The 136,192-nt window shown below is 55.6% G+C and overlaps 5 protein-coding genes and 1 pseudogene across 13 annotated transcripts in view; 4 read left to right on the top strand and 2 right to left on the bottom strand.

Annotated features, from left to right (window-relative positions):
* Positions 1-2,816, top strand: part of ATP6V0C (ATPase H+ transporting V0 subunit c) — a 5,041-nt gene extending 2,225 nt beyond the window's left edge. The window contains exons 2-3 of the mRNA XM_047838068.1: positions 1,750-1,933; positions 2,083-2,816. Coding sequence (XP_047694024.1) covers positions 1,750-1,933; positions 2,083-2,287 — 389 coding nt within the window. The 3' untranslated portion in view covers positions 2,288-2,816. The remainder of the gene's footprint in view (positions 1-1,749; positions 1,934-2,082) is intronic.
* Positions 2,817-2,934: 118 nt separating this feature from the next.
* AMDHD2 (amidohydrolase domain containing 2) lies at positions 2,935-13,611 on the top strand. Of its 2 annotated transcripts, none has more exons than XM_047838067.1 (11): positions 2,935-3,070; positions 3,952-4,088; positions 4,168-4,307; positions 10,644-10,698; positions 10,872-11,084; positions 11,166-11,254; positions 11,360-11,504; positions 11,579-11,686; positions 11,847-11,915; positions 12,914-13,015; positions 13,368-13,611. In XM_047838067.1, exons 2-11 carry the CDS (start codon positions 4,019-4,021, stop codon positions 13,454-13,456), a joined length of 1,080 nt encoding a protein of 359 aa, XP_047694023.1. In that variant the 5' UTR covers positions 2,935-3,070; positions 3,952-4,018; the 3' UTR covers positions 13,457-13,611. The 2 variants fall into 2 exon arrangements, with proteins under 2 accessions (XP_047694023.1, XP_047694022.1); XM_047838066.1 differs by having other exon boundaries at positions 2,968-3,174.
* A 5,754-nt stretch (positions 13,612-19,365) lies between these two features.
* Positions 19,366-99,125, top strand: PDPK1 (3-phosphoinositide dependent protein kinase 1). 6 transcript variants are annotated; one of them, XM_047837383.1, is made up of 15 exons: positions 19,366-19,634; positions 52,984-53,052; positions 55,164-55,430; positions 59,530-59,572; positions 59,842-59,979; positions 63,037-63,181; positions 63,936-64,033; positions 73,893-73,968; positions 77,735-77,803; positions 78,014-78,110; positions 79,608-79,781; positions 83,209-83,426; positions 92,021-92,078; positions 92,931-93,083; positions 93,391-98,527. In XM_047837383.1, exons 2-15 carry the CDS (start codon positions 53,047-53,049, stop codon positions 93,505-93,507), a joined length of 1,659 nt encoding a protein of 552 aa, XP_047693339.1. In that variant the 5' UTR covers positions 19,366-19,634; positions 52,984-53,046; the 3' UTR covers positions 93,508-98,527. The 6 variants fall into 6 exon arrangements, with proteins under 6 accessions (XP_047693339.1, XP_047693342.1, XP_047693341.1 ...); XM_047837386.1 differs by lacking the exon at positions 52,984-53,052 and adding an exon at positions 44,587-44,652 and having other exon boundaries at positions 19,368-19,634; XM_047837384.1 differs by lacking the exon at positions 19,366-19,634 and adding an exon at positions 23,967-24,077.
* On the bottom strand, positions 83,560-89,816 carry LOC125154642 (L-lactate dehydrogenase B chain-like; annotated as a pseudogene).
* Positions 99,126-99,180: 55 nt separating the features above from the next.
* On the top strand, positions 99,181-124,393 carry KCTD5 (potassium channel tetramerization domain containing 5). 2 transcript variants are annotated; one of them, XR_007147620.1, is made up of 6 exons: positions 99,181-99,695; positions 109,567-109,675; positions 111,392-111,483; positions 113,368-113,463; positions 114,376-114,484; positions 116,439-116,564. XR_007147620.1 is itself a non-coding variant. In XM_047837389.1 (6 exons), the coding sequence occupies exons 1-6, from the start codon at positions 99,444-99,446 to the stop codon at positions 122,693-122,695; spliced, it is 705 nt and encodes a 234-aa protein (XP_047693345.1). In that variant the 5' UTR covers positions 99,202-99,443; the 3' UTR covers positions 122,696-124,393. The 2 variants fall into 2 exon arrangements, 1 of the variants encoding a protein (XP_047693345.1); XM_047837389.1 differs by lacking the exon at positions 114,376-114,484 and adding an exon at positions 122,666-124,393 and having other exon boundaries at positions 99,202-99,695.
* A 3,869-nt stretch (positions 124,394-128,262) lies between these two features.
* On the bottom strand, positions 128,263-135,705 carry LOC125154441 (serine protease 27-like). 2 transcript variants are annotated; one of them, XM_047838766.1, is made up of 6 exons: positions 134,872-135,705; positions 131,608-131,634; positions 130,733-130,895; positions 129,639-129,910; positions 129,275-129,444; positions 128,265-128,783 (listed from the first exon to the last, which is right to left on the bottom strand). In XM_047838766.1, exons 1-6 carry the CDS (start codon positions 134,918-134,920, stop codon positions 128,490-128,492), a joined length of 975 nt encoding a protein of 324 aa, XP_047694722.1. In that variant the 5' UTR covers positions 134,921-135,705; the 3' UTR covers positions 128,265-128,489. The 2 variants fall into 2 exon arrangements, with proteins under 2 accessions (XP_047694721.1, XP_047694722.1); XM_047838765.1 differs by lacking the exons at positions 131,608-131,634; positions 134,872-135,705 and having other exon boundaries at positions 128,263-128,783; positions 130,733-131,076.
* Positions 135,706-136,192: the final 487 nt, after the last annotated feature.

Genomic DNA, 136,192 nt, shown 5'->3' with positions numbered 1-136,192 from the left:
TCATCAAGTCTTCCACAAGTTTGTCACTTGCTCCTTTACCGTAATCTCTGACTTCCTCCCTGCTGGCAGGCACCCTGCGTTTGGTGCTTTGTTCTTGGAACTGCCTCCTGATTGCACTCTTTCTGTTCCCTGCTCAATCTGGGACCTGGTGAGGCTTGGCCTCCAGAGCTGGCATCCAGGGTTTTCCGGGACACCTGCTGCTGCCCAGGCCAGGCTGCTTTTCCATCCTGATGGTCAGCCCTGTTTCTTCCCTTTGTTCCTGTCGTGGCGGCCCCACCCTCAGCCACACGATCTCCCTGCTGCCTTCTGGAGAAGGGCCCCGCTCACTTTCCACCTCTGGCCGTGTCCTGCTACCTGGGATGCTAACTTCCCAGTAATCGGTGCCTTACTCAGTGACACTCATCGCCTGTGCTCTCCCGCTTGAGTGACAAACCATGGCACTGGCTCCTTGCATGCACTTGACATAGCCTGATGTGGTGCGGGGCCTGCAGTAGCAGCCCCCAGAATGCACTGCAACCAGGAGAGTTCCCGGAAGAGCTTTGTGAAGACCAGCCCTGAGCCCCAGGTTAAAGGTGCCGAGTGTCTGGGCGTGGTGGTGTTGGAGTGGAAATCCCTCTGCTCCCACCCCTACTTCTTTTCTCTTTCTGCTAGCTCCCAGTGTGATGCCTCGTTGGGGGACGTCTCCATTCGTGCGTGCTGTCTGCAATCATTTTTGCTCACTCAAGCCTCTTCCTCAAACGTCACTTTCTCTATGGAGCCCTTCCCCCACTCCACGGGCCTCCCCACTCTTCTAGAACGTGTTACTGTGCTTGGAGCGGCCATGTGTGTTTCCTCACCGGGCTTGGAGCCCCGGGAAGCCAGAGCTCCTCTGACTTCCTCCCTGCTCAGTGATGAGCACAGAGAGGAAGCATTTTTTGTGGCCCAAATAGGTGAATAAAACGTGCAGAGGAATGGTCAGGAGTGTCCACATCTTTTCTGAAACCCATGAGCCATGTTATCCTTTGCTCAAGCAGTGCAGCAAGACCTTGGAGGGCGGGAGTCAGAAGAGCCACCTGGGCCCGCTGTGGCTCTATTCTGTGCAAAAGTTACTCCATGCGTGGAGGCCAGGAGAAGGGAGATTGGAGGAAGGCAGCACACCCTGGCCAAGAGCGAGGCGGAGTACCATCAGAGGAGACCGGACGTCCTCCCGTTCCCCCATGCCTCGTTGCTGGAGGTCTGGGGGGGTGGGAATCTAGGCTTCAGTGAGCCCAAGGCCTCTGTGCATGCAGGCGTGCTTCTGGGAGGTCTGTCAAGGCCTCATGGTCCACCTGGGTGATGGCAGAGAGGATTCTTTCCAGACTTGAGAGCCTAGTCCTGCTGTGTGCCTGAGGATGCCCTCAGCTTTCTCTCCATGTGACTGGGCTGCTCTGCTGGGCCTGTCAGAGCTCCACCTTTTAGGCCGTGGGCAGCTGTACTGGGGTCTCTGGGAGGTTGGGGCCAAGGTTAGACAGCGGAGCAGGAGCCCAGATAGGCGGGACAGCCGTTAAGGGCCTCTGTTGGAGGAAGGAGACAGCTGCCTGAGCTCCCTGCGTGCCCAGCTGTAGCTCTTGCCCCCGAGGGCCACCTCCTGCCCTGAGCTGGGTGCCAGCTTCATCTCACCTTGTCGGTGATAACTTACGGCGTCTCTCGGCTGTGCCACAGCTACTCCCCCCAGGGTCCTGGCCCCAGGTGCTCTGAGCTCACCTTGCCTTTCCTGCCCCCTCCCCACAGCCCTGGGTGCCGCCTACGGTACAGCCAAGAGTGGCACTGGCATCGCGGCCATGTCTGTCATGCGGCCAGAACTGATCATGAAGTCCATCATCCCAGTGGTCATGGCTGGTATCATCGCCATCTACGGGCTGGTGGTGGCCGTCCTCATCGCTAATTCCCTGAATGATGGCATCACTCTCTACAGGTGAGTGCCGGGCCCCTCCCCATAGGTCATGTCCTGCCTCGGGCGAGGCCACTGCCCGGGGCTGGGAGGGCTGGGGAGGGGGCGTCGGGCTGGTGACTTGCTTCCCCTGGCAGGTGGCTGACGTCTATCCCGTGTCTTCTCTCCCCCAGGAGTTTCCTCCAACTGGGTGCTGGCCTGAGCGTGGGCCTCAGCGGGCTGGCAGCTGGCTTTGCCATTGGCATCGTGGGGGACGCTGGTGTGCGTGGCACTGCCCAGCAGCCCCGGCTATTCGTGGGCATGATCCTGATCCTCATCTTCGCCGAGGTGCTCGGCCTCTACGGTCTCATCGTTGCCCTTATCCTCTCCACAAAGTAGCCCCTCTCCGAGCGCACCAGCCACAGAACACGATGTAAAGACCACCCCTCATTCCGAAATGAACAGCCTGACACACACGCACGGGGCCGCCGCCCCCCCAGTAGTCGGTCTTGTAAATGCGCAGTGTCCTAGTGCCCGTTGTCTGCTACCCCGGCCTCGCCCCCGCCCCGCCCCGTGCCGTGGACATCCGGGCCCACTCCTTACCCATCCGGGCCTCCGGCCGCCCCCACTCATCTGCCCTAGAGCGCTCTGTAGAAGGGTGAATTAGAGTTGTCATTTTCTCTTCACTGGATGTTTCTTATTTATAAAGATTTGATCTGTTCATACGTCTGTGGAGCAGCCCTCCGTCCCCAACTATATAGTAATCTTAGGTCGAGTGTTGCGTTGTGGGGTTGCCGTTTGCTCCGAGACTCTTTGGATCGAACCACCCTCCTCCAGCCCTGGCTGTCGGGGGCCGCGGGCCAGTGTGCTGGGCCTGCGAGGTCCTGGAGCCGAGCCGTGTCCAATAAAGTTCTCGGTTGTGACTGGACGCCTGTGTGGACCGCTTGTGTGGGCCCGGGCCCGGCGGGGGCGGGGCGGGGGCGGCCGCGGCGGCCCTGCCGGCCCAGGGGCGTGCCGGTCACGTGGGCGGCCTGATCACGTGGACCGGCCGGTCACGTGGCACGCCTCAGTCAGCTGAGGGTCACGTGGGTGCGGCCGGAGCCCGGCGGCCCGCAGTCGGCCGAGTGCGCGGAGAGCGGGAGAGCGGGCTTCGGCTGCGGGGCTCCGGGCGGCGCCCGCTCGGTGGGGCTCCGGTGGCTCACGATGCGAGACGCACAGGGCGAGGGGCGGGCCCCGGTGCTCCAGTTCACCAACTGCCGCATCCTGCGAGGGCGGGCGCTGCTCAGGTGGGGTGCGGGGTCAGGCGCTGCGGGGGTGGGCCCGGGAGCCGGGCGGGGCGTGGGGTGCGGAGCCGGCAGCTGCTGGTTTGGGGCCCGGGGCCGGGTGGGGTGCGGGGACGGGAGCTGCTAGATGGGGTGCGGAGCCGGCGGGGTGCGGGCCGGGCACTGCTGGAGTGGGGCGCAGGGCGCGAAGCCGGGCACTGCTGGAGTGGAGCGTGGGGCCGGTGGGGCGCGGGATCGGGAGCCGCTGGGATGGGGCGCAGGACTCGAGGCCGGGCACTGCTGGAGTGGGGCCCGGGGCTGGTGGGGCGCGGGATGCGGAGTCGGGAGCTGCTGGATTGGGGCCCGGGGGCCGGGTGGGGCGCGGGGTGCGGGAGCTGCTGGACGGGGTGCGGGGCCGGCGGGGTGCGGGGCCGGGCAGTTGTGGAGTGGGACGCGGGATGCGGGGTCAGGAGGTGCTGGAGTGGGGCGCGGGATGCGGGGCCGGGCACTGCCGGAGTGGGGCCCGGGGCCGGCGGGGCTCGGGGTTCGAGGTGCTAGAGTGCGCGTCGGGGCCGGGTGGGGCGCAGGGCCGGGGGATCGGGAGCTGCTGGAGTGGGGCCCGGGGCCGGGTGGGGCACAGGGTGCGGGAGCTGCTGAAGTGGGGACGCGGGGTGCGGGGTCGCGCGGTGCTGGAGTGGGGCCCGGAGCCGAGCCGGGTGCGGGGTCGGAATGCGGGCTCAGGCACTGCTCTGGTGGGCCCAGGGACCGGCCATCCTAGCTTCCGTCCGGCTCTGGCCGCAGGGAGGATCTGTGGGTGCGCGGAGGCCGCATTCTGGACCCGGAGAAGCTGTTCTTCGAGGAGCGGCGAATGGCGGATGAGCAGCGGGACTGCGGGGGCTGCATCCTGGCGCCTGGCTTCATCGATGTGCAGATCAATGGTGCGGTCTAGGGCTTAGGGGACAGGGACCCGGAGAAGGTGGTCCGGGCACCGTGCAACCTTCCTCTTTGTGGCCGTAGGTGGATTTGGCGTTGACTTCTCTCAGGCCACGGAGGACGTGGGTTCGGGGGTCGCCCTGGTGGCCCAGAGGATATTGTCGCATGGAGTCACCTCCTTCTGCCCCACTTTGGTCACCTCGCCACCGGAGGTTTATCACAAGGTGAGGTCAGGCTTCCGGTCTCAAGGGAAGGGGGCTTCAACAGTAGCACCCCTTTAATTTTCAAACTTTTCCTGCCACAAACCCCTTGGCACTTGGGTCTGGCCTCACCCTTTAGCCTCCCCCACCCCCCTGGGGCCTGGGGTCCGGGGTCCTGCCCCTAGGCTCTCCTTTGGTGTTCCCCCGCCCGCAGGGGGTCACTGCCTCTGCAGCCCTTCCCACAGGCCTTCATGTTTATTGTTGAGGTGTCTTCGGGGCTAGACGTCCTCTCCGTCTCGCACCCTGGCCACCTCCTGGCTCCAGAAACCGATCGCTGGGACTTTCTGGATTGCCACGTTTGTACCATCTCCTCAGGTTCATCCCCCCCCAACTTGTCTGTGCTGTGTGACTCCACTGAATGTGCTTTCCAGAAAGCAGCTCGTTGTCTGCCCCTGCCGCCCCCTTCCGTCCCCGCTGCTGCTCTTGTGGCCCCCACACACCCTTCCACTTCCTCTCTTCTCTGTATGGCCCTATAGACATTTTCACCCAGGCGGGCTCTCCGGGTTTATTCTTCACCCCACCATCTTGTCGGGTTTCTTTGGGGCCGTGACTTTACATGGCAACCGCCAGAAAGCAGGTGGTATTCATCATGCCTCTTTACCGCTTGATGCTTAGTGCGTTTTGAAAAGCGTGGACGTCCCCTTACCCGAGTCGAGTTGGGGAAGGGCAGTACTCTTTAACCTCCCCCCCCCCCCCAGCGTTGTTGTTTTCTCCAGTACAGGGCTTTTTTTTGCAATTATGGGTCATGTTGCCGGTCATGGGTGGGGAGGTCCCTCCTGGGTGTGTGGACGCACAGTTGGAGTTGGGTGTTGCGGGAGTTTGAGTGTGGGCTTGGGATTGGGTCCTGGCCCCCTAAGTTCATCTGTCATCTGGGGGACACGAGACCATCCTGACTTTTTTCTGAGCCTCCGTTTTCTCAAATCCAAGTTGGGAATGAGCACCACGTCCGTCTCCTGGGGTTGTGGGGCAGGCAGCGCTGTGTGAGGTACCTCTTAAACACTCGGTACGCTGTCATGTGTGGACATCTTTCTGGAAATTTCTCCCAGGCCTCCCATCACAAAGTCAGCGGTTAAAAACTAAGCTCATCTTCCTGCTTCAAGCCACCTGGTTCTGTGTTTTTTCTCTTGGTCGTCAACCCCTGATTTCTCTTGCCTGGAATCTGGGAACGTGCCCGCCTTGCTGTCCTCCCCCTTCCCGGGACCTACCAGTGAGGCTTCCTGCCTGTGGCCTAGTCTCCCAACTGCCGGCCCTGCTCCGAGTCCTGCCGCAGCGGCCTTCCCAGGGGACAGGGCATAGCACATCACTCAGCCCCACACCTTTTATCCTTCTTTTTTTGTTTGTTTTTTAAATGTCTGTTTATTTTTGAGAGAGAGAGAGGCAGAGCGTGAGCAGGAAGGGGGCAGAGAGGGAGGGAGACACAGAATCCGAAGCACTTGTCAGCACAGAGCCCGACGCGGGGCTCTAACCACTCAAACCCATGAACCGTGAGATCGTGACCTGAGCCGAAGTCGGACGCTTAACTGACTGAGACACCCAGGCGCCCTCACCCCCTTTTTACCCTTCTGAGCAGTCCCTCCCTAGCCACCCCAGCCTCGGCCCTCTCCCCACGTATGGTCCAGCTATTCTGGGCCATTCTCTCTCCTGTTCCCAGGCCTTCTGCCCTGTTTTATCTTGTTGTCTCTGTTGCCTGCTCTTTGGAGCTGTGACTCTGCTGTGCCCGTGGCTTCGACAGCACATTTGACCATCGTGATACAGGTTGTGAGACCTCTTTTTTTTAGGACAGGGAGTTTCTGGTCACTCGGATTTCTGGCTTATGTTTTCTTTTCTTCCTTTAATGTTTATTTACTTATTTAGGGAGAACGTGGGTGCACAAGCCGGGGAGGGGCAGGGAGAGAGAGAGAGGATCCCAAGCAGGCTCCGTGCTATCAGCACAGAGCCCGACGTGGGGCTCAACCTCGCAAGCCGTGAGATCATGACCTGAGCCGAAAGCAAGAGCCAGATGCCTAACCCACCGAGCCCCCCAGGCACCTCTCTGGTTTATGGCTTCCTGCTGCTACTTGTCAGTCTCCACAAACACTCGCAGGATGAAGGCGTTGGACAGCAGAAAGTAAAATCTCGGAGGCCGTGAATGTGGAAATTTAATCCAGTGTCATCTCAGACGCCACGGGGCCGTTCGCTTAGGTATCTCCCCGATTCCCGTCCACCCACCTTCTTCCAGGGCTGGCTCACACTGGGCAGAACTGGATTGCTGCTCTGTCAGAAGTTACCCGGATCCCTTAGCATCGTGTTCTGGCCCACTGAGACCACCTGCTCTTTTTGGGGGCCTCTTTCAGGCGTACCCTTTCATACTCTCCCAGGAGGAAGCTCTGGCTGGAGTGTTCTCGGCTTCTGGTCCATCGTGTGCTTAGCCAAGACCTGCTACCTCCTCAGGCGGCAGCCAGGCTTTCACCATGCCCTCTGCACTTTGACCTTTCCCATTCTCTTGCCGTCCATGCTGTCGTTCATTGCCTTCTCCCCACTTAGCGCTCTCTGTCTCTCCCTCGTCAAACTCACTTTTGTTTCGAAGTACGAAGTGAACCCCGTGCGTCGGGTTCAGACCTCACCTCGGGCTCAGAACATGAGACCTGGACTTGGGCCGCGTACCTTCCTGGAGGCATCCGCGTGAGAGTGGCGCCTGTGAGACTGGGTGGGGACAACAGCCAGTGGCGGGCACGGCATCGAGAGGGGCCCCTCTCCCTGTGCGGGAGTCCCCGTGCGGACCGCGTGCAGAACCCCATAGAACGTGTCACAAGGCGGGCTCCCCGGAAAGACAGGATCCGGAGATTCACCCACAAGTTCATCTGCCCCGTGGGCTGGGGTATCCCCTCCCCGGCCGTCTGACCGTAGCCCCGTGTCTGGCACCGAGCTCTCTTGGAAGACTTGGAGAGAGCTTCAGGACGGGACCTGACACTGGGCACGACGGGGTCACCTGGTGGAACGTGGGCCTGTCCTCCACAGATGGGCCGAGGGCGAGGCTCGAGAGGGTGTGTTCGCGAGCAAAAAATCTATTCCCGAAAAACTCAGCCGTTACCTTTTTTTTTTTTTAAGTTTATTTATTTATTTTGAAAGAGAGAGCAGGGGAGGATGGGGGGGGGCGCGGAGAGAGAGAGAGTTCCAAGCAGGGTCCTCATCCTCAGCACAGTGGCCGATGTGGGGCTCGAACTCACAAGTTGTAAGACCATGACTTGAGCTGAAGTTGGACGCTTAACCGACTGCGCCATCCAGGCGCCCCTTTTGGTTTGTTTTGCTTTTAATTTTTAGCGAACTTACACGAATCTCCTGGCTTGTTAGGAGAAACAGCAGCCCTTTGCCCCCACCAGCTCCCACCTGGAGACGGTCACCTTCAGCTCAGCTGGTCCTTGGAATTTGCTCTCGCCTGTCTAAGCTCCAGGCCGGTTTAGGGCAGTGAACAGGGGTGTCTGCTTCCACCAGCGGAGCTGAGGCTAGACTCCTCTTCGTGGGTTTCCGGCCCCCCGCCCTCCCCGGGTAGCAGCCTGCCGACTTGGGGAGACCCGCCGGCAGGACTGGGCGAAGGACTCGGTGCTGACCCGTTTTCTTACCCGTCTGCCCTGTGTCTTTGGGACTCCTTGTTTGTTCTCTCAGCTGGCGACTCCACTCCCCGCCTCTGCCCGTTTCTCACTCTTCTTGCGGGACGTGTGGGTGCGCCCAGCGCTCTATCAACGTCGTTTTCCCTCGGCAGCTTTAGGGACCTGTTCCGCGGCCCTGGCTGCCGGCCTCCCTGGACCGAGCTGTCCTGGGAGCTCCTTCCCGTCACCTGGGGGGGGGGGGGGGGTCCCCTGGCGTCTTTCTGCTGGGCCTCTATCCCCTCTCCCGTGCCTTTGTCTTTGCTGGTTTTTGCCTTTGTTTTGGAGCATATCCACCAGCTTCTGCTAGAGACGGGGGCGCAGAGAGCAAAGTTTTCAAGATCTCGAAGGTCTAACGAGGTTTTTATTCTCTTGATTGGGCGTAGGTTAGAAGTGACTTTCCCCTAGAATTCTTATTTATTTATTTAAAAAAAAATTTTTTTTTTCACCGTTTTTTTATTTTTGGGACAGAGAGAGACAGAGCATGAACGGGGGAGGGGCAGAGAGAGAGGGAGACACAGAATCGGAAACAGGCTCCAGGCTCCGAGCCATCAGCCCAGAGCCCGACACGGGGCTCGAACTCCCGGACCGCGAGATCGTGACCTGGCTGAAGTCGGACGCGCCACCCAGGCGCCCCTCCCCTAGAATTCTTAAAGGCGTTGCTGTATTGTTTTTTCATTTCCAGGGTTGCTGGTGAGAAGGCGGAAGCCACCTGACCTCTGATACTTTGTGCATGACTTATTTCTTCCCTCTGGAAGCTCGTGGAATCTTCCCTTTGGCCTCGGGTTCTGAAGTCTGAGGGTGACACGTGTGGGGCCTGTGGGGAAGTTATCTATTGTGCCGGCCATTGGCACACCCTGTCGGTCTGAAGTTTGGTTTTGGTTTTGTTTGCGTTCCTTGATCACAGCACGTGTGTGATTTTTCTCCCTCGTTTCTCTGTCGTCTTTCCTGGGAGTCATTATTCCGTGGTTGGGCCTCCTGGATGGCGTCTCTGGTTCTTTCTGCGACTCTGCTTCCTGAGTGTTTCCTGTGTTTCTATGTTCTGGTTCTTGACTTGGGTTTTTTGGGGTTTTTTTTTGTTTTTTATTTATTTATTGCTCAAGTTGTATTTTTTTATTTTATTTCTTATTTAAGTATTTGTTTACTTATTTTGAGAGAGAGAGAGCAAGTGTGAGCAAGGGAGAGGCAGAGAGAGAATCCTGCACTGTGAGTGCAGAGCCCCGTGTGGGACTTGATCTCATGACCTGCGAGATCACGACCTGAGCCGAAATCAAGAATTGGATGCTTAGGGGCGCCTGGGTGGCGCAGTCGGTTAAGCGTCCGACTTCAGCCAGGTCACGATCTCGCGGTCCGGGAGTTCGAGCCCCGCGTTGGGCTCCGGGCTGATGGCTCGGAGCCTGGAGCCTGTTTCCGATTCTGTGTCTCCCTCTCTCTCTGCCCCTCCCCCGTTCATGCTCTGTCTCTCTCTGTCCCAAAAATAAATAAACGTTGAAAAAAAAAATTAAAAAAAAAAAAATGAATTGGATGCTTAACCGACCGAGCCACCCGGGCGTCCCTCACATACTTTTAATGGGAAGAGCTCACTTTCTCTCTCAGTGTTTTTTTCTGACCCTGTCTTCTTGTTTCACGGGTGCAGGACCACTCCTCACGTGTCTTCCCATCCCTGCCGGCCCTGCCCTGTTCGTCCTCTGTCTCCCCAAGGTTTCCCCGAGCTGCCACTGAGCCTTGGCCGTCGGCTGTGTTTGAGATCAGGCGCCAGCAGGCTGCTGGGAGCCCTGAGACTGGGGCGGGCTCCTGGGGGCGCCCTTAGTTGAGGTCCCTGGGCCGAGGGGACAGCCTCACTGGCTCCGTGCTGAGAGTGTTAACCTAATCGCAGGGGGTGTGCCTCCACCCACTCCTCGCCTGGAGCCCTTCCGGTTTGCTGGCAGGGCACATTCAGGGCCCAGCTGCTCTTTAATGGTGTCTGTGGTTCCCCCCCGCCCCCGCCCCCGCTTCTCAAGGCGCTGCCTGTTTCCTCGGTGTCTCCACCACGTGCCCCTGCCCACACCTGCCCAGTGTCGGCCCATCAGGCTCCCCGGGTTTCAGCCTTTTTACGCATCGCTGTATCTGGTTTGGGGTGGGGGTGCCCCAGGGCCCTTCGGCGGGCGGCAGGTTTCTCTGGCAGCTCGCCCCGCCTCCAAGACGGGTCATGTGAGTACCTGTGTTCGGCTCAGGCACCGCGTGGCTCTGCCCTTGACGCCTGAGCCCCCAGCCCCGTGTGCACCAACCTCTCTGGCCCCTGAACCCCCGCTTCTGTGCTCGCGCTGCCTGGACTGCACGCCTCCTCTTGACCCTGGCCGTGTGTGCGGTCCTGCAGCTCAGGAGGCTGGGCCCGCTCCCCTGTCTGGCCGGGTCCAGACCCTTTGGCCACGTTGCGGGGCCAGGTCAGGTCCCTTTTGTCCATTCCTGTTCCTTGCTGGCAGCTGGCCTTCCGCCCCTGCGTGTTCCTCCGCGTCCTGATGGTTCTTAGCGCTGTGCCTTCCCTGACTCTGGTTGGGGGCCTTCGACTACCTTCTGCTATCTGACGGAAGGCCATCAGGGGGCTGGGCTCTGACCTCTGATCTCTGACCTCGGCTGGGCTGTGATCTCTGGGCGTTGGGCCATAGGGGGCAGGGCTTTAACAGCTGGTTCCCCCCAGGTCCTTCCTCAGATCCCTGTGAAGAGTGGTGGTCCCCATGGGGCAGGGGTCCTCGGTGAGTGGCTGACCCCTCTCCCTGCCCCCACCCCGGGAGGCTCCTTGGGGACCTGTTGGCAGCCCTTCCCCCTCCAGAGGCCCAACTGGGGAGGGAGGTCGGGCAGGTGACGGGCCCGGGCGGGGGCTGCGGGGCCAGAGGCCCGCTGGAGCTGTCCACTCCTCTTCTCCCAGGGGTGCACCTGGAGGGCCCGTTCATCAGCCGGGAGAAGCGAGGTGCGCACCCCGAAGCCCACCTGCGCTCCTTTGAGGCCAACGCCTTCCACGATGTGCTGGCCACCTACGGGCCCCTGGACAACGTCCGCATTGTGACGCTGGCCCCCGAGCTGGGCCGAAGCCATGAGGTGATCCGGGCGCTGACAGCCCGTGGCATCTGTGTGTCCCTAGGTGAGGACTGCCACCTCCAGGGTTGGGCCCGCGTGGGGTCCTGGGCTGGGTGCACACTTTGAGTCCAGGTCCCCTATGCAGGACACTCGGTGGCCGACCTGCAGGCCGCGGAGGAAGCCGTGCAGAGTGGGGCCACCTTCATCACCCACCTCTTCAACGCCATGCTGCCTGTGAGTGCCCCATGCGCCCCCCCCCCCCCCGCCCGCCGCAACTCCCTGGGCAGGTAGGCGCAAGAGCTCCTGCCGTCGCTCAGCTGCCCTCCTATCTCTGTCCAGTTCCACCACCGTGACCCCGGTATCGTGGGGCTCCTGACCAGTGACCGGCTGCCTCCCGGCCGCCACATCTTCTACGGGATGATCGCGGATGGCACGCACACCAACCCGGCCGCCCTGCGCATCGCCCACCGGGCCCATCCCCAGGGTGAGCGGCAGGGCGGGGCGGGGCCCAGTGGGAGGACTCGGCCGGGCAGCTCCTGAGTCCCCTTCCTTCCGCAGGGCTGGTGTTGGTCACTGACGCCGTTCCCGCCCTGGGTTTGGGCAATGGACGTCACACGCTGGGGCAGCAGGAGGTGGAGGTGGACGGGCTGACAGCCTATGTGGCCGGTGAGTGACCCTCTCGTCCCGCTGACTCCTCGACAACGGCCCTTTGGCCTCTCTTGTGGGACGCAGACATCTGAGTGTTCCCCGCCGGCCTGTGGGCCCCCCACCCCCCATGTGCCCAGTAGCCCCTGGTCCCCCCAGAACCTGCTCTCTCACTCTCAAGGCACCAAGACACTGAGCGGCAGCATAGCCCCGATGGATGTCTGCGTCCGGCATTTCCTGCAGGCTACAGGTTGGTGAGGCTGGAGGGGGCAGGTGTGTGCGCGTGCGCGCATGTGCACATATGTGTCGGGGGGGGGGGAGGTTGGAGGGAAGCACGGAGACCCCTGGGCTCTTGCAGCGACACTCCTTGTGAGATGGGATTCCTAGGAGTGGAGCACCAGGAACACGGCTGAGGCCCCCTACAGCAGCTCAGGGGCAGGTTCGGAGAGCGAGGAGCAAGCACGTGGCTGGGACCCAGGGTGATAGGCAGTGAGGCCACGGCACCGAGAAAAGGGTGCTCACCGTACCCACGGGAAGGCCCTCGGCCTGGGGCCTGTGGATTCGCAGGACTCCGTGGGTACAGAGCTTTAGGGAGGGGAGGGGGGCGGTCGGAGCAGCGCTTCAGGCTTGTTGGGGTAGGCGTGTCCGGGGGGGGGGGGCAGGGAGGGGTATTTCGTAGAGGCTGTGGTTGGCCGGGCCCTGCGGGATTCTTGGCAGTGCCCGGGGCTGGGGTGTCACCTGGGGGTGCCCGGGTTCAACATGCTGTTTAGAGCAGCAGGGAGACAGGCCAGGAGGCAGGAAATGGCTGTAGGCTGTCTGTTGAGGGGAGGGGTGTTGAGGTAGGGAACAGAAAAAAAGGATTTGGTTGTGTGGCTTCTTGAGAGGGAGCAGGGACGGAAAGCCAAGACCAGGTGGCCTCGTTGATGACCAGGCGGCCTCGTTGATGACCAGGCTACTGCTTCTTTTTGGGGGGCTCTTCCCGGGACCCGGAAGGAGGAGGGGCCTGCGGCCATCTGGGTCCAGGGCATTTGTCAGTGAGGCGGGGAGCCCTGCAGAGCTGGGATGGGTGAGTGACCAGGAAAAGGGTACCTGGCAGTGTCCTCAGATGAGGGGGAAGGCGGGGCTTTGTCAGCCTGCTGCAGAGACCTGGGATTTCTCTGGGACTTGGAGCTTTGGGGCTGGGGGAGAGGCTGCCCACGGAACCAGCTGGGGATGGGGGGTGACTGCCCGGTTGTGTCCCCTGAGCAGGCTGCAGTGTGGAGCTGGCCCTGGAGGCTGCGTCCCTGCACCCCGCGCAGCTGCTGGGGCTGGAGAAACACAAGGGGACGCTGGACTTCGGGGCTGATGCAGGTCAGGGCCCGACGTGGGCACCCGGGCCGGTGAAGACTCGGGAGGGCTCGGGGACTCGGGACAGTGCCAGGGCAGGTGGGATCTTCCCTGTGCCCAGGTGGCCTTACCTGGCCACCAACCTCAGCCCGGGTTCCTCTTCCCGTCGGGTCAGGTGAGGGGCAGCTGGGGTCTTTGTCCCCTGTGCCCTGCTTCCAGGAACATGGGTTCCAGGGCCTTGGTCAGCCTTCGATGGGGTGGGGTGGCCGTGCCCAGATCGTGTCCCAGGCTTCAGTTTCCCCACCAGCTTCTGGATGGGTGTGGGGTGGTGGTGGACCCACCCCTGCCTCTGTCTCACCGGCCGCCTCTGACCCAGACTTCGTGGTGCTCGATGACTCCCTCCACGTGCGGGCCACCTACATCTCGGGCGAGTTGGTGTGGCAGGCGGAGGAAGCCAGGCAGTGACTGAGGACCACGGCTGGAAGGGACGACCAGTCTGAGCTGGACACTGTCAGGGCTGAGCCGTCGAGGAGCTGGTCTCCGGGGAGCGAGTGGGAGCCCTGCCCCAGGTGGAGGCCTGCCAGGTGGAGGCAGCTGGATAAACGTTCACCCCGCAGGGACTTGTCTCGTGTCTGAGTTTTGCTTCAAGGCAGAGCGCCGTCCCCTCGGTGGCTCTCTGGGTGGGGTGGGGAGGAGAGCGGCTGGATTCTAGCTGATCCCAGCCTTGGGGGGCCCCAGTGAAGGTGACAGGGCCCCTCTCTGTTGGACAGTCGAGTCTGAGGCCTGCAGCCCCACATGCAGTTGTGCTGGTTGGAAATGAAGGGCGAGAGGGGAAAGTCCTGGGTCATAGGTTGTAAAGTGGACAGGAACGGGCTTGGGGACGGTGAGTGTGGAGGGCTCCAGAAGTTTACATGTCAGGGGATAGAGGAAAAGGGTACTCTTGGGATTTTTAAATTTTATTTTGAAGGAGGGGAGGGGCAGAGAGAGAGAATCCTAAGCAGGTTCTGCACTGTCAGTGAAAGGCCCGACTTGGTGGTCGATCCCAGCAAATTGCAAAACTGTGAGCTGAGCCAAAATCGAGTTGGACCCTTAACCGACTGAGCCACCCAGGTGCCCCAGTGCTTTCTGGGATTTTAAGTGGGAGAATTGATTGTGGGGACAATTAGGAGCTGGGGCTGGGAGGACTTGGATGTGGGAGGAGCCTCGGGTGGGCCGTGCAGGGCATTTGGAGGCCAGGCCGGCTGTGTGAGGATGGCCCACGGGCTCCCCTCTGCCCCTTTAGAGTTGGGCCAGTGAAGCAGAGGCCAAGGTCATGATGCTGGGCCTGAACACACTGTGAGCTGTTTCTCCTCAGCCTTCAAGAGGACTCCAGGTTGCCTGGCTCTGAGTGTAGGAAGCAGTGGCCGAGAGGCCCAGAGGTGACCCTGGCCACCGCTCCTTGCCCAGCCCGCAGCCCTATTTCTTTGAGCCCTCGGGGTAATCAAGGCTCAGCTTCCTTTGGGGCCTGTTCTGAACATCCCCTTTTCATCCGACTTCCAGGTGGGCCCAGGGATCCCACGTGCCCCCTGGGTTGCACCGCTGTGGGTGACCCTGCCTGGTGCTGGTGGGCGGCTCGGGGAACACCAGTGTCTGGAGCCCTGCAACTATTTGCCCGTCAGTGTCATCCCGTGGCCGTCCATGTCCCCCAGGCCCGGCAGCAGTGCCCCCACGCTGGGAGCAGGGGCTGATAGGGCCGCTTTGAGGCAAGTGGGCTTTGGGGAGCCCTGCAGGTCACGAGGGCAGCCGCGATGTGGCAATCAGACATCCAGGGTTGGCGTAGCCCCAGCCCTGGGATTGATTTTGTCCCCGTTTGCGTGCTGGGGTGGGCTGCGCCTTCCCCCTTTTGAATGGGTGAAGTTCTTGGAATAGGAGGTCAAAGGCAAATGTCCCAGGTCACCATCTCGTGTGGCTTGGCAACCATCCCTTTTGCCTCTGCCACAGAGCCCACTGCAGAAAGCGTGTCCAGGCCCAAAGTGACAAAAACAGCCTCTGGCCCCAGCTGTGTTCCAGGCTGAGCGAACAGTCTGGGAAGAGCCAACATCGTAAAGCAGGGCTCAGGAAAGGCCTGGGACAGCAGCCACCTCTCGGTGTCCCAAGGGGCTGGGTCTCTGGCCACATGCCTGTGGGCAGCAGGGACATCACAGACCTAACAGGTGACTGACCAGCTCCTGCATCATGCCAGCGCCTGCCGGCTGCACCAGTGATCCAGGGGCAGGGCGGGTCTCCCCCAGCTCACCCTGGTGGGAGGGAGCAGGCGGTGCTCCCAGATATGTTAGAGGCTGAGCAGTGGGCACTTGCCTTATTTGGTGCTAGGTTTTATTCCACGTGCATTGCCAGGGTTAACCCGTTCTCTGCCAGACATCCAGAGGAGTCCTCCCCATTCTCGGACGGGGAAAGTGGGGCTCCCAGTTCGAGAGTTGGTGAGTGCCGCAGCGAGGACTTGGCCTGGCCTGCTCAGCTCGGGGGCCTCACTTAAACCTGTCAGCACGCTGACTCTTGGCTGGAGCATCCGGGAATGACTAACTGCGCTACTGGTCCGCAAGGGTGACACCAGGGATGGCAGGGGCCGGTGCTGGTTGGCACGTGCACCCAGGCCAGGGGAACCGCCCCACAGAGATCCAGTGGCAGAGGCTTAGTGCGTTGGGTGGGACAGTCGGCCACCCTCGCCAGAAAGGGGTGTGGTCATCACCACAGTGGCCTCCAAAACGTCTCCATCGCCTGTCAGAGCAGCTCTGTTCCCACTAGATTAACGCTTGTTACCCCTCCTCTAGCCCTGGCACCCACCATGCCACTTTGGAGTCTGAGGCTGCTGGGTTTTGAACAGAAGATATGCTGCCATTTTAAGTAAGACCCCCAGCAAGAAGACCCTGAGGGACTGGCTGTAGGGTGGCAAAGGGGCTGGAGACAAGTGAAGTGGAAACGTGCTTGTTCTAGTGTGGGTGTAGACCCGGACGCTGCGGGGGGGCGGGGGGGCGTGCTGAGTCACTGATGGGTGGGGGTGACTTTCATTGAGGTGGGGTCCTTGAAGAGGTGACCTGGCGCGCCATCCGTACCTCCTTCGTGGCTTGCTTTGTGTTGTACGTGAGTGGGAGGAACAGAAGGCCCAGTGGTGGCGAGACCCGATGCAGGGGCGGGTGCGTCGTGAGTCCGCGGAGTGGGGCGAGGGCCGCCTGGCGGCCGCACCTGAACACTACAGAGGCATCCACTTGAGGGTCCTGGACTGCTCAGAGTGCATACAGGTTCGAGTCCAGGCGCCGAGGCGTCCCTTCCGAAGCTTCGGTCTCCGTAGGCTCCGAGCGCAGGGTCCCAGCGCTGATTCGTGCAGAGGATCTGGGTGGTCCAGACCGGAGAAGCGGCTTAAGGGTGGGGGGAAACCGCGCCCGAACAGGGGCTGGCCGCGAACGGCAGAGCGTGCGCAGTGAGTCCGGTCCGACCCGTTCCGCCGCGGGGCGGCCTGCGGCCCAGGAGCCGGGTCTACGCGGACCTACTGCTCCTGTAAGAGGTGCGGCGCACAGGGCGGCGGGGCGGGGGGAATCTCACTTGCTGTGGGAGGGGCTCCTCCCTGGGGGGCGGGCTCTGAAGTGTCAGAAGGGGCGGGCCTCTGCCGGGGCCAATCAGGATTGCTCTGCGGAGGGAAGAGTCGCGGCAAAGCAGCCGGGACGCGCGTCGCTCGCTGACCTAGTACCGGTTAAAGGGCCGACCCGGAGCCGAGAGCCCCGGACTGCGCGGCACGGGGCGGGGGGGGTGTGTGTGTGTGTGTGCCGGGGGCCAGGGTCCCCGGCGCCCCCGCGAGCCGCGGACCCCACTGCGCCCCAAGCTGCTCGGCTACCTCTTCGCACACCTTCCGGCCTCGCCGCTCCCCTTCTTTCTCCTTCCAGTCGCGCCCATGTGCATCCCCCTTGCCCCACGGCTCCTCTCCGCCCCCTTCTGCGCCCCTTCTCTCCCCACCCTCGTTGGCGTTGGGGAGTTGGGGGCAGGCTCCACTGCCTGTCCCAGCTTCGCCCCAGCTCGGAGCCTGCTCCGGGCCGCGGGGGGCGGGGCGGGTGGTACGGGAGGAGGTGTGGCACCAGGAGGGTGAATGGCGGTCGGCTCTGCTTAGACCCTGGGACCTCCTCCATGTGCCCCTGTCGTCCGCAGGCAGCTCCGGGATGGGGGGCAGCCCCGTGCCCTGAGCGGTGGCCCTCTCTGAGCCTTGCCTGCCTCCCAGTCTCCCACCATGAAGAGCTTGGTGTGATCCTTCCAATGTGATCCTGTTCCTGTCCCTACGTTTGTGTCTTGATTTGTCTTATGAACTGGAATTGTACTTTTGATACTGTTCTGCTCTTCAGTATTTTCTAGTGAAGCAGCATGAAATGGTAAGCTCCCTGGGTGGGGACACATCGAAATGTGTCACTATTTTAGCAAGGTGCTCCGTGTCTCCAAGATGGATGCTTCGTAACGTTAAGCAGATCCCACCAGGGACCAGTGGGGCTCCTCCCCCAGCACCCCAACCGCCCTGAGGAGGAGGGACCGTGGGGTGACGCGCAAGGAATTCTGGGGGCCCAGATGCACAAGTGCATCTAGAAGACAGAAGCGCACCCTGTGTAGGCACTCCTTTTGTCCCCGTGGGTTCCCGGTTTCTGTGTGGCCACAGGAGGGCCTCCCGTGTTAGTTTTCTTTCCCTGTAACAAATTACCACAAATTAGAGGTTCAAAAGAACACACCTTTATTTTGCAGCTCTGGAGGTTGGGGTCAGGAATAGGTCTTGTGGGCCAAAATCAAAGTGGTGGCAGAGTCTGCTTGTCCCTGGAGGTTCTGGGGGAATCTTCTATGTCCAGCTCCTGGATGCCGTCTACACTGGTTGTCTCGTGGCATCCCGCCTTTGCAAAGCCGGTGCGGGCCAGTTGTGTTTTCCGTGTTGTCTCCCCTGAACTTGGACTCCTTTTCTTCCATCTTTTAAGGACCCTTGTGATTATATTGGGCCGAGCTGGGTAATCCTGGATAATCTTCCTCTTTGAAGGTCAGCTTATTGGCAGGCATAACTCTCCCTGTGTAATACAACATATTCACAGGTTGGGTGAACAAGACGTGGACGTTTTCGGAGGGGCCGTTATTCTGTCCAATGTTCCTTCCAGAGAGAAGAGCCTCGGCCAGGCCTCCCTACTGCCTGGGTCTGAAGGAGATACTACATTCCTATCATCAGTGCATGAAAGTGCTCACTTCCCGACGTGCTTAACACCAGACGGGTTCAGCCTTTGGGATCTGGCCAGTTTTGGGAGTCCGCCCATCTCACAGCTGGGGAAGTTGAGACTTAGGGAAAGAAGGTTGCTTGCCTGAGATTTGACACAACTTTTTGTTTCCCGTCTCTAGGGCTAGTTAAAATATGTTACCCACCGAGCACAGTTTATACAGGAAGACATTTTTCCCAGGTGGCTGGGAAATTGTTGGCGTTGGCACCTTTGGTCCGTCCACGTGCAGCTGGACACCTCTTGGGAGCTTACGTGCGGTGACCAGGCACTCAGCGAGCAGAGGCAGGAAACCACATTCTCATCTTTGAAGAGTCTCCTTGTTTCCCTAACTGGATGTGTGTTCATTGGTTTCCCTGCCTGCCTCGAAACCTCCAGGGGTGCAGGCCTGGCGTGCCTTTCTTCTCTTGGCTCTCCCCATGTCTCCGTACGTCCCGGAAGAATTGGAATCCTGGCTCTGCCCTCAGCTAGCTATGGTGCCCGGCCTGGAAAATGGTCCCCGGCGATCTACTTCCGGGGATCCACACCCTAGCAGAGTTCCCCCCATGTGGTGCTAGGCGCCTTTGTGTGACCAGTAGAGTGCAGGAGAAGTGACGTAGATCCCTTTGGCAATTGGGGTGTAAAAGTCATTGTGGATTCTATGCTGGTGTGCTCTCTTTCTCTGGAATCATTCACTCTGGGGAAAGCCGGCTGCCGTAGCATAGGGATACTCGGGAAAGCTCTGTGGAGGGGCCACCATGGTGAGGAACTGAGGCCTCCACCAATATCTGAGTGAATGGGCCACCTTGGAAGTGGTCCCGCCTGTCCTCGTCAAGCCTTCAGATGACTCAGCCTTTGCTGATGTCTCGACTGCACATTCCTGAGAGACCCTGAGCCGGAACCACCTGGCCAAGCTGCTCCTGGCTTCCCGACCCACAGAAACCATGAGATCATAAAGGTTTGTCGTTTTATGTCTCTGAGCTTCGGGATAATTTGGTACATAGGGCTAGGTAACTAATACACGAGCTGTGTGGCAAGTGCCACAGCCTCTGGACCAGGGTTTTCTCCCTTGTGCCATGACGGTTTGAGGAATGAGCGAGAGATGGGTGAAATACCATGGACCATGGGGGGCACAGGGCCCGGTTTGCAGTGGGGGCTCCCCCGGCCCCAGGCCATGTACATAAGGCAGCCTTCCAGCCCCTCCCAGGATCGTATGGGCATCCCCCGTTCCTCCTTGTGTGGAACATGACCTCACAATGTCAAGCCAGGCCTTGCATTCTTGGCCTCGGGTCACCCTTCCACCAGGGACAGAGGCATTGGGCAGGGTAGGGAGAGAGGAGAGCCATGGGCTGTCCCTCTCCTTCCTCCAGCCGGGGTGCCAGTGAACTGTGTAGTGCCAGGTGAGTCCATCCCCCCTGCTGCCCACTGTCCCGGGACGGGCAGCCACACCTGACCCACAGAGGGGGTGCCCTGCCTCTCCCTGGGTAGAGAGGGGTGGCCTGGCCTGGCCTTGGCTTGCACACTGGCTGCCATTGAGGCCCCACGAGAACTAAGCATTGTCCTTGGTTCCTCTTTTGACTGCTCCTCCCTGCCCTGCCCCTGCAGCCCGCTCCCCTGCTTTCCCCTCTCCTCTCACCCCTTCCCCTGAGGCCGGCAGGGGTGCCTACTGCACCTGCTGCTCTGGTGGGCTCTGGCCTTCTCCGTGTACTTTTCCCTCAAGGTTTTCCCCCTCCCCGTTTCTCTTTGAATTGCTTTGGTGTGAGCGACTCTAACTAAAAAAAAAAAAGGTTGAAGACCTCGGTCCCTATTCTGTGACTTGCTTCTCTGCCTTTGGGCTCTCGCTTAGACCTTCCCTCTCTTCTTTCCCGTAGCTGCATCGAATTCTCCAGGATGAATATCCCATAATGTGTTTTACCATTGTCTTGTTGATGAATGTTCTGGTTACTTTTTCTTTTCTTTTCTTTCCTTTTTTTTTTCTTTTTGTTAAAGCTCTGCTGTTATAAACATCCTTGCACAGTTTTACAGTCATGAGTGAGAGCTGCTTACAATTTCCAGGGAGAAGATACATCCATTTTATTAATTTTTATTTGCATCAGTGTTGAAGAGACCAGATAGTTCCTTTTGGTTTTTTTTTTTTTAATGTTTATTTATTTTTGAGAGAGAGAGAGAGCGAGAGAGAGCATGTGCACATGGCGGGGAGAGGGGCAAGGAGAGGGGGATGGGGAGAGACGGGGGACGGAGAGAGAGATTGGGAGAGAATCCTAAGCATCAGGCTCCATGTCTGGCACAGAGCCTGACTCGGGGCTCGATCCCACAACCCTGAGATCATGACCTGAGCCTAAATCAAGAGTCAGACGCTCAACTGACCAAGCCACCCAGGTTCCCCAAGAGGCCAGAGAATTCTAAACAGACTTGTGATAATAGCAGCCCCTGCCTCACCTCACCTCTCCTTACTCACATCCTGCTTACTACTCTTTAAATGTTCTTCCTGATGTTTATGTCCGTTGTTTTGTACTTTGTCTTTTTTTTTTTTTAAGTTTATTTATTTTGAGAGAGATAGAGTGAGAGTGCGGGCACACCAGTGGGGAAGGGGTAGAGAGAGGGAGATAGAATCCCAAGCAGGCTCTGTGCTGTCAGAGCAGAGCCCGATGCGGGGCTTGAACTCATGAACCGTGAGATCATGATCTGAGCTGAAATCAAAAGTTGGACGCTCAACCGACTGAGCCATCCAGGCACCCCTGTACTTTATGTCTTGACTCCTCACGTACAGTCACTGTCTATTGCCTTTCTGTTACAAGGGATGAGGATTCAGCTCTCTCAGGCCCCCGTTCCTCTCCGGGTCCCTCCGAGGTAGAGGATGGTAACTGCCGGTTGAAGCAGTGCGTCTGTACTGTGACTGTAAATGTGCTTCCTCCCTGCTCTTATCCTGGGGTTTCTCATTAGTCTTTTAAAATTGCACCCCATCCCCAGGCACTCCTGAGTCCCCACTGGTTTTCTTTCTCCCCTATGGCACTTGCTATCTTCTAATATGTCATAAGACTTGCTTATTTGATGGTCTCTCCCACCCTGCCCTTCCTCCCCGCCCCCCCCCCCCCGTCCCCAGTGGCATCTGACTCTCACAAGAGCAGAGATTTTTGTGTTTTAATCACTGGTGAATTGTCAATGTCTAGCACAGTGCTTGGGATGGAGGGGAGACTCAGTGCTTACTTGCTGGATGGACAGATCCTGGGACTTCCATTCACCACCCTCTTGTGTGTTTTGTTTTTTTTCCTGTTTCCTGATCTCGCGTCTTCTTGGTTTACCGCGTCATTTGGTGGAGCACATCAGTCGGTAACTTTCTGGGAAAGCTCGCTCTTGATGTGTATTCTTTAGACTCTAAAGCTCTGTATTTATTTACAATTGCATTTAGTGTACAGTCTGGCAAATTTCACATGTGAGATGGTCATAAATACTGAGTATCTCATAGGATTGTGATGAGAATTTAGTAACATACGTCTAATGGTCAGCGTTCTCTGAGGATAAGTTATTATTACTTTGTGAGGACTCACATAAATACAAAAGAAGGGTTTGTTGGGAGGCAGCTGAGTGCAGTGGCCAAGAGCAAGGCGGTGGTGCTGGTCAGCACTGGTTTGGAGTTCTGTGCTCTGTGACCTAGTAGCTCTATGGCTGAGAGTAGGCAAGGCACCGAAGCTTCAGTTTCCCCAAGTACAAGATAGAAATGGTCATAGTACCTACTGCTCATGGAGCTGTTGTGGGTAAAATCAGATATACCGATTTTTATAGGTAGTAAGGGTTATGATGCAGAATGTTTCCAGTGTTCTCAAGTATCGAATGTGGCTTGCTTTGGTGGCAAGAGCTGGTACCTACTTTGACCTTGCCTTTGTGTTCACTGAGGGTTAGTGTCTGGAGTGGGGTAAGCAATTGGCAGTCTGCAGCATGTATCAAAAGTCCTGAGAGGAATCCCTGTACTTTGACCCAGCAATTCCTTCTGCTAAGGATTTATCCGAAGGAAATAATAAAGGTGTGCTTGAATTCAAGTGCAGAGCTTTGTCTACGAGGAAGACGTCTGGGAACCACTTCGGTGTCAGGAGGGAACTTGATCAATACAGGGGTCTATAAACTCTAAGCTTCCTCCAGTGGAGTCCTCTGCAGTCCTTAGAAGTGGGCAAGATGGCAGTCAGGTGCGGGAGAGCTGTACAGGATACGAAATGAAGACAGTGTTAAGTGAAAAACGTATCAAACCTGCATAAGCCCTTTTGGGGAGTAGGAGTTACACTTACTTTTTTACTGTTAAGGTGCAGAACACTCAAAGTTTGGACAAGTAGAGGCTGGACGGTCTAACGCATAGTCTCTGGCATATGGATATCAAGATCCAGGCTGTGGCTCTACAAGACCTAGGGCCAGTTACAGAACTCAGAATGCCTCAGCTTCCTCATCTGAAAAGTGGGGCAGTACTAGCAAGGATACTTGTTCAGAGATTAGGCGTGAAAATGCTTTACTAAGAGTAAGTGCTGGCTCAACGTTAGCAGCTATCACTGCTATTCAAGAATTAATTCTCGTTAGTGGGATTATGGATTAATTTATCTAATTAGTCTCTGTACTGTCTAAATTGTTATTAAAAAATAAACGTATTTCTTTTGGAAGTAGAAGGTTATTTTTATTTATTTGTTGTAATTAAACATTTTTTTTTTAATGTTTATATTTGAGAGCGAGCGAGAGCGAGCAAGCAGGGGAGGGGCAGAGAGAGGAAGAGAGCGTGAATCTCAAGCAGGCTTGGAGCTGTCAGGGATGCTGGGCTCAGGTCCACGAACTGTGAGATGACCTGAGCTGAAGTCAGAGCCCAACCGACTGAGCCCAGGCACCCCAGAAAAGGTTACCTAAAAGTATGCAACCTTGAGGTGACGAAGATGATTCTGATTTTTTTTTAAGACAGCCTGGTCACAACACAACAATGTGGATGTACTTTATACCACTGAACTGTGCACACGGCATGTGTTCAAATGGTTAAGGTGTTAAATTTTATGTATATTTTACCACAACTAAAAAAAAAACCCAACAATAACACCGTCATCATTAACAACTACAAAAAAATTCAACACCATCATTATCATCCACAACTACAAACCCCCTCCCCCAAACCATAAGCAAAGAAGAAAGTTGTGAAGGTGTCCCTGGGACTGTCAGCAGTGATGCGATGGGACTGTTTTCTTCCAAATTTATATTTGATTTTGCAGCCCAAATTTCCGTCTGTGAACACTTCTCAGTTTTGTAGCTGGCAAAGTTGCGTCTCTCGGTGTTTACGCAGAGCCCGGCTCCCGGCCCGAGCCACGCGTCCGAGCCCGGCCCCGCCGCTGCCTTGGGCGTGACCTTGGCCAGCTGGGTGTTGGGGGGCCCTGCGGGCCTCAGTTTCCCACTGTGGGAGCCAGGGATGACAGCTCCCCTCCCTTCCCGCGCGGCCCCGCCCCACGGCCCCCGGATTGGCTCGCGCGGGTCTCCCCCGCGTCCGAAACGGGGCCGGGCCTCTCCCGCTCGCCGGGCCCCAACCCGGAAATGCGGCTCGGAGGCGCCGGCAGGGCTGACCGAGCCGCGGCGGAGCGACGGCGGGCTCGGCCAATGGGCGCGGGCGGCGGCAGCGGCGGGGCGGCGGAAGTCCCGCCCGGCGTCGCGCGGGGGCGGGGCGGCGCCGGGGGCGGCGGGCGGCGGGGCGGGCGCAGGATGAGGGCGGCCATTGCTGGGGCTCCGCCGCGGGGAGGAGGACGCTGAGGAGGCGCGGAGTCGCGCAGCGCTGCGGGGGAGGCGCCCGCGCCGACGCGGGGCCCATGGCCAGGACCACCAGCCAGCTGGTGAGTGCGCGCCGGCCGCTCGGGCGCGCCGGCCCGTCGCCCGGCCAAGCGCGGCGGCCGCCGGGCCCCGGTGAGGCGGGGCGGCCCCGGGTCCCGAGGGCCGGGCGGCGCCTCACCTGCGGCCGGGCGGCCGGGCAGAGGACCGCGGGCTTCGTGAGGGCGCTGCTCGGCCGTCGCGGGGAGCCCGGGCCCCGGCGCGGCGGGAGCCTGCCCGGCGGGGGCGCTGACAGACGCGCGGAGGGCGGGGGAGGCCGGGGAGGTGTCACTGGCCTGTCGCGGTGGAAGTGCTTGGAAAGTTTGTTTTCGGCGCGCCGCGGCCTGGAGCCGAGCCTTTGGGCTTACCTTTCGTTCCGTCTGCGGAGGAGCCGCCCTGGGCCTTCACCTGGAAGGGGGGGTCCCAGTGCGTCTGCCGCAGCGGAGCAGGAGGTACGAGTTCTTGCCCGGAGCACCTGATGCCCCGGGCCCCCCGAATTCACGCCTAGGATGGAATGTGATAGACTGCTGTCCCGGCCCGGCCGAGCGGCCAGGGGTGCCGTTCCTGCCTCGGGGCTCTTCTCCAGCCCCGGCATCGAGAGTGGGAAGCCCCAAGGGGGCCGGACTTGAACCTGCTTACCGGGGGAGGGGACTTGGGGGGGGGGGGGGGAAGAGTGATCCTGACGGGGAGGAGGGGTTTCAGGGAAAAATAAAAGGGAAAAGCACTTGTTGGGTTGAATGTTTTTGCTTAAAAGTGTTTCCACGTCCCCCCCCACCCCCCCGTTGCAAAAGTATCTTGAGCGTTTTGATGTTTTCCCGGTGTTTGAGTTGGGGAGTTGCGAAGGTGTTTTCACGATTTATACCTTGGGCGCAACTGAGAAGTGGGTGCAAAATTAGGTTCCAGAGGCAAGGGAAAATCACTTAAATGAAAGAAGACCCAGGAAATGGACCCGACTCCTTGTTTTGCAGCCTACAGCTTTGTGGTGGCGGTTCTTAATCTTTTTTTTTTTTTTTTTTTTGCCGGGGGGGGGGGGGTAGGGTGTCTTGTACCCCTTTGAGAATCTGACGGAAGGAATAAATCCTCTCCTGAGATTAAAACACAGAGCCGCCCCGCAGTTTGTAGTTACTTCAACTGGTTCTTGAACCTTCTGCAGCTCCTCAGTGGACTTCAGGCGGAGAACACCGTAGGGATGGGTGACGCTCCAGAGCCGCAGAGGAGGACCTGTTCAGTTGAGAAAACGGTGAAAGGGAAAGGGGCCGTCTTTGGCCGTTGCGACATGTGGCCGTACCCTGGGGTGTCTGGGCTGACAGGCAAAAACACGAAAGAGGCTTTTGGCGAGCCTCAGTGGAGGCCGGGGGTGAGCACGATCCCAGAAAGCGTGTAACACGAACCGTCCCTACGGCGGTGCTGTTGGGGCGCAAGGTGCGAACTTTGCTGGAGGCCTCGCAAGGGGCAGGGAGCACGTTTCCTCACCGTCTTGGCCCTTCGCGTGATGGGCGGTCGACATCGGGAGTTTTCTCTAGTAAGCCGTCTTCCTAGCGCGGAATTGCTGGCATCCATGGAGGGAAAATGAATCTGGGTCCAGCGGAGAGACCTCGCCGGCCGCCGTCAGGAAGCCAGAGGAGCAAGGCTTTTGTTGGGTCCCCCCTGCCGGGTGAAGAGAGGCCGTATTTCCCCTCGGTGATGGCGCAGGTGCCCCCAGTATTGGCTTTTTCAGCCGAGGACAGATAGGCTTGGCGCTTCTGACAGTTCGGGTCTGGATTTTCAAGGTGGCACTGTGGGAGAAGCCCGTGGCCCAGCTGTGGATCGTGCCGCTTTTCTGAGCGTGCGCCGCCAGCAGGGGGGCAGTACCGTGAGGTCTGAACGTGGCCTGGCCTGCTTGGATCCTCAGGTGGGCCGGAGGCTGTCCATACCTCGTGCTGAGCACGGACTTTGTTTTTTAAAATTTTCTCTAGTTTTTTTGAGGGGGGAGGGGCAGAGAGAGAGGGAGGGAGAGAGTCCCAAGCCGGCTTCACGCTCCAACTCACAAACTGAAATCCTGACCGAAGCATGAGATCACGACCGGAGCCGAAATCAAGAGCGGACGCTTAGACGACGGAGCCACCCGGGGTCCCCTGTTGAACGCTTACTTTAAAAAGCAGGCGCTTTTCCAGATAGCTCCCGCCCTGTTGCTTGATTTCCGTTGATAGGGTGGGGTGAGGTCGGTGTCGTCCCGTTTTACGGGCGTGGAGCGTGGAGACTGGGAGACCGATGGATGGGGGGTAAGTATCTACCTGTTAAACCGAGCGCCTCTTGAACCCACAACTGAGCCGCGGCAGGGCCCCGGGCTCCCCTCTGCCCCCTCGCGTGGGGAGGGCCCTGAGGGCCGGCCTGGCGGGGGGCTCGGACGCCGCTTGGCTTGAGGAGGTCCTCGGTGCCACTGCCCAGAACGTCTTTCCCGGGGTTGTGCCTGAGTGTCCCGACGGTGCCGTGCTGGAGGCAGGAGGGACCTCTTCACGTGGAAGGACCGCACACTTACTTATTTCTCGGGGCAGATGGCTGAACTCTGTGACCCCTGGAGCCCGTTTCGGCCTCACACTGTCAGAAAGCAGCTGTTTGGAAAGAGGCTCCGCTTCATCTGTGTTTGGGGGCCGCTGTTCTGAGTGGGGGAGGCTCGGATCCCTCCCTCTGGGAGACCAGGGCTGCAGTGACTTTGCTGGAGGTGAAGCGGGAGACGCTTCTGCGAGCGTGGCTGCGTCTGTGCGGGCAGGCGGTTGGGAGAGCGGGGGAGGGGGGGGGACGGGACATGGAAAGGAGTGGGTTCTGATTGCCACACTCCTTTTCGGGTAGCTCCCTCTCATCGTGGTCTCGGGCGGTGTGATGTGTTTCTGTCCCCGCGGCGCCCCTGCAGAGCGGGCAGGGTGAGGTCCCCACACTGAGAGGTGGGAGTGTGGGTTTGTCCTCTTCCGACAGGGTCTTGTGGGAAGGAGCGCGGCGGCAGCCTGTGCAGACGCGGGGCCTGAGCAGAGGCCCTGGGCAGCTCTTCAGAGCAGGCCTCGGCCTCTAGGCCGCCTGTAGCCAGTTTTGGTGAGGAAGAAAAGGCGACCCCAGGGCGTGTCTTCCCTTCGGGCCACGTCCTCATCCCCGAGCCGCACGCACGACGCACGACGTGGGGTTTGGGTGCGTGGAGGGCGAGGGTGTGATGAAGGGGGAACCGCTGCGGAAACGGGGTGAGCGCTCTCCGTCCCCTCCGAGTTGGTAGAGTGGAGAGCCCTCCCTGGCAGTGCACCTGGACCTTTCCTGAGGAGAATTTTCCGTGGAAATGGACTTTGGTGGGATCCCATGTGTGGCTGAGGAACATCTGATGCAGAAATGACTCCCTCAGCAGGTGTGAGGGCTGGGACGGACGTGTGCAAGCTCTGCCCCTGCCCTTTTGATGACAGCTGGCCGAAGGGGTGAGGAGTGCAGTTGTTTTGAAGGCAGGTTCAAAGGGCAAATCACCGGGGAGGAAGTGCTGGTGTGGAAACAGAGTTTTGGACGGGTATCATTCAGGCCGTTTTAGTAGTGCCTTCTTCTGTAACTGGGTCGTGTTTTATACCGGACCCTTTAAAACATTGCTTGATTATCGAGAACCGGTTTTGTATCCAGTCTCTAGCTGAATCGACAGGCAGAGTTGATTTCCTTTCCTTTCCCCTTTCCTTTCCTTTTATATGTATTTATTTTTGAGAGAGAGCGAGCGAGCGAGAGAGAACGTGTGTGCGCGTGTGGGTAGGGACGGGATAGAGAGATAGGGAGACAGAATCCCAAGCAGGCTCCACGCTGCCAGCGCAGAGCCCAACATGGGGGTTGAACCCACAAACCGTGAGATCACGACCCGAGCTGAAATCAGATGCTTAGCTGACTGAGCCACCCAGGCACCCCAGAGTGCGTATTTTCGAGTGATGGGGAATATGTTCTGCTGATAGTGCCTTGGATATGACAGGCCTTTCAGGTTCGCGATGGTTCTTGGGGATCTGTTTTCATCGCTTGACTGGTTGCATTTATGTAGTTGCACAGAGTCTGTTTCCATCCTCTTAGACTGGAAAATTTTCCTTACTTAAACTGAAATTTTTACTCCAAGAAATTCCAAGTCCTTTTGAATGTCTTAAGAGAGATAGTTTGTTATAAAGGATTTACATTTGTGGGTTTCAAATCCCTCATCAGAGGAACCGATTCAGGTTTCTGTGTAAATAGTTGGGTTGCACATAGGCCCACAGAAGTGGAACTGACAGCACCACCGCAAGCTCGGTGCGCGGAATAGACGGCCACGGCCTACGTCAGCAGCCCCTGCCCGGACGCACGGCCCGCAAAGCAGACAAGGACGGTTTGCATTTGGAGTGTTGCCCAGGAGCCTGATGAAGGTGGGCACATAGTTCCTGGTGGCCTAGTGACCTCCTCTGCCCCACAGACGAGATCAAGTGTCCTCTGCACCAGCCACTGTGCTTTGAATCAGCTTGCAGCCTTCAGCGAATCGCAGTATTTAAAGGCATGTGTGAAGGTGTGTCTGGATGCCAAGCAGGGTCGTTCTGGAGGTGTGTGCCTTCTGCATATTGGTGGAGCTGGTGGTGGCAGGTCTGCCCGCACTGGAGAAGGCTGGAGAGGCCCGTGTGCAGGCAGCTGCGTTTTGTGTGTGTGTGTGTGTGTGTGTGCGTGTGTGTGTGTGTGTGTGTGTGTGTGTGCGCGCACGCGCGCATCTCGGAAGTATCTCAGAATTCATCTGGCTGAAGCTTAGCTGTTACAATGAAATCATTGTTAAAGTCTCATTCTTCAACCTGTTTTTCTCTTTTGGAATTAATTGTACTGCAGTGGGAGTTGTATCTCAAAGCGACAGCTGTATATTGGATGCTGTCAGAGAAGGCTGATAAGATTTGCAGGGAAGCTTGAAGCCTTACAGAAATTGTTGTTATGTGCTTTGACCTGCCGTGGTACCTGTGGGAAGAGGGGCCTGGAGTTAACTTTTCTGTTCTCCCTCCCTGTTTCTGAGAAGCTGGGAGGACAAAGCCTGCAGTGGAACTGGGAACTCTGTGCCACCCAGGAGGAAAAGGGTCTACCTTGCAGATCTTGCTTTTAGACCCAGTCTGAAGTAGAGGGCATGTATTCAGTTGTGGCCTGGCTCTGGATGCTCCCCTACAGTGAAGGAAGTGGCTTCATCTCAAGGGGTGGCCATATCGCATTCTCATCACACACTCTCCCCTGGCAGGGCTGAAAACATTGACACACTTTGTTCCTAGTCCCCCTTTCTCGGTGACTAGGAAGTGAGCACTGCTGGAAGTGTGCCTCAGTTCCAGCATTCCTAGGACTTCCCTGTCTCTCCTAGCCTGTCCCTTTGCTCCTCCTCGATGAGAGTCCCTTCTCGGATGCACCTGCCGAGTGCCCTGTACAGCCCAGGTAGTGTCCAGGGTGTTCTAAGCTGCCGGTTTCTCCTCTTCAGGCTCTTCCTCTTTGCCTGAAGAAATTCCCCCAGTGGAAACTACCCTCTTGGTGACCGTGAAGCCTTTTCTGAGTGATCAGCTTCTTTGTGTGTGTCCCACCCACCCCTGCTCCATCCCTGTCCGCTTTGGTCTGCAATAGTTTTATTATATAGTCAGTTCTGAAACAGGTTCTGTGCCTTGTTTTGTCCTTGTCTTTCTGAACTTTGAGGCTCTGGATGGCTTTGGTTACTGTCTCATCTTTTCTCTTCGTGGTTCTCATGCCTGGACTTCCAGTAGTATTTGTCACATACCCATGTTATCTTCCCATTTTTGCCATTTGTTAAAAGCATGTCAGAATCCTACATGTACATTCTGATTCCCTTGCATTTAGAGCTGTATATGCTCAAGGGGTGGAGGGCTTCATCAGAACTGTTTGTTCCCTGTTTAATGCCCCGTTTGCAAGGATTCCAAACCAGGAAGAAGTCAGATGCTTAAAAACATGGATTCATGTTCCACTCTTCTGTTGTCTAAGGAAATACAACTTAAGAAGGAGATATTCTCTTTTTCCATGTGTATATTATATCACTTATCTGACCCTTGAAAGGTTATATTTCAGAGGTACCCATTTCTTTTTGTAACTATAGCTCCTTGCAGGTTGGGGACCATCTGTTGGGTTAAATCTGGAGTAGCAAACTACTTACGTCAAACATACAGTATTTGAACTGAGGCTTTTCATGTTGGCACTGCCGCCGTGGTGGGCGAGGCCCGCCATGGACCACTGTCCTCACGTAGCCAGACCCTGAGTACCGAACCTGTAGAAGTGCCAGCCGCCAGTGTCGGTGATGTGGACTCTGCGCAAGAGACACCTACTCTCAAGGCAGTTGCTTTCCCGTTAGGAGGACTTTTTCCTTGAAGATTCCTGAGGATGAGGGTCACCCTAGCAGTCTCTCTGCCCAGAAGCCAAGCTGCTGTTCTCTTATGATATAGGGCCCTTAGGGGAAATGGCACATATTTCTCTGCTGCTTTAGGCGAGGTCAGTGGGGGCTTTCCCCAGGCCTTGACTTTGCTCTGATTTATAAAAGTATCCTGTCCTAAAAGGGGCATAAGCTGTGTGGCTAGGTGTGACCACATCCAGTGCCACAACTCTTCATCCAGGTGCATAAAGCCCCACCCTCCTCGGATAGTTGTGTGGCTGATGGTCCTGGGGGTTGCCCATGCAGCCCCCCTTGCCTTAGAGGTTCCTACCATGCACTTACGCATGGATGCTCAGTGAGTGAGAGAGCCACCAACCTAGCAGGAGGGCAGGAGTGACAGGAGCGTTAGACCCAGCATGGGCCAGCGCTGGCCGTTAAGAAGTGCAGCATGGGTTCCTCCTTCGGGAAATGATGGGACCAGCCCATTCTTTGGGAAAATTGCCCAGACGCTGGTTTTGCTCAGCTCTGCTCTTAGGAAGGTCTGATCTGGAGAGTCACAGCAGCTAGACCTTGTGGGGGCAGGTGAGGTAGCAAGCTAACTTACTAGGAAAGCTAAGAAGCTTGATAACTGCTTGTTTCCGGGCTCTTGTCATTATTAACTGGCTTCCTTCCTTGAGGGTGAGCCCTGAGCTCTTCTGCATTTTTTTCTCTGCAGTGAGTGGCCCATGACTTAGGCTGGACAGGAGGCTGAGAGAATAATCTGTCCTCTCAGTGCATGATCTTTGAAGCTCAGGATTTACTGCCCCCCTTTTCCATTGTCAACTCATTTTTTTCTTCCTGCAGTTTGGCATTTTTCTTTGATGGGTTTTTTTTCATTCGTCAAAATTATAGTCTTCTACTGATTGTATGTACATAGCTGGTTATTATCAGATATACAGCTTTAAAAATGTGTATCTAAATATAGATTTTATTTGTGAATGCATTTTATTCTCATTCCTAAAAAAAGAAAACAAAACGTGTAATCTAAATGCTTTTTTTGTTGTTGTTGTTTAATCTTAGAAAAGTCTCCTGCCCAGAAGCTGCTGGCACTGTGCTTTGTGTCTCGGGTGGAAGGGGGTGAGGATGGTCTGGTGATGGAGAAGAGACCTCAACAGAACCAGGCCTCCACACTCGTGGCCTGAAGGAATCCTTGGGTGAAAAAGATGGCTGCTCAGCGGGTGTGGGACAGCCTGCATGTGCCCCCAGCCCTGTTGAGTCCCACCAGCCACAGCCCCACCCCAGGGGCCGAGGGGAGACTGGCCCCAAGGGCAGTGAATTGCTCTGCCAGCCTTAGTGGGGCCGCTCCAGAGAGGAGAGCAGAAGAACGTGGACTTACGTGCACTGAGCTGGGGCTTTCCTGGCAGGGCAACCCAGAGGGTAAGGGAGCAGGGGGCAGCCAAGTGTGGAGGAAGTTTGAGGAGGGAGCGCCATATCTAGCGTTGGGAAGACCAGGAGGGCTGTGCTTGCCTAGGGCTTTTGCAGGGAGACCTCTCTGCTCCAAAAACAGAAGGCTTTTGGACGATGCAAGCTAAAGAAGGTGGGGGTGTTAGGAAATTTATTCTTAACTTTTTCTGTTAGTTTTTTTCTTTAAGTGTATTTCCTTCAGATTGTTTAAGTTTACTTGAAGCTATCAAAATAGCCTCCAAAGAAACATTTTTTTAAAACTTAGTTTTTAAAATTTTATTTTAGAGAGGGGCTGGGTAGAGGGGCAGGGGTGGGGAGAGAGAGAATCCTAAGCAGGCTCCATACTCAGTGTGAAGCGTGATCAGGGCCTCATTCCCGTGACCCTGGGATAGGCATCATGACCTGAGCTGAAATCAAGAGTCAGACATTCAACTGACTAGCCAACCAGGTGCCCCACAAAAAACTTTTTTTTTTTTTTAAATATATTTGAATTTATTTTTTATTTTTGATAGACCAAGCAGGGCAGGGGCAGAGAGAGAGGGAGAGAGAAAATCCCAAGCAGGCTCCGCACTGTCAGCCTAGAGCCCAATGTAGGGCTTGAACTCACAAACCATGAGATCATGACCTGAGCTAAAATCAAGAGTTGGATGCTTAACTGACTGAGTCACCCAGGCACCCCTATAAACTTGGGGTGCCTGGCTGGCCCAGTTGGTCGAGCATGTGACTCTCGATCTCGGGGTTGTGAGCTCAAGCCCCACACAGGATGTAGAGATTACTTAAAAATAAGATCTTTAAAAATAAATAAACTAAACTTGATTTGGGGGTAATTTTAGATATATAGAAAAGTTGTGAAAAACACAGAGTTCCCATAAAACCCATCATCCCACCTCCCTTAATGTTAACATTTTTACAGCATATCACTTCTGTCAAACTCAGAAGTGAATGTTGGTGCCACACTCTGAACTGCAGACCTGTTGGGGTTTCATCAGTCCTCCCCCCCCCCCCCCCCCGCCCCCATTCCCCACCACTGTCCTCCTGTTCTATGATCCCATCCAGGAGCCACGTTCATTTAGTTGTTTCCTTGATTTCCTTTGGTCTAGGACAAATTCTCGTTGCATCCAGTTTTTCATGAACTTGATGCTTTTGAAGAGTATTGGTCAAGTATTTTGTAGCCTGTCCCTCAGTTTGGTTTTGTCTGATGTTTGGTGAGGACACTGGAGTTATCGGATCTGGAAGAATCCCACAGAGGTGGGGTGTCTCTAGTGCATCCTGTCAGGGATCCGCGTGCCTTATTACTGGTGAGACAAAACAGGATTAGGTCTTAATGACTGGAATTAGGTCTATGGCCCTGCTCTGCTCTCTGTTACTTGTTATTTTGTCATAGGATGACCACAGTATTTCTGTTTTTTAAAATATTTTACGTATTTTTGAGAGAGAGTGCAAGTGAGGGTGGGGCAGAGAGCGGGGGACAGAGGATGCAAAGTAGTTTCTGCACTGACAGAACAGAGCCCGACACGGGGCTTGAACTCATGAACCGTGAGATTCTGACTTGAGCCAAAGTCGGACGCTCAGCCGACTGAGCCACCCAGGTGCCCCCACAGTATTTCTGTTTTGGAAGGCACTGTCATACTCACCTGGGTTCCACGTGAAGATACCTGGGACCCGCAGGGCTTCTAACTTACACACTGCATCAGAGCTGGCATGGGGTCCAGGTACCTACTTGTTTCCACTGCTTTCTGGTAGCATGAACACTTCTGGGATAGCACAGGGACAGGGATGTTCCCAGGTACGGAGTGAACCCGAATGCCCTGATAGAACTGGTTTCGAATCCGGGCCAGGCCCCTGCCCCTCTGGAGTATTTGGAGTCGGTGATCCACTGGGCATTTGCCACGGTCTGCTCAGGTCCTCTGTGCCCAGTCCCTTCCTGCTCTCTTTGCAGGCAAGAGGATGGAGTTATGTCAGCTGGCCCTTGTGAAAATTAGGTGGTCAGCTTTGATTTGTTCTCTTCTGGCTTTTTTCCTTTCCTTTTTAAAAAAAAAAAATTTTTTTTTTTTTAACGGTTTTTATTTATTTTTGAGACAGGGAGAGACAGAGCATGAACAGGGGAGGGTCAGAGAGAGGGAGACACAGAATCTGAAACAGGCTCCAGGCTCTGAGGTGTCAGCACAGAGCCCGCCGCGCGGCTCAAACTCACGGACCGCGAGACCATGACCTGAGCCGAAGTCGGCTGCTTAACCGACTGAGGCACCCAGGCGGCCCTGGCTTTTTTCCTTTCTGGTGAAGCTGCCGTTGTTCATTGTCTGAAGACTTTGCCTTGAGTCGCAGTCTAACTTGTGGGCTGTTCTTTGGGGCTTGTAGAGTGAATCCAGAGCAGTTTGGAGTGTTTTTCTAGCCTGGAACTCCGAGGATAAGCATCTTCGGAAAATCGTGGATTTCATTTTTTTCTCCTCCCATCTACACACGGCAAATACAAGACCTTTATGAAGGTAAGAATTGGTAGGAAGAGAGAACAGGGCAGGGGTCTAAGGGGAAAGCACTTCAAAGAAGATGATGGTGACAGCCCCCGGCCACAGGCAGATAGACCGCAGGGTGTCGAGGGCCCGCCCTGGGGCTGGGGCCAGTCTCGGGAGGTGTGCGGAAGGTGTGTGTCAGGTGGGCAGAGTTGGCTAAGACAAGGTGAAATACAGACTGGTGTGCCTGCGCACCCTTCTTGCCATATTCCTCCTTCTCTTGTTTCTGGCAACTGCCTCTAAATGGGTGGTTGGAGGAGGTGTAGATGAATGTCGTGCTAGACAAAATAGATCTTTCCCCGCGTGCCGATGGTGGTGTGCAGCTCTGCTGTGGCAGTTAGCCGTTAACACTGGGACACAGTGTCTCTGGGTCTCGCTTGGCCATTATTGTTTCCAGTAAGAAACTCTTCATTCAAATTTTGCAGATACAGAGTCCAGGAAGGGAGGGCAGCTGCTTATAGTGCCTTTTCAGTTGTCAGGAGAGGAGGCATCCTCGGTTAGAAATCGCTGTCTCTTCTCCTGTTGCAAACCACACAAGTGTTTACCACTGGATGGGTGTTCCTGCTAGGTGACGTTTATTCATGTGGCCAGTGGCATTTTGGGGGCTGGTTTTTGTTTTTGTTTTTTCCTATTTCAAGGAGAGAGAACCTTCCGAGGATTAAAGATCCCAAGTCTGACCACAATCTGGCATTTTCCTTACAGGATGATGTGTTAGAGTTACTAGAACAGTTATCCATGTCCCTGTGCTTTATATGTTTATGTGTGGGAAACACTGATGGAAGGCAAAACCAGGACATTTTTAGGAACTGTGGGAAGTTTCTGTTGGTCCCTTTACTGCTCTCAGGAATCTTGTGCCTCGCCAGGGGAGATGTTCACTTGGCGGTGCATGAGCTGTGGGCCGGCAGGACAGAGTGCAGCACTGTCCACACTAAGGTTGAAGGGCACAGGGGGAGGAGAGGGCACAGCTAGCTGGATCAGATATGTGGGAGGCACTGAGTGTCCCCAGCCCAGCAGAACGGAGAGGAGGGGAATTCTGGAGGAGAGGGATTGGTAGAGCATTGGAAGTGTCCATATGCTGTAGATTTTTTTTAACTTTTGACTTTTTAGTCTTGGAGGCCATGGGAGGTTTCCTCGAAGGAGATGGGGTCGACCTGGTAGCTGCAGAGTGGGAAAGAGGAGGCCCCCAGCATTTGGCTCCCCTGGGTAGGACAGCAAACAGCTGGGTGCCTCCTGGCCTTTAGGGCATCATGAGGTAACCTTTTGATCAAGTTAGGTATCACTCAGATTTCCAGCCTAGATGATGGCGAAAACGTGTGTTGAATAAACTTAATTCCCAGCGAGAGGTTCGTGTTTAAGTGTTATATAATTAATGTGCCTTTAGGTTAGAAACCCAGTCTTTTTAGTTGTCAACTTTAATATGTTGAGTTATTAATTTTTAGCAAAACAGAAGGCAAGAGTGTGTTACTGTTTTGTGACTAATAATAGTAAAGCTTTTAATGCATATTCATTTTAGATTTTATCCAAGGTTATTTGGCTGTGAAATGAAATCTTAAGTATATGATTAGACTAATTGTCTTTGAAATGTTGCTGTTTTTCTGATACAGCTCCAGAGTGGCAGTCTTGAAAAGCGGAAATATGATTTCCGTGGTGAACCTCCCCACCCCGGTAGTTAATGATTTCTCCCTCCCACATAGGATCTGTGTCTGAAAGATATGAGTTTACTCATCTCATTAGCAAAAACTCATTACACATCCTGAGTCCTTGATGTGAATGAATGAGCTGGTGAACCTAGAAGGAAGTTCAAAGGGTCTGTTGGTCCCATGTGGTATCATCAGTGTCCATTGAGGACTTGAGCCTAACGTGGGATATGGTAGTGATTACTCAGCACACCTCAGGAAGAGCCTGCCAGGTGAGGGCCCCACTTATCTGGCCCACATGGAATATCAGCATCTGAGACGCCTGTTGCTAACTGGGGTGGGATTTGAATATGGTCTCACTGCTGGGTGTGTAACTGTGGCCAAGGACCTGCCTTGTGCCTCAGCGTCCCCCATCTTTAAAAAAAAAAAAAAAAAAGGATGTGGGCGGTCCTCACCCTCAGTTGTTTTGGGGACTAACCGTGGTAATATGCATAAAATGGTCAGAGGAGCACATAGCAAACAGTAAGCACTTAACAGATGTTATCGTTTATAGAAGTAGAGAAAAATGGCATTTCATTATTTTTATCTTAATGGTATTTAAAGTTGTATCTGTAAAGGGTATGTGTAATTATTTGGAGAATTCAAAGAATGAACACATAAACAGACTTGCATGTGTCCACCACCTTGCTTTAAACATAGGGTATTCGCCAGGTTTTTGGAAGCCCTCTGAGTGGCCCTCCTGATTGTAATCTCATGCCCAGCGGTCCAGAGGTAACTGACATCCTGATGTTCATGTTAATCAAGTTAATGGTGTGTGAAGTATGCCTTTAGGCAGTTCCAAAGTGCAGGAAGCAAGCGGAGCTTCTGTGTCCACGAAAAGATTCTGCATTTCATAACCTGTGGTGACATATGTACAGCGTTAACAGTGAAGATACAGGTTAGTGAGATTCGGAGACAGTGTTGGCCGAGTCCTGCCATCTGTGAAGCCTTGAAGGCTAGACTTCAGGTGGATGGCAGCCCCGACCCTGTGTCCCTCTACCTGCCTCGCCTGCTTCTTGCTAGGTGAGAGGCTCCAAGGGACTGAAGGACACAGTGGGAAGACAGATAAGTGGCTACCCTCAGGGATCACCCGCTGAATGCTTCTCCCTTCCCTTCCTGCCCTTTCTCCACCCTATTCTGTGGAACAGTAGAAACAGTCGTACTCCGGTCTTTCTTGAGAGCCAGGCAGCTGACCACCTGGAGCTTCAGCTGGTGAGTGTGGTTCCACACTGGTTAGGACAAGCTGTGTTTTGCTTGGTGTCGTGCCGCACAAGAGCTTGGTGACCACTTGTCTTACGTGAGCCGGCCCCCTGTCTGCCTGAGGTCGAAGACCTGTGTGGCCTGCGGAGCATGTGGCACAGTGTGTGTTGTGAGCTCAGGAAGACAGACACCTGGCCCCCAGAGTCCCCTCCTGCCACCTTAGGCAGCAGCCACGCCCGGTCAGCCGTGAGCCACGACACACCTCAGAGTGCTTCCTGCACTTGTCTGTTACAGGCGCTCAGCAGCCCTCAAGAGGTGGGTGAATGTTATCAACCTCATTTTATTATTTAAAAAAATTTTTTGAAAATACCTTGCTTGTTTAATTAATTAATTATTTATTTATTTAAAAATAATGTTTGTTTATTTTTGAGGGGGGGAGTGTGAGCAGGGGAGGGGCAGAGAGAGAGAGGGAGACAGGATCCCAAGCCGGCTCTGCTCTCAGTGCAGAGCCTGACTTGGGGCTCAAACTCATGAACCTGAGCCGAAATCAAGAGTCAGACACTCAGATACTGAGCCACTCAGGCCCCCTGGTTGTTTTTTTTTTTTTTTTTTTTTTTTTAAATATTCGGTTTGAGAAAGAGAGGGAGAGGAGAAGTGCATGTGAGGGGAGGGACAGAGAGAGGAGAGAGAGAGAATCTCAAGCAAGGTCTGTGCTGTCAGCACAGAGCCCAACACGGGGCTGGATCCTCTGAACCGTGAGATCATGACCTGAGCCAAAATCCACAGACACCTAACTAAGCCACCTAGACACCCCCAGCCTCATTTTACAGAAGAGTAAATTATGGCTCAGAGTGTGTGGCTTACCCATGGTTATCCCTGGTTTCAGCTAAGTCACAGATCTAGAACTTGGGTCCACAATTTTGCTACTCCACCACGGTTTGTTCCTCTTGGTGGAAGTAGGGGGTGGGGTGGCAGCAGTGGTTTCTGGGCCTGATTCTGGGCTTTGTGGAACCTCCTGGGGTGAGAGGACGTTATTACAGTGAGCCTGGTTGATGTGAGAGCAGGGTTCCTTTGGGGATGAGCCGGTGGGGTTGGTGGCAGCTTCCCACCCCTGGTTATGCAGGGAGCCAGAGGGAGGTGTCCCCACTGTGTCCCGCATTGGCTGTACCCGTCTCAGTGTGTTCCAGGGCTCCAGAGCACACTCTGCCCAGGCGGCATTTAAAGACCACTTAGCTTTTTGAGTTTGGGATCATCTCCCAAGGAAAAGTTGCCGGCTGGAGCCTTAAACCGCATGACTGCCTCTTGACCATATAAGAGCCTGATTTTATTTTTATTTTAAAAAAATGGTTTTTTTTATGTTTTTATTTTATTTTTGAGAGAGAGAGAGAGAGAGAGAGAGAGAGAGAGAGAGACATAGTGAGAGCAGGGGAGGGGCAGAGACAGATAGAGACAGAATCTGAAGCAGGCTCCAGTCAGCGCAGAGCCCGACATGGGGCTTGAAGTCACAGACTGCAAGATCATGACCTGAGCCGAAGTCAGACACCCAACTGACTGAGCCACCCAGGCACCCCAGAAAGGCCTGATTTTGATCTTGGTTTCTCTCAGTGTGTTTGGGGGCTCAACCTCCCTGTATCATTTTGTTTGCCTCAGAGTTAGAATCGGACCTTCTAGTACAGTGTATATTTAATTCAGTTTTACTCAGACACATAAACCACACATTTGGAAAGGGGATGGGCTTCATTTTTGTCTCCAAAGGCTTATTTTACGATCTGATGGCCCTTGGAATGGAAACCTCTCCTCTGTTAGTTAATTGTAGAAGTGTTTTTAGTGCACTCCCTCTGAGTTGGCTGGTGTGCTTTGTGTAGATTAACTCATTAAATCCTCACAGCAAGCCTGGGAGGTCTGGTCTCCTTATTCCTAGCTGTGAGGTAGAGTCTGAGCCACAGAGAGGAGACGTAACTTGTTCAAGGTAAGACAGCCAATGAGGAGCAGGGCTGGGATCCGAACCTGCAGAGTGAGACTTCTAACCGTTTCGTGCTAATTCTTCACTCGTGCTTGTAGCTTTTGTCTGTCTGTCCGAGGCTGAGACTAGTTCACAGGCAAAAGGTGTAGGCAGTTTAGTAACTAACGATTAAGCTTTCCAATATTTATTCTTGTGATATCAAGGAGTTAGAGTCTTCCTCAGTGTGTTTGTAGAAATGTAAGAAACCCTTAAGAGCCAAGCATTCTTAAAGAACCTAGTTGTGATTGCTCAGATAGGGAGTGTGTAGTCCCCCTGCTATGAATCCTTGGTTCTGGTGCAGAGCCATGGCCTTCCCCTCAAGGGGAAAGACTTTCTCATGACACCAACCCTGAGTGCAGCCTCAGACTCCCCAAGCTCCTTCTTTGTGAAATCCTTGTTTAATTTGCATTTTATCCTCCCTGAAGAGATAAGATGGGGAGAAATTTCTGGAGGGATCTGAGGAATGCCAGCCATTCATTCCTCTTCCTGCAGATCCCACTCCTCTGCCTCCTGGCATCCACGCAGGTGCTGTCTCCTTTTCTCCTAGTCCCCAGGGTTCAGGTAGGATTGGGCTCTTGGTAGGTGCTCAGTGAATGTCTGTTAGCGGGATGAGTGGATAAGTCACTCCGCATTGTGAAGTGTCTTAAAGCACATTTTCAAACAAAAAGAGGAAAAATCATGTCTCCTAGTTCTTCGAAGTACTCTGAGCAAGAAAGCTGCTCTGCAGCCGTGCCTTATCCCCTGTGTAGACGCAGGAGCCCTGGGAGTAGCTGTGGCTTCTCCCCAGATGCTGGCAGGAGCCTCCTGTGGCCTGGTGAGCTCGCTCACTCCTGCCTGCACTTTCCCACCTGCCCAGTAGGGTACTGTCTTGCCACCAGGTGATAACTGACTGTGAGATGTGCTTTAAAAATATGTGGCTCTGTGTTTTAAAAATCAGCTTCCAGGGGTGCCTGCCTGGCTCAGTTGGTGGAGCATGTAATTCTTGATCTTGAGGTTGCCAATTCAGGCCCCATGTTAGGTGTAGAGGGTACTTAAAAATAAAATCTTAAAAAAATAATAATAAAAAAAAAAGCTTTCATCTACCTGGCAGTTGGTTTCCTAAGGGTTAGTGAAGCTGTCTTGTCTGGTGCGTGAGACTTGGTGGGAGGTGGGAAAGAAATCTGTGGGTCATTTGTTTTCCTTTGCCATGAGTTTATTTGCGTTTTAATCCCTGTGTTAAAAATGTTTGTTATATTTAGTGGTTTTAAATGTTGGATACTGGGTATTTTGATGTTGATATTTTCCTTAACTCTTAGTGGGTGAGCAGTGTACTGTGCATTTCAGTTGAGCCTTAGTATGTTTTTGGTGGATATGAAAATGTAACTTGATCTCAAATTAATTCTCCCTTGAAAGTTGCTACTTCTGAGAGGGGACTGTTGAACTCGATGCTCATGGGGTCAAAGAAGTTGAAACTCCTTTAAGTTTTTATTTACAAATTGTGTGAAACAAGTTGAAGTCCACAGAAAATGCCCAGTTCACAAATGGACTGTATTCTTACAAGTTCAGTTGGAATCAACTGTATAAGACTCAGGCTTGTCTTCCTGTCAGAGCCACTCCTGCGAAGGGCTGGTTGTGGTCCCTGCTCTGAGAGGTCAGGTGAGCACAGCAGGTGGCACTTGTACGTAGATTCTCCCTCCACACTCATGTGGACAGAAAGAGATTCTTGCTGAGGGGGGAGGGGGGACATGGTGATACCCTATTCCAGAGGCTCCAAAGGTGCCGGATGTCAGTGGCACTGATTCCCGTAGCCAAGTTCGATCGAGAACAGCCATCTTTCCTTGTTCTTGTGAGAGCTGTGCCCTGGACACATCTCTCACATTTCTCAGCAGTGAGGCAGGTACAGAACCTTGTCCTGGCCAGCCACGCGGGAGGAAGGAGAGAGAAACACACAGGAGGATCTCCTTCTGGGGGGGACATTGATGGGGTGCTGTACTGGGAAGTGGGGGAGGAAGGGTGAGGGCTGGAGACGGCCGGGGCGGGGGGCTGCTGACGGGAAAGGAGCAGCCTTGGCCAGCCGGGGGTGGGGGGAAGGACAGCTGCTGGTGTGAAGCTGGCGACCGTCTTCGGGTGTGAGGGGCTTGGATTTGGGGTATGTGCACGTGTGTGTAGGAAAGGCGAGCAGTCGTAACTCTCGTGGTGACGTGGTGGCTGCAGGGCCAGGCAGAGGGTCATGTTCTTGAGAACTTCTCTTGTGCTCAGCTCCATTTTATTAGGTGGGATGGAGATGGTGGACAGTCTTAACTAGGGTTTTGTTGCTTTAAATATGTTCAGGGGCGCCTGGGTGGCTCAGTCGGTTAAGCGGCCGACTTCAGCTCAGGTCGTGATCTCTCGGTCCATGAGTTGGAGCCCCGCATCAGGCTCTGTGCTGACAGCTCTGAGCCTGGAGCCTGTTTCAGATTCTGTGTCTCCCTCTCTCTGACCCTCCCTTGTTCATGCTCTGTCTCTCCCTGTCTCAAAAATAAATGAAAGGTTAAAAAAAAAAAAATTAAAAAAAAATATGTTCAGAGATTTCAATTTCAGAAGCTATTGAGTAACCCAAACTACTTACTTACCACAATTTTGGGTCATCAGGTGGGTGGCAAGCTGACTGGGTTGTGCTGAGAGGGAATGAGTCACCCGCAGGTCCTGGGTCACTTGGGATCCCTGGGGGCTGTGCTGCTTCCACAGTGCACAGGGCAGGCAGGCTGCAAGGGGCACCTTGGGACGAGACCCCACCCCGCGGGGCCGCCATTCGGCAAGTGTCCTCCAGATTGTGGCCGACAGTCTCAGTGCCGTTTATGTTGCTTAAGTACCACCTCAAGATGTTTTTAAAAAAATCAGCTCTTTCAAGTAAACATTTGGACTTCTCACACTTGGAAGAAGGCTTTTCTCTTAGGTTTTTCACTGTGCAATTGATGCTTAAATGCTTTCAAGAGTACTGTTGTGGCTGTCTTAACTCCAGAAGTAAAATTATTTGTTAAAACATACGCACACCAGTGAGTTACGGCTATGGGAAGAGAAAGCACGGGCATTCACTTGACCCTACAAACCTCTCTGTCACGGAGGGGCCCTGAGAGCTGGTCTTGCACTGAGGTGCTCTGTTGGCCTGCAGTGGCCGAAGCAGGAAGGAAATGACAGAATTCCACAAACGGGGAAGGTTGCCCCTGACAGGTTTCTGTGTCATGGTGCCCATAATTGCCGGAGCAGAGAAAACCACCAGGGCAGCAATGGCCTGGTGGCCAGCATCTTGGAGCCCAGACCTGGTGATAGGAGGGAATAAATAGCCCTGGCTAGGCTAGTGTCACACTCTGGTTCAGGACATGCTTGGGCCCTTATGGCCAGCCCCGTTTCTCAGGATCCCACTCCTGTGGTTTGAGGCACCCAGAGGGTACCAGAAGTGATCCCAGAAGGGACGTTTCAGGGCCATTGAGGTCCCTGCCTGACACTGAGGAGTTCTGTCTGGAGATGGCCCATACTGTGGGTCACACTAGACTGTTGAGTCTAGAGATGCCCTTGTCTTAGGACCTTTGCACTGGCCGGTCCTCTGCTGGGAAGGCTCTCCCAGATTTCTTTAGGGCTTTCCCCTTCTTGCATCTTTGCTTAGGTGTGACTTTCCCATTCAGGGTTTCTGTGTTTGAATTTGCACATCCCACAGCTACTCACATCAAATACAACTACCACAAACTACTCTGTTTCCTTCCTGGCTGTATTTTTCTCATGGTAATTATCACCATCTGACACTGTGATGCTTACTTGTTGTTTGCATTTGGGGGTATCCATGTGCCATATCAGAATGTAGCTTTCTTAAGGGTATAGGCTTAGCCTCGTTCTTTGTTGTGCCTCCAGTGTCTAGAGCAGCACGTGGCACGTAGCAGGTACTCCGTGAACCTGTGCTGATGAAGTGGATAAAGCAGTGTGCACCCGAGGGTGCTGCATTTGACTGAAATCATTGAAGCTGCTGTGAGGCCCTGCTGTTTGACTTAAAGCCTGTGACGTTGTGACGGCCAAGCAGGTGTGTGTGTTGTGTGTGTGTATGTGTCTGTCTGTCTTGTGGCATCTATTATTGCTGTCTCACAAATCCAGAGTCCTTTCTCTGCTTCATTTGGATGTTGAATCTGCTGTTTTTTGAATCTGAAACATTAGGGGAAAGTGAAACTTTAAAATGTGCGATGCATGTTTAGCTATTACATTTTATTTTCTTCATGTGAGTATTTCCTTCCTTGCCGAGCAGCACTATCTAAGCTGCCATCACTGTCCCCTGAACAGTGCTGCAGCCCTCCACTGGAGGCCACTCCCAGCACCTGAGGGTACTCTCTTCATCAAGCCTCTTGCCCACTCATGCTTCAGCCCCACAGTAGCCAGAGGTCTGCTTTGTACCCCTAGCACTTGTCTGCTCTGTCCTGGCCACCTCACAGCTTTAGCCAGCCGCTTTTGTCAATGACATCAGGCCTGTTGCCTGTTTGGATGTCACTTCCTAAGGGCAGGGACCATGTCTGCCGATGGCCGTATCCCGGGACCCTTGCTAGGACAGTGGTAATGTTTATTGAGTAATTGGGTTAATAATGTAGTTTATTTCGTTTAAGAAACTCTGATGAGCAAAATGAGTGTGTAATATTCCTATGAAGTGACAGAGAACCTGTGGTTTGGGAGAGTAGGATGTGCTTACGAGAGTATGCCCAATGACCTGAGTTGTCTGCACAGGGTGGGTTCAAGGTCTTGTTGTTCCCCTTACCCTCCCAGGACCGTGGGCAGGAGTTGCTGGATGTGCTTTAGGCTGCGGCAAAGGACAGAATCAGCCTGCTGCACCGGGAGGAGGTGAAGGGGCTGCAGAGGCTGGGGTGGGGAGAACTTTGGGGTTCCGGGAGTTCGAGGTAGAGGGGGTGGTGGTTTTAAGCAGGTGTTGCCTGCTGGTTTGTGTGTAGGCACTTGGCGTCCTCTCCCTGTCCCCTCTCAGCCTGGTCCCGGGGCCACTCCCCGACCTCCTGCATCTCCAGAGCAAGCACCCTGTTTCTCTCTCCTTACTGTGGCAAAGCCTTCTACCTCAATACCCGCCAAGCCAGAGCAGGCCTGGCTCAGCTCAGGCTCCAGAGCATTCTGCACCTGTCCAGAGCTTGCTGACGGTTTTAGCCAGCTGCCAACAACAAAGTAAGACAACTAGCTAATTTATATTAATTTATACTAACATGTGTGTGGCTCTTAAAGGAGAGGCTTATTAACTCATTCAAACCTCTCATTGGAATTGTGCTTTGGGGCAGGGTGAACTTACCAGTAAAGGTAAGAGTATCAGTTGCGTTAGTGTTTACAGGTGGGAAAAACCTGGGCTCAACTTTTATCTTGTAACAGGTTCTGTGACATGTATACAGGACACAGTGTTTGTCTACCAAGACCTCAGTCCTAGACCACCTGCAGGTACAGTGCTAAGAATACTGTGTGTGGGGTTATCTTAAGTCTTAATTCCCCTTTACCTGTTGTCTCTGGGGGCTCCTTCCAAGAGAGGTGATTCCCTGCAGGAACAGTCACTCCGGGACACGCTGAGAGGCTGCAGGTCTAGCGTGCTCAGCTGCTTCTCCCCTCATGTGCCAGTTCTGGCTGGATGTGTCTCATTTTGCATTGGCTTGCTTTACCGTGGAATAAACAGGGTGTTCTTTACAGCAATCAAAGTGGGCTCCTAGCTGTGTTTTTCATCCAGCTCCAATTTGAGAGTTTGCTTCATTAGTTTAAAAAAAAATCTTAAATCAGAGAAATTATTGAGTATAATCTTACAGCAAGCGAAATGTCAAAGGCTGGCATTTGGAAACAGCATTGTCAAGCAGAGTTCCAGCCAAAACCTGCATGTTGGCCCGCTGAGCCTAGAGCCGTGGAGAAACCGAGTAAGAAAGCCAGGGCTTGCGCCCCTGTGGTGCCCAGGCCCGGGCCCTGCTGCTGCTGTTGGAGTGGCTGACTCCTTCCCGAGAGCATGCGCTGTGCAGAGACATTTCACGTTTGGCCATCTCTGCCGGGTTGGTGTTCTTACCCTCTTGGGAGTTGAATGTGGGTCTGGCTGCTAAGGGAGTGGGGTATTAGCTCCCCCCATTAGGGGTGTGCCCGCTCCCTTCTGACTGTCTCCTCCCGCTCCTGCAGCAGCCACTTGCCCCGCTTCCCTGCACTGTGCTGGGCTCTGGAGGGCTGGCAGCACATTTGTGGGGTGCTTTCTTCTGCTCCAGTCTGATCCTTCTCAGTGTGAATCCACACCCGTGGTTGGGAGAAAGCCTCGTCAGCACTGCCATGTATACTGTTTAGGTCATGGGAGTTTCGTATTGTTTCTCAAACACGGCATTAGGGTTTTTTTTGGTTTTTTTTGTTTGTTTTTAATGTTTATTTATTTTGAGAGAAAAAGAGAGCATGGTACACGCAGGAAAGGCAGAGAGAGAGAGAGAGAGAGAGAGAGAGAGAGACAGACACTAGCTCAAGCAGGCTCCATGCTCAGTGCAGAGCCTGACCCAGGGCTTGATCCCACGACTGTGAGATCATGACCTAAGCTGAAGTCGAGTCTTACACTCAGCTGACTGAGCCAGGCACCCTGCATTAGGGTTTTTTAACATGTCTTTTTCAAACTAGGGATACCTGTCACTCTCCCTGATCCCAGCTTCCTGTGCTCATACTTCCCTCTCACTCCTGTTCTAAGCGGTGGCTGCAGGACCTTGTTGCACACAGGGCCTGCACTAGCTCTGAGTGCTCTCAGGGTGGTCACTGAACACTTGGTGAGGTTCTTCCTGGGAAAGGGAGCATTGAGTCTATCAGAATAGAGCGGGACTTGTCACCCAGGAACTGTTGCCACTCAGACCTGATTATTCTTTGTTGTGTTCTGTCCTCTTCGTTGTGGGATGTTTATAGCATCTCTGCACCTACCTACTAGATGCCAGTACCACTTTTCTCCCTCTCCCAGTTATGGCATCACAAATGCCTCCAGGCATGGCTAGGGGTCCCTCGGGGCGCAGAATCATCCTAGTTGAGAACCACTGGGATGGAATATGTGTCAGTGGCCCCAGACTTCCTAAAGACTGGGAGCTCGTGGTGGTGGGCTCCCTTCTGGCGGGCTGTGCTTAAGTATGGCCCTGGCAACTCCCAGAATGAGCCCCACTGGGGCAGCCACGGGATCGAGGCCGTTGCCCGTTCTCCCGTTCACTTCTTGTGGCTAGGAAACGTGCACTCATTTCCTAGAACATCTGGGCCCACCAGGTGTTTTTGACGCTGGGTTGCTGCAGTGTCAGGCTTGAAGTCCCCTACATCAAGCGTGTGGCACGGAGTGGCACATCTCACGTTGAAATTCTGCAGGGAAAGTGGCTGCTCTGCAGGTCCCATCTCTGGGGCTGTTTTCTGTCCAGATCGTGTCTCACTCTGCCACCCCCAGCAAACACCACCAGTAACATCAAACACACACACCTCCGGACTTTCAGATCTGTTCTCATGGCACCTGCTGTCTCCTCTCGCACCTGCTCAGGTGGCCTGGGAATTTTCGGTGGCACTTAATATCCTCACATGCGGATGGATGGCGGAGAGGAAGTAAGCAGGTTTCATCCGGCATGATGCTCTACTTCCTCCCTCAGCAGTGTCTGGCCAGGTCTGTCATGTCATGGGGTCTGTAGGGTCAGGCCCCTGTCTGTCACGACAGCCCATCAGTTTGCAGCACGCTGCACGGGTTAGCCAGCAGCCTGCCACAGAGCCTCACAGCGGATGAAGGTGCGTGCCAAGGGCTGCCAAGTCGGGTGGGGCCTGCCCCTGGGGATGGCCTGGCTGAGTGGGGTCTGATATAAACCCATGCTTTCCAGGGGATGACAGTGCCCTCCTTTGAGGATCTGTTCTGGAAGCTTTTTTAACAATCACAGAAACCACTCTGATGAAAGTTCTCAGGAACACATGCTTGTAACCAGAGTCTTGTCTGACTTAACCTGGTAGTTGTTTTGGGGGGACTGCTGTCCACAGGCTGGATGTTTGCTGAGTTTGCCCTCAGGAAGTCTGAGCTGAAGAGTGCTCTTCTTGGTAAGTGCTCTGCAGCCAGCCTCCCAGGGTCTTTGATATCAGGGTCCTTTGTCCCCAGCATAGCTAGTTTGATGGGGAACTGTCACACCCAGGTCTTCAGTGCCCCTTATTTTTTGTGGTCGTGGACACCTGCTGCCTGAGCTGCCCGCCCTCCCAGGCATCGCCGCTGACCCTTCGGAAACTCTTCACTGACCTTGGGTGTTGTTTTACCGCACCTCCCAGGGTGAAGGTTCTGCCTACTGGGAAGAAGCCCTGGGCTATCCCCCCGGCCGTGTTCCAAACCACGTGGCAGATGTGTCTGTGCCTTTGCCGGAAATGTCATTGAGTCCAGGAGGTGTTGGTATACAATTACATTTTTCCAGGTCCATGAATCAGCCTGTCATATTTTGTTCTTCACGAATGTCATGTTTGAGGAGTGCCTGGGTGGCTCCGTCGGTTAAGTGTCCCACTTTGGCTCGGGTCATGATCTCGTGGTTTGTGAGCTCAAGCCCGGCATCAGGCTCTGTGCTGACAGCTCAGAGTCTGGATTCTCTTTCAGATTCTGTGTCTCCCTTTCTGTCTCTGCCCCTCCCCTGCTTGCACTCTGTCTCTCAAAAATAAATAAACATTAAAAAAAAAAAGTAATGTTTGAGATTTTAGTCACTATTTCACTTGTCAGTTTTGAATTAAAAGCACTGTTTGCCACTGTCTTGGGTGTGTCTCCTGTTGTCTCCTTGAGTCTTGCTTGACAGGAGGCTGGGCACACAGGTGAATTTAGGTGAGGCCACGTTGATCTGATTGACACACTTTCTGGGACAGGTGCAGGGGTGGGGCGGCCATGACAGAGACAGACGGAAGTCCCCGCTCCCCTGCCCCATAGGGCAGTGGTGGCTGCTCAGCAGACCTGTGGCCGGATCAGTTCACAGCACTGCTGTGATGCCCAGGGCTGTGCTGTTTGAAGTGCTAGCTCCTTCCCACTTCGGTCCCTTTTGTGTGCCCCTTAGGTCACGCAGTCTGGCTGCTCCTCTGTACCAGGCCTGAGGGTCTGCACCCAGGATGACCCGAGGAGCATGTGACCTTGGTTGTGTCCAGGAGTCCCATGAATCCCCAGGGCTCCGTGTGCACAGCCCTCACTCGCAGTATCGCTGGCCTGGCTTGTGAGGACAGTCCAGGCCTGTCATAGTTCTCGATAGGCCTTAGCATGGTGACCATGATTCTTCCCCACGAACTGCCCCTGAGGATAGAGAAGTTCCTGCTAATCTCCAAGGGAAGCTACTGGATTTGATATGCTTCTGTTATATGCTTTGCTCATAGGGACAAACCATTAAGGGGCTGACTGAACCCCAGAGCTTGGTCCAATCGTTGGTACTTCTTGTGAGATGGAGTATTTATGAAATGTGTAAAGCACACTTGGCTTACTGTCAAGCTGTGGAGCGTTGAAAACAGCAAGTTGCCATAAATAAATGGTGCTACCAGTCTAGCTAGAGGACCTATACTGCTGGTCACATTTGTACCATGTACTACATTTAAAAAATCCATTTCTCGGAGCGCCTGGATGGCTCAGTTGGTTAAGCATCTGACTTTTTTTGTGTTTTGAGAGGGAGGGAGCGCTTACGAGAAGTGCAGAGAGAGGGAATACTAGGCAGGCTCTGCACCATCAGTGCAGAGCTGATGTAGGGCTTGCACTCACAAACCATGAGATCGTGACCTAAGTGGGAGTCAGACGCTAACCCGACTGAGCCACCCAGGCTCCCCAAGCATCTGACTCTTGATGTCGGCTCAGGTCATGATCTCTTGGTTCATGAGATTGAACCCTGCATTGGGCCCTGCACTGACAGCATGGAGCCTGCTTGGGATTGTCTCTCTCTCCCTCTCTCTGTCTCAAAATAAATAATATTTAAAGAAGAAGTAAGCTCTACTTGCCCAACATGGGGCTTGAATTCATGAACAGCAGTTAGGTATTCCACCAACTGAGTCAGCCAGGCATCCCAATGGTTAGCTTTTTTTTTTTCTTTTTTAACCAGTCAAGTATTTTTAATTTTTTAAAATGTTTATCTATCTTGGAGAGAGAGGGAGAGACAGAGCATAAGCAGGGGAGGGGCAGAGAGAGAGGGAGACATAGAGCCAAAATCAGACCGACTGAGCCACCCAGGCACCCTACCAATAAAAGATTTTTTTAAGAATTTTTTTTTTTAATGTTTATTTGTTTTTGAGATACAGAGACAGAGTGTGAGCAGGGGAGGGGCACAGAGAGAGAGAGAGAGAGGGAGAGGGAGAGGGAGACATAGAATATGAAGCAGGCTCCATGGTCCAAGCTGTCAGCACAGAGCCTGATGCGGGGCTCGAACTCATGAACCGTGAGATAATGACCTGAGCTGAAGTTGGATGCTTACCTGACTGAGCCACCCCGGTGCCCCTAAAGTGTTTTTTAATTGAGGCATGGGCGTTGTGTTTTTAGACATAACGCTACTGCCACTTAATATATCGTCTCCAGTAGAGTGTAACTATAACTTTTATATGTACCGGGAAACCAAAAAGTTTGAATCTCTTTATCGTGATATTCACTCCACTGCAGTGGTCCGAACCTGAACCTTCAACATCCTAAGGTAGGCCTGCACCTTGCCTGCAGTTCTAATGCTCAACAGACCTGTATGTGAAAGAAGCCTGCCTCCTCCCTGCTATGGGGCAGCCCCGGCGGTGATGGGGCCTCCTTGTCTGGGAGCTGGGGTCTGGTGTGTGTGTGTGTGTGTGTGTCTGACCCGGCCTGAGCCAGCCTTCCTGGGGCTGGTCTGCTGCACGGAGAGGGGCTCATGCGGCCCTGTGGGGCCTGCCCAGGCTCCTGCCTCTTCTTGCCATCTGCTCTTCCCTTCTCTGTATCTGTGCTGATCATGTCTGGGGTGCAGGACGTCCTGTCTAGTCTGGTTTTTGACTTTATGTGTTTGGTGCATTTCAAAAGGAGCTTCTCCTTCAGCTCTCTTCTTGCGGTGGCTGAGCTGCCATCCGCTGCGCAGTCTTGGTTACTGTGCCCACCTGTCCGTCCTGTTTGTGGTGTACTTTCTCTAGGATTGTGGCTTCTTCATAGTTCCCTGTCTCCCTTCCCTGTTTAAAAGGAGAGGAAATGTTTATCTATCCTTTATGAAAAAACATAATACAAGAAACAGAGCTCTCTATGGCCACGCTGCTCCCTTATTCAGATATATGAAATTAAGTGTTCAATCGTATGCATCCTGCTTTTATAGTTATAGCGTTGATACACTTATCACCTGTGTGTATCCTTACAGGCTCATGTTTTTTCCCAGTTTGGGAATATTCTGATTTCCTGTACTTACTGATCTCTTTTTAGGGTTTACAGGGTCACAGCTTGGCTAGTGACAGTCCCTCCAGGCCAGCTTCTCCCCCACCTTACTACCACAGACACACGTGAAGACCTCCTTTTCAGACATAGCAAGGGATTCCAGTACCATATATATATATTTTAATGTTTTTATTTATTTGTTTATTTTTGAGACAGCACAAGCAGGGCAGGGGCAGAGAGAGAGAGTGAGACACAGAATCTGAAGCAGGCTCCAGTCTGAGGTGTCAGCACAGAGCCCGACGCGGGGCTTGAACTCACAAACCACGAGACCATGACCTGAGCCAAAGTCGGATGCTTAACCGACTGAGCCACCCAGGCGCCCCAGATTCCAGTACCATATTGATTGATTTTCTTTTTTCTGTTCTAAGATATGGAGTTAAGTGCTGTCCTGAGTTCTTTTAACGGGGAGTACTACTAGAAATAAATCTGGGTGCTCTGGGTTTGTTTTGTGGTATTCTGCAACAGTCTGGTGGTGGAGAGGCTAATGATGTCACTGCTAGAACACTTTAGAGCCAGAGAAAGAGAATTCTTTTTATGGTTGTGGGTAAACTTGGTTGTTTTTCTGAAACTCTCTAATCCTTTCGTAATGCCTACCTAAGTTTTTAACTATTTTTACTCCCTTCTCCTTAGTATTTCTTTGTATCTCATCGACAACTGTTCTGTCATTGCTTTCTTGCTGGATTACCAAATTGCTTTCCAAAAGCATTATAACCTCATCATGGGCTTACTAGTGCCAGCTGCAGTTACAGGAGTGCTCTTGTTTTGGCCTGGCCTGGCCAGCACTTGCTGTTTGTGTGTGTTGTAAATATATTTAATCATTGTTATTATCTGTTTTTTCATCTTCCAACCTCTCCCCTAATTAAAAACGTACAGTGCTATCTTTGGTTGCTTTCATTTGTCTTTGAATACTACATGTATTTACATCTCTTGGTTCCTTGAGTTTTCTTGGGTTCTTAAAGTCTTGACGATTAATAGATTTGAATGAGTTCTTGTGTATAAATTAATGCAGTCATATGTAATACAGCTGCTTAAAAATTTTTTTTTAACATTTATTTTTGAGAGACAGAGAGAGATAGAGCATGAGTGGGGGAGTAGAGCAGAGAGAGAAGACACAGAATCCAAAGCAGGTTCCAAGCTCCGAGCTGTCAGCACAGACCCCGACGCGGGGCTTGAACTCACAGACTGCGAGATCATGACCTGAGCTGAAGTCTGACCTTTAACCGACTGAGCCACCCAGGCGCCCCTGTAATACAACTGTTTTTAACAACTTATTGAGATATAATTCATATACCATACAATCACCTTTTTAAATAATTCAGTGGGTTTTAGTGTATTCACAAGGTTATACAGCCATCATCACTATCTAGTTCCAGAATGTTTGGGGTTTTTTTTAACGTTTATTTATTATTGAGAGACAGAGAGACACAGAGCATGAGCAGGGGAGAGGGCAGAGTGAGAGGGGGAGACACAGAATCCGAAGCCATCAGCACAGAGCCCAATGCGGAGCTCGAACTCACAAACTGCAAGATCATGACCTGAACTGAAGTTGGTTGCCCAACCAACTGAACCACCCAGGCGCCCCTAGTTCCAGAATGTTTTTGTCACAGAGCCTTTAGCAGCCACTCTCTGTTCCCCGCGGCCCCCCCCCCCCCCACCCCGCCCCGCCCCGCCCCACCATCCCTGACGACCACTTATCTGCTTTCTGTCTATGGATATGCCCGTTCTGGACATTTCATGGAAATGGAATCCCATAGTATGTGGCCTTTTGTGTCTGGCCTTTTTCACTTGGCATCATGGTTTTCATGTTCATTTATGTTGTAGCATGTGTCAGCTCTTTCTCTTTATGACTGAATAATACTCTGTGTTTTTTAAAAAGTTTATTTATTAGAGAGAGAGCACGCATGAGCAGGGGAGGGGCAGAAGGAGAGGGAGAGAGAAAATTCCAAGTAGGCTCTGCACTGTCAGTGCAGAGCCCATCTTGTGGCTCAAACTCATGAACCATGAGATCATGACCTGAGCCGAAGTCGGATGCCTAACCAACTGAGCTACCCAGAAGCCCCAGTACTCTGTTTTATGGCTAGACTACATTTTGTTCATCCATTTATCCATTGGTGAACATCTGGGTTGTTTTCACCTTTGGTTGTTAAGAATCATGCTGCTGTGAACATTTTTGTTCAAGTTTTGTGTGGACATAGGTTTCCATTTCTCTCGAGTACACGCCTAGGAGTGGAATTGCTTGGTTATATGGCTCCTGTTTCCTTTCGAGGAACTGTCATACTGTCTGCCAGATTTCTCTCTGCACCGTTTTCTATTCCCAATAGCAGTGTGTGAGGGTCCCAATTTCTCCACATCCTCACCAACATTTGTTCTGATCTTTTTAATTCTAGCCACCCTAATGGGTATGAAGAGGAATCTCACTCTGTCTTTGATTTGCATTTCCGTAATCACTAATGATGGTGAGCATCTTTTCATGTGCTTATTGCCCATTTGTATATCTTTTTGGAGAAATGTTATTTGGATCCCTTATCTGTTAACTCTGTGTGTGTGTGTGTGTGTGTGTGTGTGTGTGTGTGTGTGCGCGCGCACGCGCGCGCGCTTGCGTTTTAATCGAGTCGTAGGAGTTCTTTATGTAGTTTGGATACAAGCCCCTACCAGATACATGATTTGCAAATATTTCCTTCCATTCTATGAGTTGTCTTTTCACTTTCTTGATGGTGCTTTTGAAGCACAAAAGTTTTTAATTTTGATGAAGTCTCTTTGATCTGCTTTTGTTGCTATTGTTGCTTGTGCTTTTGGTCACATATCTAAGAAACCACTGCCAAGGTCAGGAAGGTTTACTGGTATGTCTTCTAATAAGAGTTCTATACTTTCAGTTCTTATATGTAGATCTTTGGCACATCTGAGTTAATTTTGTATATGATATAAGAAAGACATTCAGCTTCATTCTTTTTGTATGTGGCTATGCATATGTCCCAGCACCGTTTGTTGAAAAGTCTGTACTTACCCACTGAAGGGTCTTGGCACCCTTGTTGAAGGTCACTGGGCTATAGATGTCTAGGCATGCTTCTGAACTCCATCCCATCCATCTCTGTCTGTCCTGTGCCAGGACCACACTGCCTTGATTACTGTAGCTTTGTAGTAAGCTTCGAAATCAGGTGGTGTGAGGTGGTCATCTAGCATTGTTCCTTTTTTGAGATTGTTTAGGTATTCTGGGTTCCTTGAATTGCCATATGAATTTTAGGATCAGCTTGTCAATTTCTGCAAGGAAGCCACCTACTATTTTAATAAGGACTGCATTGAATAATTTTTTAAAAAAATTTTAACGTTTATTTATTATTGAGAGACAGAGACAGAGCATGAGCATGGGAGAGGCAGAGAGAGGGAGAGACACAGAATCTGAAGCAAGCTCCAGTCTCTGAGCTGTCAGCACAGCTCAATGTGGGGCTCGAACTCACGAACCTAGAGATCATGACCTGAGCCGAAATCTGTCACTTAACGGATTCCATCACTTAACCATCCAGGTGCCCTGACGTTGAATAATTTTTAAAATCTGTTAAATTTTTGAATTTGTTTAGATAATTTAAAAACAGAACACTTTAACTGGTTTGGAGGTAAGTTTGGTGTGGAGTGTGCAGTTGGGCTCAAAATAAGATATTTTCCAAATTGTGTTTTGTTTTTTAATGTTTATTTATTTTTGAGAGAGAGAGCAGGAGAGCGAGCAGGGAAGGGGCAGAAAAGAGAGGGAGACAGAGAATCTCAAGCAGGCTCAATGCTGCCAGTGCAGAGCCTGATACAGGGCTCGATCCTATGAACCCTGGGATCATGACCTTAGCTGAAATCAAGAGTTGGACACTCAGTGAACTGAGCCACTGAGTTGCCCCAGATATTTTCCAAATTGTTAACCAATTATTCAACTTCTGTATTTTTGAGAAGCTTATATATTTATTTTTATCAACTGTAAATTTTTTTTGTAGTTGACAGTTCTTGGACTCTTCTTTCCACGAGGTTATGCTTCCATGTTCTAGGACTGCTAGGTTAAAATTCTATTCATTTGTGGGATGCAGTGTTAAAGCTGTCTATTTGTTCAAGTCCTAATTGAATGCCTTCTGTGTATGCAGCCTTGTATGAGGTGCGGGTGGGTGAGTAGGCAGGGAATTCTGGGATGGGGACACTGTGGTCAGAGAGTTTGGACTGACTTCCTCTGTGGATGGGTTGGCTGCAGGTGTTGTTTAGGCTTGGCAGTGATGGGAAGGCCAACTGGCTTCAGTGGTGTGTGTGTGTGGGGGGGGGGGTCGTTCGACATTCACTCCACCCTGAGGGAGGGGGATGATGGTGGACAGGTGCTGGATGGTGGGGTTGGTGGGCATGCAGGTCAAGGGTGGGGCTGGGATCTAAGCAGGGAAGGGCCTTGGGAGAGGAGGGCAGTGGCCTGAACCCTGCGGCCGAATTCAGATGGCTTATCCTGTACTTGGCGGTATTTGTGTTTCAACAACGTCAGCGCGTCACTTCACGTGTTTAGAAAAAGTGAGCTGCTTGGAGTCTTACCATTTTTTCCTGTGTCCACCAGTATGACACCGTTCCTATTCAGTCCAGCGTGGTGTTATGTTCTTGCCCGTCCCCATCAATGGTGAGGACCCAGACTGAGTCCGGCTCGGCCCCTGGCATTCCCAGTGGTGGTAGCAGACAGGGCTCCACCATGGACAGCACCGCGGCTGAGTCCCGATCGAGCGCCAACTCGCTGCAGCACACCACACAGCCACCGCCACAGCCTCGGAAGAAACGGCCCGAAGACTTCAAATTTGGGAAAATTCTTGGTGAAGGCTCTTTCTCAACAGTGAGTACATGCCACCCTCGGGGGTTCAGCTCCTGTTGTGAAGGTGATTTGGGGGCTGGCTAACGCCAAGTGGGTCACATGGTTAAAATATCTAAGCCGTGATTTTGTGCATGAAAGCTTTAAAAGGTATCTTTTGATCTTTCTATTTTTTTTCTTTTAATGTTTATTTTATTTTTGAGAGCGAGAAGGGGAGAGAGCATGTGAGTGGGGAGGGGCAGAGAGACAGGCAGACAGATTTCCAAGCAGGCTCCAGGGCTTGAACCCACCAACTGTAAGATTATGACCTGAGCTGAAATCAAGAGTTGGATGCTCAAGTAAGTGACTGAGCCACCCAGGTGCCCCTGTTTTGTTTTTTGGTTTTTTTTTTTAATGCAGTTAATTTTTATCCTAATTTTTATTCTGATTCTAATTTATTCATCAACAAGTTACATCCTGTGTCCTTGTGTCCCATTAGCAAGGTCCTGCCAAGTTTTTCTACCCTTTCTCTTGTAAGTGTCAGCATCAGTATCTCTTCAGGGCTTTTGGGAAACATTGGCCTTTATTATTTCTCTTTTACTTAAAACAATGTGTAAAATAGCACCATCTTGACAGCTGCTAGAGGCGCAGCCTTTGGACCTGCTAGCCTCCAAATTCTCGTGGCCTCAGTTTCACAATCAGCAATAGTATTTTCACAGTCAGCACCAGCAGGTCACATGCTGGGTACCTCTGTTTGCTACCTGAGTAAGCTGTGCCTGTCTTGTGGCATTTTTCCTTTTAAAGCAAAGAATGAAGGTTCAGAGCAGCCCCTTTGCTGAGGTAGCAGCTCCACGTGGCTGTGGTGAGGCCGGGGGGGACTTGTGCAGGCTTGGGGGAGGCCTGAGTGCCTGGACCCAGCAGGGCCCTGCGGATGGCCAGGGCTGGCCAGGGCTGGCCAGGGCGGCTCTGCAGCGGCCTCCTGCTGGCAGGGCTTTCTTGCCTGGCCTTTGTGAAAAAACTTCAGGTGAAATGTGTTTCCCCTTTTGTCTTTTTACATTTATGAAATGTTATAAAATACAAAGAACATGAAATATTATAGCTCACCCATGTTCCCAGCTTCATTTAATCAATGTTAACTTTTGCTCCCCTTACAGTTTCCCTTCCCCCTTCCCTTCCCTTCCTCCTTCCCTTCTCTTCCCCCTTCCCTCTTCCTTCCCTTCCCCCTTCTCCCTTCCCCCCTCCCCCTCCCCCTCCCCCCCTTCCCCCTCCCCTTCCCTTTCCCCCTCCCCCTCCCTCCCCCTTCCCCCTCCCCTTCCCCTTCCCTTTCCCTTTCCCCCTCCTCTCCCCCTCCCCTCCACTTCCCTGTCCCTTCCCCCTCTCCTCCCCTCCCCTCCCCTCCCCTTCCCTCCCCTCCCCTCCCCTCCCCTCCCCTCCCCTCCCCTCCCCTCCCTTCCAAAGTATGTATGTATGTATGTATGTATGTATGTATGTATGTATTTTGAGAGACAAACGGGGGGGAGAGAGAGAGAGAGAGAGAATTTTCCAAGCAGACTCTGTGTTCAGTATCATGAACCATGAGCTCATGACCTGAGCTGAAGAGAGTGGATGCTCAACCGACTGAGCCACCCAGGCGCCCTTCTCCTTATGTTTTTAATTTAGATTTTTTTATTGTCAGTTTCTGTTTAAATTATGAAAGAATTGTGCCCTCATGATAAAAATCTTTAACTCTGAGCATAGTTGCCAGTAGTTCTGGTACTCACAGATCCTCTCAGAGAGAAGAAACTATTTTGAAAAGAACCTTGGGTGTTCTGCATGGTTACTTAAAATAGTCCAGTTAAAGAAGAAGCACTCTCTCCTTTTCTCAGTTTTACTTCATGGACATTTATCTTGACTAATAAATGAAGCCTTACTTGTGAAATTCCCCTTGGTCCATGGGTTTCCATGGTGGGTAAAAGTGGGCACCATCCATTCTGGGTGACACACTCCTGCTGTTGAAGAGCCCCAGCTGTACTTCTTGTCACCCCTGTGCCTTTTGAACCCCTGTGCCAGAGAAGAGCACCATGAGCTGGAGGCTCCTTCCTGGCACTGTTGGGAGTCCTGTAGCCTGGCTCTCAAATTATATGTGCTACCCTCAGGTATTCCTCATCACTCCTGAAATAGAGACCTCTTAAAATTAGATTTCCAGGGGAGGGTGGAAGACAAGGGGCAGTTCCCAGGCTGGGCAGGATCTGCTCTTGGCCGAGCCTGGCCCTGGAGAGTAGAGAGGCCTGGCCTGCTGCTGCCTGGCCCCCTGGGGATGATCTTGATGTCCAGATTAGCCCTGCTGTCAGCCCGGAGGGCCGTGGGGGCATGCATCATGCCTTGTTCTCTGGAAGAGGGATACTTCTTGCCTTGTGCCCATAAGGAGGCCTGCGTGTGAAATGTTGAATTCACACAACAGAAGGATTTCATAAATAGCTCCTTCAGAAAGGGCCCCATTAATTGTTAGTACTAATAGTTTCTTCTTGCTCTTTTCTGCTAGGTAGCTAGTACATGCTCCTGTGGAGAGATTTAACATTTCATAAACACATAACGTAAGGAGAGGGGTCTTTCCCCCGCCCCTCCCCAACACCCCCAGTGCCTGAGAACAGTCCACACAGGTACATTCCTCCAGAAAGATCTTTGAGATCTTTCCACTTGAGCACATACAATCTAACCCTGTTCTCCTTAATAACTGCAGGGCGTTTCACACAGTGCTCTCCCAGCATCACTTCTGGTGTGTCTGCCGCAGCATACTGTAGGATGATCCCGGCCCACGGCCTCCTGAGTTTCTCCCAGGATTTGGGCAGGTTTCCCTCTGCTCTCTGGTCCTCGGGCCATGTCTCTGTGCAGGCCTCTTAGAGGCACCTGCCTCAGCTGGCCGGGGTGGGTGGAGGCTGCCTCAGCTTCCCAGCAGACAGGCCTCACTGGGCCTGTGGGAGTTGGTGCCCAGGTTGTGCTCAGAGGCTGCTTGTGTAGAACTATCTTTTCCACGCTATGCTGTGCCCTCTTGGTTCTCTGCCCTGAAGTGGTGGTTGAGTACAAGACTTAGGTGTGCTACTGAGAGAAACCAGCCTGGGGTGTGACTGTACCCTTCCAGGAGACGCTCCCTGTGGGCCACTCGTGGTTTAGCTTCCTGTGCCCTTGATGGTAGGATAGTGTTTACAATACCTGAGAGGGGCATCAAGAGAAATGTATGATAACAGTTACTTGAAAAAGCCCAAATTCAGGGCAGAATGAACAATGAACATATACTGCGAATATATTCTTTAAATTATTTAAAAAACTTTTTTTGGGGGCGCCTGGGTGGCGCAGTCGGTTAAGCGTCCGACTTCAGCCAGGTCATGATCTCGCGGTCCGTGAGTTCGAGCCCCGCGTCGGGCTCTGGGCTGATGGCTCAGAGCCTGAAGCCTGTTTCCGATTCTGTGTCTCCCTCTCTCTCTGCCCCTCGCCCATTCATGCTCTGTCTCTCTCTGTCCCAAAAATAAATAAATGTTGAAAAAAAAAATTAAAAAAAAAACAAACTTTTTTTTACATTCATTTTTGAGCGACAGAGAGAGTGCGAATGGGGGAGGGGCAGAGAGAGAGGGAGACACAGAATCCGAAGCAGGCTCCAGGCTCTGAGCTGTCAGCACAGAGCCCAACGCAGGGCTTGAACCCATGAACCATGAGATCCTGACCTTAGCCAAAGTCGGATGCTTAACTGACTGAGCTATGCAGGTGCCCCTTTTAAAATTATTTTTTAAGGGAATTCCCAGGACTCCCTTCTAGAGGTATTATTTGCTGCTGCTTTCTGCTATTTGTGAGGGTTACGTTAGTCTAAGATGTTCCTGAATGTGTACTTCATGGCACTAGGGGAACTTAGCAGCTGATCAAGAACCTTCTGAAAGCAGTTGTTTGATATATGCGTTTGCTGTTTATTAGAACATATTCATCTTGTTAACATCCATTGTATTTGTTAGCACAGGACCAGATATGTTTTAATGTAATTTCAAATATTTCAATGTAATTTCATGGTGGGGGCATGTTAGCCCATTCTGTCGGCTGCAGGGTGACTTGTGAGACTCACTGCCCTGGTTCATTGAGTGATTTTTCTCTCCTCTTTCCCCTTTTCTTCCGAAACTAGGTTGTCCTGGCCCGAGAACTGGCAACCTCAAGGGAATACGCTAGTAAGTACTAAGTCCAGTGGGCCTCACATCTGGGATGCGGGGCGGGGTGCCTGCAGGCACATGGCCACCTGGCTGCCCAGTGCCTGGAGGTTCTGTGCTCATTTCAGGGTCAGGCACTTGTGGTCTTAGAGACCACGGAGCTGGTGGGTATGTTCTGTGAAAAACTTTAATTTGTTCCGGTTACCTTTATGAGTTTTGTTTCTAGTGTGGTGTTTTGTTTTGTTTTCACCGCTATCAATTGTAATAACTTGCTTCTCTCTTACTTTAAGTTAAAATTCTAGAGAAACGTCACATTATCAAAGAGAACAAGGTCCCGTATGTAACCAGAGAGAGAGACGTGATGTCACGCCTGGATCACCCGTTCTTTGTTAAACTTTACTTCACATTTCAGGATGATGAAAAGCTGTGTATCCTTTGAACAGTCGCACCTGAAATCGCACCAGTGACCCCGTGCTATTTTGGAGTCATGACCCCAGTGTGTATTTTCACAAGTCGTCCCTCCCTGGACAGGACAAGCAAGGGTGGCATATTCTAAGTACAAATGAATTCCCATCACTTTGCTGTGGGAGCCCCTGAGATTGCTGACGTTCACTGAAGTGGAATGTACTTCAAGGGAGATCAGCACAAACTTTTTTGAGGTTTTTTTGTTGATAAGCTTTGTATCTAAAGGATTGTTACTGTTTTAACCCTGTGGTTGCTAGATATTTATTCAAAGGCATTCCCTTATTCCTTGGAATTCCGTCAAGTCTCTTCTCAAGGCAGGGAAGTGAGAGAGAGGAAGAAGGATCTCGGACCTCCAGGGCCCCTCACTGCTCTCTTTGGCCCAGGGCTGTGGGGTTTGTTTGGAATGCACGTCTTTACCAGGCTTAACCCCCAAGTGCGAAGTCCAGGGAGTAACCGCAGGGACCCAAACTCTTTCCCCTCCCCAGGCCCTCTCCTCTCCCCCTCCCCATGGACCCTCCCCAGTCTGCTGTGGCCTGTGGATGGCTGTGATTCCCCAGTGCCTCTGGCTCTCAGGCAGGGCTGTCACACCCTGCTGATTGTTTCCTCTCAGGGCCTTTCCTGCTCCCTGACTTCTCTAACCCCTGGGGCAATGTTTTTCTTTCCCCCTTCTTTTACCTCTGCTTAGGGAGCAGGGAGGTAGGGCACCATGGTGGGGGGGGGGGCACGACTGTGTTGTCTAGCTTGTCCCAGGGTCTGCCCATCATGGGGCCTGGCTGGCCAGTTTCTCCTCACTCCACGGACTTTTCCTGTAGTTTTTGCCAACCAGGACTTCCTCGGCCCCTATGTGTCCCAGTGACTCTTGTCCTCAGTCCCAGCAGATGCTCTTGGCTTCTGTTCCACTGAGAGAAGGAGGCTGTCAAATGTAGTTGCTTCAGGACTTGTCCGGGCTTAAACCTCAGTCTTGACATTAGCTCTTTCCTTCCTGCCCTCCGGTCTCCTCAGCTGCCTGGCGCTAAAGCTGGTCCCTGTGAGGGCTTGGCTGTTCCGTTCCCCCCCACACACACCCCCTGCCCCGGGCTTTCCCCTTTCTTCTTTCTACACAGACTCTTCTGGGTTGAAGCTTTGCTCTATCCCTGTCTCCCTTCAACACCATTTTCTGGCTCCTTCAACTGTCAGCTGAACTTGTCCTTTTGTTGAGAAGTTCTTATTGGGTGCCAGGTGATGGGGGTATGCCGGTCAAGAAGGGAAGCGCTCCCGGAGCTTGCATTCTGTGCAGGAGTTAGCACACGCTGATGATGGGCGCCCATGTGGTATGTGTTGAGGGAACAAAGGTAGTAAGGGCCCGGTGAGAGGGCGCCGGAAGGTGCTGCTTTTGTAGCCTGCTGGTCTGAGGGGACCCATGGACTTTGGCCCGAGTCCTGGGCGGAGCAAGGGCAGGAGCGTGTCTGTGCAGGTGGGGTGAAAAGGCTGGGCAGGGGCAGCTCCTCCTCCCTCAGAGGCCTGGCGAGAATAGCAGATTTTCTTCCAAGTGTGCGGGGAGCCTGGAGAGGCTAGAGCAGAGCAGCCGTTTGCCGTGACCGTGGCCGGCGCTGCACTGTGAAGGTTTTTGCAGGCGAGCCGGGCGAGGGGCAGTGCGGTCAGGGTGGCTTCCGGGCGTGAGGCCTCAGAGTCTCGGGTGCGCAGGGTTGCTGTAGGTGAGCTGGAAGAGTCTGAGGGAGAGGCTAGGCTGGGAGTGTGCGTGGCGTTGGCATTCGACGCATCTGTAGGTGCCGGCCGCTGCTGGGCGGCTGCCAGCAGAGCTCCGCGAAGAGTCAGGGCAGCTCACAAACTGAGGGTCGGGGGGGGTGGGAGGGGTGTCGGCAGGCTGGTCGGCCCCCACAGCGTGCTCAGCAGGGGAGAGTTCCGAGGCCTGAGCCCAAGTCACCCCCACACAGAGAGTGGCACATGGGGTGTTGCCAGTGAGCAGAGAGGCAGACCCCCTCCAGGGCCCCAGGGTTTCTGGGGTAGGGGTGCTTGGCAGCCAGACCAGATGCTGCCGACTGGTCCAGTACCTGGGGCTCAGGCCCGACCTGTGTTTTGGCTCCTGTGCAGGTTGTTCTGGGGGTGAGGAGGCGGTTTCAAGAGAGAGAGGTGAGGCTGTCCAGGCAGGACACACATGCACACTGGGCTCTTCCCAGTGGTTCTGTCTTCAGGGGAGCAGTGACCTGGTCTAGTACCAACGGGCTGCTGCGGTGGGGAGAGGGCTTTCTGTTGGTTCGTTTAGGGGCGTCACCCCTGTCCCCAGCACTCTGAAAGTGGCATTTCTTTATGAAACACGTTGCTTTATATGTGGAAAGGAGCTTGCATTTGAGAAACCGTTACATGAGTTGACTCTTAGCACACCGTGGAAAGCAGTGGGTGCCCAGTAAGCGTGTGCCTGTCGTGATGCAGGTTTGGAGGCTCTGTTATGAAAGAGGGCCCTTTCCCCTGGCTGCAAAGAGGCATTTGTGCCACGGGCTCTGCCGTCTCTGGTGTCTTCCCTTCACTGAGCCCGTGGGTGTTTTGTGGAGATGGTGGGGTCCAGAAGTGGCAGTCGGAATGAGGGATGGGTGTCTTTGTGTTCTTGGTGAGAAACCCATGCTGGGGCCTGTTTGTGGAGCTGGGGCCAGGGATTCCTGTCACACCCAGCAGCTGTGTGTATGATCATGCCATGGTCCGACTTGAAGAGGGACAGCTGTCTTAGGACACAGGTACCTTCAGTTTTCATTAATGAAAAATATTCTAGGATGCCTGGGTGGTTTGGTTGGTAAAGCATCTGACTCTTGATTTCGGCTCAGGTTGCAATCTCGCAGTCATGAGATTGAGCCCTGAGTCAGGCTCCACGCTGAATGTGGAGCCTGCTTGGGATTCTGTCTCTCTCTCTCTCCCTGCCCCTCCCCCGTCCCCAAGTAAATAAATGAAACTTAAGAAATTCCTATTGGGCTGTAAGGTTAGTTTAAAAGAATGACTTTTGCACTCTTCCTTAACTACGTGATATTTAGACTTTGGTCTTAGTTATGCCAAAAATGGAGAACTACTTAAATACATTCGCAAAATTGGCTCATTCGATGAGACGTGCACCCGGTTTTACACGGCCGAGATGGTGTCGGCTCTGGAGTACTTGCATGGCAAGGGCATCATTCACAGGTACCATGCCAGGGGCCTGTGGGCGTTGCTCCCCAGGCCCCAGGGTCAGCTCTGCTTTATTTTCTGGAGTGGTGGGAGGCCTCCTTGTGAGATCTAAGAAGTTGATGAGACTTCCCAGGTGATGTTGGTCAGATGTCTTTGCTGGGTGGGTGGGTGGCCTTCCCAGCCATCCTGACTGGGTGCTTTTATTTCCTGCCTAATAGCTTTTGTGTGTACTTATTTCTGATCTTAGTTTCCATGACTTTCTGACATTGTCAAATTAAAAGCGTTCATACGAGCTCTTTTTGTTGTGGTTGCTGATCGTTTTTCTATTGTGGTAAAAGACATATAACAGAATTTATCATTTTAACTCTTTTTTCTGGTTTCATTGAGAAATAACGAACAACATTCGTCACTGTGTAAATCAAAGGTGTACAACAGGATGGTTGACTAAAATATATTGTGAAATGATGACCACAGTAGGTTTCAAAGATCTTCCTTTTATGGGCTAAAAATGATGGGTTACACTTTAATAAAAAGTTTATTGAAAATGATAGATGTACTTTTGAAGTGATGTAATTTGAAGGTACTCATTAAGTGCAGTTAATATTTGTTCATTGTGAACTTTTTAAAAAGACTCGCATTCTTGGTTGTCGGTCCATAAAGGTTATAAGCGTTAATCAGTCCATTTTGTTTTCAGTGAAAAATTGTAAAGTGTGTAATAGCATAACTGTTTAAATATTTCACCTCAAATGTAAAAAATCTGCTTTCACAGGGACCTGAAACCAGAAAACATTTTGTTAAATGAAGACATGCACATCCAGATCACAGATTTTGGAACAGCGAAAGTCTTATCCCCGGAGAGTAAACAAGGTGTGTGAGTGCTCTGTTTCCAGCAGGTCCTGGCTCAGTGCTTGAGATCAAAAACAACTTCTTAGAAATGTGTTGTGTTGTACTGTCTTCATTGTTAGTGACATGTTTGTAACACCTGTGCTGTTGTAAGATAGTTGCTGAAGCTTTCACATGGGAAGGCCCTGCCTCACTTGGTGGCTCTCGCTGGAGGTCTGGGCGGTTTTGTCTGGTCTGGACTGTAGGGGGAGGCGACTGGGTTTCTAGGCCTGTGGTTGGTCTGCCTGGCCTTGAGTAGGGGGTGCTGGGTTGCCAGCCACTCTGCACGTTGTCGTCCCAGGTCTTTGTGAGCAACTGCAAGTGTCCACTGGGGCTCACCGTTCCGAGTCCTGGAAGATGCCATGGTGCTTTGTTCCTGGTCTTCTGAGCAGGGGTGTGGAGTTGGTGGGATCAGCTCCCGGCTCTTCCCATGGCACTGTGGCTTGTAACTGTGAGAACACGGTCTCCGTCCCAGTGCCCGCCATCTGCCTGTCTTCCCATCTCCTCTGTGTAGCTGCCAGTGGTAGCCCAGGCACCCCGATGATAGTGAGGTTCTACGAACTCAAAGAACGAGTAGGGCTGATTTTTAAGCTGCTAGTCAAGTGCACATTTACAATTGCAAGCCATCCCAGTCACTGTTTGTTTAGGGTGATTCCCGGTGCCGGGTTATGTATTGTGACCACTCCATCACCTGAAGACAAGTTGCTGACGGTACAGTGGGCCTTGAGTGTCTTAGCTAGCCAGTGGGGACCTTGAAATTAATCAGGGACCTTGAAAATGAACCTTGAGTCAGGACAAGTGTAACTGACAGAGCCACCCTGGCCCGAGAGGCTAGGGCAGTGTGCTCAGCTCTGCCAGGCCCTGTGGGGACCCGTGAGAGGGCCGTGATGGACGGGCTGGGGAGCGGCCGGAGCAGGTGCGACTGCTGGGGTCGTTGGCGGAAGGGAGATTCAGATGGAAACCTCCGCTTTGCTGCAGTGGCCCTCCTGTGGAGGAGGGGAGCCGCGAGCTCCATGCCGCAGCGCGAGCAGCTCGGCTTCCGAGGAGCCCTGCAGCTCAGCCAGGCAGGTCTGCTCCGCCTCAGGTCGGACTGAGGCCTGATTGGCGACCACACGTAGGGCAGCTGCTGGGCTGATGTCTGGGGTCCCCTCCTCCTGGCTGCGCCTGCCTGGGCCTCGGTAGGTTCTGTTCCACAGGGTGCCTTCTGTTTCCTTTCCTGGTGTTTTTGCAGCCCCATGTTTTCAAACTCAGTGTTGGGAAGATGTTTGCGCAGACTCTCGTTGAATCGCCAAGACTGCATCTCGGATTTGGGACCTTCTTCGAGAATCTTAAAGCGCCACCCTTTTGGGGCTGAAACAGAACTCGCAATCAAGGAAGATACTCTTGTCTGTTGACAAATTTTAGTCCTGGTGCCACTCACCTTCTTTTTGCGGCTCCCTGTCCCTCCTTCCCACCTTGGAGAGGTTCTCTGGGCGCTTGTGAGATGCCCCAAAACCTTGATCCACCTGACTCATCGCTGTTGCACAGGAACATCGTGTCGGCCGGCGGTCGTGTTTTGTGGACGTGGTATAACCCATGACCGTAGGCGTGGCCCATGACACACACGAGCCAAGCACGAACTGCCATGGCCCCAAACGTCCTTGTCCCGTCATGTGTCACTTCCCATGAGACAAGTCATCATCCGCCATGGGGCTCCCCCTGTCAGCCTTGGGAGCCAGCCACCTCGGGGTCTGTGCTGTTTTTCCTCTGTGTCCATTTGCCTCACGACCTGATATTTGGCACAAGTTAGTCCTGGTACCTTATAGCCATTTTAAAAAATGGGATGAATTTAAATGCATTGGAGAAATAAGCCTGCATTTCTTCTTTCTGGGAGTAGAAGTGTAGACGTCCTTATGTTGTAAACCAGGGACAGTTGCTTGTATGTATAGATGAGTTGGCTTTTTCCCACCCTTCTAGAGGAAGAAGGAAAACGTGTAACTGTGTGAATGATTGGTTTTAGTGACTTGCTCTTGCTTTCTGTTTCAAGTAGTTCAGGCTCTTAGAATTTATTCTTGCATTAGCTTTTTTTTTTAAACCTTTGTGCAGAGATGATTTCCATAAAACATCTTAGGCTTCCAGAGAGCAAGCGTTGGTGGAGACACGGCCCAGGTTCCTTAACTGTCCTGTGAGCATGTTCTGCCCTCCTAGAAGAGGCAGGTTGTCTCTTCACAGACCTCTGTCCCAGTGGGTTGTCCCTCTGTCTCTCCCTTATTGCTTCCTGTGGCATCCTAGTGGCCTTGTGACTGTAAGGAGCAGGATAGGAAACAGCAGGGCAGCTGTTGAGGGTATGTGGGATTGATGAGGACTTTATGGCACAGAGGACTTGTGACTTCTAACCAAGCTCCCACAGACATGTCTGGGCAGAGGCAACTTAATCATGCAGAGCAAGCCCCTTGTCTGTGGCTGTGTCACTGGCTTTTGCTGTCTTTGGTAGAGACTTGGGGAGCTTGGGATGCCATAGAGGTTTGGACTTGGGGTTTGTGTCTAGAAACTCATGTCGTGAGCTGTGTAGGCCTTTCTGGTATGCGGCCAGGTACGGAGGTTCCACTCGCCAAACAGGAGGGGAGGTCTGGCAGGTGTGCAGTGGGAGATGACCAGAGATGGGTTGGAGGGGGAGGCTACAGAGCCGAAGTCACTTCTGTCACTCACTCCAGCTGTACTTTCTGTGGAGGGCCATCATCCAGACCCTCAGAGCGGCATCAAATCCCCCCCACCCCGTGTGCTGTGGACTCTAGAACCTGCCCCAGCATTTCTGCCTCGCCCTCCACTGTAGTGTGGGCAGGACAGCCCCACCCACCACAAAAGAAGAGTTCACATGATAGAGGGGAAAGTCAAGTCCCTATACTTATACCAGCATATATAACTCTTAACATCAAGAAATGGTTTACTCTGGTCTTCTCAACATTGGTATTTGTTTAGTCATAGCTATGATACATGGAGTTTTTGATTTGTTTTGTTTTACTTAAATTTTTTAAATGTTTATTTTTGAGAGAGCGAGTGCAGCACAAGCGAGCACAAGCAGGGGAGGGGCAGAGAGAGAAGGAGACACAGAATCTGAAGCAGGCTCCGGGCTCTGAGCTGTCAGGATAGAGCCCAGTGTGGGGTTTGAACCCACGAAGTGAGAGATCGTGACCTAAGACGAAGTCGGACGCTTCACCGACTGAGCCACCCAAGCACCCCCCAAAACATGATTTACCCCTACCTCACACCATAATACACAAAAGTTAGCTCGGAAGTGAACTTGAATGTAGAATCTAGAAGCTGAGACTCTGAGAGGAGGCATAGCATAAATCTCCATGACCATGAGTTAGGCAGGGAGCACTTTCTTAGATATGGTATCCGGAGCACGGGCAGCACAAGGAACATAGACTGAATCCAGTTGGGAAACTTGTGCCATGATGCCCTTCAGAAAGCGAAGCAGGAAAAAACATTTTCAAAACATGTATGTGGTAAGGGACTTAGCCCAGAGTGCCTGAAGAACTCATAAGACAAGAAGTAAAATGAAATTGGGGCCCCTGGGTGGCTCAGTTGTTTGAGCGTCCGACTCTTGGTTTCAGCTCAGGTTGTGGTCTCATGGTTTCAGGAGTTTGACCCCCGTGTCGGGCCCCACGCTGACAGAGTGGAACCTGCTTGGGATTCTCTCTCGGCCCCTCCCCTGCTCGCGCTCTCCTCTCAAAATAAATAAATAAACTTTAAAAGAGAAAAAGAAAATACATTAAAAATGTAGAAGCAGGCAAAGGGTCTGAATAGACATTTCTCCAAAGAAGACAAAGCAAATGGCCAATAAACACATGAAAAGGTGCTAAGTGTCATTACGGAAATGCAAATGAAAACCACACTGAATACCACTTCACATCTTCTAGGATGGCTGTGATCAAAAGGAGAGACAATGAGGCACCTGGGTGGCTCAGGTCATGATCTCACGGTTCAGTTTGGTCAGTTTGGTCCGGTTTGTGACTTCGAGTGAGCCCCTCGCCCATCAGGCTCCTTTCTGTCAGCGTAGAGCCCGCTTTGGATCCCTTCCCCCCTCCACCCCCCTCGCTCATGCGCACACATGCTGGCGCTCTCTCTCAAGGGTAAGCATTAAAAAAAAAAGAACTAGGACAGACGCTGATATCAGGCGTTAGCAAGGGTGTGGAGGAATGGAAACCCTGTGCTGTGCAGGTGGGAATGTCAAATGGTACGGTCACTTTAAAAAAGGCTGGCCGTTCCTCAGAACGGTAAGCGTCGTCCCTTGTAAGTGAGCAGTTCTTCTCGCAGGTGTATCTGAGCGCTGTGGAGACGTGTCCACAGAAGCACTGTACAGGAGTGCTCCTAGCAGCTTTATTTACGATAGCCAGACAGTGGAGACAACTCAGGTGCCCGGCGTGCACATGGGTAAACAGTATTCGTCTTCGAGAGGAGTGGAGTTCTGGTCCACACTAGCTTCGATGGAGTAGGACGCGTCGTGCTGAGTGAACGCCGGCTGGGGTCAGGGTGGGGTCGGCGTGGGGGTTGTCTTTCCATTTAGGTCTCGTAATTTCTTTCCAAAGTCTGTCTTAGTGGTTGGTGGACAAGCTTTTCTCTTTTTTTTAGTAAATTTATTCCTAAGTATTTTATTTTGGAGTCTATCGTAAGTGGAATTGTTTTCTGAATTTTACTTTCACATTGTTCGTTGCAAGCGTGTAGAAATACATTTGCTTTTGTGCTCTCACCTTGCGTCCTGCAGCCTGGCTGGATCTGTTAGTTGTAACTGTTTTGTAGTGAATTCTCAGAACTTTCTACATAGAAGATCAGGCCGTCTGTGATTCGAGATACTTTTTACTTTTTCCCTTCCACTCCGGATGCCTTTTATCTCTTGTTGCCTGACGGGCCTGGCAGAACTTCCAGGACGATGTCGAATGGAATTGACCATCCTTGTCTTGTTCCTGATCTTCCGGGAGAAGCTTCAGTCTTTGACCATGACCATTGAGGCTGATGATAGACGCCTTGACCAGGTTCAGGAGGTTCCTTTCTCTCCTTACTTTGTGATGTATTTTTGTCATGAAGGAGTGTTGAATTTTTATTAGATGTTTTTTCTGAATCTACTGAGATATCATGTGGATTTTGTTCTTTATTCTAATGATATGTAATATATTGGTTTTTTTTTTTTTTTTTTTTAGTGTTTTTATTTATTTTTGAGAGAGAGACAGTGTGAGTGGGAGAAGACAGAGAGAGAGGGAGACACAGAATCTGAAACAGGCTCCAGGCTCTGAGCTGTCAGCACAGAGCCCGATGAAGGGCTCGAACTTGTGAACTGCGAGATCATGACCTGAGCGGAGGTCAGACGCTCAACTGACTGGGCCCCCCATGCGCCCTTGAGTGAATTTTGTATGTTGATCCACCCTTGCATTCCTGGGATAAATGGCACTCGGTCGTGGTGCGTACTCCTGTTGATGTGTTGCTGTATTCAGTTTGCTCATCTTTTGTCCAAGAGGGAAGCCTCTTTTGGGGAGTGTGTGTGCTTGCTTCGCTTGGGGACTTATGAGTAAGACACTGTAGTTCTTTACTCTCAGCTTTGCAGAGAGGGTGGGTGTCCTCTGACCTCAGGAACACTCTCTGGGGCTTGTCCTTCCTCACAGGCACTTCCGAGTCCGAGGTGGTGGCCAGAGTGTTTCACGGCCTGGGATGCTGGTCACTTTGCTTGAATCACTTTCAGGGTGGAGACAGCAGCACAGCCCAAGACCCTCTTCTTTACCCTGACCCTGTGGCCCACTTTTAGTGGGTTAGTGGTGTGGAATAGGCAGCTTTCTGACTAACGGTGGGTTTCTGGGCCTGGTTTTCCAATAGGTGGAGCAGTTTGGCCTTCAGTTAATCTCTGAGCCTCTGGGGGAGGTAACCAGATTCTCTCTGCGCTTCTCATGCTCTCTTGGGGGCTCTTACCCTCGTGTCACACACGGAAGTCAGCTCTCGTGAAGCTGGGGAGGAGAAAGTGGCTGATTTTCACCAACCTTTCAGTGAAATTGAATGTTTCCTTTAATTACGAAGGTGGGCAACAGGTTGTCACAGAGTCTTGGTCTGTTGTGTGTGTTCCTCGCTGCTTCCGAGTTCCTGCGTTGTTAGACCTGATGGGCCTCATGACCTACCGCGCTGATACAGAGAGCCTGGCATCATTGTGGCATGCTTTCACTACCCCAGTATTTTGACACTTTGGTCATTTATAGTCCTATTTTATTGTATGCCTTTCAAACGTTTTTCTGAGGGCAGTCCTGTTCTTTTCCGTATGCCAGAGGCCTCCTTCATCTCAGGACTAGAGGAGAGCTCCTTTCCAAGGGGGTGATTTCACATGTCCCCAGGGACTTGGAGTCCCGCCTTCAAGAAGATGGGCACAGGCTCCTGGTAATAGGGAGCAGCAGGTGTCACGGGAGACCAGCAGATCCAGGCCCAGAGACTGTAAAACAGCAACACAGTCCTAATTACATCATGAGTCACTGTTTGAAGCCTAGCCATGGGTGGGGGTGGGGATGGTGTAGACCCTTTTAGACTTTATTTTGGGCATCATGTAGCTATTTAGAGGCACAAACGTCTCTAAACGTTCGGGGCTGGAACTCACAAACTGTTAAGGTCATGACCTGAGCCAAAATCAAGAGCGGAATGGACGCTTAAACGACTGAGCCACGCAGGTGCCCCACTATGTACTGTTTTGATAGCTGGATTTAATTTACTTAATTATGCATCACAGACATCTTTCCATACAAAAATACATTTCCAGAACTTTTCAATAGCAGCATTAACAAAAGACAAATGATAGAAGCCGCACATGACTCCTATGCAGGATGGGAGCACACGAGAAGCAGTGAGGTACCAGGCAGGGTTCCCAGGGCCATTGCGTTGCGTGTGGTCCTGCTGTCACTGCCGGATCCGTCCTGAGGCTCGGGTGCCAGGAGTGGAACTGCTGGGTCAGAGCGCAAGCCTGTGCTCTCTGGATTTTGATGCTTATTGGAAAACTGCTCCCCTGAAAATTACACCACCGGTAGCACGGTGAGTGTGTGTCTCCTCAAATCCTTGCCAACACTGTGTATTTCCTTTTGTGCCTTTGCTGATCTGATAGGCTTTTGTGTGTTCGTTTGCATTTCTTTGATTCATTGCATCATTGAATGGATTCATTTGGTTTTGGTTCTCAGTTTCTTTTTTTTCCTCATATGAATCACCTCATTGTTCTTGGCAGTATCTCTTGGGGTCCTGGCAGGATGCAAATGTGGCTGCAGAGTCTCTACAGGAAAACAACTTAATGAGGGGACCAGTTACAGAGAGCAGGGCCGAGGAAGCAACAGGGCTGGGTCTCCTCGATGGGACCGTGAGCCCCTCTGCTCCCCGGCTGGAGGTGGGGCAGGTGGGGGGGTCCAGGGCCCAGGGAAACCACTTTGGTGGATAAGGGTGAGGCAGGAGGACCAGCTTCAGGTAGGCTCTCACACTCTCCTCGCCTCCCTCTGGGGCTCCTGCTGGCTCCAGGGCTTCAGTACTCGGGAGGACAGGGGCCATATATGAGGATAAATGGGGAAGAGCCAGCACGTTGGCTTTGTCTGTCTTCCTCCTGGGCGTCTGCCCTTGGAGGCCTTTGGACCAACAGTCAGGAAGTCCCCCATGGCAAGCGCCTCCAGCTCTGAGGCAGCCCCAGGGATGGTGAGCAGGATATGATGGCCACCATGACCAATGGGCCTCTCAGTCCAGATGACCATATGCTGCATTGGTGTGGCCAGGGGCCCTGGTTTCTTTTTGCATTTTAATTCGGGTATTGTGTTGCTTACAGCCATATACCGTCAAGAATTTTGTAGACACGCCAAACATAGGTCTGGTGTGTTTTGTCCCAGGTAGCTGTAACCCCCAATCACTTCTGTGTCAGGACCAGGCTGAGGTGCCCAGTACAGAGCCTCGTGGTCAGTGCAGAAGAAGAAGGTTGCTTCCCCTGGACCGAACATAGAGCAGAGTAGGCGATTTTGAGAAAGAAAGACGAAGGCACTTTCAGCTGATCTTCCTTCCCCAGCTCCCCCTCCTCCAGAATGTTCCAGAACCTAGCTGGCTGCTCCTGCTCTATCTATCTTGGTCTGTGTTTTTGGAGGATAGGAGGGTGCGGTCCCAGTGAGGCTGTACAGAGGGCACTCAAGATCTGGGCTCTTTGGGGGCTGGAGGATGCCTGCTTTTTGGTGCTCTATGGGTGCTTAGCTGCACCCCTGGCATCTGGCCATTAGGTGACAGTAGCCCCCCCTTCCCTCTCTTCTGTGGTGTCTGCCAGAAATGTCTCCAGACATTGCCAGACATCCCTTGGGGGCCCACATGTCCCCATGTGACAACCCCGAGTAGAGCACTTGGGGCCGTCATCAGTAAGCCCACCCAGCAGGACCCTGCACAGGGTGGTCACCGCTCTGTGTGTCACCTGGTTTCAGAAGGGGCCTGGCGGACTAGAGACCATTTGGTGGTAGGTGTGTTGGTGTGAGGTTTTACCTCTCAGGTTGGTTCAGGGAGATGTGTCCTTAGGGACAAATACTTTCTGGTGTGGATCACTGAAGATACTGAGAAAAAGAACTGCTTGATCTGCAGAGGGGTCAGGCTAGGTCACACAGCTTATTTGTCCAGAACAAAATGGTGTTCGACTGTGGTGTTCTGTCTCTTGTCTGCTATGGGGTGCCGGGCTAGGAGACGGGGCCGTGCTGGAACGTGCTGCAGGGAAAGGTGGTCTCCTCCCTGGGCCTGTCCGAGCAGCACCACGGCCTTGCCAGCAGCCGTCCAGTGCTGGGTACAGAGTGCCGTTGATGTGGGGCCAGTGTGGGAGGTAGTGGCAAAGCAGGTGACGGCAAGTGAGGTGGGGCATCTCCAGGGAACCGTTGGAAGGGTTGCAGCATTGCATGTGCTCCTGAGGGAAGCGTTTTGCTCTCAAGACGGTGGGCACCTCTCGTGCGGGAATCCTTGTCCTGTGTCCGTTGGTCATGGGGAAAGGCCAAGTGGCCGCACGGTCTCCGATGTCAGAGGACACCCCGTGGGGGTGCCTCCGGAGCAATGTGGTGGCGCGGGCAGACTTGCGCCCTCGGTGCTGCTTGGTCAGGGCCGCTCAGCTGCTGATGAGCCCCCGAGGTCCTTGCGAGCCACTGGGGTGACACAGGTATTGGGACATCCTGTTTGGTGGTGAGCGGGTCTAGAGGCTCCTGCTGCCACTGAGCCTCTGAGTCTGTGGGCGAACCTGGTGATCCTTGTGTTGCACAGTCCTAGAGGCAGTACTGGCAGCAGTGGGGTATCGAGAAGCTTCCCTGGCCGGGACTCCCAGGTCTTATTCCACCTGCAACCCCTAGCTTTCCTGAGCTGTTCGTTAAGGAGGCCTGTGGCCTTCAGGGGACCGGTCCTTTCCCACGTGTACGTGTGTCCCATCTGTGCCTGCCGTGTGCCTGGGTCTGTTTGAGGCACCATTCGTGGACCAAACGGACAAGCCCTCTCTCTTCGAGACGCTGCCAGCTGACACCGCCGGGTCAGTGAGAGGTGCCCAGAGAATGTGCGCCACGGTGGTCTGGAGGGGCTGCCCTGGTGGCCAGGGCTGCTGTCACAGAGCAAGTGACCTTTGAGCCGGCCTTGGACGGAGAGTCCAAGAAGGGGGTTCGAGGGGAGGGCCCTGGACAAGTAGGCTCTTGGAACTGTTTAGTCTGATTCCACGTGACCAGGGGGCCAGTACTGGGACAGATCCCCACTTAGGCCCACGTGAGCCACGACATCCTGATGGATGAACGTCCAGGGTACAGCGTCGATGACAAATGCTTTGTGTCTCAGCGTGACCTTTTTCCCTTTTCCCTCCTCTCATCAGCCAGGGCCAACTCGTTTGTAGGAACAGCCCAGTATGTGTCTCCAGAGCTGCTCACAGAGAAATCGGCCTGTAAAAGGTAACCCGCTTTCATCTGATCCAGAATATTCTCTTTTCTCTACAGTGGCTATTAACGTATGTTTTTTCATATAAAGTTAATTAGTTAAGAGAGTGCCTTTTATGACCTTTGATAACCAATCTCTGTGCTGCTTTAGTGTTACACAATACACTTCCCGGGACCATTGTTGCTTTATGCTTTGATATTTGATCTTGTTCCTTCAGAAGCAACTATTCAGTGGGGGAAAGTGGGGCCGGGAGGTCCACATTCCTAGCTGTGTCCCTGAGCCTTGGGGTCCTTAGTGCTGCCAATGGCCTTACTCTGCGGACCGTGGGAAGAGGCCCAGAAGGCATCGTGTGGGGGAGGCGGTTTCCTGGCCGGGGCACAGCCAGCGTGAGCCATCCCTCCCCAGTGCTCAGAACTGGGTCGGGCCCGGGCAGGGGCTTGAGTTTTGAGTATCAGAAGTGCACGAGTGAGGCTCTGCTCACAAGGAGCAGAGGTGCAGTGGGAGAGAGGGGGTGGGGTGCCGTTGGTCAGGAGCAGGGAGAAGCTGGGGGGCTCTCTTGGGTGGGCCTGAGGCGGCAGTGGCATCTGGGGTCTCAGTTTGGAGAGCACTTCCAGATGATAGGTTGTGTGGCTGCAGCTTCTCCCTGGATCCTCACTGCGGCCACGCCGTCAGTGTCCCGTAATGGCCATGAGGGGCCCCTTTGCTAGAAAGACAGCACCGTCAGAGGCGGCAGAGGGGTGAGTGGTTCTGGGGGTGGCCCTGTGTTTCTGAGCGTGACCGCTTGTTAAGAACTCTTGAGGGGTGGAGCCCCAGGGCTCACATGCTGCCGGTGGGCATCTTAGCAGTCTCCCGGTTCTTTGTTTTCGTTTTAATTCAGTCAGCACATTCTGAGCTTTTACCCCATGTAGGCCAGAGCCTCTTAGCTGAGGCGGTTCTGCCCCCTGGAGCGTGTTTGACCGTGTCTGGATGGTTCCGTGTCACAGCTTGGCAGGAGCAGGGAAGCAGTGCTAGTGGCGTCCGGTGGGTGGACACTCCCCAGCATCGTGCGGTGCGGTGATGGCCCCACAGTAAGAATGAGTCGGCCCCTGGTGTCCCCCGCGCAGAGGCTGAGAAACCCTCTGGGTGGTGGATGCTGGTGGCCAGGTTCTCAAAGCCGAGGTCACTGCTGCCTGAGGACTAGCTTGTCCTCGATTTGGGGGACTTAGGATAAAGCAGCCCTTTAGTGCCGATGGGGGAAGGTGTCTGGGTTCTACCGGGAGAGATCAGGAAGACACCGTGGCCGCCTTCTGTGTGGAAACTGGAAGGATGGTGTCTGCCCACATTCGCTTGCCTGCCATTTAAACTGTCTTCGGTGGGTGTCCCGGCCGCGGGGAGAGTGCTGTGAGGGAGACGTTGTTGAGCATCTTTTTATGCTTTTATTTATTTATTTTTTCAACGTTTATTTATTTTTGGGACAGAGAGAGACAGAGCATGAACGGGGGAGGGGCAGAGAGAGAGGGAGACACAAAATCGGAAACAGGCTCCAGGCTCCGAGCCATCAGCCCAGAGCCTTTTTATGCTTTTAAACGTTTAAGTCATGTGGTATTTATTCATAAATAGTTAATAGTTTTCTGATTGTAAAAGGGACACCTTTGTATTGTGAAGAACTCTTAGAAAACGTGGAGAATAAAAGACCGGGAACACTCATAGTCTGCATCCTGCTCATGGACACCAGATAGTGATCTGGCGCGTCCTTCCAGTTAGTTATTTCTGCCTGTCTTCTGTGTGTTCGTGTGACTTCTCTTCAACTGGAGTCCTGCTAAATGACCAGGTTTGAGCCCTGCTCCTTGAGATCATGGAGCAGACACCTCCCCACATCACTGAAATGGTCTGCGGACGTCTCACAGCCGTGTGCTTCCGGCACGTGCATCTGACGGAGCTCATTGAGCTCTTCCTCTGTTATTGGACTCAGAGGTGCTTTTCATTGATTTGCACAGTCTGGCGTGTCTGCCAGGTGCGGCACATCCTGTGTCCCGGGAGGAAGGGTGCTCCTGCCCCTTGTCTGCCGGGGGGCACCAGGGCTGCCCCACGTTCCTCTGTGGATTTCAGGAAGTGGAATGACTTGGTCTAACTTCGTATTTTAAGATCCTTGGTGCATATTGCTTTCCAGAAATTTTACCCTGCCTTCCCCCTTGAGTTTTTATTCTATTCAAAAACCACTTTAAATGGTAAGATAGCTGCTGGTGTTGAACACTCAGATGAATCACAGAGGCGAGGGGAGCCCAGGGGCCGGCTCTGTTGGGTGTCCCGCTTCCTGGAGATGACGGCTGGCCCGCAGCCCTGCACCTCGTCTCTGGCCGCTGCCCCCCCACTGGGCCGATGCTTTTCTGTTGCGTTTGTTTTGTGTGGATCCCTATTTGACCTAAACGGTAGAGAAAACCAAGTGTAAAATGTAGTTACTGGGTAGAATATAGATTCATTTTATAAACGTCCTTCATCCATATGTTGTGCCTCAGATTTCTGATTTGTTGTACTTTTTAACCCATGTCAAGTGCCCTCCCCCCGCCTTCTACATCCCCATCTTCTGAATGCCAGGCTACGGCCTCCCCCAGAAGCTGGCCGTATCCAGCAACCCATGAGCCCTTGTAGGTCTAGGACTGGACGACTGGATGGGGAGGCAGCTGGCAGTGCGGGGGGCGGGGGGGCGGTATATTGCATCTGGATGCTTCTGAAGTGTTGAGCTGGGAATAGAATGCAGAACTTTCAGGGGAAATAAAATATGCAAAGTAGATCTCAGACACTGAGCAGAGAGCGTGAACGGGGTGGGAAACGGGCGGCAACATCACGGGCAAAGAGCGCACCTCCTTCAGGGTCTGTCCCTGCCACCTGGCTCTGGAAACAACTTAGGGAATTTTAGAACTGTTTCTTTTTAATTTTTTTGTTTATTAAAAAAACGTCTTTAATGTTTACTTATTTTGAGAGAGAGGTAGAGCATGAGCTGGGGAAGGGCAGAGAGAGAGGGAGACACAGAATCCGAAGCAGGCTCCAGGCTCTGAGCTGTAGGCACAGAACCTGACGCGGGGCTCGAACTCATGAAATGTGAGATCGTGACCCGAGCTGAAGTCTGATGCTTAACCGACTGAGCTACCCAGGCGCCCCAGAACGGTTTCTTTTTCAGTGTGTAATCAGAGTGTTTTTAAAGGAGGGGCAGGGCTCTTCACAGCAAGGTCAGGAACGGAAACAGTTAAACGTTGCTTTGTGCACATCCTGTAGTTTGTCTCATTTGGCTCCTTGGCACACGTGAGCTTGCGTCTGTGTCCCGGAGGTAAACTCTAAGTGAGTTATGAGAGAATCTCAGTTTATTCCCAGTTGTACCAACCTGTGGTGACCGGGGCGCGAGCCACCTTCCCTCCCCCTGCATTAGAAGAAGGTGCTTTTCCGTCAGTATTTGTGTTTCCTGTGGTCAGGAATGGCCTCTCCTCCCTCCTCAGGACCACGTTGGCCCTGTGAGGAAGTAGGTAGCCCCCACCAGACGTGGTGGGTCTGTGGGGACGGCTGCATGGCCTGGCCCAGTAGTGCCTGCTGTGTGTGGGGTCCTCTGAGCCCGGGTACCCAGGGAGGCCCCCCCAAGAAGGGTTCCGAGCCCGGGTTCCCACCCTCACGCTGACCTGGTTTTAACGGAGAGAAGTAGATCAGAGACCGAAATAGGGTGGTATGAGCCGATAGGGCAGAAGTGAACTGTGCTTGTCACTGAAATTTTACAGATGTCCTTCTTCTGTGTTTTTCCCCCCTCCCTTAAAGTTCGGACCTTTGGGCTCTCGGATGTATAATATATCAGCTTGTGGCAGGACTGCCGCCTTTTCGAGCGGGGTAAGACCACTCACCGCCCCCTGAAACCATTGTAGCAGCTGACAGCGAGGTGGGAGGGGGCGGCCCTCAGGGCTGGGCCAGGGTAGAGGGGACTTCCGCGTGGTCCTTCAATGACCACAGTGTCTCTGTAGGGAGAGAGGGTGACTGCTGTCCGGGGAAAGGGGAGGTTTGTGTGCTCTGTGCGAAGTGATGGTTTTTCTTGTTTTACAGAAATGAATATCTTATATTTCAGAAGATCATTAAGCTGGAGTATGACTTTCCTGAAAAATTCTTCCCTAAGGCAAGAGACCTTGTGGAAAAACTTTTGGTAAATGTTTTGAATTTTCTTCTGGTAAGGTGATCTGATGGCCACATGCTGAGTCCTTCTGAACTAGTGGTCACAGGAGCTTTACTGCAGGCCCCTGTGTTTAACAAAAGGAGGTCTTGGGATTGATAATGATTACAGATAGATTTGTATCTTCTGTCTCATCTCTATAAGCCCTTTTTAATTTGCAAATGGCTGATTCTTTAATAAGACAGGAGATGATTGTATCATTTTGCTTGTGCTCGTCAACGTACGTGGCACTTAAAATTACTCGTTGCTGGAGCAGCTGGGTGTATTCCAGCGGCATGTGGCTGCAAACGTTAGTGACATCTGTGGATGTCAACTTTAACATCTGCCACCTGAAGCTTTTAAAGATCACCTCAGGTACTATAGCAGAGGTAGGCAGATGTACCCGGGAAAAGGACGTGTGATTGTTCTAGAGCCTGCAGGGTTCCTGCCCTGGTGTGCATGGGCCCTAGACCTTCCCTTCCCTTTCCTTGGCCTTGGGGAGCAGGGTCAGCGCATCTCTGCCTGCCCCTCCTGTGCCATCCGCGGCGGCGTGTTGTTGCTCTGTGGGTCCAGGGGCGTGAGGCTGGGTCTGGGAGGTGGCGGCTGTGGAGCCCTTGGAGATGAAGCATGGGCGGGAGAACACAGCATTCTGTTCCTGGTCTCTGATAGCTCACCGTCAAGACGGATTCTGGGTGTCTTTGTTACGAGAGCCAGTGTGTTCATTTGGCTCTTGTTGTGGGATTTTTAATTGTGTATTTTAAAGAACACTTGTTGGGGCGCCTGGGTGGCCCAGTCGGTTGAGCGGCCGACTTCGGCTCGGGTCATGATCTCGCGGTCCGTGAGTTCGAGCCCTGCGTCGGGCTCTGTGCTGACAGCTCAGAGCCTGGATCCTGTTTCAGATTCTGTGTCTCCCTCTCTCTGACCCTCCCCCGTTCATGCTTTGTCTCTCTCTGTCTCAAAAATAAATAAACGTTAAAAAAAAAAAAAAAGAACACTTTTTTTTTAAATTTTTTAACGTTTATTTTTTGGGGATAGAGACAGAGCGAGGGAGGGGCAGAGAGAGAGAGGGAGACGCAGAATCCGAAGCAGGCTCCAGGCTCTGAACTGTCCGCACAGAGCCGGACACGGGGCTTGAACCCACAAACTGTGAGATCATGACCTGAGCTGAAGTCGATGCTTAACCGACTGAACCACCCAGGCGCCCCAGGAACACTTGTTGTTATTCGTTAAGTTCTGATTTATTTTCACCTGTGCGGGGGGGGAAGGCTAGAGGCTGGAGAGAGGAGAAGCCGCCCAGGGGGTGAGTCCAACGTCCACCCCGCGCCCCCCCCCCCCCCCCCCCCCGGCGCTCTGTCGGTGGTGGCGGGGCGGGGCAGGCCGTGGGGCCATTCTGTGGCCAGAGATGGGAATTGGGAAGAGTGTGCAGAAAGAATTTGTCGGTCAGGATTAGTCTTTGTTCCGGACACTGACTCGTTTTGACTTCTGTTTCAGGTTTTAGATGCCACGAAGAGATTAGGCTGCGAGGAAATGGGAGGGTACGGCCCTCTGCAGGCTCACCCCTTCTTCGAGTCCATCTCGTGGGAAAACCTGCAGCATCAGACGCCTCCGAAGCTCACCGCTTACCTGCCGGCCATGTCGGAAGATGACGAGGACTGCTACGGGAATGTAAGCCGGTGGCACGCACGCAGTGTCCGGGTGTGGGGTGTGTGTGTGTGTGTGTGTGTGTGTCCGTGTGTCCGTGTGTCCGTGTGTGTCTCTGTGTCTTTGTGTGTGTCTGTGTGGTGTGTGTCTGTGTGTGTCCGTGTGTGTGTGTGGGGGGGGGTGCTTCTGTGTCTGGTGTCGGGGGAGTACGTGTGTGTCAGGAACAGCCCAGCTGAGGGGAATCGCACGTGCTGTGCTGTGTGCAGTTGTGCCGTGGGCCCTGGGAGTCCAGCCTGTGGGGTGCACGGCTGGAGGGGAAGCCAGCATTGATCTGTTGGTGGTTGAACACTTGGTGGCCAGGGTCGGAGTTTCTCCCCAGTGCTGGGGCCGAGGAGGCTCCGGCCTGCACATCTGCCGGAGGGTGAGGGCAGTCTCCTTTTCTTATTTCCTATCGTTAATTTTCGCCCGGACGATTCACATCGGAGCCCGGTGTTGGGGCAGGGAGACGGTAGCAGTGGGAGCAATACCCTGCACACCGTCCCCCTTGGCTTGGGGGTTCTGAGTCTCCCGGTAGGCTTCTGTCTTCGGCTTTTGGCTGGTGTCTTTATAATCGGGTGTCTACAGACGTTCTGGAATACTTAACTTTCCGAGAGAAGCCCAGGATGCTCCTGCTTTGAACTTTTTGGAGACATGGCATTCGGGATGGACATGGGTCACTGTTGGCTTTTAGTGCCTGGGAGAAGCAGGGGTCTTAAGTATACTTTGTTCTTTGAGCTTCTCTTCTGGAGGGTGTGAAACACGGAAGTGGGCAGAGGAGTGCAGTGAGCCACAGGGCACCTGTCTCGCACCTTGGGTGACCAGCTCACCGACAGTCCTGTGCTCCCTCCTCACCCTTTACTGTGATCCTCGTATTTAAATAGGATTTCACGTGTTTCTGTTCTCACCGATCATCCATTCTCATTGTTTAGCTTCTGTTGTTGTGGCTTATCCTAACCAGTGACCACATATCGAGTTCTCCTTTATTTGATTGGCGGACTCTAGATTTTATCTAAAAGTCACCCAGAGCTTAGTCAAAAGTACTACTTGTATCATCTCTCAGAGACTGAATTTCTTCTGTCTCTTACTGTTGTAAATAAAACCTCACCCTTTTGTTATCCTCAAGTATCCTTTGTGCCCAGACTTGAGGGGAGCCAGCTGTGGGAAGCTCTCTCAGGTGGCCTCAGCTGTCCGCAGGCTCCATGTGTGCAGACTGAAGGGGACTCAGCCCCAGGACTCTGCCCCTGGCCTGACGTCTTGCCCGAACCATGGCCGGTCGGGGTGGGTTGGGGTCTCCAGTGCCTTTGGCAGGGGTGTCCCAGGGAAGCGGTGTGCCCTCCCCACCAGCTCTGAAGCAGCTGTACGTGCCGTGACTGGCTCAGATCTCAGTGCCCGGGGCGCTCCGCTTTCTGGAGCTGTGTGTGTGCACACCCTGGAGTGTCCTGTGCACGCCCTCTGCTGTTTCATCGCATTCACTGTGTTGAGAGCCCTGGCTTCTCGGTACTCGAGTGTTACCATCTTAAAACCAGCTCCGTTTGTTAATGGCTTACTTTTTGTTAAGTGGCTCATCCTCTGCTTTAAAAGCTGCCTTGGAAGGGGTTCAGGCAGCGCTCGCTATGCTAGACTTGCCATTTGGACAGTTAAGTGAGCCTGGAAAAAGACTTAAGCCTGGAAAGATACCAGGTACAGGAGGGGGCCTTCCCTTTCTGCGGGTGTTGACAGCCTCTCGGGGGCAGGTTTTCCCTCGAGGGGCTCTGAGAGAGTCTGGGGTCCTTTTCAGCAGTGAGGGGGCTTCCATCTGGGGGTGAGTAGCAGGGAATGGTCTCTGCTCAGGGAGGGAAGAAGCAGGCCCTCGGTTCTCTTGCGTGTCCCTAACCCCCTGGGGTGCTAACGGTAGTGCTGGCGGTTAGGCTCTGGAGTGAGCGTGCCGGGTGTGGTGCCCCTGGAGAAGTGCTCTGGGCCGGACCAGCCGGGGCAGTTTCCTTACTGTGCACAGCCCAGTGGCACCCCTTGTCACACATTCTTTCTGGGCCTGTGTTTTGTGCTGTGGGTTGTCGTAGGCATGCTGAGGAGAGAAGAGCAGAGAGCTGAGATACAGCATCTGGAGCTTTCCACGGGGAGCAGTGCAGTGCAGTGCAGCCCCCCAGACAGGAATCACCCACACAGCGACGGTGGTGATGGGAAGCCTACAGCTCTGTGACAAGACTAGAGGGGCTGCTGCGTTCGAAGGACTTAGAGGACCGGTTCTGATGTGGTGCTAGCTAGTAGGATGTGGCCTTGGGGGAGGTCTGAGCCTCAGTTTTCCTGTTTCGGAAGTGGAGTTGATGGAGGCAGCCGTCTCACTGGCCTTGCAGCCCCCTGAGACACCTGGGGTGGCTCACGGAAGCCTGTATAAACTTTGGAATGTTAAGCAGAGGCGGTCTTGGGCTGGGCAGTTCCTCACAGAGCAGAAGCAGAGAATGTGCCAGAAGAAGACCTTAAGTGAAGGGCTATGGGAGTGTCCCGGTGTCACTCCCAGCCAGGAGCCGGTACGGTGGGACTGAGACTGCTGTTTGTGCCATGTGAGCCCTAGGGAGAAGGCTGCTTGGGCAGCAAGGCTGCAGGGTCTGCACGAGGGGGCCTGGCTCTGAGGCCCAGCTCTGTGGGGGGCAGCCGGGTCCTTTCTGGAGGCACCGGGAAGATACGCTGACTCTTAGCCGTTGGCAGTGGCTTTTTTCCCCCTCGTACTTGGCTGCGGTGGGGTCCGGGCGTGGGGCCTGCAGCTGTGGGGAGAAGGCTGCCCAGGGTGACCTCTCTTCCCAGGTCTTCGCTAGGGGTTCTCTGGCCCTGTCACTGGCCCCAGGGGCATGTGGGTGTGCAGGCTGTGCCTGGTCGGCACATTTGTGAGTACATCCGTTTTTGTGTCCCCACCGGTTTGTGGCTTTGTCCAGAGTGGCAGACAACTTTGTATCAAGCTTAATGAATATTTGCTGCAGTTAAAAGGAATTTTTTTTAAAAAATGAGCACAGTCGAGTTGAATTGAATCGAGTCAAATTGAATACAGTGACAACCACAGACTCAGCAACGTAGAGCCACGGGGCCAAAGGAGGAGGGCTCGTGAGCTCACAAGAGGGTGCCCCCAGGTGGCCACCCGTCCCTCCTCCTAGCCCCTCTGGTCAGGGCGGCACGGGCCTTGCAGAGGTCAGCAGGCCCCAGGCCTTGGGTCTCCCCTCCCTGGGTTCGGAGGCTGGGGGTTAGGTTCGCCCGTCGGGAGCAAGACCAGACCTGGCAGCCTCCGGCCCCGCCCACTTCCGTGGCGGCCGGCCAGCGCAGGAGGACTCGGAGCTGCCTCGGGGGCCTCCGGGCCTCCAGGGTGTGGGCTGCGGGCCCAAGGGGAGTGGTGCACGGCTGTCACTCTCCCCTCCTCTCTCTGCAGTACGACAACCTCCTGAGCCAGTTTGGCTGCATGCAAGTGTCCACGTCCTCGTCGTCACACTGCCTGCCCGCCTTGGACGCAGGCCTGCCGCCAGCGGCGGGCAGCAACATCGAGCAGTACATCCATGACCTGGACACTAACTCTTTTGAGCTGGACCTCCAGTTTTCCCAAGACGAGAAGAGGCTCCTGCTGGAGAAGCAGGCCAGCGGCAATCCTTGGTAAGAGCTCGCAGGTGTAAGCCGCGCTCCACTGACCGGTGCGGGGCACCCGGCCTTCGTCGCCGCTGCCTGCCGAGGCCCCCACCGCCTCACACCTCCCTCGCTGCCTTGCGTGCTCTGCAAACGAGGGCCCTCAAAGGGTCCAGCTTGAAACGGGTGTTTGGAGGTGTCGGGCCCGGGGATGAGTGGGTTTCAGCCCGTCGGGGCTGTAGCCCTTGGGGTTGAGCGGGCAGTCCTGCCGTTGCCCGTGATCCGATGCTGTGGATTCGTGGCAGACTGGATGACCACCGCCCCCTGGTGAGGCGTGTGGGACCTTCCAGAGTTTTAGCTATTGCAGATCGTCATTCGTGTGTAGCTTTTCCCACGTGCCTGGGTATTTCTTAAAAGAGGAGCCCTGGGATGGCAGATGGGGTGGCGGTGTGCACATGCGTTGTGTCCACAGTGCCCAGAACCCCCGTTTCCCAGCTCTCTTGCCTCGCCTTATGCGTTTGATGCTCTAAAAGTGGGCTCATGGGAACTTGCACTTGTATTGTTACTGAGGCAATCATCATCTGTGTTCGTTGGCCATTTGTATTTATTTTTTGAGGTATTGTATGTCCTTTAGCTGTTTTTCTTCTTGTATGTTTTCCATCTTTTTGAAATTGACTTCTGACAGCCATAGACATGAAGAATATTTTTGTTGCCTGTTTTGCACACATTTTTCAGTTATCTTTGCATTATCTTTTCCAGTTACGTTGTGTGTATTTTTGAATAGAAGTTACAAATTCTTACAAAGTCACATGTGTCTGTTTTCATTTTGTTTTCCACCTTAGTCATGTTGAGAAGAGTGTCTGTACCCTGACATTTTCTTGATGTGTTGTTATGGTTTCACCTTTCACTTGGGCAGAGGGGAGTCCACCTTGGGGATGGGGTGGGGAGATGTGTAGGGGTAGGAGTGGGGATGGAGGGAGAAGGTGGGCGATCAGAGGGCTGGGCTGGGCCAGAGTGTGGAGGAGTGAGAAGGCAGGGCCCAGAGGGGAGCGCGTGGCGAAGCTGGGATTTTGTACCATTAGAAATTATCGTTTCTAGAAAAAGTGACAGTGATGTTGGCAAACTGGAATACTCTACACTTCTCTGGAGTTTGTCTTTTCTCAGGTGGTATCGCTTCGGAGTGTGTGCTGAGCAGGGAGGAAGGGGCTTTGGTCCAAGCAGTGTGAGCACCGCCGGGCCGCGCACTCTCTGCACGCCTTCATGCCGGCTTGTGCGGGAGCGTCCTGGGCCGTGCGTGCTGGGGTCCCTGACGAGGGCTCGCTCTGTTGCAGGCGCGGGGTTACTCCCCAGAAAACCGTGTGTCTTTGCCTCTGGCGTTTCCTGAGGCTCTTCTGTCCAGGTTCTGGGCCCTGCCGAGGCCTCTTGCCGTGCCTCTCTTTGTTCCGGCTTCTCTTCCCTTTTCTCCAGGTTCAGGCCTATTTGGAATCTGGTGATGGCAGGAGCTTTGAGGCACCCTTTATTTGGCCAGCGCGAGATCTGTCAAAAACACTTCGTTCTTAGGAACCGTGGCTCCCGGTGTAGGTCGCGCAGGGCGTACCGCTAATTGTGTGATACCGCTGAGATGGTGTGTGCTCTCTCCTTCCCGTTCTCTGTGAGCGGGCATTGCACTTCTTCAGGGGCCCCACGCTGTACGGTGACGTGGTTTTTGGACTGTGTGCTTGTTTTGTATTTTCTGAAGAAGTAGGTTTACAGTAGAAGTAGGTGCAGTTTTAGAAATTTAGTGAATTCTCAGTATTTCTACTGCGCTCTTAGTGGCTGTCTTCAGTTATACCTGCTGTCATTACTGTAACTCCGTGCCATCCAGTAAATCCTTGCTGTGAAATTGTGAAGTTTTCCTTGTGCCTACACAGACACCCGACAGGATCTGAGTACACTTGGCTGACTTTTTTTGCAATAAAATTTTAAAATTTGTGAAAAACATTTCTGAATTTTATCTGAAACTATTCTTTTTCCATATTTAAATTTTAATGTTTATTTTATTTTTGAGAAAGAGAGACCGAGCATGAGCTGGAGGAGGGGCAGAGAGGGAGACACAGAATCCAAAGCAGGCTCCAGGCTCTGAGCCGTCAGCCCAGAGCCCGATGTGGGGCTCGAACTCACAAACCGTAAGATTGTGACCTAAGCCGAGTCAGATGATTAGCTGACTGAGCCATCAGGGCGCTCCTGAAACTATTATTTTAGATTCGGATGATGTAGTCTAAAATAAAAGGACGTTTATCACCTGTCTTCCACATTTAAGTAGGAATCATCGCCTCAAAAAGGGAGATGATCTGCTTTCTTGATCCATAGCAGCCCCACCTACGTCTGAAGGGACTGAAGAGGAGGCCCTGCCTATGAGAGAGGGAGCGGGCTGCCCGCGGAACCTGGGCCGGACTGCAGGAGCTACCGCATACCCACGGGTGTCAGTACCTTCCGGGTCGTGTCTCTGAGCAGAATGTTTGGCATCCTGTCCTGGCGCCAGTGAGGCTGCAGCCTCCGAGGCCCCTCATTCGGAGTTCTAACAGTAAAGGAATTTTGTGTTGTAATTGTACACAAGGAGCTCTTTCAGTGCCACACATTAATAAAAAGCCACTGTGTTGGGGTGCCTGGCTGGCTCAGTCGGTTGAGCGTCCGACTTCGGCTCAGGTCATGATCTCACGGTCCGTGAGTTTGAGCCCCGCGTCGGGTTCTGTGTTGACAGCTCAGAGCCTGGAGCCTGTTTCAGATTCTGCGTCTCCGCCTCTCTCTGACCCTCCCCCATTCATGCTCTGTCTCTCTCTCTCAAAAACACATAAACATTAAAAAAAAAAAAAAAAAAAAAAAGCCACTGTGGCATCTTACAGAGAAGTCACGTTGTCCAGGCTGGAGAAGTGCATGTATGTGAAAGCTCAGAGACCAACGAGCGTTGGGCCGTGGGTGCTACTGGGTGACAGGTAAAGAGGCTTGGTGCCGCCACAGGCCGTGGCGCGGCGGCTCGCTGGGTTAAAGAGATGGCTGCATCCCTCCCGGCGAGTTGTACTTTTGCCTCACATGTGGATGAATCCCCAGATACTGCTTGTATTGCAAGCATTAAGCCAAGCGTTGGCTTTGAGTCTGTGAGCCCAGATTCGCATATTTAGGAAGAGAAAAGCAAACTGTGATCCTTGCACATGGATGAAAACTAGACGCTCGCAGTTAATCCCACCGTCGTGTTGAATCTCTACGGCTTGGAAGCTGAAGTCCCACAGATTATCTGCACGTTTCTTGAGCTGAGCACCGCACCATCCTTCAGCTCCTTATTGATAACACTGGTTAATTCCCCAGCATTCAGGACACAGGGAAGACTCAGGAAGACTCCCTCGTCAGTGCCACACATGCCCCTCACCGCCGTCGACACCAGAGGAGTCCTGGATAGATTTTCAGCATGGATTCAGTGAGATCTGCCACGCCAATCCAGTAACGCGGTTTGTGTCCTTTTAGCTCGAAGACTTTGTAGACACCCTCAACCGCCATCCTAGGAGGTCTCTTCCAGTTTTCACCGTCATTGTCTGCTCCCATTTCTGGATTCGGTTCCCAGAGAGAAAAGTCTGCCACGTTCACCCCACACAGCCACACGAAGAGTTGCCACATTCTCCCAGAATCCATCCGTGGCTGCTGCTGGGATGAAGGCCAGGTTTTCAGTTGGAAGATAGCAAAATCTCACGGAATCCAGATTACACCCACTTCCCGTCAAACGATGTCCGGGTGGACCGCTTAGTTTCCAGGTCACGTAGGAGAATATCCACTGGGTTGGAAACCACAATCACGACACAGCTTGACTATAGGTGGAACGGTAGATTTGAAGGCGCTCACGCTCCTCTGGCCTAGACCGAGCCATCCCTCTCCCTCCTGCTGACAGACCCCTGCAGCCACCACCGCAGGCCCGGTCTCAGTGACCAGAGTCTTCTGTCGGCCACAGTCTCAGGTGTGTGAAGGAAGAAGCTCCCGCGTGGCAGACCCAGCGTTTCTCCTTTGAGTTCATCTTCCGAAACATCCCGACCAGGGCAAGTTGGTCAGCGAGAGACTCTCCCAGAGTGTTGACGGCACAGGCCGCTCCAACTTGGGCAACGTCCGCTGCCATGATCTTACCGGTGGCGGTCCGGTTGTCCCCAGCGCCACCGCCGTGGCAGCGGAGAGACAGCCAGAAGAGCCGCGCAGAGGCGGCCGAGTCGGCGGCGTGCGTCGTGTCTTTCCGAGGGCGCAGGAGCTGCCCGGAGTGCCTCTTGTGACTCTTACTGTCTGTCCTGGAACAAACGCGTCGACAGGTGTGCCGGTGGTGCAGAGGCAGCGGTGGGTGAAACCACGGGTGCCAGGTCACGAATCCAGGCCGTGGCACCTAGCCGTGCGCAAGCACCTGGGCTCTCTGCAGCCAGCACGCGCTCATGGCGAGGGAAGAACCCCTCCTCACTTGTAAGTAGTCATCACCAAACTCTGGTTTTGTTAGTCGTGTGCATAGCGCAGCGGGAAGTGTGCGGGAAACGTCTCTGCCGCCGACCCAGCTGTGAGCCGCCTCAGGCCGAGCCTTTGGCTGTTGGTTGGCGCCGGGAGTCCGACCCCCTCTCGTTCCGTGAAGACCGTTTTCACCACAGAGTTTTACTGGCAAACGATGGCCGTTCCAACTGGGCCGTTTGGCCCTTTTTTCTGGGAGATGAGCGGCATGAGCCTGTCAAGACTGACAGCTGCCAATGTTTGTTACCAGTGATAAAATCGGAATTAGAATTTTGGGAAACGTTATCTGTTTCTGTGAGCTTGCCATCTTCCCAGTGCTTCAAGCCTTTTTTTGAGGAGGTAAGTAGCGATGGTAATATGTTGAATTTGTCAGCACTGAGAAGGTCTCCGTCGTAACCCAGCGAACCACCGTCTTTCAGGTGAGTGCTGTGTGCCGCTGTAAAATCGCGTCAGGGCGGCAGAACCGTTCAGAGTGCCAGGTGCCCCAATGAGCTGCAGGGTCCCAGGGCCCGAAACGCCCATTGCTGGGGACTCTGCTTCCGCACGGCAGCGGACCTGGCAGGAGCCGCACTGGCCGAGCGGAGGCGGAGGCAGGCCGGAGCCCCCCGCTCTCGATGTGAGGCCACGTGCTAACGAGGTTTGTCAAATGTGCAGCAGGCTCATGCTTTGCGTTAATTATCTTCGTTTTGGAAAAAAGTTACTCTTGAATAAAAATGGTGTTTATGTTAGTATGTGATGGGTTTATTTTTGTATCTTACGAATTAAATAAATATTTGAAAATGCTTCTGTCTTAATTTCTCCTACATAAATATCAGTGGCTAAAACCCATATAAAGGACGTCTCTTCGGGATCTTCTGTAAAGTTTGAGGGTGTAAAGGGGTCCCGAGAGCTAGTGTTGTAGAGCCAGCTGGCCACGGTCACTTGTTCCTCTGTCACCTGTGTCAAAGCCCAGTGTGGGAGCCTTCCTGAGGCGGTCAGGAGAGCCACGTCGGGGTTCTGGCGGTCCTGCTTGGCTCTCCTGGGTGCGACCGTGCACTGAAATGGCTCAGGCTTGCTTGTGGCCTCAGGCTTGCATCCTTGAAAATGATCTTTTCGGGGTATAGGGGGTGCTGCTGGGCTAGTGTGAGGAGGAGAGAACCGTGGCTGTGGAATCAGGAAGGAGCGTCTTAACCCCATCACCCTTCGAGAAATGAGCGTCCCTGTGTGTGGAGCAGGGCTGCGGTGAGCCCCGCCTGCCTGCCGACCGCGCTCCGAGAGTCCCGGGCTTTGGGGTGCAGGGTCACGTGCCGCTGGCCAGAGAGGGGAAAGGTGCCTCGTGCAGGAGTTGGGGGTGCCTTTTTGGGGGAGCGGGAATTGACTGTTGGAAGGAAAAAACTCAAAGCGATGCCGTAAGTACTTAAACTTTTCAAAGGAGACCCCCAGCAGCCTGTTGTAAGCCTGGGTGAGTGTGCTGCGCGACTGGGTTGTGGCACTTGTGCTCGTAATGGAGCTTCGGACCCTCTGTGTCCTGCCTCGGGTTCATTTCAGCGCAGCCACTGGGTCCAGTCAGCCGGCGCCATCTGTCACCCCGGGCCGTGTGGCTCCATGCCTCCTGCTTACACACGTGTGGCAGGGAAGGTGGGTGCTGGTCCGCGCAGTCGGGCAGGCCCCTCCATGGGGTGTGTCCGTGGGGTCCTCACCACGGGGATGAGGAAGGGGCTTCCCTACAGTGCCACGATGTTCTGTGGCTGAGCCGGTGCCGTGACTTCAGTTTCACTGGTGCAGAAACACCATTGGGGTTGTTTGTGCTCCTGCTCCTTGTCTGTCTTTACTTCCTGAGGGCCGGTAGCCGGGAGTAGGCTCACCTCTCAGTACACGATTTCCAGATTGTCGTTTGGCGGGCCTTGAGTTCAGGGCCATAGGCACCGGTGCCATGCGGGAGCGTCCCTTTCCAGAGTTGTCCCGGGGCGCTCGCACACATGCCAGGGCACCCCAGTAGGGCACGCGAGAAGGGGAGCTTTTGGTTTATTTAGGGCTGTTGAGAATGTGGCGAGGTCACTTTCTCTCTCTCGGAATTTCTAGCTTGTGTCCTTTGCTCAGTTTTCTGTTGAAGCTTTGAGCCTTTCCTGCCACTTTGTGCTCTGTGCGGTGCATGTGCTGACCCTGGTTTGCGGAAGGTTTCTCCATCTGGTCTCCTTGTTCACGTTGGTTGGTGTGCATTCAGAGGTGCTTTCTGTGCTCGCCTGGTCCTGGCCGCTACTGACAAAGTAACTCCTCCTTGCAGGCCCTTCCTTCCCTGCTCTTCCCTTGGCAGGAGCTGGATCGCTTTGGGTCTTCTGGTGACCTGGGATCAGAGTTAACTGACCTCGACAAGAATCTTCCCTAGTTTCTCAAGCTCGGGGAAAACCAGAATATTTTATTCTGTCTCATGATGACCCACATGAGGCTGCGAAGATGCCGTGAGGCCATGTCTTTCCTTCTTTCCTGCTCGTCTTCCCTGGTGTCTTGGCGCCCTCAGCCCGGTGCCCTTGCGGCCCGGCTGCCCGGAGGGCTTGGCGGTGGGATCCTTCACAAGCCTGGGCTGAATTTGAGCTCCCCTCCGCACCCAGTGTAATTTAATTCAAGTCTCCCCGTATTATTTGTGGTCCTGAATGTCACATCCAATTGCTCTGTGTTGGGCCTTGTTGACTAGAAGAGGCTTTCTGTTTGATGCGTGTATTTCCGTGCTGCACGAGATCATTGTATCTCCTCTTCCAAGTCTTGTTTTTGTTTGTTGGCTTTGTTTTTAAGTACTTTGAGAGGGAGGTACTGCGCTTTTCCTCATAGACCAGTTTTTTCGTTAAAATTTTGTTTAGTTTTACAAATCCACATGCTGCTACGTCCCCTTAGAAGTAGTCTGGGGCCACAGCGGGCTCTGGAGCGGGCGCTGGTGTGGTTGGGTTAGTCTGGGGGCACTTCTCGGGCCCAGTTGAGCCTGGTGGGAGAATACTAGTCTGCCAGCTTGGCTGGCCTCGCACACATACTAGGTGTCCCGTGTGCGCCCCGGCTCAGATACAGAATGGTAAAACTGTCACTGTTTGAAGTAACAGTTGTTTTATGCCTTTTCAAACATAAAACGCTATGTTCTCCAGTAGGTCCCCCAGACCAAGAATTTCCGTAAAGTCACACACAACAGAAACCGGCAACTGTTCACTTTAACCAAAAGAGATAACCTTTCAACATTAACACGACATCTTTGAAACTCCCAGGAGTCAAAGTGAAGCATACTTGCTAATAATTTGTGTTAAGTCAAAGTCATGTTTCTTGCTTTTTTCTCTTCCAAATTCCTGCCGTATTTGGGTTAGGAGTGCTTTGTTACTATGGTAGAAACAGCAGTAAGTTTTTTGTTTTTTTTTTTTTTAAGGTTTCTTTTTTAAGAGAGAGCGCGCGCGCATGTGAGCACACACACGCTCGTGCGCACACTTGAGTGGGAGAGGGGCGGAGAAAGAGAGGGACAAAGGATTCGAAGAAGGCTCTGTGCTGACAGCAGAGAGCCCGATGTGGGGGTCAAACTCAGGAACCGTGAGATCGTGACGTGAGCTGAAGTCGGATGCTTACTTGAGGCCCCTCCCCCCCACCCCCCTAGGCGCCCCTACCAGTAAGATGTTCTCAGACGGAGTCCAGCACTTTAATTTTAGGGATTTGTGATTCTCAGCTACTCGGTGGTTTCTGAGTATCCAGTCGGGGGTCCCAGCTTGGGCAGGGAACACGTGGCCAGCAGTCAGTATCCCGAGGTTGACTCTCAGCAGCCTCCACCCTTCTGGGGGCCTCTGTGTTCGCCTCAGCTTTGTTCACATTAAAGAGGACGTGTGTCACCGTACGGGTCTGCAGCGCCGCCTCGCCGCCACCTGTCTGCTGCTGCGCGAATACCGCTGTGCAAGAGTTAGCAGCAGGCGACCGTGCTGGCAGGAGTGGATGCTGGCCCGCTTGCACGGTGCGTCGCACTTGGGCCTCACGAGTCACCGGAGCGAGTTGGGGCTGTGAGGAGGCTTGAGCAAAGCTCACAGATGCCCTCGGGAAGTTCATTTTGAGCGGAGTTGGGAGAATTTCCGTCCCTGACTCATGGCAAGCGTCTCATTCTTGCTTTCTTCCTTTCATAGGCACCAGTTTGTAGAAAATAACTTGATACTAAAGATGGGTCCGGTAGATAAGCGAAAGGTAAGTCTGACTCCCGCCGCACCACCGGCTGCCTGTCTCCCTGTCTGCTCTTGGTCGGGGCCTGGCCTCCTTCGGTTGCACACGGCGTCCTTGGTCTTGGTTCCCTTTCTCTAAAAGAGCATTTCTAGATTTGATGGCTAAGGAAGACTCAGCCACTCAGCGGAAGCCGTTTGAAACCACACAGGAAGGCTGTGGTAAAATAGAAATACAACCTCTCGTTTCGGGCTCGGAACCGGGGTTTTCATATCTTCACGAGTTGTCTATTTTTTTATTAGAATCGTTTTTCCAAGTTGTTATTTATTTGTGACCTTGTTATGGATTAATTAAATGGATTGTGTCAAAAATATCAGACCCCACCAACATTCTCCCATCTGCCGACACGGGCCCTTCTTGAGGTCAGGCTCCCGGTCTCCGTTCCTGGCTGTGCCGGAGACACCGCCCGGTGCGGTGTAGCAGATAGGGGTTCCGTCAGGAACACGGGGCCTTGCGGTGATGGTGGGCCAGCAGAGTCGGCTCGTCTTCGCCTGCCCGTGCTGCCGCTGCCCCTGCCCCGTGTGGCAGCCACGGGGGGGCTTGGGGGGGTGGGGGCGGCACGCCCAGTGAGGATGTTGGGATCCAGCTCCAGAAGGCCAGGCAGGCTGGGCACTCAATTCCTCCTGCGCCTGTGTGACACGAGAGGCCGATCCGTGGTGGGGAGGCTGTGTCTTGAGTGCGTGGGCGGGTGGTGGGCAGTGGGCCCGGTGCTTGGAGCTGCTTTGACGGCCTGGCCTCGGGGGCAGCGGTATGTGCCACCTCCTCCCTGAGGTGTCACTGCGGGGCCCTGACAAGCAGCCTCTTTTCGTTTTGCATCAGGGCTTGTTTGCACGACGACGACAGCTCCTGCTCACAGAAGGGCCACACTTGTATTATGTGGATCCTGTCAACAAAGTCCTGAAGGGCGAAATTCCGTGGTCACAAGAACTCCGACCAGAGGCCAAGAACTTTAAAACCTTCTTTGTCCACACGGTGAGTTTGTCTCTCTGGGTTCTCCTTTGAGGGGCTGGTGTTTCTCCCTTTCCTGTGTCCCGGGGACCCCATGTTCTCGGCTCAGCCCTGAGCTGGGCCAGCTTGTCTGTCTAAGGGGTCTGTGACCCTTCCTGCAGAGGTGAGGGCTGCACATATGGGAAGGAAAACCCCACATGCTCGCGTGCTTCCACCGTCATTGGCCGTGGCTGTAGCTTGACGACAGCCTCCTGGTCTCTCTCACGACAGGTCGAGGTGCTGGTCTTGGCGGGATTCCCTCGGGTTCATTAAATCGGTTTTGTCTCCACAGCCGAACAGGACGTATTACCTGATGGACCCGAGTGGGAATGCTCACAAATGGTGCAAAAAGATCCAGGAAGTGTGGAGACACAGGTACCAGAGCCACCCGGATGCCGCCGTGCAGTGACACGTCCGAGGCTGCTGCCCTCGCTGCCAGGACACGTGCCCCAGCGCGGCTCACCGCCATCGGGACGCTTCCAGACCACCTGCCAGCCATCTCAAGGGGGACGCAGACGGCGGAACCTTGCAGCTTTTTTATTTAAAAGAAAAGAAGAAAAAAATACCCAACCACACAAAGAACAAAACCAATAACGAAAAGGAATTCAGGGTCGCTTTGCTTGCTCTCTGTGCTCTGTGGAGGCTTCCCAAGCTCTCCTCGCCACGGGGACCCGGCACCGTGCACGTCCGCCTGATTCCCTCCCGGGCGAGTGGAACAGACTCGAGTCACCAGCTCTGCACCACACGCCCTGGTCACCTGTGGCCGAGGGGATGGGGTGTGTGTCTGGGCTCTTTCCGCCCCGAGGCTGTCGCAGAACCCTTTCGGCAGGGAGCCATATACCCTCCGCCAGGAGTTGGCCTTGGTCTCTGCGGGCTGGGAGTGTTCTTGGCTTTGGTCCGCGTGCTCCCTTTCTTACGTCCCTACTTGATGCCCCCTGTGCCCCAGCAGGGCCCCTTGCTTGCCTTCTCACGCAGCTCTGGCTGTGAGATTTCTGTGGCTGTGAGTGCTCGCTCTGTGGGCTGCGTGTGGCGGGCAGGCTCCAGGTGGTGAGACGTGGCCCGGGCCGTCGGGGTGAGATGCTGAGGTTGGAGGGTGCCAGCGGGGTGTTCCGACCGAACAGCCTTCTAGGCGGTGTGGCCCTGTGGGGCTGGAAACCAGGCCGGTGCCCAGAAAGAGCACTGGCAGAAGTGGGCACCCGGCTGCACCCGGAGTTAGTGCTCCGTCCTGCTCCGTGTGAGGCCAGGGTGGCAGGGCAGATGTAGGGAGGCACCGCTCGGTGAGCTCCTCCTGAGAGTTTTTTCAGAGGGCGAGCTTTGCAGGCCTCCCCCTGGTCGGTTCGGTAGGGCCGAGAGACTCCGGGCGCCAGCAGGCTCCCGGCTGCCACATGCACCCTTTCCGTCGCGATCGAACGTTCTCCTGGCGAAACTCTGAGCGCTTGCACATCTTGGTGGCGAGGGTCTAAAAGCCGCCTCGTGCTGCCAGGTCATCTGGTCCCCATCAAGATGTGGACCTTGCCTGGAAGAAAACGTTCGCCTTGCACGAGGGGTAGGAACGCCACACTGGGGCCTAGCATCCCGCCTGCTCGCTCCCTGGTTTCAGGCTTCTTCCTTGTGTTCCTTAGAGGCAGCAGGAAGCTGTATGCCATGGGGGGGGGGGGGGGGGGTCCAGGATTTACCAGTCCTTTGATTTTCTTTGCTGCCAGTCCCTGGGCAGAGAATGCCTGTTGGCCTGGTGGTCACTGCTCTGCATTTCTCTCCCTGCTCAGGTTGTCCCTGGAGGGCGATCCTCAGTCCCCTGTCGGAGAGGGGGAGGCCCCTCTGCTTGCAGGCTGCTCACAGACACACCTCTGTCCCCAGGGGATGAAGGTGTCCTTCAGGCTTTTAGGAAGGCACCAGCGGAAGGCTCCCGTGGAAAAGATCCACCACCGTCCCCCGCCGCCCATTTCCCCCTCGACCCTCTGCCTGTCTGGAGCAAAAACATCCGCTGCCCTGTGTTGACAAGCAGTCCAAATCCAGAGAAAAGAGGTTCTTCTCAAACTGGTTAGCCTGGGAGGAGTGCGTGGCTGCGCCGGTCCCGCCTCAGGGCAGCGCAGGAGGCGGGGGCGGGTGGTGGTTGGGAGCAGAGACGCTGCCAGGTTTGCCGATGGCTTCCCCCCCTGGCTGCGTGTGCTGCTCTGCACTAGAGCCGAGCCTTACGTGAGCAAGCAAGTGCGCGTGCGCCTAGGTGGGTGGCAAGGTGTTGGGCGTGCTTGCCCTTGGGGTACCGCAGGGAGCAGGACCCTGCTCTGGGCTGGAGTCGTAGGTCAACCTGTCGTCCTCTTTCTTGCTTGTAAAAAAGCTTACCTGTGTTCACCTGCTTTTGAGAAAGTCCGTCTTGCTTGGCCCTTTCAGGAAGTCCGTTTGCAGCTTTTTCTCCATATCGATAACTTAACTGTCAGCACACCGCTTCTGTGGCTGTGCCGTTAAGAGAGTTAGGGGCCTGCTCCTGCACAGCATCCTGGGATCTGGTTACAGGGACCCGAGCAGAGCCGGTATCGGGCTTTCCCAAGAGCACTCAGCTGGGCTGCTCTGGGAGAGACGCATCGACCGTTGCCTTCTTCTCCCTGGTTGGCGCCACTACCTCCCGGGCTAACCCCTCAAGCTCCATCTTAACCTCCAAAACCAGAGAACGAGGGGTTCGGGGTCGAGCTCGCAGCTGACAGAGTTGAAGTGACTGCCCTTGCCTGAGCCAGTGACAGCTGAGCCCTTCCCTGTAGGCTACGTTTCTCCTCTCACTCAGAGCCTTCTTCTCCCCCCCCCCCCCTTTTTTAAGGCCTATACTTCCTCTTTTCCTACCCTGTGCTTACTCGTGTTAGCTTTAGTTTTATCCAGCTTGTCCTTAGAGCTCCTGTCCCGGCATGCAGGTGCCTTACATTCTAAGATGTGGACGTAACTGTTAGTCTAGTATGTACACAGACATACACGGAAATGCAAATGATGTACCTAAGGCGAGAAAGAAAATGCCCTGTGTGATGGATCCAGGAGCCGTGTGTCCCGCTGCGAGAGGGCAAGGGGAAGTGTAAGTGCCAAACCGAAGAGCCGCCAAGCAGAGCCCGCCCTGCCCGCACCGTGTGGCCTCGCTGGCATGGAGGGGAGGGAGCGGGGCTGTGGTCTGCGTGGGCTCGTACAGCCCGCTGTCCTTGTCCCTCTCTGGGCACTCCAGGAAGCCAGGTTTGGGTGCACTTGTCCCTTGCCCTCTTTGTGTGGACCTCACCAGGAGAGCGGGTGGTGGGTGGTGGTAGCCTGCAGCCCCGTCGGGTGCACAGAGCCCCCACCTGGTGAATGGCACTGCATTGCACCTGCGCTTCTGAACCTTGGCTCTCAGGAGTTTGTTGCAGACCTGCTCGGGAAAGATGCCTGTCACAGTCACGCCAGAGCTCACGGCACCCGCACCTGCTCCGGCCCCCGGAGGCCACGCTGTGGTATTTGTGGCCCATACGCGCCCAGGGCCGCGTGTTGTCACAGGGGCTCCAGGTGATTCTGTACTTTATTAAAACATTTGTTTTCTGGAAAAAAAAAAAAAATCAACCGTAGGCTTACCAACCCAGAAAAGACCACTGTGAACGTTCTGGTATATAGCCCACCTTCTCCCCTCCCCCCATGCAGACATTTGTTTTCTTTTTAAACTAAACTGGGAACATAAAACACTGTTCTGCATTCAGCTTTTTTCACTTGATAATTTATCTTAAGCATTTCTCCATGTCATGAGCAATGATTAAAAAAACATTGTTTTCAGTGATTGTAGAGCTTAATGTTATAAATTTTATCATAATTTATCTAACCATTTCCCTGTTGTAAAACACTTAGATGGTTTTTGGTTTTTCACTATTTAAATAATGCTGTGATGAATATCTTCCTAAATCTTTGATTTTGACTCTGACCTCCCCCTTCCCCCCCATTCCTAGAAGTCATGTTTTTGGGTTAAGGAGTTTGTTTTAAAGGTGGTTTTTTAGTCCTTCCTCTGTCTTCGTCTGATGCTTAGATGCTCAGAGTTCAGTGCAGAGCCTCCTCGGTTGTGTCCTGAGGATTGTGATCAAATCAGTTTCTGGTAAGGGGTGTGTTCCGTAGAATGTTTTAATAAGACTGCTCTTTTTTTATAATGCTAAAATGACATCCTTATTTAGGTCCATTTGTGGCAGATTTTTTCAAAAGCTAATTTCCTTATTTTCCTTGAAGACTCTGGTTATGCTTGCATGTTAGTTACCGTCCCGTCCCCGCTGCTGCGGCTGTCCAGTGCTCCGTGATCTCGTCAGAAGCTCGCGCTTTGTGTCCACAATGGTACTGAATGTGCATCTGCACAGTCAGCTGAGGGAAAAGTGTTGAACTGACCTTGCCACGTGCTTACTGGATGATTTGTAGTCAAGTTTGTACACTCAGTACATTGGGCCGTTCGGAATCAGTAAAAGAGCAAGTTCTCTACTTGAAGGAGACCACGTAGACAGTTGGGTTTTGCAGAAATCTCATTGCCCTCGTTCTCTCCAAACGGTGGGACTCAGTAAGAAGGTCTTAGCGGTTCAGTAGCGTGCAGTGGCTAGGCCTTTTCACTGTGGAATGTGATTGTCCTGGCCGACATGGTTTAAGGACCTCTCACACTGTTTCGGGTTGTCTGCTGGTCATCGAGTCCACACCACCCAATTTGGTTTCATTCTTGATTTCTCCACTTCAGTTTGGGGTCCGCTGATTCTGAGGAGAGGTGCATGAGAGATTTTTTAGGTGCCATGGTCAGTGCTGCTCGAGTCCGCCAGAGATTATGGCTGGATTGTGCAGAATGAGATTCCCTGCCCTCCTCTGACACCCCAAGTCCCCTGTGCCCTGGCCGGTCCACAGACTGGGTGCTCACCGCCCGGTCCGCGGAGGCTGCGGCTGCCGTGAAGAGGTGTAGCGTATGGTGAGGGCCCTGTTCTCGGAGATGTTGCCATATAGTTTCATCTTTCCACATTGTTTCATCTCGCCCAGAGCTAAAGTGAACTGATGGGGACTCAGGTAGCCCTTCCCTCTCAGGCAGCCTCTGTGATGGGTGCCTTAAATCAGGGCGGGAGTCACTCCCAGAGCCTCTGAGGGGCGCAGGCTGCTGGTCCAAGATTGCAGAGTTGTGACTCGGGCTGCCTGTGGAGAACTGGTCTGGGGAAGAAGCTGTTCCGGGAAAGAGCAGTCCTGTCTGTCTGTAGCTGAGACAGCTGTGATGGGCAACTGACCGTGCCTCCACGTATACCTGAATTTTCCACAGAACCCATTTCTTCAAATACGAAGAAACACCAAACTTCATGTACACGGAACTTTTTATAGAAGGCAGACCTTTTTTTGTGTGCGTGATCCATCCTCGTCTAACCCATCTGGCAGAATGACTTACGAAAAGGGGTCATTTTGCTGGTGGAAAGCCTCTTTATCGTTATCAGAAGTTTGATTGGACATTGACAAAAATTTTTGCAGTTTTTAGAGCTGCTGTAGCTGTTCCTTAACACAAAATAGGATGAATCAGTAGTATGTTAGCTGTCTTTCAGGTTGGTGGCAGTCAGTTAGGACATGTATAAAATTCTCTACCTGGTCTGTAGCTGTAACTGTGATGTACAGGCAAAGCAAAAATTTAAAACTTACGAAAACAAATAATGCAATGATATTAGGATATACACTTTTGTATTTTTATTCTTATATAAGGTTATTTGCTGGCTATTGTTGGCCTCTAGTTCAGTCTGTGTTATTTAAAATCTAATATATGAATTATTTGGATTGAATTCATGTTCGGGGCCACGTTGTTGTATGTATTGATGTACAGCCTTGAATGTGAATAATTATTGTAAACTATATTTTACAACTTTTTTTCTGGCTTTATTATATAAATTTTCTATTTGGTCAATGATTTAATCATATAATTTAATGAATCTGTTTCTTCTCTTTTTTTCAAATATTTGTGCTGTAGACGTAGTTACTGGATGATGAATTTTCCACGTATGCTCGGTAGTCTTGTAATAAAAAAGCATGTAGAGTGTAGACGCTCGCTGACGTAACTCTTCTTTGATGGGGGCGCGGGTCCGGCGCGGGCGTGACCAGAATTCCGGGCCCGGAACCCGGCGGCCGCACGCCGCACGCGCGGGGCGGAGGCCGGCGAGCCCCTCGAGCCCGAGGCCCAGCTCCGGCCGGAAGGGGGCTCGGCCGGCCGCTTTTCCGGACCGGAACTTCCGCCCGCCGCGTGACACAAGGGCGGGCGCTTTACGAGGGCGGACCCATGGGCGGGACAGAGTTCGGAGGACGGTATTAAAGACTGGACGCTTCCGGTAGACGGCAGCTGTGGCGGGGCTTGCTGGGATCATGGCGGAGAATCACTGCGAGCTGCTGCCGCCGGCCCCGGGCGGCCTCGGGGCGGGGCTGGGGGCTGGCCTGTGCCGCCGCTGCAGCGCGGGGCTCGGCGCCCTGGCCCAGCGCCCCGGCAGCGTGTCCAAGTGGGTCCGGCTCAACGTCGGCGGCACCTACTTCCTCACCACCCGGCAGACGCTGTGCCGGGACCCGAAGTCCTTCCTGTACCGTTTGTGCCAGGCCGACCCCGACCTGGACTCGGACAAGGTGAGGGCCGCGCGGGCCAGCCCTGGCAGCGGCCCGTCGCACACCCCCTGCCCGCGCTGAGGAGACGCGCCTCGGATTTCGAGCCCCGCGCGCCCCTTGTCACCCGCCCGGCCCGAGGGCACCCGACCCCCCCCCCTCCCCCCCCGCCCTGGGCCGGGGGAGGAGAGGACGGCGCCCTGTCGCCCACCGCCCTCCGGGTTTCCCAGCCGGCCCACCTCGGGCGCCTCTCTCTCGCCTTCCCTTCGGCGGAGGTTTCCCAGACCCCGGACCGTGCCGTGGACCTACTTTCTTTCCCTCTCTGGGTTCTTTTGCCCCTGGTGTGTGAACTTCTCTTCTGTGTCTTCGTGTACTAACTGGCTCTGGAATCGAAGGACCCTGGCGTCTTCTAATCTTTTCGCATTCCAGACGTTTGACTTAACGTTGGCGTGGGGGGCGGGGGTGGGGGTGTTGACACGGGTGACCTGCCTTTCCCGGTGACTTGCATTTAGAGAGTTGGCGCTCCCTCGTTTACGGCCACAACGTGCACCCACTCAACACTCAGAAGCTGCCGCCCGTCGAATAATTTTTCACGGAAAATGTTGCTCGTGTTAAGGGGTGGCGAGGAGGGACTAGGTAGGAATTTTTTGGTTTTCCCGTCCGCTTTCCCCCTGCTCTTCCGAAAGGATAGGAGCTTCTAGGTTTGCAGCGTGCCTTTCGTCTCCGCAAGCGTTCGTACTCCTGTGCAGACGATACAGAAACCACACTATCACCTCTGTAAGTCTTGTGTGGCCGAGGAAGAGCTTCTCTGGAGCTGTCTGGATTGAAACTCCGAAAAGGCCCTGTTGTAAGAATAATTGTTACCTGCGTTTATCCCAGGCAGCTCACATCCTTCTAACTTTGCTGGGTCTTTTCAGTTGAGCCTACATAATTGCACTTGGCTTTGTGCCTCGCCAGCTCAACGTTTGCCAGGCATAAGTCTTCCCAGAAGGACTCAGATCCCTTTTAGGTTCAAGAAGGGTGACAGAGACCATCCTTGGTGTGGCATGACCTTACCATCAGGAAACCAGAGCTCCTGAGTTACCACCACACCACTTGTCGTTGGTAGAAATCAGGGTTGGAGTTGCTGGCAGTCTAGTCTCCCTTGTCACCACCCCCAGCGGTTTCCATTGCTTATTTGACCGAGCTCTCCACTCTCAGAGAATTGACCTCCCAGAAAATGACAGTCATCTCCAGGGTAGAAATAGCCTTTTGTTTGCTGTGATTTTCCTTTTATAGCGTGGGTGTATGTCTTACTGTGTTGTTTCTGTTTTTTTTTTTTTTTTTTTTAAAACAGTGGGTCACAGTGGCCATTCACTTGCATTTCTACTCGAGAGTTCCTGTTTTGTGTATTGAATCAGATTTGAAATTGCTCTTGTCCACTGGGTTTTTTTTCTTGTTTCTTTTCTTTTTTTTTTGAGGCAAAGTCTCTCTATTCACTAATACAATTAAGACCCAATTAACGATAGCTTGCACAGTTAAGTCAATCCATCCCTTTATTTTGCTGTCTCAAGACTGCTTAAAAAATTATGCATGACTGGAATAATCGTCCTTTGGGGGAGGTAATTAATCTAGCAGCATATATCCATGTTGCTTTCTGTCATCATCATCCACTTAACCACATCTCACTTCCAAAGTGTAACACCGAAATTTAGAACATGAAGCGGGAGATTCAGATTTTGTCTCACAGAGGAGTTGTTAGTAAATAAGGGTTAGTTTTGGTCACGGATGATGGGAATTTGCCAGAAGGAGTAGTGTCAATTCACACCGGTCACGGTGGTAGAGTACCTTTATTTACTTCAGAGAGAAGAAAATGTGTAAGATACCGGGTCCTCTCAGTTTTTCCCCTCTTGGTTCCGATGAAAGAATGCCTCCCGTATTTGCTCCCGGATGCTTAGACTCTGAGCGAGGATACAGAGGATGAGGGCGGAGGGGAAGGGTGTTTGGAGAAGTGGGATGCCAGTGATTCCATGATGAACGAGGAACAGGATGTTGATGCACGTGTCAAAGCCTCGAAGCCCTCAGCCGGTAGTTAAAACGAATGGAAACATCCCTGGCAGATATCCCTAGGACTGGACGTCAGCACAGACCTGGTGGAAGATTCCAGCTGGGCGTCTGACTGGTGTTGATGGAGCTCCTGGGCTCCAGCAAGCTGGTGTTGTGTGGCTAGGGGTTGGGTGGGGAGACTTGAAGGGCAGTTGTTCCAAGAAATGGGAGACCAGGAACCTTTCAGGAACCCATGGGTTTGGAGTTCACTGGGAGAGTGCCTGGAGCTTGGAAGCCGTGTGGGAGATGTGGACCGAGGGTGGACAGACAGGTTGTCTTCTGAAGATGTGGACAGACAGGTTGTTGGGGAGAGTGGGGGGCGGGGCTGCGACCGGTCCCCCTCCCCCCGAATCCATGTTCCCTGTCTCAGGACTGAGCCTGGGACCACCGCCCGCCCTTTCGGAACTCCAGACCCTTACCCTCTTGTCTCATGTTCTGACTCTGGGCCCACTGCTGCCGTGCCGTTCTCTTTACGGACAGCCCAAGCACGAATTCTCACTTCCTCCTGGGGTTTCCTCCGGCGGGGCTGTGTCTGGGGTGTTCATTTCAGTACGTGCTCCGCTGTCCTGGGCCATCTTTCTCCCAGGCTCCTGTAAGGGGCAGGGCAGGCGTGATTCTTCTTCCCGGAAGTGCTTTGTAAATACTTGACGTGTGATTCATTTGGGTTAAGTCTCTTTGTATTCCGTGGTACCTGGCCCATTAGACATTGTTGAAAACAGGTTAGAGTTTGTTTAGAGCTGAATCAGCCCCTGTTTCAGTGTGGAGATGCTTTAGGAGTTAAAAGGGAAACAGGAAATACTGCTACTTGGTGGTTTTAAACCACTCAGATTAAGTAGGATTTGAGGTGGGTTCAGTGTCTGCTGCCGAGCCAGGCCCGGAGAAAACATGAGCTTTTGTCCTTTGACGGGGCCATTGTCCTGGCTCCGGGGTTGCAGATGCTGTGGCGTCAGATGGGTTTTGGAGGGGTGGGGCTTGTCACAGTGCTTCTGACGACATGTCACTCGCAGTTCTTTGCCTGTGCTCACTCCGGGTAGACTCGGTGTTGGCAAGAGTTTCAGACAGAGTTTCGGTTGGAAATATAGTGGAAGGGATTTTACAGACAGGGTGAAGTGACGGGGGTGTGGGTGGAGGTACGAACTCTTAAGTCGCTTGGCAAGAGCAGTGGGGATTCCTCAGAGTGGAAAGAGCAGATTATGTTCCGTGTAACCAACTCAGAGGCGAAAGGCTAACTCCCCAAATTTTTAAGACCATCCCGGGCACTGGTGACAGCTGTGTCGTCCTGTCTGAGGCCCTGAGGGAGTGTCCTGAGACTTGGGTGCGTTGCATTTCACGCTTTGGTTGAGGATGTGGCTCTGAGCGTGTTCTTAGCCCCGACCGCGTGCCGTGGCTGGTCTGGGACCCGAGCGAGAGGGGGCCCCCCCTTGAGCTGGGAGCAGCCTCTCCCCTCCCCCAGGGGAGAGCAGGTGCTTGCTGGTGGTGCCCACATTTCCTCTTCACAGGGCACCTGATCGGATGGCCCTCGGACCTGGACCAGCCCGTGAGCCCAGGCCGGAGAGCCCTGAGAAAGGACTTGCCTTGCCGGCGCCTGAGGTTGTCCCCGCTGTCAGCCTACGAAGGGCAGCCCAGGAGGAAACGCTTGGCCCTCCGGAGCGCTTCCTCTTTCTGCACCTGCAGCCTGTGGTTGCTCCTGCCTAGCAGGACGGTGACGAGTTTGCTTTAAAGCAGTGGTCAAAAAACTACCCTCCATCAGGTGTCTTGCCTGATTTTGCAAATCGAGTTTTATGGGAACGCCGAGGTGCCCGTTTGTTTGCGCGTCGTCGTCTGTGGCTGCTCTCGGCTGTGAGTGGGCGCTCGCCGCTCCCTTCCAGGACGCTCCGGGCCAACAGTGTTTAAAGTCCATTAAAGGAGCTGACTGTGCACCAGGGGACGTTTGTACATGGCCAGGGTGCTCCACCCATGCTGCAGAGCATTTCGGTATGGAGCTAGGGAGACGGAGCGTCTTCTCTGGTGGCAGAGGTAGACCGGGGACTCGGGCCTGACTTTGACTTTGGACACACCGTAACCCGCTGTGTGGCCTTGGGGTAAGCTGGTGCACCTCTCTGAGCCTGAGTTGTGGAGGAGCCTTATGAGTTCAGGAGGAGGGTGTAGGTCACAGCACCTCCACCCAGCGCCTGTGCGGGCTCCTTGCAGTAGACGGAGAGCACCGGTGGCAGTCTTAACTGGTCGCTTGGTTTTCAGAAAGAACTCTTTTCCCTCCCCTTCAGAACTTGTTTTGTTACCGCTTGTTTCTTATGTATACTCTTGGAACCACCACAAGCCTCGGCTGGCCTCCCGGGGCAGCGTGTGGGAGCCTGGCCCTCCTGCTGCCCCTGCTCCCCACCCCAGAGCTCCTGGCCGATCTTAGGACAGGCCCCAGAGGGCGGCTTCCCAGTTCCACCAGTGCCATGGGGGAGGGACACAGCTTCCTGGGCAGCTACTGAGTTTTCTTGCAAGAAATTTGAGGTCTTTGAGCCTGGAGAGCGCAGCTCCAGGGTTCAGGTACCATCCAACCCAATGAATGAAATGGGCTTGAGGCCTCCAAGTGTGGGTGCGACACGAGTGTCTCTTCCCGTTGTCCACATTCCGGTGGGTTCTCGTTTCCTCGGCAGCTGGGCTTCCAGGATCTTTGCAAGTCAGGGTTGGGTGGCAGCAGTCCTGGAGCGGATGAGCTGGACCAGCTCCAGCGCATAGGCGGAGGTAGGAGTTGTGAAACAGGCAAGGGAGAGGCAGGCAGCACGGTGCACCAGGTGGTCGTCGCTTGAGGCAGCGGAGGGGCCGCGGGCCTGCCCTTCGGTCCCAGCAGGAAGGAAGGGCATCCTCTGACCCGGGTCTGCCAGCAGGGCCGAGTGTAGGCAGAGGGCAGAGGCCACCTTGGAGGCAGCAGGGCGGTGGCTGTCGGGGAGCAGCGGGCTCGGCGTGAGCCTCCGGCAAGGCGTCCTGGCTGCAGTGTGCTGCCTGCGGGCCCGGCGTAGCCGACACCCAGGGGCCTGGGGACCAGCCTGGAGGCGGCCACGCCTCCGAGTCAGTGGAGGGGGCACTGTGGTCGGGGACCCTGGGTCCTTCCTGTGTGGTGCTTCTGCCACAGGGAGTCATGGTGCCCGCCTGTTCCCATCGCCCGTTGATTTTCTCATGCCAGCAGATTTATAGTGAACACACGCATGCCCACCACCAAAGTAAGTAACGTGGCATCTGTGGAGGGTTTGCGTGCAGGTGTTCTGCAGCTGGCATGTCTCTAGGGAGGGGTGCACCTGGCAGAAGTGTTGTAGCAGCTGGGACCTGGACGGTTGGCCCGCAGGCTGGCAGGTCCGGTCACGGGATCTTGCCCAGGACGGTCCCCTTGCCCCAGCGTGACCGGCACCCGCCTCTGCGTGCACGGTGGATGCGGCGTCTGCTCCCAGGGGGTCCCGGCCCTGCCGACCTGAACCGGTCACGGTGAAGCATCCCCATGTACTCTGGGGTCTGGCGGGACCCACGTGGGTGGGCCCTTCACACGAACGCTCGGGTTTGCTGCTTGGCGAGCTCTTGTGAGTCGTGTATGTCATCCTAAATTCCAAGTTGAATTGACATGTGGCCATCTGGGACATCCTGGGGGGAGGGCCCTGCGAGTCGAGTGCAGTTTGAGGTCTGAGGACGTTGGTCGCCATGGGCAGTGCCGCGGGTCGGAATGACCCAGGACCCTGACACTCGTGCCCTGTCTCTGTTCCAGAGTCCTGCGTTTCCTGTGTTCCCCTGACGTGCGCAAGGGTGTGTCAGCTCTCAGGGTACACAGGGCATCTCGGGGCTCGTGCAGGGAGCGCTAAATCAGAACCAGCTGGCACTCCTGGGCATGGGGCGGGGGTGGGGGTGGTTGTGAATTCCAGTGCCTCACACATGTGTCTGGTGCCTCCATTTCATCGTTCGTAATCGGGGACGCCTAAGGCCTCTTTGGGATCAAGACTTTGACAAACTATAGAAAACAAAACAGAAGAGGGCAGGGGTTGAAGGTTTTACGTACGAGTTTGAAATAGTCACTTAAAATGGATAACTTAAGAGTAAAACCTAAGTATTTCTAATAAGGTTCATCGCAGAGGTTTGTGCTCAGAGGAAGGATTCTGTGCTTTTGCATTTAGATTTCAACTGGGAAATTTGACAGAATTGATCTTGGTTTAGCTCAGGACACCCCGCCCTCTTCAGGTCTTGGTGGTTGTGCATTCTCTCCTGCACCCAAGTGGTGGTGACGCTGTTTCCCGGGGTGTTGATGGAGGTTGTGAAGGTGACTGAAGGTGCTCCCCAAAGAGCGCTCACACGTCAACAGAATCATTCTCCATTTATTGTCGTTGATGTTTTTTTTTTTAACGTTATCTTTGAGAGAGACAGAGTTCGAGGGGGCAGGGGCAGAGAGAGAGAGGGAGACACAGAATGGGAAGCAGGCTCCAGGCTCCGAGCTGTCAGCACAGAGCCCGACTCGGGGCTGGAACTCACCAACCACGAGATCGTGACCGGAGCCAAAGTTGGACGCTCAACCTTCTGAGCCACCCAGGCGCTCCAAATCATTCTCCATTTAGAATCTTGTGTGAGAGCCTGACACCCCTGGCCCTCGCTCCTCATCGCCATTTTCAGGACCATGTGGTTGTGTCAATGGAGTGACCCCTGAGGACTTCGTCCACGGTGCTTTGCTGGGCAGCGCATTCGATCCTGCCCTGAACCTGAGAGCCAGGTTTTGCTTCTGGGCGCAGAGTGGGCAGGGAGAACCTCAGGTTAGGGGGCTGTTTATTGGGTGGCCCGCTGTGTTTCCGGCCCCTTCGGAGCATTGATTCCTATCCAGCAATGTGAGCTAAGGGTGGCTGGTGGGCCCCGAAAGGAGTGGACGGGGTGGTAGGCGGGGCTCCCGGGTGGTTTCAAAGCAGGCTCGGCCTCCCTGCCTCCCTGCTGAGGGACTGCAGGTTGGGTGTCTCCTGGGAGAGCACGTGATGTGGGCTTGGCCCTACCTTTGGTCGCTCGCTGGCTCCTCTCCTGGAAATGACTATGAGCACGGGGCTCATGGCCAGGACCTGATGATCTCTGTGGCCCGGCAGCCTCTCCGTGTGGGGCCAACGGTCTAGCAGCCTAAGCTCAGGGAGGCAGGGTTCCAGCTTCCCATGGAGACGCTGGGCTCAGCCTCGGAGGGGGGGCCCACTGGGAGTGGCACCCAGCCGCCCTGTGCACCAGCGAGCCGCCTGCTCCGGGTGTGCGGCCTGAAAGCCTGAGGGGCGTTGGCGCTCAGTACCGTTCAGGAGCCAAGGCCAGCTTCCCCCGTTTTAAGCCTTTAAGGTACATGTATATTTTTAAAGCCAGCACTAAACAAGTAGGTCAGACGCTAATTCACTGAGAAGTGGGGAAGGTCAACAGAGGGAAATGATTTGTCAAGAAGCAGTCTTAATTCTGGCTCTTTTATAAAAAACACAAACCTCACCACTCTACAAATGTAGCACACGCTCATTATATAAATGGAGGGCAGGACGGAAAGAGGAGACGGGGGACCCGCGAGTCTCGCCAGCAGCCGGCGTTGACGTCTTGCTCTAGTTCCCTGCTGCCTGTCGTAAGTGTGACCAGACCCGGGTCCTGCCCGCGCCCGCGCCGCTCCCGCACTTGGCATTGTGGGTGTCGCCAAGATGCTTCTCCCTGGGCTTTTGCTTAAGCAGCCTGAGACTTCTCTTCTGAATTGGGGTGTTTTGTTTTGTTCTCTCTTTCCGTGTTCTGTACTTTCCTTTGTTTCTGCCACAGGATAGAGGCCCCAGGGCCGCATTCCCAGCACAAGCACATGAGGTGCTGAGGCCCCTCGCCCCTGTGTCAGCGTGCCGGCCGCAGTGTCCAGGGTCTGTCCACCTGTCCACGGCCCAACCACACTCACCAGCTCTGGAGCGTGCTGCTCACGCTCGGCTGCTCAGACGCGGGTTTTTACAGAGGAGGTCCTGCCTGTGAGCGTGAGAGTCAGTCTCATCATCCGGGCAATAGCCCAAGATCAAGGCCCCGGGGATTTTTGGGGTCTCGGTGTAGGGCCCCCCACACTTCCTGTGGAAATTGAAACCTCCCATTGAGCCCAGGTAAGAGCCCCACGTCCTGTCGCTGCTGCCCGGCCCTACTGCCCTCGGAGTCCCTCTGACGGAGATGAACCCCCAGGAAGAAACTGGTCCGGAGAGCCCTGGTGGGACTCCGTGGGGGAAAGTGCTTAAGTGCCGCTCTTCAGCGGCGGGGCCGGACAGGCTGGCCTCTCACTGGTGGGGGTGGCACGTCCCGGCGTCAGGTTACCCGGGGCACAGCCTGCCACACAAGGTCACTTGTTCTTTAGCGTGTTGGGGTCCCGTCAGTGAACCCGCTGTTCTGGGTCCAGGCGGGCTCCCCCCGAGGCAGGCTCGGGAGGAGGGCTCTGTGCTTCCTTCCGGGCCGGGCGTGCGGGAGTCCGTGTGGAGGCAGCCGAGGGGCCGAGCCTGCCCACCCTTCCTGTGGGGGAAGCACAGTGTGATGCCGGTCCTCGAGCCCACAGTCTGGCCCCACTGAGGCCTGGGCCCCGTGTGATAGGGAGGTTCCCTGGAGTGCCCTGTCCCCAGCCAACCACCTGCCAGCTGTCTGTCGAGGTAGCAGCGAGCCGATGAATCATTCCTGAGCTTGGTGATGTGCACACGTCACGTGCTGGATGGACTCTTTTCCACCTGAAGGTGGGGGTGGGGACGAGTCCCCCTCGATTTCGTGTTGTGGCAGCACTGTCTCTTTCTTTCTAGACCTTGGGTCCTTGGGCCTTGCGTGGAGAAGAGTAGGGGTCCAGAGAGACAGGAGGCAGGGGTCCTGGGACAGTGTCTGACAGGTGCTTCTTAGATGGGGGTGGGGCGTGGGGGTGGAGCACGAGGATGGACCCGGGAGGTCTGCGTGCAAGCGGTGACCTGTCCTGGCCGGAGTTTGGGCGGAGGACCCGGGTCCTGCCGCTGAGCTGCAAGGCTCCGGGCCCCAGCGTCCCCACACCCGGGGTGCCGTCACTCCCCTGCAGACGGCTGTGGCTCGCTTTCACAGGCAGTACCCCCCACGCCTCTTATTCTGGGTGGGCCTCTGTGGGCTCTACTCCATGGAGGTCTCCTTCGGAACTTCCCCCGCCCCCGTGCCAGGTCGGCGTGTCTGCGGACCTGTCCGGGCTGTGGTTGATGAAGCTTGCCGGCAGCTGGGCAGAGGGCCCTAACTCTCAGAGAGGCCCCGGGCATCCCCCGGGAGGAGCCAGGGCCCACCTAGAGGAGGGAAGCACCTTCTGACGGTCCGTTGTGAAGGCCTCACAGACTCCGCAACTGCCGCACGGGGCGAGGCTCCTTTGTCAGTGATCCCTGGGAGGCTCTGGGACCACCTTGCAGCGGAAGACAGGCTTGTGCGCGCAGTCACTCTTCCGCCTGCCTCTGACCCCCTCCCCGAGGTGAGGAGGCCGTGGGCCCTCGCCCCGGAGGAGAGTGTTGGGACAGCTTTAAGACGGGAAGAGGCAGTGCAGCTCCTCCGCTGTGTGTGTGGCGCTGCGGTCGCCTTGCCGCCTGAATACGGCGAGGTGATTCTGCTACCAACAGAGCTTCACTTGGCCCAGACCTGGAGTGGAGACAGACCGGGGTGCGAGGCTGCAGATGGCCAGAGGTGCGCGGAGCCTCAACACGGTGTGCTTGTGGCTTAAGGGGCGCGCGCAGACCCCACGCCCCCGCAACCGTGTGCGTGCCTCCTGGCCTGGGGTCATTCGTGGGGACGCTTGCTTTCTCGTGCGGGACTCAAGATGCTTTGTTCTTTGCAGGATGAAACCGGTGCCTATTTAATCGACAGAGACCCCACCTACTTTGGGCCCGTGCTAAACTACCTGAGACACGGCAAGCTGGTCATTAACAAAGACCTCGCAGAGGAGGGTGAGTTGGGGACAGGGGCCTGGTGGGCAGGAGGACCTTAGGAAGACCTAAGACACAGACCCCTCTGAGCCTGAGCTGCCCTGTGAGGCACACGCCCCGTGTGCTGGGCCCCGAGCACCCCCATCCCCGCAGAAATCCCGGGTGCCTGCGTCCCCTCGCTGGCTCCTGGCGGCCTCACAGATGTGCCCCGTGGGGCAGCAGGCGTGTGTCTCCGAGAGGTGGGGCCGGCTCGCTGCCTCTCCCCCTGTCTTCCTCCGGAAGCGGAGACTTCGTGGCCTGCTATAGTTGAGGGGCCGGGTCGCCCCCCCACCGTGGGCGGCTCCAGGGGCCTGGTTAGCGATGGGGCTGGGGCTGGGGCTGGGGCTCCTCCCCCCGGACGCCACCAGTTCTCACCGCTGCTTTGGCTCCGGCGGTCACAGACACGCCCGCCGTGGGAGCCCTGGGGCCTCCTCGGTCTGGGTGCGCTCTCCTTCCAGGGCAGCGCTGCGCCCTCGGCTCCGACTCCTGTCTGTGCTCAGACGTTCCGTGCGGTCGCAGCGAGTAGAGATGCCGGGAGCGGCCGTTCGCGCGGCTTAAAATGTCACGAGGGCCCTGCGAGGTCCAGGGCGCTCTGGCTCCGGCTGTGACCTAGGTCCCGTGACGAGCGCCCACACTGGACTGGGCTGCTGCTTCCACCCTCGCCGCTTCCGGGTCGTTTGTTTCCCGGGCCTCCAGACCCGGGTCGGCATCTTCTCTTGAAGTGACCCTCGCGGACGTGCACTCGTGTCGGTGGCAGTGCCTTCCCTTTGTGCTCTGCTCGTGGAGCTCTACAATTGCAGACGAAACTTGCCTGCACGGACTGTTTCTGGGGGGGCTGCAGAGAAGCGGCTGCCACCCGTCTGCTCCTGCGAGCCCAGCACACGTAGGGTCCCTGCGCGGGAAGGGGCCGCCTGCCCTTCAGGCCGTGAAGCCCCCCCCACCCACCCCCCCACTCCCACACACAGGCCTGAGGGGCCGGCCAACAGCCTCACGGTCTAGTTGCAGCCTCCCTGAGGGCAGCCCTGAGGAAAGATGCCGCCCACCCCCTCCTCCACCCTGTCCGTGTTGCCTGGAGACCTGATTGGGCCTGAGCGGAGTCCACGGCTCCGGGCTCCTAGTGCTGCCAGTGCAGGGACACGTTGTACAGAGTGAGGTCTGGCCGGGACAGATCTTCTGGAATGCCCGTGAGCGATCTTGAAGCCGGGCCTTCTCGGTTTGTTCCTTAGAATTTCCTGGAGCTTGAGGGATGCCTGGGTGGCTGGGAGCCACCCTCTCAACCAGCCACAGTCTTCCAGTTTAACGGGGAAACTGAGGTACCAACTGACTCAGCCCTGCGCGAAGCCACTCGGCCGGGCCCGGGCCACACATTCAGGGCAGTAGATGGCCCACGGGCTGTGGGGGCAGGAGAGAGTGCCACCCCGGTGTGCCCAGTGCAAGGCTTGGAATAGGTGCAGGTGTGACTGTGCGCCCGGCAGCCCACCCGGAGTGACGCGTGCTAGGAGTAGGGTCAGCAAGCACACCCTCTGCCCTTGACCCTGGGGAGCCCCGCCGAGGGCAGCAGTGTCTGCAGGAAGCCCGAGGGACCGGGCTGAGGAGCTGCCAGCGGCCGGGCCAGGTGGGCTGTGGGTCCACGGCAGGACAGGGGTGAAACATTTATTCCTGGGTCTGGTGAAAACTAGGCATTTTTCTCCGTTCCAGGAGTGTTAGAGGAAGCGGAATTTTACAACATCACCTCACTAATAAAACTTGTAAAGGACAAAATTAGAGAACGAGACAGCAAAACATCCCAGGTAAGACCGGTGGCTACTCTGCCCGCAGCTTCCAAGGCCTGACACGTAGGCACCGCTCGCACCCCTCCCTTCTTGCCGACCGGGGGCAGCCTCTGCGCGAGGCCCCAGGATCGGCGCTGCCCTGTCTCGGTGGTCTTTCTCCACGATCATCCTAGCACCTCACTGCTTGCTCTCTAGCTGCCTCCTCTGGTGCTGCTGGCTGGCACTGTGGCCTGCACTCTGGGCACATGTGTCCAGTCCTGCCCAGCCTACCCTCAGGGAGCCCCACTCCAGGGGGAGGGGATAGACTTTGCCACGGAGGGTGTGGAGTGGGTGTGTGGACATCTTAGGGCATTGTAGGCAGGGACGCAGCAAGTGCAAATGGCCTGTGGCAGGCGTGTGCTCAGCCCACTGAGAGGGCTAGTGTGGCCAGAGGGAAAGCAAGCGGGGAGCTGGCAGTGAGTTCAGGGGTAGACGGTGGAGGTGGGGTTCCTGCAGGACAGTGTAGGTTCCACGAAGACTTGGCTTTTATGGGGAGAGAAGGGCTCAGTCAGCACTCCGTGTGCCCGCCTGGCGGTGCAGATCCCCTCGTGGGACCCATGCGCACTTGGCCAGTCAGCAGTGCCGGAGCCAGTCCAGCCACTCTGCCGCCCATTAGGCCAGAGTTGGAAGCGGGCTGCGTCCGGCATCTTGCGCAGAGGGAGGCGTCGAAGGGTCTGAGGCATTAGTTTGCTGTCGTGTCAGCTCCGCGCTGGCTGGCAGAGTGAGCAGCTCCTGTGGGCGGGGCGGCGTGGGGGTGGGGGGGGTTGGACCTGGAAGTGGGAGCGCCTGCAGAGCTGCCTCAGTTATCTAGAGGCTCCGCCCGCATGAAACCCTTCCGCTCCCCCTCCCCCAGCGGGCTCTCCCACCCGGCGCTGCAGGCCCCTGGCTAGAGCGCTTGGCCCTCGTCAGACTCTTGTTGAAGACCTGGCCGCTCAGAGTGGCTGGTCCTAGGCCCACAGCGTCCCCAGTCCTTCCTCCTGTGGGAGCCTCTCGGGTGCCCTGACAGCTGGGAAGGATCCGAGGAGGGGGCAGGACACAGTCACAGGCTCCCTGGTCATCTCTGGCCACTGGCCACTGCTTTCCCCTCCATCCAGCTGTATGACACAGTCTGGCCCGGCACCTGGCTGCCTCTGTGTCCCCCTCTGCGGGGGGTGGGGGGACGCGGTAGAGGAGCCTCTCCTCACAAGGCCTGGGGCCGTGTGACCGCTGTTGCCTCACCGTCCCTGTGCTCACCTCCGGGTCACATCCCCCGCTGTGCTCCCTCTTTCCGTTGGGACCGCCGCCTCCTGCCCGAGGAGCAGGTCCGGAAGGACAGGCTGCTGGCGGGCGAGTCCCCGAGGTATGCCCAGCACTGCCGAGGCTCAGTGCAGGTCGCGGGTGGGTGCCTCGGCTGGTGGGCGCGGTTTTCTGAAGCCGCTTCACTGAGGGAGGAGGGAGGGCTCAGGGCTGAGCGCCCCGAGCGTCTCCCAGCTTTTTCTGGCAGCGGAGCCCGAGGCTGGTCCTGCGAGGCTCCCCGGGCCTCCCCGCCTGCACTCACACACGGTGTCCTCGTGTGTCCACGTCCCGCCAAGGGTGCTCTTGGGATTTCAGGAACGTGACTCATTGTATTTTTGCAGTTTAGAAATAGAAATACTTGGGGAGGCGGATGAGGAAGTGGAAAACGGCAGCTGTCTGGCTTGTTGGTTTTGCTCTGGCGGATGCATTCGGGGTTGCTTTGCGCCTGACAGCCTGAGCCCGAGAGCTGGAGGACACAAGCGGCAGTCTCGCCTAGGTCCCCTGCTGGGCCGTCCCCAGAATTGGCGCACGGGGCAGGGCTGCCGGAGGGCGCGCGGCCCGACTCGTCTGCGGCTCTGGTTCCCCCAGGTGCCGGTGAAGCACGTGTACCGAGTGCTCCAGTGTCAGGAAGAGGAGCTCACGCAGATGGTGTCCACGATGTCTGATGGCTGGAAGTTCGAGCAGGTGAGCCCCTCCCCACCACACCCCTGCCAGGCTGGGTTGCCGCCAGCCTGCCGTGGAACCTTTAATTACAAAGGCTCCACCCGGGTCCTCGGGCTGCTGACCCTGAGGGCCAGTCATGAGGCGTCCGTGGCCTGTGGTTCGCCATCCCCACGTGTCCTCCGACACCTCACGGGCTGCAGCCTGCGCCCTGTCCTGATTGGACTGTTGTCTGGGGCGGGGGGCGGCTATTCCTGGAGCCCCACCCCCACCCCGACACAGAGACCTCCATCCCCGCTCCCCTCCTCCTTTGCGGGGGGCCGTTCTCTGTGTCTCCATCTGGCGTCTCCCTGCGTGTGGGGGATTGACAGCCTCGGTGTATGTTGGCCTGGCCCCACCCTCTTGTCCCCTCGCATCCCCTCCCCTGAGGGCCGACCAGATGGTGGCTTGGGCCCCTGTGTGCTACGGCTGGCACAGATGCCCTTCCCGGTGGGGCTGCCCTGCAGCCCCCAGTCCCCATCCCGCCCGCGAGTGGAAAGGTGCTGCTGGGTCCGGCCCAGCCACGTCCCCCACTTTCCCTGCCTGACGTGAGGATGCGGGTGTTCCTTCCTTCGTGGTGCTCCGGCTCCCGTCCCGTGTAGCCGCGGCCCCAGCGCGGCCTCGGGGCATGTCCCGGGTGCCCTCACGTTCCTGTCCCTCTGGCAGGTCTGGGCTGAGGTTGGGACTTGTGACCCCCCCCCTGGCCCCCAGCCCCCCGTAGCAACTGCCCCGCTCACCAGGCTCCCCTCTGGCCTCTGGAAGATTCCTCCGTCAGTAGCTTCTGTTGGGCGTGGGTTCTGGCCACGGTGCGCAGTCCTGCCCAGAGAGAGGGTGGGAAATGACAGCGTCACCGGCCTCCCCTCTGATTAAGGCCACATCTTTTCTGTGGGTCTTTAGAAACAACGGATCATGTTGTAGAGCGCCCTTAAATGTCACTAGGACAGGTGCGGCGTTTGCATCGTCCCTCCAACCTGGGGCCAGCTCTCCGGCCTGGCAGCGCAGCAGGGTGAGTGGTTGGTCCCTGCGGCCACCAGGGCTGCTCTCTGTCCCTGACGATGTTGGAACTAGGCCTGCCCTGCCCCATGCTGGGGGTCCAGGTGGCTTCTGACCTCGTTAAACTCATGCCAGAGACCTTGCAGGGACAGGAGTCCCCACTGGCCCTGGTGTCCTCCCTCACATGCAGCCTAGACGAGGGCTGGAGAGATGGGGCTGCAGTCACTGGACCGGGTCACCCTCCCCTGGAGCCCAGTGCACAGCTCTCCTGCACGGGCTTCTGTCTTCCTCATCATGGCCAGTCTGAGAACTCTGTCCTTAGCCCCTCTGGGTGGGTCTCTACCGCATCACACAGGCCAGCTGCCTCTCTTCCCTTTGAATCTTTAAGAAGAAATTTTTTTACTGTTTTATTTATTTTTAAGAGAGAGACAGAGCGTGAGTGGGGGAAGGGCAGAGAGAGAGACACAGAATCCGAAGCAGGCTCCAGGCTCTGAGTTGTCAGCACAGAGCCTGACGTGGGGCTGGAACCCACAGACCGAGAGACCATGACCTGAGCTGAAGTCACACACTCAGCCGACTCAGCCACCCACGCGCCCCTCTTCCCCTTGAACCTTAACCTGCTTTGCCCACTTTGTGCCTGGAGCATGTCCTCCTCCCAGTTCTTGCCTACAAAACTCCAGAACCGGTCATGTTCGATGAGAAATGCTCTACTCAGAAGCAGGATCGGGAAACACTGGGGGAGAAGTAGGGCGAGAGCCCCGACCCCTGAGGGGTCCTGCCACCACGCCTGGGTCACCAGTGATCGGCCACGAGGCCAGAACAAGGATCTGAGGGAGGTTCAGAAGAGGCTGGCATGCCTCGTAAGAACGTGCAGACCGTTGTCAGGGGCCACACGCCCGCAGCTCAGTCTGCACCCAGGGCCGTGTACCCCCAAGGTCCGCGGGCGGTAGGACACCTCTCCCCACGCTAGTGGGCCTAGAACAGACTTCGGAGCGGCAGGGAGCCCGTGCACCCTTCTCTGCCCTTGTCTGGCCACGAAGGCTGTATGCTTGCCGCGTGCCCTTGCCCGCTGCCCCCGCCGTGTCCTCGTCCCCCCACAGTGCTGCTCGTAGTGCCCCTGCCTTTGAAGACCTCACCATGGTGTCAGGCTTTCTTTGGACTCCTTTTGCGCTTAAAAGCGCATGAGCCTGTGGTGGCTCTGGGCTAAGCTGGGGCGGGCGGGTCGGCCAGTCGGGGGGCACCCGCACCAGCCGAGCCTGAGGTGTGTGGAGGCCGCAGCGTGCCGGCGAGCACCCCTGAGCTGACCCTTCCACCTGCCTTCCCTCCCCACACCACTGTGCCCCCTCCTCGGTTAACGGCCCTGGCGGGAGGGGGCCCGGTGGCCGCAGCAGGAACGAGCAGGGCGCCTGGGAGCCCATCACGTGAGTGTGCTCCGCTGCCGGCTCTGAGCCAGCCGCCGCTGCCCCCCATGACCTCCCAGCACAGGCTCCCTCTCTTGGGGGCCCCACCGGAAACCTGACGGAGCCGGATGTCCCAGCAGGGATGGGCACGCGTGGTGTGTTGTGGGACGGCGTGTGTGCACGCGTGTGCCGTGTGGATGTTGTGGGACTGCGTTTTCTGTGAGTTCGTTAGAAACCTCTCGTCCAAGACCTGTCTCTTAACCTCCCGAGTGCCGGCCGTCTTCAGCGTGGGTGTGGGTGCCAGGCCAGGTTCTCCCTGCCGGTGGGGGAGGGGTGGGCGCTGGGCCGAGGTCTCCTGCTGGTGGGGGAAGGGGAGGGGTGGGCCCTGCGCCAGGGTCTCCTGCTGGTGAGGGAGGGGTGGGTGCTGGTCTGGAGTCTCCCTGCTGGCGGGGGAAGGGGACGGGTGGGCGCTGGGCCGAGGTCTCCCTGCTGGCGGTGGGGGGGACGGGGAGGGGCAGGTGTGTGTGCAGTGCTCCAACCCCATCACGCTGCTCTCCTCTGTCCCAGCTGGTCAGCATCGGCTCTTCCTACAACTACGGGAGCGAGGACCAGGCTGAATTCCTATGCGTGGTCTCCAAGGAACTGCACAACTCCCCGTACGGCACGACCAGTGAGCCCAGTGAGAAGGCCAAGGTGGGTGACTGCGGGCTGGCGGACTCCGGGCACAGCCGTGGACACTGTAGCTCCCTGCCCGCGGAGGGGCTTGTGGCCACGGAGGCTGCCCTTTGCAGAGCTGAGCTCGTCTCCTTAGGGCCTTGTCGTTCCTCACGGTTCATATCGCGCTCCCGGCCACACAGGCTGCTGGGAGGCTTGTGCACCTCATGCTTGTCGTTCGCAGTCCCGTAGTTCTCGCCTCGTGTCAGAAGCAGAGTTCTGGAAGGAAGGACACGTAGGCCCTGTGGGTCACAGGTGGTGGAATGAGGGGTCTCTGAACACAGGCTCCCTCTTGGGGCGAGCCCCTGTGGACTCTGTGGCCCATGCCGTCTGCCAACACATCTTCTAACGGGCAGAGTTGCTTCTGGAAGTCTGTCTTTTAAGTGATGCCGTTGTAGGTTGTTTTCCCGAGGACTCGGGACGTCCAGGCTGGAGGGTGCCCCCCTGTCCCCGCCTCAAGTGGCACCTGCCTTAACCACATCCATCCTGGTCTCGGGGGCCGCGTTTGGCTGGTGAAGGCAGCAGACCACCGGGAGTGTCGCCTTGCTCGGCCCCTTGTAAACTGTCACCGGCTCCCTGACAGGCACTGGCTCTTCTGCCTGCCAAAGAGGCCAGTGCGGCCAGGGTATAAATGCCTGGACGACTGTGCTGTGGGTTTGCATGGTAGCCTCATGGCCCGGAGCCGCGGCTGGCCTTGTCCAGAGGTGGCAGGTTCTAGTGGCCTCTCCTCTGGGCTCCTTCCTGGGGTCACTGACTCCAGATGCTTCCGTTCTTGGCAAAGTCCGGTACTGGCCAAGGCTGGCACCACCTGGCGGGACTCCTGGGCCTGCATCCAGCCTGGGGGGTGGGCGGCCACGGGTGGGGGCCGGGCTGGGGCGGCACCCCTGATGAGCACAGGAAAGGGCCGCAGCCAGGATGACTTTAAACCGGGGACTCCCCAGGCTTCCTCAGATTCGTGGCCTGGGTGGCCTCTGGCCGGATCGCCACCGGCCCAGAACTGCCCCGTGACCCTTTCAGGGGCCTCCGTGGAGGTGTGGGCCCAGGAACAGACAGCAGAGTGTCCCCCAGCATGTTAGCTTTCCCAAAGTGGCCATCTCCGTGGGGCTCGAGGCAGCTTGGTCATCACAGCATGAAGTTCTGTGTCTTCACGACGGGGTGACTGTCTGGGACGCAGGGCGTCCAGAGGGGGGGGCTCCTGTCCACGGCCCGGACTCAGCACGTAGCTCGTGTGCAGGATCCAGGGCAGCCTCTGGGTCAGGGAGCGTCCCCGCGGCACTGGGCCTGGGACGAGCCTCCCGTGGAGTCTGGGGTGGAAGGTGGCCCCAGCCTCATAAGGAGGCGGAGTTCTTGTGTAAGTTGTTCATTTTTAGAAGGTTTTATTTCTGAACTTGAAAAGTTTTCGTGGCCGAGCTTCACCAGGGCAGCCGCCTGAGCTCATTTCCCTCGGGCGGGGCTTCAGCTGCAGAAAGCTGCGTCTGTGCTGTGAGGAAGCTCCAGGCGTGACCCCAAATCCCTTTGCTTTTGAAAACGTGGCCCTATTTTTCTCTCCAAAAATACCTCGCTCTGAAGTGTTGCAGCCACGGTGACTTCTAAACGGGGGCAGTGGCGGGAGCTCCCCAGGAGGCGGAACCATGGTTAGGGCCTCCAGAAAGTCGTGGCAAACCACTGGGGCCGGGCTGGGGGACAGCCTGGTGGCAGCGGTGCTGCGCGTCCTGAGGATGGGAGTCAGGCGGGGGCTTAGCGAGGGCAGCAGTCCACACGAGGGTGGAGACCGCAGGTTCAAGGGCTTCCCGGACCCCTCTGCCAATCTGACATTTGCTGGACGGACTTGCGGAACTCTCTGGCGGCAGGGATGCGTGGGGACGGGGGCGATGGCTGAGGCCAGGATGCCTGGTGGACACGGAGCTCCCTCGTGTAGTCTGTGGACTCAGGACCCGTGGTAGCATGTGGAGCACTGCCCGCCAGCGATGTCCCCCACCTCTGTGTCCAGAGGTTTTACTGGTCTCGGTGAACTGGACGAGATCAACTGATGATTGATCAGTGACCGATCTCCCACTTGCCTGATCACAGTCTTCAGCCACCGGGCCCACTGACCCTACCATTGTCACGTTCTTAGACCGTCATGTCTTCTCTGGAGCCAGCAGCATAGGCCAGACCTCGATTGGGCACGGTTCAGTTCTTCACTGAAAAGAGGGAAGGAAGACTCTGGAACTTGGGGAGTGCCAGGCCCAGGGAAAATGGCCATGTGTTTGTTTTTCTCCATGGCCCGTCTGGGCCTGTGGGTTCGGGGCCCAGGACCACCCCCGACGTGGGGCAGGTCCGTGTGTGCGTCACCACATGGCACCATGGGAGCTCCTGACCCCAAGTGCCGCCGCCCTGGGTGGACGCGGCCTCTCTGGGTGGGCTTCCCCCAGCTGCCCCCCGACCCCACCCTGCACTGACGGTGCCCTCTCTTCTTCTCCCTTGCCGCATGCTGCGTGCCGAGCCAGAGCGACGACGAGGAGACGGGTCCCGATGGGGATGACTCAGATTAAGTGTAAATGTCATGGTGAGCTCTGTCACCCTTGAAACTGACCACTCACCGTAGTTTCCTTGACCCCAACCCTTCCTCCGCTGCATTTTTCCCATACCTGTAGTTGACAGAGAACCTTCCACGCTTGACGCTGACTGTAGATCTCCAGTGGAGCCAGCCTGTCTTGTTTCCTTTAAGACATCTGCATGGGTAGCCCTGGAACCTGGGCTGGGGTCTCCGAGAGCCCTGTGTGTCAGGCTTGACAGGACCTCCTCGCTGTGGGGGTCAGCGGGCCAAGGACATGGGCCTGCCCCTCCTGGGGGCTGGCAAGCACCCAGACCCTGGCTCCCCTCTCCTGTCACTCTGCCGTGGTTTCAGGGCCACAGAGACAGGGCTGTGCCTTAGCGGGTGGACCTCAGTCCCCATGCCAAAGCCCACAGCGCCTCTCACCCTGAACTTCACACAAGGGATGCTGAGAGAGGGGAGTCTCTGAGGACTTTCTTTCCGTTTGTCCTATGATGAGGGGCTCCGCTAATGCTCCCTCGGCCCCCAGCTGCTCCCCATGTCCCTGTGTTTCCTGGCCTCTTCCCTTGCCCGGCTCTAGAACCCAGCTGTGTTGACCACCAGCAGGGGCCACCTGCTCTGTGCCCTCGTCTTGAGCACAGGAAGTCACCTAGAGAGGGCAGGTTGCTGGTGGGCGAGCCAGGTGTCATCCAAGGAGCTCCCCTGCTCCCTCCAGGGCCCCCATTCTCGGGCCAAGCCATACAGGTCGGGGCTCCTCAGCCTCTGTCTGACCCGGGAAGAGCTCGGGAAAGGCGTGCAGCCAGCCGAGCACTAAAAGGTTGGCCGTCGGGCCGTGAGAACTCTGGACTGGGGATTGCAAACTCAGAGCGGCATTTCCATCTTCAGTTATTTTCTCGATGATCGTTTAAGTATACAACATCCTCGGTGTTGCCTCTCGACCCTCCCGTCCTTAAATATTTGTTATTTGGTTCTTTAAGGAAAGTTTGCAAGCCCTGGTCTGCGCCAGCGACCTGCAGTGCAAGTCTGCTGTGTATCTTCAAACTCACCAGTAGCCACGGTGAGAAAGTCCAAAGAAAGGCAAATTTGTGCTCATGCTGTCAATTCAGTACGTGCAGAACCTCAGAAATCGTGGAGATACTTACTTTCCTCCTCGAAGTCTCTGAGACCACATGCGTAGTTTGTGTTAGTGGCCCCCTGTTCGGAGCTGCCGCGCCTGGGGCTCAGCAGCCACATGGGCCGTGGGCTCCTGGATCGGCCTGGCCGGATGCCGAGCTGTGCTATGAGCCTGGCCGGGCGCTGGGGGAGCATGGGGGAGCCTGCCTGCCGGCCAGGCGCTGGCTGCACCCACCTCCTCCGGGAGGTCAGTCTTCTCTCAGCCCCCGCCCCCCGCGGTTCATCTGGCTCCTCCCCGGGGAGCTGCTCTAGGGGCCTGGGCTTGGCCCGCCGAAGCAGCGTCAGCCTGCCTGGGCCCGTCCGCCGGGGACTTGAGGGACACAGCTGGTGTCCGTGGGAGGCGGCCCAGGTAAGAACCCATGCTGGGTGGCCTGGCCTGTGACCGTCACAGGTCCTGGGAGGGGTTTTCTATCCTTGTTAGGAGGCGGTAGTTGGGCCTCACTCTGGTGGGGCAGCCCCTCCTGTGTTGTCACCTTGCTCTGGGCCACGTTGCGGTCCCATAGGCTTCCTCCTTTCCGCTGTGATCTCAGATGCTCCTCTCCTCTGCTGGGCTCCCTCAAGGTGAGCGGCGGCTCTGTGCTTCATGGGCTCCCACCGATTCTGGCTTGCCCTGCAAACAGCAAAGATGCTGGGGCTGGGGCTGGGGCTGGGACCAGCATCTTGGGAACAGAAGGGACCTGCAAGGGCTGAGTGGGTGTGTACGATCATCCCGGTCACCTCCTTGGGCCGTGTCCCTCAGACAGGGTCCATCTGGGCTGAGGAGGGATGTTCAATCTGGGGTGCTGTTCCCCCATCACAGCAGAAGGTGCACCGTACAGCAAGAAAAGCGGGGTCCCGGGTGGTGGGCACAGTGGGCCGGAGAGCATGAGAGCATGCCTCCTGGGTGTTCGGAGCCCTCAGAGACGTGCTGGGCACGGGTCCAGGGACCAGTAGGGGCATGTAAGGCACCAGGGCACAGGCTGGAGTGACCCTCAAGAATTTGTGACTCCTGAGTGATTCCGGACAAGTGACAGAGAGTGAGTGGTGCCCCCGTTCCTGTGGCCACACTGCTCTGGGCAGCCACCCTGGCCTGTGAGCAGGTGGTGGGGCCTCCCTGGAGACTCCGTGGCCAGAGCAGCCGTGTGGACCTGGTGCCAGCAGGCTGGCCCCTCCCGGGGCACAGTCCCACCTTGTGCCTGGGTCCAGGGCTCAGAAACAAGGTGTCCTCAGAGCCATATCTCACTAAGCTCCGGAATTCGAGCAGAAGATGCCCCCAGGAGGCTAGCTCTCACACTGCCGACAGTGTGGGCTATCTCCGGTGCCCACCTTGGCTGGGTTGGGCCAGGCCGGGACTCAGGACGTTTCTCGTGGTTATCTGGTGTTTAGCCATACCGTACATATTGATCGAAACCACATTGCCAGCTCTGAAGCCCCCACCTGGGGACACAGGGCAGTCCCTTCCCCACCCTGGTCTGCGTGGGGTTCGGCTCCGCAGGTGTTTGCCAGGACTCAGGCCTGTCCCCAGGTAGCTCCAGGCCTTGAGAAGCTCCCAGCCTGGTTTGGGGGTGGGAAGCACAGATGCCAGGGCTGAGGGAGGGTGGGGGCCTTGCTCTGTCCCTGAGATGCCGAGGAGGAGTGACAGACACAGGGACGGGCATCGTGGCCGAGGAGCTTTGGGCTCTGCGGGGCTGCAGCAAGGAGGGGTTGGCACCCTTGAGGTGTCCGGTCCAGTCACAGGGAGGCCAGCACACCGTGAAGCAAAATGTCAGCCCTGCTGGGCAGCGTGCAGGGTGAACTGGTGGGTTTGGGGGTGGTGGGGTAGTCCTGGGGGCTCAGGCTTCCGGGCTTTGTGATTAGTGCAGGGTTGAGGGGACACTGAGGGGACTTGGTTTGTGATGGGACACGGAAAAAGAAAGAGGAGCAGGCTGTCGGGGGACCGACGGTACCTGGTCATACACGGGTCTGCAGCCCAGGACTTAGCCAGGCTGGACACTCAGGACTTGGTGCCTGTCCCACAAGCCCTGGCACCCTCGGGGGGGAAGAGCAGGGGTGGCTCTCAGAGGACCTCTGGGCCCTTGATAAGAAGCCACTGGTGTGGGAGGTGGGGGCACATATGTCTGCCGTGGGCCAGGATGGAGAGCCGGAGGGCCCTGGCAGAGGGCCAGAGGTGCGTGAGACGGCCCCCTCAGTGGGGTCTCCCGGCCCTTCTCTGCCCCTGACCTTCGTGCTGGCCTGTTTGGCCCCCTGGGGCCCCCCGGGCGTGGACTGGGGCTCTTGGGCCCTGCTTCTGGTGCAGGGCGCCTCTCTTTGGGGCCTCGTGGCTCCCAGCTGGCCGCAGGCCGAAGCCCTGTCCGGCACCTGAGTCCTTATTCTCTGTGTTTGGCGTTTTCAGATTTTGCAAGAACGGGGTTCGAGGATGTGAGAAGCATAGTGTTGACAGCTGAAGAAACATTTTATCTTTTCCCAAGATGCAACGATCTGCCATGTCGAGGAAGCTTGGCCGTGAGAAGAAACCTGCTTTTGACAATTTCTCTAGAGATCTGGGTGTGGATCCTTTTTTGCCTCTGAGGTGGGTGGTGAGAGACGGGACCAGCTGTCTGAGGCCCGGCATCCCCACTCGGAGGAGGCGTGCTGGCCAGGTGGGTGTCCCCACGGGGCCCCCGCTCGGTATCCCGCGTGCCGCATGGGCCCGAGGCAGGATGCTTCCAGCCAGCCTAATCACCGAAGAGCATTTAAAGGACAGCGTTCTTGGTGCTACATAAACAGTCTATAATGGAGCCTGGGCCTTGCTGGTAGGAAGCGGCTGCAGCGCCATGGCCCAGGCTCTGGGTGCCCGCTGGCACCCACGTGCGCACCAGGCCCTGGTCCTCGGGTCGGGGAGTCTGCTCTGCCTCCCAGGTGGGAGCGGTTGGCAGTGTCTCGCAGCCCCAGCGGCTCCTGGGAGAGGCGGCCTCCGCGTGTTCACTACTTTCCGGGCCTCGGCCGTGGGCCCGGGCCTCCTTCAGAGCCAGGCTTCCCCGGCCTGACCCTGCCTGGAACAGTCGAGGCTTCTCCATTTGTATTTTCCAGGCAAGAGAACTTTGCACCCCTTCTTCCCCAGCGTGGATGGACAACCTAGCGTTTTTACTTTTTAGAAATGCCTGAAAGTGTTGCTGCGTTTTGGACCGATCTGTTAAGTCACTCAAAGGGAGGCAGAAGTCCGTCTCGTGCGGCCCACCCTCAGGCTTGTGGGGAGCCGTTGCCCGTCAGTGCCTTTGTCTCGCCTGGGATGGAGGCCGGGGCGGGAGGCCTGTCCACCTGGCTTCCGGAGCAGAAACTCCGGGTCACGCCGAAAATTGGATGTTTACAGTGCATCACAAATCTCTCTTGCCGGCTCTCTCATTTTCTTTGTCTAACTATGCAGTTCTCTGGTGTTTCTGGGGTGTTTGAGACTTCACACGACCTGCACGGGCTCTGCCCACGCGACCTGACACTGGAGCCACTAGAATCCCTGTAGGAACCGCTGCTCGCATGCTCTGAGGACAGGCCTTCCTTAGCTGGCGGCGGGGGCTGTCCGCGTGCGGGGGGCCTGGCTCGGACGTGCAGCTCTCGCCTTCCTTGCTAGGATCGCTGTGCGCACTGACCGCTGCTGGGTGGGGCGGAGGCTCTGACATGCTTCGTTTCCAATGCTTCTGGAGGCTTCTCGCCTGTGCCCTCTTCTCCTTTGCCAATGACCTGATTAACCTACTTCTCCAGCACCCAGGACTTACCTCCTCCTTTTTGTAAGGTCTGTTGTATGTTGTTGACTGTTGGCTTCAACCGTTCATAGCAACCTTTCTATAGGGCACATTTAGGTCCTCGTGACCCACCCTCCCGGTGAGCCCCAGGGAGGGGGGCAGCCCCTTAGTGGCCTACGGGTGTACCTGTGGGGCCCTGCTGGCCACTTAGCGTCGTTTGATTTGTGACCTTGACATAATAGATAGGCTTGTTGTTTTTTAATTTAAAGATATTAAGACTTAATTCACTAAAATTTATTCTAAGGGGATATTTATACTTTTATACTTTTTTAGGTATCCGTATTTTATCAGCTTACAGCCTAAGTTTCCCCTGAAAATAGCGAATAAAGTTGTGTATTTATGAATGAGCAGAACAACTGTTAGTGTCTTAAAATGTGTGGAAAAGCAGCTGCTGCAGAAACGCTGCCCTGGGCTTGTGGTGACCCGGACGCAGTCAGTGGCCAGGGTGGAGCCACCTGTGTATTGGCTGCCTGGCGAGGGCCTGGCGAGGGCCCGGCGAGGACCAAGGCACAGCAGAGCAGCACGTGCCCATCTCCCACCTCCACCAGGCCAGCCCCGGCCACCTCCCCTACCTCTTGCTGGCATCATGCCCCCATCCCCGGGGAGAGGAGATCATCTTCGAGTGGCATTTTTAAGGCACTGATGCCTCGCGGCGTTGAGTGTGTTCACCTGTCTCGTCTCTCACCCTGGCCAGAGGCACCAGCTGTGTGGAAATTTCTCCGCATCCAGGGGCACGTCCCGCCAGCATGCAGCCTCTCTGGCTCCCCCTGGTGGCCTCGGGCTGGGAAATTCCCACCCCTTGTGCTGCAGCGCCGCCCCCCCCCCCCCCCCCCCCGAGGTTGGGAGGGATGCCTTTGATCCCCAAATACTGGAGCATCTGGCTGCCCAAACCCCCAGCCAAGTCCGAGTGTCCATGCTGCTTCCAGGCATGCTGCTGGCCTGGGGCCAGGGGTCCCCGGGGTCCTGGGGTTTGTCTTGCCAGCCCAGGCTGTGGAATGGGACCTGCTTGCCCGGGTGGCGGGGGTGCTGAATTCTCAGGTGCTCAGTGCACAACTGGGAGCGCGTGGGGCAGGACTCCAGATTCTGCCTCTGTGAGTTTGCTTTCTGCACAGACTGAACTTGACATTTTCCAGCTCTGGGGATAACAGAGAACCTGAATGTGTCTTCAGGTCCCTCTGCCAAGGTCTTGCGTCGTCCCCATCAAAGCCCCGAGCTTGTCTCCTGTCCAGGCGAAGGACTGGAAACCGCCAGTCATGAGGCTGAGGGCCCTGACGCGGTCCACTGGGCAGGCAGGCAGGAAGCTCTGCCTTGTGAGCCTGGTGCTGTAGGCACAGCACGCCCGCCGTCAGGGGTGTGGGGAGGGCAAGGGCACAGCTTTCTGGGCAGCCAGCCCTGTAGCTCCAGGAGGCCAGCGGGCCAGACAGAAGAGGGAAGTGGGTGCCTGGAGTATGCAGCTGCTGAGCCCCCAGCCAGAACCTGGGGCACCGCACGGGGGCAGGCACCACCCCTGATCGCCTTGTCATGCCTCCCTCCCCTACGCCCACCCAGCAGGTCTTTCTGGCATCTTCCATCCTCCCCAGAGCTGGAGGCAGTGGCTGGCTGGTCCCCCACTGCCCTTTGGTCACTGGGCCCGACAGGCACAGGGCTGAGCCTGAGGTGCAGCTGTGTGTCGGTCCTGGGGAGCCTGGGCCCTCAGGCCTGCCGGGTGCCAAGGCCCCCATGTGGCTGTGAGCAGACACAGCTCAGCTCCAGCCCCGCCACCACGCACCCGGCCACACTTCTGGAGACAAACCGCACATCTGCACCAGCGTGTGGATGCACCGCCCGTGGGGTGAGAGGGGCACAGTCGATCTCTGGCTTTGGGGGCTTTGATTTGCACACACACCCCTTTTTCTTCCTCTCCTCCATGCGTCCCGCCTGCCCTGCCTTCTGAGCACCTGAACTCTGGGTGGACTCCTGCCCATGCACAGATGCTCCAGGGCCTGGGGCTCAGTTCGGGGTGCAGAGCCAGTCCTGTGACCTCAGGGCCGTGGCCCTTCCTGGGGCTCCCCCAGGGCGGTCATCATGCGCGCAGGGGTGTGGATCTCCATGCTGGACTGCAGCTGAGCGTTGGTTGGCCCCCTCCTCCCTGTGTTGCCTCAAGGTGGGTATTTCATTGCGGGCACCGGCCCCAGCCTGGGTAGGGGGACAGGTTCTGTGTTGGTGCCAGCCGCTCTCTGAGGTGTTCTTCCTGCACCTGCCGGGGCCCTGGTCCCACCGTCCACCCCCTGGCAGGTGGCTCTGAGGCACAACTCGCGGCAACGTGACGAGTCGTGTGTGAGCTGTCCCCTGCCCACCCGGGATGGGAGACGGTCCGTGACAACAGGCAGGTTCTCTGGATGTGACCTGCACAAATAACTCGGCTCTCCCTTTAAATCCTCATCTCCGCCAGTGTTTTCTCTTCCACTCTTTTCGAATGTCTGCCCCCGGGGCTGGGTGGCCCGGAGTGTGGGGAGTCCAGAGGGTGGGGACTGTGCCCTAGGGTCACATGCTAGCCACTGTCCCACCCAGGAACCCCCAGGCTCGCCCTCCCAGCCCAACTGGGTGGGGTGTCACGGGGGTGGCTAGGCCATCCTGGCGTCTGTGGCCCTCCTCCCTGTTAGCCCCAGAGGATCCTGACCAGACCCCGCCCTGTCGCAGAGGCAGGAGAGTGAAGGGGTCCCCGGGCCCCAGAAAGCTGGAACAGCTTGCTAGAGGAGGCAGAGGTGAGGTGGCCCGTCCTACTTGGAAGGGAGCTGGTCTTTGCCTGTCTCCACACTCCCTTCCATCCCGGCCTCTCAGCACAGAGACAGCACAGGGGCCTCCAGGGGCCAGTTAACTTTGAAGCAGCAACCCCACCTCCACTCCGCACGGGGCGTGAGGCTTCCACCCCCAGAGTGGGGTGGTGGGTTCACGCAGGCCTGTCTCCCAGGCTGCAGGGCGCAGGCCAGCCCCTGCCCCCAGCCAGGACGACCCAGACCTTGTCCCTAGGGCCGCCCTCAGGACACCTACAGCCTGGTTCCTGTCGCCCCAACCCTACTGGGACCTCAGTGCACCTGCTGCTCCTCCCCGAGGGATGTGTAGCCCATCTGCTCTGGAGAAGGAGCTCGCAAATGCCCTGGTCCCTAGAGGGCCACTGAGCAGTTAGCAGGGAGGTGGGGGCTGTGTGAGCCCAGCCGGGGCCTCTCCTCATCCTTCCTGCTGCTCGGCAGGGACGCGCCCAGACAAAGTGGAGCACGGAGGGGGATTGGTGTTTGTTCCCACTCTGTCCCCAGGGCCGGTCCCCAGCAGGTGCTTGCTAAGTGGTTATTGATTCATTCCATAAATATCCAGGTCTGCTTTCTTCCCGGCACCAGGCCCAGGCAAGCCGTCCCCGTGTGTGCGCCAGCAAGCGTGTGTGCATGCACGTGCTTGGGTGTGCACACTGGTATGTCTGCAGGGGGTTGTGTGCGCATCTGCATGAGTGTGCACGTGTGTGCGCAGGGCAGCAGGACACCTGGCCCTGCCTTCCTAGGTGTCCCGTTCAGCCGATGGCCGCCGAGCTCACAGGCAAGTGCAGGTACCTTTCAGGAATCGGCCCACGTGAGGGAGCTGACCATCTGGCTACCAGGGGGCCCTGCTGTGGACGCACCTGGGCCGGGCTGCTAACTTGAGGCTATCTCCCCAGGGCAGCCTGGGGCGGGCCTGAGCAGGGCCGGAGCCAGCTGGGGACCCAAGCTCTGGAGACCTTTTGTGCTGGATTCCTGGTGGTGATAGGCCACAAGAGGGCAGCCAGGAAGGAGGGGTGGGCTGCAGAGTCCTGGGGGCTGGTGAGGGGTTCTGGCTCACTTCTGAGCTCCCGGGGGTCGTGCACAAAAGCACTGACGACCCCAGCTAGTGTGGCCTGAACCCTGGGTCCTGTAGGAGGAAGGAAGTGGGGACGGGCCGGGGCTTGGGCAGGAGGGCCTGTCCTGCTGATGTCCCTGCCCTGGAATGGCCAGGCCTCCTGTGTGATACCTGGCACAGCTCTGACTGCCCTTGCAGTGTGTGGACTTGGGGTGATTCAGACAGGCAGTGGGGGGGGCCGTGATCTCCCAAGGCCCACCTAGCCTACCTCCTTTAGGACCCTCCACTGGGCTCCATTTTTCCTGCTGGTATCTGTTGCTGCCCCCAGGGCGCCCCTCAATGATTCTCATGGCGAGGACCATGTTGGTAAAGACGCTGAGGCAGTGGTGGGAGCGGGGGAGCTGCCTGCGAGGGGGTCCAGGGACAGGTGTCCAGTGTGCCTCAACCCATCTCCCTCCCCTGAGGGACCAAAGGGCAGCCGGCACTGAGGTTGGGTTTTGTTTTTATTGGAGGATGAACATAAATAAAAAATAACCGGGTATTTGACAGGAAAGAACGGGAGCGCTATTTACAAATGTACACCGTGGGCCCCAGGGCTCAGAGGAGGGTGAGCAGGGCCACAAGGGCCAAGAGGGCCACATGGGCCGCCAGGCAGGGCGCAGAGTTCAGAGCGAGGGGCTGCTGGTCCCGGGGCCCCCGCTTCTGGCCACCCGACCTAGCCTGTTGGAACTGTAATTCCGGAATGATCCGATGGATCCAGTCGTAGTGGGAGGTGACCCGGATGTAGACACCTGGGCGGTTCCGGCGGGCGCAGCCCTCGCCCCAACTGATCACCCCAGCCTGCAGCCATGACTGGGCCACCAGGCACACGAGCGGGCCGCCCGAGTCGCCCTGTGGGGGAAGCAGGGGCCTTGTCAGAGCCTACAGTGGCCCCCAGAGCCTGCCTCTGCAGGTGCACACACACTCCTCCCTTCGTCCCTCTCCTCAGCTCCTGTAGGAGTGTCCCTGCCCAGCACCCCCACCGCTGCTACCCGCCGGCCGGTCCTTCCCTTTATAGCCTGAGGTGCCCATTTCTCTAGCACCCCCAGACTGCCCTGATTTAACCTTGGAGGGGCTTGTTGAAAGTGCAGGTTCCTGGGCCCCACTGCAGACCAGTATGCCGACTGTGCTGGGTGGGGTCCGGGAGTAGGACCCCACTGCTGGGATGCAGGAGGGGAGGACCCCCCCTCCCCCGCAGGACCCCACTGCAGGGATGCCAAGCTCTGGTCTGGGCCGTGGCCCCACCTACGGGGGGGCTCCTCCTCCCAGCCAGGCCGGCTCCCAGCTGGACATGGGCCTAGGGAGCAGGGCTCAGCCCCGGCAGGGCCCACCGCAGCCCCTACCTTGCAGGCGTCCTTCTTGCCCTCGGCAAAGCCAGCACACAACATGTCGTCCTTGATGGTTTTGGGCTGGAAGCCCGACTCGGCATCTTTGCTATAGAGCAAGTTGCACGTGGGTGTGTCGATGATGGGCACAGCGAGCTTCTGCAGGACCCTCGGGTTGGGCAGGCGGTCTGGGGAGGGGGGGAATCAGCCTGCAGTTCAGGGCACAGTCTTACCCGGGACCCCATGGCCCTCGGCTCTTTCTGTCCCCCGGCTCCCCGCTCCCCGTGGCTTTCCCTTACCCCCTCCGCCCGTCTGAGGAGAGATCCACGTGTACCAGTATCAACAGAATGTCCCCCATTCTCTCCCGGCTCTGCGCCCTTACCTTCCTCACTGGGGCTGCCCCAACCGGTGACCCAGCAGTTCATGCCCGCCTCAAAGACGACCGAGGGGTCAGGCATGCACACGGGGAGGATATAATTGGAGAAGGTCACAGGTGCTTCCAGCTCCACCAGGGCCACGTCAGCACTGGAGGCCATGCCCTGGTACAGGGGGTTACTCTCAACCCGCTTCACCCGGGCGTATACGGCGTGGGGCCCTGGCTTCACCAGTTGCCGCACCCCAAGCAGGACCCGGTACAGGGATGTCTCGGAGGTGCTGATGGGAAAGAAAGAGAGCTGGTGTGAGACCGCCCCTCTAGGGTTTAGAAGAGAGGGGAGGTTTAATAGAGAATCAAAATAGGGAGGGGCTGGAGTTGTTTCTCCTCTAGCAGGGAGGTGAGGGGTTAAGGGTGTAGAAGCTGAAGCAGCTAATTCCTGACTTTAATTCCCAGCTCCGCCCTTGGCCAGCCAGATGACCTTGGGCAAGGAACCTAGCAAGTTCTCTGTGACTCAGTTTCCTCATCTGTAAAATGGGGCCAGTAACAGTCCCTACCTGAAAGGGTTGAAAGAGATGTCACCCACAGGGTACATCTGGGGGCTGGGCCTGGCCATGCCTGTGAGCCTTGGGCCAGCGACCTACTCGCTCTGAGCCCACGTTTCTGAACGTAAGATGCAAGGCTGTAAAAGAATTTCAGCCCTGCGGTGAGGCAAGAGCCAAGATGCTCAGGAAACCCTGAAGGTCTGGGACCAGGTGGCTCATAGTAGGGTGGTATGGGTGACCTTAGGCTGAGGAGGAGGAAGGGACATTCTGTTCCAGCCCGCGGACTCCTCTGTAACCGGAATCCCAGTCGGAAGGGGAGTGTCCTGGATTGGAGGTGTGGGAGGGGGCCAGGGAGGAGGGCCAGGATGTGGGATGAGCCTGCCAGCATTGCAGGGACGGGGCCCCAGGCCTAGAAAAGCGCCTCGCTAGCGACACCAGGGGTGGGGGGTGGACCCCTCCCGGCAGGACCGCGGGCGCGCGCTGGGAGGGCGGACCATCGGCGCTGTCCGAGGTGCTGGAGCCCCGAGGCGCCGGGGAGCGTGGGGGCTGGTGACTCACTTGGAAAAGCAGTGCGCCGCGGTGAGGACCCAGCGCTCTGTGATGAGGCTGCCCCCGCAGAAGTGGCTTCCGTTGCGCTGGATGCTGACCTGCCAGGGCCACTCGCCCTCCAGGGCGTCCTGGCCACCCACCATCCGGTTCAGCATCCTCGGACGCCCGCAGACTAGGGGACAAGGCCGGGCAGTGCTCGCTGGGGACCCTTTCATCGCCTCTGGTTCCCAACCCCCACCCCACACTCTGTCTTTCATCTTCTGCCCAATCCAGAGCTCTCTTTGCCCTTGACCCACTCTGAGACCTCGGGGCGTGGGTGCCCGGTCAGCCTCTGACACAGGCAGACCCCTCCCAGCTGTGGGAAAGTTCCCCTGCCCCTCACCTCTGAAACAGTGACATCAGACCTCCCTCTCTGGTCATGAGATGTGGAGAGGGTTCAGATAACACGTGGAAGGGTCTTACCCCAGGGCCTGGTAAACAGGGGCTCCCGGGAGGACAGCAGGTGTTGGAAGGGCCCCACACAGGGAGGTGACCCTGGGGGCTCTGCTATTGCTATAGCAGAATGGTCTTCGGACTGTGTCCTTGGGTTCTCTGCTCTCACTTTCCCCTGACCTCCTTCTCTGTGTGCCATGCATGCCTCCGCGGGCCCCTGTGCCATCTGCAGGTCAGACCCTCCTGCTCCACTCCTGTCTTGGCTCTAATTCTGCTGAGCTACAGCTTTCCCTTACTTTGGGATTCCCCAGGCCCCACCCTCTGGTTCTGGGTCTCGTTCTGGGGGGGGGGGGGGGGGTGGTCCAGGGGTGGGATGAGTCTCTGGCCAGTCTTGGCAGCTCTCAGGAAAGCTCCCACTCCTGTCCCCCCATCCAGGGACCTAGGATGCTTACCGCTTGACGCCTCTGCCCCCTGAGTCCCTGGAGGTGAGAAAAAAAGGGGGTGATCAGCCATCTTTGTCAAAGCCAAGGTCTGCTTCTCCCCTGCCCACCTCCTCTGCTCCACACCCAGCCTCCTGAGGACACAGAAGGACAGTCCACAGGGGAGCTGGCAAGAAAGGTCAGGGGCCCTGCCATGTTTACAAGCCCAAAGCATATCTGCAAGGGCAGACAAACTCCTTGCCACACAGGAGCCGGCTGGGAGAGACGCCAGTGAGGGGACCCCCATCATGGCTTGGCTCTGCTGCCTGGGGCTAGCATGGCTTCTTTTCCGCTCCTTGGGGTCTGTCTCTCCACACCCTACACCTGTCCCTGTCTGGAAGTTTCCCCCAGAGCAGGCTGGAGCTGTGTGACCTTCACACCCGCAGAGTGCTACAACGTGAGCCAGCCGGCACCCGGCCACACAGGTGTCTGTGGTTCCAGGGGACTAGAGGGAAGCCAGCCAGTAGCATCACAGGTCAGTTCCCCCAAGATTCTAGACCCCCAAGAACCCAACACCTCCTGTTGTGCAGTTGGAGCCTAAGACACGCCACTGGGCCATGCTCCCCCGCCCCAGTGAAGGATCAGGCAGAGGGGTCAGAGTAGAAACTTTCCGGGGACCCATCTCCCCAGGATCCATCACCTCCCATGTCTCTGGACACAGGCACAGGGCCCGCTACTTGGCCTTTACAGGAACCTCACCCCAGACTTGAGACCCCAGCCCCATGTCAGCAACATGCCAGAAATACCTGCCAGCCTCCCAGCGCCCCCAGCGTATCTGCCTTACTGGGGGCAAGAACTGGGGTGGGGGGTTCAGGACAGCTTCTTCCTACTTCAGCCCTCAGCGTTTTCCCTGCGGGATCGTTTTTTCTGGGGAGACTAGAGGGTGTGGCAGCTGTTGTTGCTAAGACTGACCCTTTGACCAGAAGAGGTAGCCAATCCCATGGAGGGGAGGGGCTACAGGGGCAGGAAATGGTTGTGACCTTGGAGATTTTTACAAGGACCCCCACTCCAGTCTGAGTGGGGCACTCCCTACTGTGGGGAATGAGGCTTAGCGGATGAAGTATGGTGGGGGGGGGCGCAGGGGACAGGAGGGGACTGGGCCTGGGGCAGGAGGAGGTGGACGGCAAGAGTGGTGGTCAGGTGGTGGCCTGACCAGGCACAGGCAGGCGTGCGGAGGCAAGAGTGGTGCCTGCCCAGTGATGGGAACAGGAAGTCGACCCTGGACCCTCCATTCACCGATGCGTGTTAACAGGTGCCCTTTTAAAGTACAAATATTCCCTGGGAAGGCTGTTCCCTGCAGCCCCTCACCTATATTATTAATAGAATTTAATTAGACTGTAAACACCTGACCCACTGCTCTTCCTAAGGCCCGACAGCAGGATGCTCCGATTCACCCCTGTCCCCATGGGCGCCAACGTTCCTTCAGGCTCATTCCTCCCCTGGAGGAGTTTTCCAGGGTCTTCTGGTTCTCCCCTACAGTCAGCCACCTTCCCATACATGCAGATTGATCCATGGTCCACACCCAGGATCAAGTACGCGCTCCTGTGCCCCGGCAGACCCCCTCTTGTGCTGTTGCAGGCTTCCTCAACCCAGCTTAATGCAACTGCTTCTCATACAGGCTGAAGCTTCTGACCTCTGAGTGATTGCTACCCACACCCCTCTGCCTGGAGGCCCTATCCTCCCGGTAGTTACAAGTCCGAATCCTACAGGTCCTAATCCAGATCAAGGCTTAAGTGAAATGCTGCTTCCTCCGGGCAGCCCTCCTTACTTGCATTGTCTGTCTAGGAAGCCTGGCTCCCTCTCCTGAGCTCTCCATCCTCCTGCCGGGTCACACAGAGCTCTGCCCACCTTGCCCCAGAGGTAGTGTCATAGTCTCATCTTAACCTATAGGCTCAGGAGCTCAGTCCAGGCAGAGCCCCCATCCAGGGGGCCTGAGCTCAGGGAATGTATAGAGAGACAGAACAGCTGTGGGGGCAGGGCTGCCCCGGAAGGGGTACTGTGAAGGCCCCGGGCTCTGCGGGGTGGGCGCCCTGTCTGGGGCTGGATGCGCCACCAGATGTCAGGCCCCTCATGTGGGCCCAGGGTCCCCAGGCCCCTGTAGCTGGTTGGGGCTCAGCTGGTAAGGATGCGAGAGACCGAAGGTTCTAGGAGGCGGAGGTGAGGACGGCGTTGAAAGAGTCCACAACTCCTGGTCACAACTGTTTGTGAGCCAGATGCAGGCTGCTGTTTCCACTTTGGCAATGACCGTGATTACTCAACCCATTAGGAGCAATCACGGCATTACACCCTTACTGAAGACGGGCTCCCTCCAAGAACATTGTTACCCTTGTACCAGGAAGTCAGGAGGCGGCAGCCACGCAATGAGGGGTGGGGAAGCCCCCTGGAGCCTGGAGAGACTGGGACCTCCCCACTGAAGCGCCACCCCGGTGTCCTCTGACCCCTGGTAGGAAGCCTGGAGACCCAGCTGAGTTGCACCTGGGATGACCTGGCCCGGCCCTGGGAGGTGAATTCAGGACAGGGAAGTGAGGTGGCACGGGCCGGCCGGGCTAGCCCAGGAATGCGGGAAGGTTTCCCTGGCAGGGAGCAGCCCGCCCTGTGGGAAGGGGCCTGGCGGGCGGGGGCCCCTGGCTGGCACCTGCTGACCCTGACCGAGGATTGGGAGGGAGGAAAGGGATGTTTATTCTTCCCCATACTCTCCCTGTCTGGTGAGAGCAAGAGCCTGCACCCCTAGCCCCCCACTCCCCAGTGAGCCCCCACCAGCCTCCTGGGGCTCCCAGGCTCAGGCGGCAGCTCGGCCACCCTTCCCCGCCCCGGCCCAGTAGATGGTGGCCTGAGGCTTTGGAGCCCAGTGGCCTGGAGTTCAGAGGCTGCACACAAGCAGCCCCACGTCTTTCTCTGGGGGATGGAAAGAGGCTGAGAATAGAAGCAGCAGCAAACCGAGAGCTTGGCCCACAAGCACCAGAGACAAGGTGGGGGCAGGGGGAGGAGAGCCCCTCCCACGTTTCGGCCTCAGGGTCCTCTGGGACCTGTGCCCACACCCCTCTCCTGCCTTCCCCACTCCCCTCCCCGCGGTGGGACATCTGGACCCAGGACCCCGGCTGGGGCAGGAAGGGGAGGCTTCTGCCGCAGCCCCAGGTCTGACCCTGGAGCAGGCGACTTGGCTGGAGCTCCAGGCAGATCAGAGGGGGCCCCTCCAGGCAGGAGGGGGGACGACTTCCTGCAACATCCAGTACTCACCAAACCACAGCGGCAGCAGGAGCAGGGCCACGGCTGGCAGCCGCCTCATCCTCTCAGCCTGGCTGGGGCACCAGGTGCAGGGGGCAGTGGCGATGGGAGGTCCGTGAGCACCAGCTCAAGGTGCAGGGCTCCATGAAGTGGGGTTTTATGCTGGAGGTGAGTGTCAGCTTGGCTATGCCGCCTGACCTGTCGGCCCGGCCCATCCAGCTCCTCTCCTGAAGGAGGGGCCCCAGAACGCAATCTCCTCCAGACCGGCCCCTGAACCACAAGGGACCAGACCCCTCACCCTAGAATACCTTAGGGTCTTGGGGCCAGGGTGTGTCTGCCCCATTTGGTTGCTTGTGGCCTGGGATTCCAACCGTAACTGACCAGACACCCCCAGCTGACCACGGGCCCCACATAAGCGGACGACAGTCTGCCTTCCAGACCTTCCCTGATTCATTCATTCATCTGTTCAGCCATTGATTTGTTGAGCACCTACTTCGTATCAGGGCCTCAGTGAACAAAACAGTCCAGGCCTGTGGCTTACGCTTACAGGGAAGGGGACGCGGAAAAGTCCGGGTCACCGCGCTTGTGGAACAAAGCGGGTGGGGAATCGGGACGTGGGAGAAGTATCCCTCCCTAGCTGACCCCAGCCAGGGCTCACGGGTGCTTTCCCGGGGCGAGACGCGCCCCAGAGTGGCCCCGACCCCCGTCCCCTCTCCGGGGCTGCACCCTCCTGCCGTGCGGGCGGTGGGCGGGGGTCTTCCTGGCACCCTCGGGCCAGGGCGGGCGGGGCGGAAGCGGCTTCTGGGAAGGCCTGGCGGGGAAGAGCGTCTGCGGGCGCCCCTGCCCTGGGCGCGGCGGGCCGGGCTCCGGGACGTGCGGCAGCGGCGGAAGCGGCTCCGGGGGAAGTTATTTGGAGCACGGGGCTGACGTCAGAGCCGGAGTCGGGGCTGGGGCTGCCACTCCCGGCCGTGCCACGGGGTCAGCACCCCCGACCAGGCTCGGCCGGAGGAGGGGGGGAGGCGGGGGGGGGGCGGGAGGGTGACGCCGGGCGGCAGGTGGAGCCCTGCCTCCGTTTCCCCGCCTGCGCAGCGGGCACGTGCGTGGGCTGGGAGCGAGCGGGGGCCGGGGTCGCCGGCTGGGGGCGCGCTGGGTGTGCGGCACCCCGGCGCCCCCGCGCCCCTGGCTCCCGCACCCCGGTCCCCGGCCCCGCCCGCCGGGCGCTGCCGGTTGGCGCGGGTCTGCCCCCTGGTGGCCGCGGGCTGCGGCGCGGGGCCCCGCCGCGAGTTCTCCGCTTCAGTACCCCCGTGGCCCTTGGGGGGCGGGGGGAGGGGGG

Source organism: Prionailurus viverrinus, chromosome E3 (genome assembly GCF_022837055.1).
Source record: "Prionailurus viverrinus isolate Anna chromosome E3, UM_Priviv_1.0, whole genome shotgun sequence".
In the NCBI taxonomy this organism is placed as follows: Eukaryota; Metazoa; Chordata; class Mammalia; order Carnivora; family Felidae; genus Prionailurus; species Prionailurus viverrinus.
Note: the sequence above shows the minus strand (reverse complement) of the source record. Positions and strands in the feature narration are given on the sequence as shown.

Bases quoted from the DNA above. Each gene is read 5' to 3' on its own strand.
- AMDHD2 (XM_047838066.1), top strand. From the start codon at position 3,092: ATGCGAGACGCACAGGGCGAGGGGCGGGCCCCGGTGCTCCAGTTCACC. The intron at 11,505-11,578 runs GTGAGCGGCAGG...TTCCTTCCGCAG, and splicing joins CCACCGGGCCCATCCCCAGG to GGCTGGTGTTGGTCACTGAC. The intron at 11,916-12,913 runs GTTGGTGAGGCT...TCCCCTGAGCAG, and splicing joins GCATTTCCTGCAGGCTACAG to GCTGCAGTGTGGAGCTGGCC.
- PDPK1 (XM_047837381.1), top strand. From the start codon at position 52,305: ATGGATATGCCCGTTCTGGACATTTCATGGAAATGGAATCCCATA. The intron at 55,431-59,529 runs GTGAGTACATGC...TTCCGAAACTAG, and splicing joins GTGAAGGCTCTTTCTCAACA to GTTGTCCTGGCCCGAGAACT. The intron at 77,804-78,013 runs GTAAGACCACTC...CTTGTTTTACAG, and splicing joins CTGCCGCCTTTTCGAGCGGG to AAATGAATATCTTATATTTC.
- KCTD5 (XM_047837389.1), top strand. From the start codon at position 99,444: ATGGCGGAGAATCACTGCGAGCTGCTGCCGCCGGCCCCGGGCGGCCTC. The intron at 99,696-109,566 runs GTGAGGGCCGCG...TGTTCTTTGCAG, and splicing joins CCGACCTGGACTCGGACAAG to GATGAAACCGGTGCCTATTT. The intron at 113,464-116,438 runs GTGAGCCCCTCC...CCTCTGTCCCAG, and splicing joins ATGGCTGGAAGTTCGAGCAG to CTGGTCAGCATCGGCTCTTC.
- LOC125154441 (XM_047838765.1), bottom strand. From the start codon at position 130,980: ATGAAAGACAGAGTGTGGGGTGGGGGTTGGGAACCAGAGGCGATGAAA. The intron at 129,911-130,732 runs GTGAGTCACCAG...CTTTCCCATCAG, and splicing joins GCGGCGCACTGCTTTTCCAA to CACCTCCGAGACATCCCTGT. The intron at 129,445-129,638 runs GTAAGGGCGCAG...CCCCCTCCCCAG, and splicing joins GGGCAGCCCCAGTGAGGAAG to ACCGCCTGCCCAACCCGAGG.